This window comes from Ambystoma mexicanum, chromosome 3p, assembly GCF_040938575.1.
Source record: "Ambystoma mexicanum isolate Mex_15411 chromosome 3p, UKY_AmexF1_1, whole genome shotgun sequence".
Classification (NCBI taxonomy): domain Eukaryota; kingdom Metazoa; phylum Chordata; class Amphibia; order Caudata; family Ambystomatidae; genus Ambystoma; species Ambystoma mexicanum.
This window is the reverse complement of record NC_090925.1, coordinates 149,321,521-149,465,699: the sequence shown is the minus strand read 5'-3', so window position 1 is coordinate 149,465,699 and position 144,179 is coordinate 149,321,521. Positions and strand designations below refer to the sequence as shown.

The following is a 144,179-nucleotide window of genomic DNA, read 5'->3' as shown; positions in this document are numbered from 1 at the left end:
CCTGGCCTAGCCCTTGGGGTGGATTCCCTTAGCCAAATCTTTGTTAGCTGTATGACTATGGAATCCTTGAGTGGTGAATGGTGGCTTGCTAGCATTCTATCGCCAAGTTCAGGTCCCACTCTATCCTCCTCTGGTTTTACATTGGATTTCTCTGTCCGCAAGAGGGGATCGGATCGAGCAGGCATTTCAGCTACACAGGATTACCATATCTTGATTCCCTTAAAGGGTAGGGATCGTTTACGGTGGCAATGTGACAAGACCCTACTTCCCAGGTGTGTTACATTGAGTGTAACAAGGGGATCCACCTCATGCTACTCCCATGCATGGTGTCACTTGGCTTGTGGTGGTATCAAGTCCCCTTAGTGACCCACCATCCAACAGCAAGGTCTGGCAGGGGACTTCCTTGCAGAATTTTGAACCGGACAGACTCTGGCTTCCTGAACCATGAAAATGTAATGCAAACCGTAAATGTACTGAATAGACTACAGCCATAGTCTGAGCCTAGTCTAATAGTTCCTATCACTAATTTGTGCTAAGTGTTAGGGAGAATTCTCATAAAGGTGCCAATTCGTCCCACCTTAGAGCCCTCCAGCTCTTTTGCTAAACTTTGGGACTTTGAACTTTTTAATTCTGTTTGTTTTCTGTGTTTGTTTCTTTGGTTATGGAGTTTGTAGACAAAATCCATCATCTTTTCGTGTGTGTCACACAGCACCCTCAGTGCAGTGACACAGGTAAGCCTTTTTAGACTTTCCAAAGGTTTAAATCCCTTCTCTGGGATAAACTACTGTTTCCCAGAGAAAGTAAAGTGAAATTGACTTTACTAGTTTTTTCAAATTCCTAGACCCAGCACACCCTATCTTACAATAGAGTGCAGGAGGTGTTACCTAGAATCCCCTATGTCTAGAAACTCATGTAGCAGTCAAATGCTACCCTTTCCTCTTGAAATATCTGGTGGCAGTAGTTTTACAACGAACTACCATGATTTTTCCCCGACAGCGAACACCAATAGCGTTAAATCGCAGGAGCCATGTTTTTCAAGATGACGTCTGAGCCCACTTTGTTTAAACAAGTCCCGGTCTTCTTTTTTCACCATTTCTTTTTGGAAAGGTCCTTCTAGAGTTGGTCTCTGCACGCCAAACCAGGTTTGGTCCCTTTGTTCCTACGGCCTCGGCGGTCTTCGGGACTAAAGACCGCCTCTGGTGCCTGAGTGTCTGGGGTTGGCAGGAAGTGAGGGTGGTGCCCGAAACTCCCTGTGCTTAGTCTCCTAGGAGACCCAAATGCACTCTGGCGTGATTGGCTGGCTGACTGTCCGGCAAGGACAGCCACCCTGCTGAGTGCGTGACAGCTAGGCTGGAATGAATGTGAGAGAACTGATTAAAAGGCGAGTCTCTTGGCTTGGAAGGCAGAGTTGACCACTGGAACAAAAGAACCGAAGATGAGCTTGAAGAGGACGGCTGCTGAAACTCCTGGACCGTTGGTTTGCCCGGTGAAGCCTTGCTGCAGGTCCAAATCACCAAGTTCATCTCGACAGAGAAGCCCTGCAAGGACGACTTCTCTCTTTAAGTTGGTGGGACCAATCAACTCGACCCGTAAGCCACCTGGATACCATTCTCAGAGCTGGTTGTATTTTCCTCAGAGTGCTGCAGGAAACCGAATAACCAGGGAGAGGGACACCAGTTTGTGTGCCTTACTACAGCTACCGGAATAGAAGATTTGCCAGTTGCCAGCTTTGCGACCAGTCCCAGTGCAGTGCAGGAGTCCCCCGACGTCCTCCCTCTTGTCCCCACGACTGAGGCTCAGGAACAGCGAGATCTGCAGGAACAGAAGTCTTCAGCTGCATCTTTTTCTTCATTGTAAGGTACTGTGAAAACCTGACCGAGAGAACTTACCTCTCACTGCGAAAGCGCTTGAAACTTTGGCAACTTGCAGGCCTAGTCAGCTTGTGACCCAACATATGAACCTTTCTTTTACGAACTACTTTTGAGAACTTTGGCAAAGACTTTTCTGTTTAACTACCAGAACTGCTTTATCTGATACAAGACTTTAGCCCGTTGACTTTGGCCTACCCAATTGCATTGAATTGGCTCCGCTGGTGACCTCAAACTATTTGCACTGTCTAAGAGTAACTGTAATATTCTTTTTATTAACCTATGCCTTTTTGCTCCTACTTCAAAGTACTCTGTATACCATTTTGATCCTCCTTCAAAGTAGTTTAAAGGCCTCAGACCCATACCGTGTAAAGTACTGAAGTATATTTTTGTGTGATATAGATTGCCTCCTTCTAGTGAATGTTTTATAACGGACTGTGGAATAAATTAATACGTGTTTTTCCAAGAAACCTTGAGTATAAGAGTCTATTTGAATACTTACGATTGTAGACCTCTGTGTAACATCACTACAGCTCACATTCCCCTCCTGAGATAAGCCTGGCTGCTCAGCAACGCTACCAAAACTGTGTAGTACAGACTTATACCAAAGATTGGTTTTGCTTACACCTGTAGTCCTAGTTGTGTGTAGTGGTCCCAAAGGGTACTGCATACAAACTCTGCCTAACACTAAGACACAGAAGGGCTTCCCTTGAATACTCTTCTGTGATTGCTAGGTTACATACTAGTCTGCAGCGAAGGGTTGCTGAAACAAAACCTATTAATTACATGGAATTTTGGGATGACAATGTTGTGTTCATTGTTAATGTGACATTTTATTATATCACCACGGTTAATATAATTCTTGCACATACTGCGAGTCCACTTAAATTATGGTGTGATAGCCACATGATAAAACTGACCGGCCTGAAGAACCCAACTGCGATGCAACCTGAGAAGCTGCTCACCCCTAATGTATGCCATGGAGGTGCTGACTTCTGCTTTCCTTCCTCCTCTTGACACCACTGTGCATAGGTACGCTCATGTGAATCTTCTGATCATCAGATGCAGCAGACTGCCAGTGTCCTTGGAGAGCTGTTCCTCCGGATCAGCGACCAGGTTTGAATCTACCACGTTCGGTGCACAACACACCTGCAGTCTTCCGCGGCTGCCCGAGACCAAGTGTTTAGTCCATTGTCATTTTTTATAAAATGTTGCCAGTAGTGTCTGTCCCTATTGCATAAGTCCTTTGTCTCTTTCACAGGTTTCATCTGCATTGCTCCGTAGGGGCAACTCATCCCAGTACTTGAATTACCTAGGTTCCTGTTGATCTTCTTCGTCTTAGTATTTTGAAAGACCTTAAGGTATTCTGCCTTAGAACAGTACATAGGTCTACTGTCTACAAAGAAGTTAGCAGAGGAATGAGAGACGAGAGTATGTGGGGTGTGATGGTCTTGTAAGGGCTGTATCCTAGATGCTCATCCTTATCCGCAGAGGGGGAGTCCCTCCTCATGAGATCCTCCCGCATTATAGCACCCCAGGGGGATTATTGGGTAGTCGTCTCACCTCCCAGGCCTCATGGGAAAGAGCTCCCCCTCTGTAACGCTCACCTGATTCCCGTAGAGGCGCCGGTCTTGACTGGGCGTATACCGTATCTTCAAAGGTGATGTGTAACACACGGCTGGCTCTTTGGGCTGGACCTCTGTGCACTGTATGTCTGACTTGAAGGGTAAGATGTCTGCAGATAGAAAATATGGGATTAATGGACTGGGTTATTGATAGTCTCTCTCTTCTTCCCTTTCTCTTCTCCTGTAGAACCCCAAAGGTTAACGCTCTCACCTTAGGTAAGTGAACGCCGTGCTCTCCATCTGCCTCGGGGCATGGTGCTGTAACCAGTTTCTTCACTGGATAAGGGGAGCAGGCCTCTTGACTTCAGAGGACTGCTGTCCGTCGTTTACTGCACGAACGGTAAGTTTCGAGTAATTCTAATGTCTTTAAAGTCTTTAGTAATGATGTCTCTTGTTTTGCAGGGTTCCGGCGATGGCGGATGACGGGCTGAAGTGAGTTGAAGATGGAGCCGTGTGATGAATAGAAGCGCCTGGAAGCACGTAAGTAAGCGCTTGTTGCCTGCTTCACGATGCGCTCTAACTGTCTTTTTATTTTGCAGGTACAAGTTCGGAGCGGCTGCAGGGTGCCGAAATACCCACTGGGTTAGATGTGGAAAGGAGTAATGGCACGTGAGTATTAAAGTTCCCCAATGTCTTTAAACGCACCTTGTTTTGTCTTTCAGATGCGGGATGCAGCGCCGAAGGCCTCCGGAGCGTGCGAAGAGTTGGTAAGCTTTTGTCTTTCAGATGCCGGAATGCAGTGTGAAGACCTCCGGAGCGCACGAAGAGTAGGTAAGCCTTTGTCTTTCAGATGCCGGAATGCAGCGCGAGGCGTTGGTGACAGCCGATGGACCAGGTAAGTGAAGAGCTGTCACTGAAGACCGTAATGCTAACCTGTTCTTTCTTGTCTTTATAGGTGTTGCTGAAGACTGGATTCAGGATGGTAAGCCTTTTTCCTTAGGCCCAGGATCAGATGCAGAAGACACGATGAGCGTTCTGCTGCTGAGGATGCAGAATAACGCAAAGCAAGATTCATCCATCGGGTGTGGTTTAAATAGCCTCCTGTAGTGCTTAGGTGTCTCCTTCCACGGCCACGCCTAGGTAAGAAAAGAGTTCCTGCTTTCCAGAAGAGTTCCAGTGTTCTGAATCTAGGGAGTGGCTCCTGCCCCACCCAACAGGAAAAGTAGTTCCAAACAGAAGAGGATCAGAGGCTCAACTGGCAGGCAAGTAAGCAGCATGGTCTGCTGCAGGTAAGTCCACCCAAGCATTATGAGCCCGGCGCTTCCAGCGCTGGGACTGGGCATATTTATGAGCCTGGTGCCACTGGCGCCAGGACTGGGTCCAAAAGGTCCCAATTGGGACTGGTTGGCACTCGGAACATGGATTATGGATCTGCTTCCAAGGGAGTTGGGAAAACCCTGACCTTTTGGAAGCAGAGATCACGACACCCTAAGGGAGAAGTGACTACATCTAGTGAACAGTCACACCACTCTTCCAACACACTTTGGTGTCCGACGGTGGTATCGGTGATGAAGGGTTTTTCACCTGTTTCCATTCCAGGCCACCATTGTCCTGCTTCGGTTCTCTATTCGGCTTGTCGTTCCCCAAAAGACATCCTCGATTCCATCTTTTTCTCTCCTCTCCAGCACGCCAAATTATTTATTCATTTAATGTTTGCTTGTTAGGCACTTATACAGAAAGTAAATACTGTTTCAAAGCGCCCACCGGGCAACAGAGGGGACAAGGGGATGTGAAACAATTAAACAATTAATACAATTAAATACATAAAGAAATATTAAATACAGTGGGTGGGGGGGCTAACCTACTATGCCTTCTGAGTGTTCAGAACACGCAAGTGCAGAAGGGAGGGGGAATGGGATAGGTGCTGTGGTGCTCATGGCTGAAACAGGTGAAGCGCAATGTAGGGTAAGTGCGAGCCTCTGCGGAGGAAGGGGAGCCGAGGCAAGTGCTGAGGAAAGACAGATGCTGGGGGCGATTTGGTGTGGGAGGTTATTGACCCAAGGATGCATAAGGGCCCTGCACACCAAACAAGCAACTGTGAGACTAGCAGAGGAGAGTGGGGGGCGGGGAGGAGAGGTAAAGAGGAAAGTCTTGAGGAGCTTCCAGAATTGAAGAAAGTCCTGCTCAAGACGAAGAGGGAGGGGGAGGCTGTTCCCAAGAAGGGAGCCAGCAGAGGAAAACAATCGATCACCTGCCCTCTGTTCAGCAAAAGGCTTTACACATAAAGAGTTGGTGCCAGAGGAGTGCATGGGTCTAGAGGGGGAATAATTAGTAAGAGAGAGTTACAGATAGTGTGGTTCCCAGCCCCAGACAGCCTTGTGAATGATACAGAGGGATTTTAGTTTAATCTGTGAAGCAACCAGGAGCCAGTGAAGACTTTATAGGGCAGGAGAGATGCAGTCCCTCGGCCTGAGGCCAAGTGTAAGTCTTGCTGCCCTATCCTGGATTAGCTGGAGGTCGCAGAGTGGAAGAAGGGAGATTCAGGAGGAGGCTACTGCAATAGTCAAGCCTAGAGAGAACCAGGGCTTGGGTAACATTGAGCTTCTGGGGGAAAGGTGAGAAAAGGTAGAATTCCTTTGAGAAGGAAGAGCTGAAAGTGGGACTTCTTGCCAATGTCCCGAGTGTTAGGGAGGAAGGAAAGAGAGGAGTCAAAGATGACTCCAAGATGACTCAAGGGTTCTGGCTTCAGAAGAGAGAGCAGGGGAGAACCCATGGAGGAAGAAGTTGGGGGCTGGAGCATGGGTCCCTATGGGAAGGATCTCCATTTTGCTGGCATTGAGGCATAGATCATTGGAAGTGCACCAGGTCTGGATGGCAGAAAGGCAATCAGGGATGATGGAAGGTGCAAGAGGGTCAGCAGGAAGTTTGAAGAGTTGTGTGTCGTCAGCATAACACTGGAAGTTGGGGGAGAAGGAGGAGATGAGGAGTGCCAGCTGAGTGAGGTAGATATTGAAGAGCCAAGGCAAGAGGATAGAGCCCTGGGGGACGGCACAGGTGGAGAAAGAAGTAGGAGAGGAGAAGGTGCCGAGAATGACTTGAGAAGAGCGATCAGTAAGGAAGGAGGTCAGCCAGTCCAGTGCCCGCTCCGAGATACCAAGGGTGTCATGGAGCCTTTGTATGAGGATGGAGTGGTTGACTGTGTCAAATGTAGAAGAGAGATCAAGAAGGATGAGGCCGGCTGGGGAGCTGGAATCCAGGGATTCGAGCAATTCTTCACAGGTGTTCAGAAGAGCAGTTTCTGTGCCTCTGGATGCTCGGAATCCAGATTGATGGTCGTGGAGACCACCAACTAGTTCAGTGTGACAGTTGAGTTGGGACTGTGTCAACTTCTCCAGCAGTTTCCCTAGACAGGGGGTGATGGAGATAGGGCAATAGATGGCTGGACAGGTAGGGTCTGCTGACAGTCTTTTCAGGAGGGAGTGCACAAGGGAGTGCTTGAGGGTGGAGGGGGAAGGAACCAGTAGCAAAGGAGTGGTTACAGAGATCAGCAAGTGCAGGGGCAAGAGAGCCAATGTTGTCCTTGATGGTTCTGGAGGAGCAAGGGGAAACCTGTTTGGAAGAGACCTTCATGGAGCGGACAACTCTGGTGACTCAATGGTTGGGCTCCGCTCTGGCCCTGCTTGCGCTTCCCTCCTGGGACTTTGATAGGCTTCCTCCGGTGTGTCAGGTGTACCGTATACTGCTGGTACTTCTCCTTCCCAGTTGTTCATTTGTGTGCGATACTGACACAGCAACTTCCCCGGTCTTCCAGCCTCCTTGATCTGGCTGGTTTGAAACTCGTGGGTTTCACTTCCTTGTTCTCCTGGCCCTCCTCTTTTATGACTCAGCACTGGGGCTTCGCCGGCTTCTCAGGAAAGTCCTTCCATTGTGTTTGGACCAAGTTCATCATGACTCTTCTTGACTTCTTTCTCTCAGTGATTGACAGACATGCATTCTTTATTCCTCTTAGGTTCTTATCCTTCACAGTACCAAGCTGATACTGTTCCTCTGTCATTATATCACAATAACATATGTAAGGGGAATCTAGTGGTCTGTCAATGAATGATGTGGTATTGGGTTTTGGAGGATAATGAGAAGGGAGTTGCTCACTGGAAAGGGAGTCCTTATCCCCAAGAAGGGAGTCTCTCCCTGTGAGATCCCACTTACCGCCACCCCTCGGGGAAATGTTGCCTAGCAGGCTCACCTCACTAGCCTCAAAGGAAGGGGCTCCCCCCTTTGGGGAAGTGACTGAATCCCTCGATTCGTCACTGCTGTAAGTATCAGGAAGGATCAGTGATATTTGTGAAGAGGTATTGTCCGATTGCACATCAGGTATCTGAATGCCAATTATGGTGATAGTGAAATTAAAGGCAAAGTACCTGGGAGACACAGGCCATGATCTTGATCACTGTCACTTGGATGACATTTGGAGCATTACCTCTCCATTCTTTACAGGGTTTCAGCCCAAAGACATTAGTCGGGCCTGGGCAAATTGAGCAAATACTTTGACTTTAAGAATGTTGAATAGTCATTGTCCAGAAGACATTCCTGCACTGTTCACCAAATTCACCCCTACTTCTGTGTCTACTTTAGACAGGAAGAGCCCATGTATCTGAACCCTGGTTCTCTGACAAACTCAGAATCCTAAAACTTAAATGCAGACAAGCCGAAAGAAAATGGCAGGCTAGCTATACGGCTGCCAATAGAACTGCTTTTCGCCATGCCCCAACAATCTATCAAAAAGCAATTTTGACGGCCAAAAAATCTTTTTTCAGTGAAAAGATCGAGCACGCGGTTAACAGGCCTAAAGCACTCTTCGAGTTAGTGCAGTCTCTTTCCACCCCGACTAAGACACATGTCTCTATTGAGCCCTCACAAGCACTTTGCGACTCCCTGCCTTTTTTTCACTCCAAGATTGTTGCGATATGTAAGGACATAAGAGATAACTCTGCCTGGGCTACCGCCAAGCGGACCACCTCCATGCCTCCTATTGCTATAACCCCATGGCTCTCCTTTCCTGTCTTTTCCAAGCAGGACATCTCTAAAGCAATCCTTGGTCTCAAATCTGCGTCGCCGGCAGATGCTATTCAACTGGATGTGCTCAAAGGCATCTCTACACATCTGATTACTCATATCACCTCGGCAGTTCATTTGTCCTTTAAAGAGGGGTTGTTTCCCAGCTCTCTGAAGCATGCTTGTGTGCTTCAGCTCTTGAAGGAGCCTTCTCTGGACCCAGCTGTACTGGCTAACTTCCGTCCCATCTCTCTTCTCCCCTCTCTGATGAAGGTGCTTGAAGCTCTGGTCTCCCCCCTCCTGTCATCCTTTATGGAAACATCTGGGTACTTTGATACCTTTCAGTGTAGTTTCAGACCAGGGAGAGGAACTGAATCAGTTCTGAACTCTGTATTCGATGATCTCGCCCACCTAGTTGATCGAGGCTGGGTGGGAGCTCTTCTCTTGCTCGGCCTTTCAGCCGCGTTCGACACGGTAGATCATTCCATTCTGATATCCCGTTTGTCGAGCGTGGGCCTCGGAGGTCAGGTTCTGAGCTGGTTTGCAGCCTTCCTGGCTGACCGGTCCCATTCAGTCTTCCTGCCCCCTTTTTGCTCTGAATCCATTTCACTTTTTTGTGGAGTCCCACAAGGATCTGCGCTTTTGCGTATTCTCTTTAACATCTACATCCGCCCTCTTCTTCTTATCATGTCTCATGGCTTCCGCTTTTACTCCTATGCGGACGATACACAGATCTTGGTTCGCCTTGATCTCTCTCGCCCTGAGACGGCAACTCAGCTCAGGAGCTGCCTTGAGGATCTGGGGGCCTGGATGGCAAATAACTCTCTTAAACTTAATGGCAGCAAAACCGAGGTCCTTGTGGTAGGAACAACCAGTCCACTTACCTACTGGACCCCTGACTTCTGGCCTACTTCCTTTGGCCCATTCCTCTCTCCGTCCCCAGTAGTGAGAAATCTGGGGGTAAAGTTTTCATCCTCCCTGACCATGACCGAGCAGGTGGGTGCAGTCTGCAAATCCGGTCACTTTAAGTTATGCACCCTACGGAAGGTCCTTCCCTTCATTCCTGGTCACTTTCATGCCCCGGTGGTAGCAGCATTGGTTCTTAGCACCGCTGACTACTGCAATTCACTATACCATGGCCAACCACGCTACCTGATTAACCATATCCAAATGCTTCAGAATGCAGCGGCCAGAACAATTCTCTGCCCCCTGGCACGTACGCATATGTCACCGCTCTTGAAACAACTACACTGGCTTCCAATTGAAAAACGAATATTGTTCAAATCCATGTGCCTGGTGCATCGTGCCTATTACAGGCTAGGAGCTGAATACCTTCAAGAGAAATATTTCCACTATGTTCCTGCTCACCCCCTCCCGTCCCAGGCTGCCTTATTACTATCTGTCCCCCACATCAGACGGACCAGGACCGGCGGCCGTGCCTTCTCTGTGGCTGCCGCCACTGCATGGAACCAGCTGCCCTGGGCACTGCGTGCGACCTCCAACCATCTGGCTTCTGACGGGCCCTGAAGACCCTTCTCTTCTGAGGTTCTCCTTGATCTGTTGTTCTGGGCCATCCGCCACTGCTCAGCACCAAGATGCCCTAGGGCGTACGTGCGCTTTATAAGAACATTTAACACAACATAACAGGAAGATGTTAAATATAGAAAATAAAGTGGCCATTTACCTATCTTACTGCATTAGCATTTGGATTACTCTCTAAAACAATTGATTTTTACACAATTCCTTTGCAGTTAAATAATGGCTGTAATAAAATTAAGTAGACCACAAAATAAATGCAACAGAGAAATTATTCCTTAGAGGTTAATTTAGAAGGCAATGGAATGCATGGATTATTTCTCTTGGGAGGATTAAAATGTCATCTGTGCATTCGAAAAATATAGTAATTTATTTATTTTTATTTGCACATTTAGTTTAAACATAAACTTTTAGCACAAATCTCCAAAGTTCCATGTGAAACAAGGACCAGTGACCTGGGTCCAGGGTGTTTGTTACTGAAGTCTTTTGTCCAAACAATTCTTAAAGAATTTTACCATTGCTATTATCAGGCGAGTTTGTGTCCCGTTCAGTCAGTGACGCCACCAAACCTCAGGAGACAAGGCTCTGTATTTTTCTAGATATTTCCCATGTCCTGAACCCTTATGGTCCTTTTAATCGAGGCAACACATCGTACGATGGAGGGAGATGCAGAGTAACTCTTACACCAAATGATAAGACCGACTCAGGAAGTTGGCAAAGCGCCTCAAAATACTGTTTTAATTTCAATTGTCTAAAACAGGGAGTTACAACAGACATCAACGGATGTCACACTGCATAGTCTCGACGCATTTCATAAAAAAACATACTTATATAGCAAAAGTTATAGCATCATACGTGACATCATACTACGTGGCAAACTAAGAACACCTACTTGGTATTGTGGTTGGCTTAAGGGAAATATCTAAGTATACTTTCTATAAGGGATTGGATTGTGATTGGATCTCTATAGTCAGGTGGACAATGTATGCCCACCCCTAGTCCAAGTCATCTTCAACAGTTATTAAGTAGACAGCATCTCATTGGCTCTCAAACTATAAGGCCCTTTGTATTATTGCCCTCTACAATTGTTTGGCATGCGTGTACCCTTCTGGAACATTCGACTCACTAGCAGCATGTAAACTGGTACACCAGGTGTCAGTGGGTGGACTTAACCATGTCTCCCCACCCAATTAGCCCAACATCTATCATCACTCATGCCTTCTGCCATTCAAATTGTCTTCGAACTTGGGACTGCAAACTATCATTGCTCCTGAGAATAGAAGGGAGTCCAAGCACGTTCTTATCTTCAGGTCTGGTGCTGCACGCCCAGATTCTATTTCCATCTAACCCATGTGACAGGAGACTGTGCTTTGGCTCCTTTTTCATATTTAATTGTATTAAATGAATAAAACCTGGCACTTGTGGCTTTTCTCCACACCTTAACAGTGGCTGGTTCCGTTTCTCACGTTCTCTGTATCCTCAAGGATAGATAACCAGTTCTTGGCTGACCCAGCCTTTGACACCAGGCCAGACAGCCTTCTCGATCCTTCCTCGATCTTCAGCTGCTTTCTTCGCTGCGCCACACTCTTAGCTATTAATCCTTCCTTCTTCATAAATCTGAGCTTACTAAAGTTGCGACATCGAATATCCAGATTCTATATATAGTGGCAGCACTGCCTGCAGTCTATTAACTACATATAGCCAGCCTTCATGATTACTTAGTCTACATGCGCTGCTGCATCTGTACAGTTATAACATGTTTTGTATTTTCTGCTGTGCTCTTCACACGTGCAATCTTCATTTAGCTTGTGAACGTTTTCTCGATTCTTTACTTCGTCGTCAGATTCTAAAAGGACTATACATCCTTTCCTTTGGTAACTCTTCTCAGTGCGTCACCACTACTTCGTGTGACATCACCAATCTTCTCTTTCATTCATCTTCATATTCCTTCGGGAACTTCTTCCAGGAGACCGTCAGCTCTCCGGGGATACATCAGATAGGGTTTTCTCAATGATATGATAGGTTATTTATAAAGTGCTTAATACCCAAAGGTTTCTAAGCGCAGACCCAGAGATCGAACCTGTGTTGCTCCGTGTCGTCTTGTTTCCAAGGCGAGCGCGTTGCCCCTGAGCTATCCTCCCTATACCTTGTCTCAAAGGCTTTTTGTGGTATAGGCATCATTACTGGCGTTGTGCATGTCGCAATTTCTGGTTTCCAACATATGGGCAAAATGGGGGTGGAACTTCCTGCAAAGGCATTCAGCTGCTCCTCTACAGTCCGTTCCTGTATAGTCCGTTATAGTAAATTATTTTGCAACCACATACATTTCCAAGGTAAGTAACACTGCAAGGTAAGTGACACTACTGAAAAACCATATGAAAACAGGGTCAATTATAGTAACTCCATGATCATTAAGAAAGATTTTACGGATCTATGTTATCACTGCGACGGCCGAAAATGCAGACTTTTTATTTTTTTAACCCTTTACACCACATATATATGCGGGGGGAGAGCCCCCCCATATTAATATCATACAATAAACCCCCCCACATATATATATATATATATATATATATATGGTGTAAGGGAGGGGTTAAAAAGAAAAAAAAGTCGGCTTTTCTGGCCGTCGCAGTTCCCAGGTCGACATTTTTGTACGATTCCAAATAACATGCTCAGAGGTGAACCTCATTATTAAATATACTTTTTTTGAAAGTTAAATGAGCTAGGAAGCTGAAACAAGGTTATCGATATTAATATAAATATCACACAAAACCTGTGCACAATTGAGGGCAATGTTTACCACAATCAAACAACAAATCTCATCATTTTTAGCAACTAATAAATAAGGATAGCAATGTACAATCAATGCATCTGAAGAACTCACCTTTGGGAAGTGTCTTTAACAGAACGTGATTAATAGCTTTGTTACAACTTTAGGCACCCGTGATCAATATACGCTTTTTGAATACGAATTTTGATAATTCCGTTGAGAATATGTAATTGATTGTAGGTACGCTGAAGCCACCTCAAGCACTGGGCCCTGATGGGCTCTGCAATGAAATAATCAAATGTTCTTCCTAGAAAGTGGCTGCCTACAAGAGCATGGTATTTCCATAGGTAGTAGAACAGGTTTATTGCCGGCTTCATGGAAAATAAACATCTTGATACCCATATACAAGGAAGGGAATAGATAAGATCCCAAAAAATATCATTTAATTGCTGTGTTAGCTTCTCCAGAGATAATATTTGAAGCAATAAAGGATTAAGTTGAATATAAGGGGATCCCATCTATTACACATGGAGGCTTTGGACCCTTTTTATCTATGCATGTTAATGCAATGGCACTATCAGTCATGGCAAACCATGTAATAAAAATGCAAACAGCGACCATCTTTTGCTACTTTATCGATTTTTCTGAGGACTTTGACCAGGTAAATCAGTCAGAATTATGACTTGAACTGCATCACTGAGGCTTGGATCTATCCTTGTTGCAGTGTAGCCATGCACACACTAGTGCTTTAAATCTGTGTCTGGCCAACGAGCCCGAGCACGTTCCCAGCGCTACAACCAAAGAAATGGCAACAGAGAGGCGTGGCCCCGGCTCCGAGCCAACATGCACAATATGGACCGCATCACGATACCATGAGAGAGGACAGTCAAAGTTGTTCTTATTGTTATTATTGTTGGTTTGTTGTCATCCGTTGTTTTTTTGGCAGACATGATACACGATTGATACCATGAGGCACAACCTGTGCCCAACTGCTATATGTATGATTACAAATGCCAATAAAAACATTTAAAAATAAATTAAATCTGTGTCTGGACACGCACTGACTGCGATTCCTTCTCTCCGCCCACAAGCTCTCACCGGCAGGGTTACTCCCTGTCCCTTCTCCCCACAGCCACCTTCTTGCTGCCCAGATGTTATGCCACCCAGTATCACACCCCTGCATCTCTTTACGAGCATCCACCAATCCTGCTCTTGAGAGACTGGAAAGGGGTCTGGCTTGATATTTCCCATTTGTATGTGCTTCCTTGAGATCTACTTCTGAGTCAACCTGAGGATATAAGCAACTTCCTTATGGCATCCCATCGCCTGGGTCTGTGAAGTTAGGGTGTCACAAGAAAGTGTCAGACAGAACTAAGGCTAGGCGTAAATATCTTTATGTGCCCTCTATCAGTCCCTGTTTACCACTAGGCGCCACAAACATGGCACGAAACAACAAAACAACCATGTACAGTTCACACTCCAGACTTCACACCTTCACTGAAGCAACTATTCACATGCATTATCCTCATCCGTCACTCTGCACCAACACAAATCCATGATATCAAGACCTCAGCACCACACACCTCAGACATGCTCTTTCTCACTGAGACATGCCTGAAACCACACCACACACCTATCATCCCTGACATACTACCTCATCATCTTCGGAGAGCAACCCACAAAACACAGGTGGCAGCATTGCCATCATACACAAAGAATAACTCACACTCAACACCATAAACATCCTTTGAAGCTCCCTCTCTAGGCTTCTCCAAATCACACTCATATTCCACAGACACCCGCCTCATTTACAGCCACCATCAAACATTCCTAACTTCCACACAGAATGGTCCAAATACACAACAAACAACCACAGCTCACCCACATCAAGATCTACATTGGACAACACGTCCATATGAAACAGCATCCTCATAATACTCTCCCTCTACAACCTTATCCACTGCATCATCTTATCATCTTCCCCATATGCATAGCTGGCAACACCTTTGATCTCCTGATGTCCTGCAAAATCCAATCAGGGTATCTTGGTCAGACAACTTTACTATCCTCTTCACGCTCACACTCCCACACAGTATCCCACACACCCACAGCACAACCACCTCACAACCAGGCAAATCGGCTCTCGTACCACTCATACTACACCAACCCCACCTTACACCTCAGCAATTTAACCACACAGGTTTCCCTTAATGAACGGAATCCCCATAACCACAAAGACCGCATTCTAACAATGAAATATGAAGCCAAATGCCTACAAAGAGCCTGGCATAATAACCCATGCTCCCCCACCAGAAAACCCCTCAATTACTGCCATTCTAAATTCAAGATAGTCATATGCAGCACCAAAGCTGCCGACTACCTAAAAGAGCTTAAATCCTCCACCACTCACAAACAGAAACTGTTCAACCTCATCAACCCACTCTCAAGACCACCCCAGCATGCCTCCATCGACCTCAGTACACAACTCCCTCATGGACTATTTGAACTCCACGATACACAACATCTGATGGGTCCCCCTTTACACACCCTCTTCCACCACCCACTGCCAAACCCTCAAACACAAGAGACACATTCCAACACATAGACCAAAACACCATTGTCACACTCACAGCCAAAACTAAAACAGCCCACTTAGCTCAACCAGTCTCTCATGTGGCACCATCCCAACCACACTCAAAACAAGACAAATCTCTCAACACCAGAAGAGCTGTCCCTCAACAACATACTCCCCCAAAATCTATAGTCTCATCACAATATGCCACAGCTCATTAGAATAATGGAACAGTTTCTAACAAGCCACCTCCAATGTCACATCACAACAAATAGCCTTCTCAACCCATTTCGATCAGGATTTAGGCCTTGGCCACAACACCAAGACTGCAGTCCTTGACACCCTTGATGACCTCTACAACATCAATGACAAGGACAGACAGCCCTTCTCGTCCTCCTCAACTTCTCAGCGGCTTTTGCCAACATTGACCACACCATCCTCCTAAACATACTATCCTACAGAATTAAACACTCCGGGAGTGTTATCAACTGTTTTACATCCTTCCTCGTGGGCAGGACACACTTCATCCTTATGCTAACTTATTGATTAATCAAATCCACTCCAGTCAAATACAGTGATCACAAGAATCTTCCCTCCTGTTCAACCTATATGCTGAATCCCTCCGATAAACTCCAAGTAGCCACAGCATCCAGTTTGATCAATATACAGATGATGCACAAATATACTTCAAGTTCTCCTCCCCCTCAGAACTCCACACCCTTTAAAATGGTCCCTCCACCTTTACTACTTGGATGGCCTCCTAGTTCCAAAAATATAACCCATTTAAAACTCAATACCGTATCACCTGCCCCTCTAGACATCAGCCCCTGCCTGTCCTTCATAGACCACATTGATGCTGTCACCAAAGCATGCAACCTACAACTCCACCTCTTAGGCATCGCTCCCCTTGGCAACTTCTGTACCACAGAATAGGAACCTGTCTTCCCCAAGTTAGACTATTGTAATACAATCCCAACTGGACTTCCCAACAACACTCTCAACTGCCCACCCACAAGCCATACACAATGCAGCAGCAATTCTCATTCTACAGTTACCGAAACATACACACATAAGCACTAATGGCTTCCCATACCACAAAGACTTCTTTTCAAGGGACTCTGCATAGTATAAAAGGTCATCCACATAAAAACCTACCCTCTCTCCACAATAGACTCAAGCCCATCGCCCACACAAACACCAGACAAGCCAACCAAAATATCCTACACATTCCACAATGCAGGCTAAACAGCACACAAAAACAGGCCTTTACCTAATGGCACGCAGTGGCTGGAACTATCCACCCACCTGACATCTATGCCATCCCTTCTGCAAAGTCATCAAACCATTCCCCCTACCCTACTATTGCTTATCTATCCTGATCTTATTAACCTTTTCTGAAATATTGTCACTTTGTTTCACCTTTTCTCATTGAACTTGTACAGACACTCTTGGTATGGTCACTCCTGTATAAATGTGTAAATAAATGAGGATTATATTGCACTTCATGACCAAACGCCAGTACAGGTATGCCTAATCACAAATGGGGCTGTCTGAAATAATATTACAATAGCTAGGGGCTGATGCAGGGATGTGTGTTGGCTCCATATGCTTTTTAATACATAACTTGCAGACGTGCCAGGATATTTAAACCAGAATTAAACATTTCCACCTAAATCAGTGGGAAAGTTCTTACAATGGTTATGTATACTATATTGAAATGAAAATGTAATTGTAATGTGTTCCTGCATGTTTGTAGCCATTGAGAAACAAGATGATAGACATTGCAACTTGAATTTTAGTCTGAATGTTTTAATGGACCCCAACACAGTCTATACATTCTGTTCTTCCTAGAAGTTCCCAACCTCGCACCTCGGACCCGAGGGTCTCCAACTGCTTCAACTGCTTGAAACAAGTCTTCATACAATATTATCTCGTCCTCTTTCCTGAAAAGTGGTCAATATATGGTTGTGCCTTCGGGGTCTTTTACATCACCTGTGCCAGTTCTTCATATTGATGTAATTGCTCGATCTGGCAATAGGTAACAGCCCAATGATGTAAATCCATGATTTTCTTTACATTTTTCATGTAAACAAAACATGGGCCATGTTAAGGGAGTGAAAAGGTGAGCATCTCTGGCGCTCCCGTACACTACCTTAACTGCATAACACATAAAAGGGTCATTATTGACCTTTTCTGCATTAAAAAAAACGTAGAGTAGTGGTATAAGCCATAGTGGTACTTATCCATTTCCACCATCATGTTAAAGGTAGAAATTGACCTAAACAAGACCTTACCTAAGAGGTTACCACTGGCGGAGGTGGTATTGCTTTAACAGCGCCAGAGGTATTCTAGAAATACCGCCTGTGATTCTAAACTCTGAATAGGTCAGACTTGCAGAAATGCCAGTGGCGGAGGTGGCCTTTCCGATTGGCCGCATTTGTGTAGAAAAGTCTGAACTCATGATGAACCCATATGGCTTTGGCAGACTTATTTTGCAGTACAAGCTGGTTGCTGTGATGCATTATGTATGCCTATGACTTCAGGTGTATGTTTCTTTTTATGCAGGTTCAATGTTTCAGGCTCTTCTGATGGAGACCGTTGTGTAAAGTTGAAAACCGGTGCATTTGATTCAGACAGATGTCTCAATAAACGACCCTGGATCTGTCAGAAGGATGCCGAGAGCCACATCGACTTAGACGACCAAACCTGAATAACAATGAAGCAGAGAATATATGAAAAGTGTCTTTTGTGAATTTTGAAAATCACTGATATCATTCACAGCATCTTGCCAACATGGAACATGTTACAAGCAATGGTGATAAGTCAGAGGAATATATTATTTGTTGAACCTTCTCCAATACATTTTGATCTGAATTTACTAAAATCTATAGAGAAAAGAGCTGAGACCTCAGATCTCAAATCCCCCTTGCCGAAATTTGACAGTCACTGTTTCCTTGAATGGCTTCTGGCACAACTAACTGGTTGCAATTCAATGTGTGTGTATGTGTTGCCACTTTCAGGGGCACCCAACCTACCCTCAATATATTGCACATTTTTACTGGATGCAGTTAATTTCCTTCCTAACAAGTGAAACATGTCAATGTGCCCAGATGATTTAAATGCAGTGATAGTGCTGTCCGTTGCATTGCTGAGAAAGGCCCTTACCTCTGGAGCCTGGTGGACATTTGACTGCGATCTCTCCTCCCTAATCAATAGTTCAATAAATGTCTTGCACCCTTGTTATTTATGATTCCCTTACATTGTTGCTTGATGTCATTGTCTAGCCCTGTGCCTTCTGTGTTGTATTCACTCATTCCCACTGGCAGTAAAACATGCAATCTGAACTCATGCATTGCCCCTTTGTCCCTCTTTCTAATCCCAATGCTAAAGAATGACGGTGACCCTCATCTGGAGACAAGCACTGCCTAAATGTAACTGCATATTGCTTCTCCCCCCAATAAGGAAGGCAATACTGTGGGGTACATTTACCAGCCACAACAGAAATTCCCTTCATCGCAAAACCGCATTTCAACATTCACCCAAAAATGGCTGTGCTTTTGTCTGCTTAGCACATGTTTGGCGAGATTTGAACACAGCCACCCCAAGAATGGCTGCATTTTGTTCTCCTTTACGTGAATCCAAAGAAAATAACCTAAATTCAGAATGGCTCTACATTGCTTTTTTGTCATTTAAAGACTCAAGGCTGCAAAAGAAAATGACCTGCATTCAAGACGGCATCGCACTTGTGCCTCCTTTCATTTTAAACACCACAAAGTTTTTCTCCATTAAACACAGCCCTGCATGTGTATTTCATTTGATTGCCATAAAATAAGGCAATCCCTCCCACAACGGCATTGTTTTCATTAATAAAGTCCATGAAGAGCAAAGAACTCTGTTTCAGTCCGCACGGCTATGATTTACGATTGAAATGAGCCAGCACACACAAATTACTGCAAAGGAAAGTAATTGCGTGGCTCACTCCCTTGCCTCATGTCAGTTGCAAAAAATTCTTTGCAGCATATCTCTGTGTCCAGAAACTGACCATATTGTTCAAAGGAAACTGTGTGCGGCAAAAAAGCATTTGTGAAATTAACATGAAAGAAAATGAACATGTGTAAATCTGCTTTTGCAAAGCAGGAAAATGCCCTTTTGAAAACTAAATGTGAAATAATACCATGGCTTGCACAGAAACATTTGTATATGTGGGTGGATGGGCTGCAAAGCTATGTATATTATGCTCTTTCACCCAAAAAGACTTCAATCAGCCTGGCTGAGGCCCAGGAAATCCAGTCAAACCAGTTTGGCAGGAATGCTTGCCTCCCAATTTTGCACTTACCAGTGAACTGATGCTGCAAGGACATGGGCTGGGATTAACAGTGTGATAAATACTGGTTCAGCCAGACTGCCAGGCAGAACCTCTCCAAAGGACAAAGGAAGGGGGTGAAGCCCTGTGTTTCGACCCGGAGGCGCGATTTCCTCTACATCCATTCCCAGCACCCACTGGATGGCTTCAAAGGGCGTCATGGAAACCTTGTACCCAGGGGAAGACAATTTGGTTGTGGGGGTGGCAGCACTGCCCACATCTTTGGCAAATCCACCTCTTTGACAATAAGGCACATTTATACTTTAAGAAATGTTTCCCGCAATCTGAATAAGCAGCAATGTGATATGATGACAGTTTTCATGTGATTTTTAAGCAAGTAGAATGAGACCCAGTGCAGGCTGCTAGCACCTGGGGAATGGGAATGGCAGGAAAAATGCATTTACGGGTGAAGTATAAATGGTACAGTCATCAAACTTGATGAAAATATGCAAAGTAGTACTGGGCATATGTGTAGCCATTTGCAGAATTTTAAATATTATGTTTTCTCCTCGAAATGGCAAAATTGTGCCAAAGGGCGATGCAACATCACACCTAATTGGCGTTTAGACTGGCAAATTATTTCTGAAATATGGGATCTGCATTTTATGATGGTGATTAGTATAGATTTGAAGTTTTGCTCCATAACTCATTTATGTAAAAAAAATAGGCTTGTGAGACAATGGAAGTCATAAAATGCACTCACCTAAAATGATGTCACTTTCCCGGAACCAATCAGCCCGGAGGGAGGAGGGGACACCAGTAGCCTGACATTTCCCAGTAGAGGGGTAAGTCCAGAGTACCTCCCCCCAGATTGTAAAAATCTCTGATGTCACTCTGGCTATATAAGGGGGAGACATATTCAAGATGTGAAGATTCAAAGACTCAAAAACCAGATCAAGAGGCAGCTGATTCCATCCAGGCAGGACCATCCAGATCCAGGCAGAACCACCCATCCATATCCAGGCATACCCAATAATCCAGGGAGAAAGGAGGAGCCCAGCTGATTCCATTCCGGAGAGGCCAGCTGACCCAGTGACCAGATCCCTTGACCCTGCTGCCCAGTGACCAGATCCTTGGCCTCACTGTCCAGAGACCTTGCTGGCTGTCCAAATTACCAAACTCAAGCTCATTTGTAAGTATCACATCTCCCAGTACCGAAAAACTACATATCCCACTCTTTTACCTTTGCATCCTATTCAAATCCTATAAAAATACCATTAAAATCCCACTCATATCCCAAATTGCCAGTATCCTCGGTTTACCCTTTCCTTAGAAGAATCTGTGTTAGTCCATATCTGTTAGCATATTTCTTTTCTATTTCTTTCAGTTATCTGTGTAAGTCCTTAGTATCATTTGAAATAAATCAATTCATTCCCCTATAAAGAGATTCACGGTGAGCTGGTTGCAATTCGAACCACCTCATGACAAGTGCCTTTCTTTGACAATTATAATCCTTAAAATATAGTCTCAGTACAACTAGTCATTGTGCTAACAAAACCGTATTTGCCCGTGTATTTTCCTTTTCTTTAAAAAATCCGATTTTCATTTCCCATCGAAAAACGCACACTATCATCCTATAAAAGTCATCCCTTCCTGTATCTCAGTATCCGATCTGTTCTGTGCCTGCATCCCTGATCTTAAAAAACGATTTCCGATTTTGCCAGCTAAGCCCATTTTCTTACCTGCTTGTCATTTTAAACCCTGTGGAAAATAAGAAATTGCAATTCCCAAAATCGTTTTTCTCACCTGTGTTCTCGTTGCTTTGGTGCCCTGCTCAGAAGCCTGCAAGCTTCCTTGTCTCTTAAGTGCAGCCACACAAATTTCTGTATACCATTTTGCTTCTTTTGAGGGCTTTCATTTTCATTTCTGGCCTCCCATTCTGGGGTGGTGGGCTGGATTCACATTTTGATTTTTCCCCTCTTCTTTTTCACTCCTTGCCACTGCTTTCCGTCCACAAAAAATTTAGTCAGCAGGTGTTTGCGGGAAGTGCTGCATGGGGAGTGCATAACCTAGGTGCCATTTGTCATCTAAAGAAAAAAACGATTTGACTTCTGTTTTTCATAAAAGGTTTATGTAGATTTTGTTAGAAAGTTGAATTAAATGTGTCATAAGATTTTTCATTTTTATTGCCATGCCGTGGTGGCTGCTGCCCTAAATTCTGTTTTGCTCTGATTTTTCATTGGATTCTAAAAATAAATAAATATTTCATGGTTACACACCGGCCTGGTTCATGGTCCATTGCGACACAGGGTGTTTATCAAGGTGGGTGTGAGACTGGTTGGGGCCTACTCAAACCAAGAATCCAGGAATCAAATAAAATATGAAAAATCTTTTTATTGGATAATCTTTTTATGGATTTTTATTGTACGCCACCTTCAGTGTCAGTGGTAGAAGTTCCTGTCTGGAGTGTGCTGTGTTATAAAATCTGTTACACAGTAGGGGCTCCTGCCGCGATTGAAGTAAGTGTTTCAACCTGTGACAGCTTAACACAGCAGGATAACTCAGCAAAGGTAGTGATACTTTTGGTGGTTAGAAAATTGTGTTACACTGTAAAAGCGCCATCCCAAAACCTATACCCTAGGTATCAGGCCTGTGTGTAAAAATAAAGTAAACTTAACCCTAAACTAGACTAGAGCAGGGTACAGAGTTGTCCTTGCATAAATCATTAAATAAAGGAAGAACACTTTCATAATGAGCACCGTAGAGATTAATATAGCTAGGCAGCACCTTCTGCACAAACTATTCGTTAGAGGGGAATGTGCAGAGCAGGAGCAGGAAGCCTGGCTATCCAGCATGATGCAACATGTCACCTCTATGAGCATGGATGTCTGGCAGGACAGTGGCCTGTTACATGAATCATTGGCTGAGTTTTACATGACTCAGAATATTAAAGAGGAGCAGCTTAAAATGGTCCAACTCACTGCCTACATATACCTCCACATGGGCGTTATGGAAGAAAAATACCAAGAAAGTGTAACCCTTGTGCAAAACCAGTTTGAGCTCTTAAACCAAAACCAGAGTGAATTGAAACAGGTAGAAGAAAAATTGCAAAAGAGCCAACATTCTGAGGCAGAATTTGAAAACCACATCAAGCAGCTCAAAGAAGAGTTGGCTGTACAACGACAAAACCATTTAGAGCAAGAGGCCAAATCAGCTACATTAAAAGAGGAGTGTCAGGAAAAGGTTGACTCTCTGGAAGAAAAATGAATCAACAAATAAAATATAACAGAGCCTGATCAGAGCAGATAATTACTTTACAAAAACAGATTGAGAAATTGGAAGAGGAGAGTAATAAGTTAATCATTAAGGAACTCCACTCAGGAAACCTTGTACCCAGGGGAAGACAATTTGGTTGTGGGGGTGGCAGCACTGCCCACATCTTTGGCAAATCCACCTCTTTGACAATAAGGCACATTTATACTTTAAGAAATGTTTCCCGCAATCTGAATAAGCAGCAACGTGATATGATGACAGTTTTCATGTGATTTTTAAGCAAGTAGAATGAGACCCAGTGCAGGCTGCTGCTAACTCCACTCCCAAACAGAATTTGACTAAGAGCGCCAGAAATTAGGCGCTATAAAACAACAAATAGATGAACTAACTGAACAGGTTGGCACCCTGTATCAGGAAAAATATGCCCTATACCAGGAATTGTGCAAATTAAAAACAGACCTACAGAAAAGAGAGTCAGACCTTCAGGAACTGACTGACCTAAAAACGGAGTATGCAAAATTATTGGGGCAGATGAGACAAGTAGAAGGTGATTTAGAAGAGACCACCCAGGCCAAAAATGTGCAGATATAGGAGATTAACTTCCTGCAACAAATGGTCTGAGTGTTCCCAAGCAATACAGGAGGCCCAGAAAAGAAATGAGGCCCTCTGTGATGAGAACAGGGGACTCCAGAGCCAGGTAGCAGCACAAGAGACGGTAATAGAGGCCAGTCAAGCCCTGATAGCAGATAAAAAGGCCCAGGCCTTTGCCTGCTATCAAGAGGTAGGGGCTGAGAAGGAGAAACTTGGGAAGTTAGAAAAAGAGTGTGCTAGGTTGAATCAAAGCTTGTGGGACCTAGAAAAAGTAGAGAGTGGCAGGGCAAACCCTGATCACAGTGTGATGCCCTCTGTACCAAGGGACTAAAACCCATTCACCCCCCTTGTATGCACAAGGCACTGTTGACTTCATGTCCATAGGTTCACATGAACCAGACTATATACACACAATAGGGGTTCCCCAGAGTGAACCATTCAGAAGCATTTTTGAATGCAATTTGTTTATATTGGTCGGCCCCTATTTTGGCTCAACCATGACTTCAATTGCTGATTTAATCTTGACAAACGGCACACATAAACATTATATAAAACAATTTTTATTATTCCTTGTATTACATTCTATCGCGGAGGCCATTCATTCATATCGCTCCACATGTAAAAAGGCAGTCTTGCCATATTCAATTCATAAATTCATGATTAATCATGATAACTCACAATTTAACATAAACCGTCTACATGTACACAGATATATGATGTAACGTCTCTAATGTGTCATTTGAAAATAAAGAGACCCAACATCGCTCCCGATTTCAAGTGCAATACATATATTCTTTAAGCACCTATGCAAAATGCATTTGGTCCGAAGCTGTTCATCAATAATTCTGCGTCAAACTCTCCATGTATTCAGTTTTGTTAAACAAGAACATAGATAAACATCCGGGCATAACACAAGGACTTAAGATCCCAAAAGATTCAGTTGGATTGGTTCCATTCATGAAAAATACCTATCCTATTCTGTCCCTGTGTAACCATGTATAACAGGTGACATTTTTGCCCACGTCCTGTGAATGCCCAGTACGATCTGAACCCACATCCCAGGTCTACGTCTTCAGTATAGCCCCCCCAGACAGTTCACGGACCATATTCAAGGTCGGTGTTAGTAGTATTTTGTATACGACCTGTGCTATGTGCGCGTAGGTCATTAATTTTGTAGGGGGCATCAGTCACGATCTGAAAAAGTACATCTATTGAGAAGCATGATGGGGAGTGGACAGATCAAAGAGTTATTAATCCCAAACTAATTCTACTCACCCCGGCTGTGTTCCATGTATCCAAATTGTCATATATATCTCTAGGACATAACGATGTTCCACCAGTTAAACATAGAGCCGCCATAGCTAACAACTGCCAAAGACGAAAGATTACTAAGACATTGGACATCTCACTGCTCTGGGAGTGGGCATACTAATAGATTCTTACGCCGTCCCTCTAGATTGGTAACACATTGATTGTGTTGCAGTATACATCCTTGTAATATGTGCAAATCAATACTGTGGATTCACCTCATTGAGCCCATTATAGATGGTGTCTAGGCGATGTACCCACCTTGCTTCCACGTTGTGGAGTAGACGTGGAGTACACGTACCTCTCGGTACTGCTTAAAGTATCCACCATACCAGATCGTCCATAGTGTGGCCATACTCCATAAAATAGGAGAACAGGGGTGCGTTGATGCTCTTACACCTAAGACGAGACCTGTGCTCGACAATCCTGGTATGTACGCGGCTGGATGTTTGCCCCACATACTTTAGGCCACAAGGACACTCTATACAATAATAGAGTTAGGAGTTTTAAAGTTGGTGTGGGTACGTAGTGACCATGTTCTTCCTCTTACTTGAAAATCCTTAACTTTTTTGCAGAATCTGCACACTGAGCAGGTTCCACAAGGGAAATGGTTTGTGATTGGGCGAAGATCCCAACCTGTAGTCTGATTCCTGCTTGTCTGAGGTCTGGAATGTACAAACAAGTCCTTTAGGTTCTTTTGTCTAGTCATTGCGAACAAAGGCAATGGCTCATCCGTAAGTTCCAGTCTAACAAGCGGCCAAAATTTTGTAAGCAATTTCTTCACTGCATATGTATGCGCCGTATAGGGTAATACGCATACCAGGTTTTCCTCTTGCTGAGATTCCCTTGGGATTAATAGGGTTTCTCTGGGTGTGTATCTGGCTCTCTTGATCGCCCTAGTGACCAGCTTTGTGGGGTACCCTCTTGCTATGAGGAGTTCTTTAAGGAGACCAGCATGATGTAAATAATTGCTGGTCGAGGTACAATTTCACCTTAATCTTAAACACTGACCATATGGAAGGTTGTCCTTGACGCTTCTTGGATGGAAAATCGTGAAGTGGAGCAAGGTGTTCCTATCCATAGATTTTCTAAATAAAGAACATTCAAGTTCTCTGGTTCCTCACACATATACAGAGATTCAAAAAAAATTGATTTCACTCATGCGGGTATTGATGGTAAATTTAATGTGAACCAGAAACCATGAAGAAGCTAGACTTAAATAGGCCTAGCATGGTGGAGCCGGCAGGCCACCGCCCATCAGAGATTGATGGACGGGCATCACTGTTCAGGTTAAAAAATGACATGGATGATAGATCTGATCAGGAAAGCTCCTATGAGAAAAAAAAAATCAGGGAGCTAGACCTGCAGAAAGGAACCACTTTGTTCGCTTTGCAGAGAAAAAGGAGTCTGAGTAGAGGCCCCAAAAAAGTATTTTGAAAACCTCCACCCAATCAGGGAGGTGGAGGGAGTCCTCCACCAACTCTGGAAGCAGGGAGGAGTCAGAAGACTACTCTCTTGTACGAAAGAGGGCATCCAAGGGGAGTGACCCAGAGAGCCCAAAGCACAACAGGGGAGATGAGGCTAGGCCCCATCATTCTGGGAGAAAGTCCCATGCTCAAAGAATTAGGGAGCGCCTAGAGGATAGGAATGGGACCTCAAATAGCAGCAGCTCTGAGTTTGAGGGTGAATAGACTCAGGTGCAGTGGCAAAAGAAGGCTAATAAACAAACGAGGACTCTGGTGAAAGACCCAATTAAGCAGATTAAAGCTACTAAAAGTTTCATGACTTTGTACCACTAGAATGCCAAATATTCTGTCTGGGAGCATCTGGAGCTATATGAATAGATGATGACATCTTTTGACATTAAAAATTATCAGAATTGTATAGAATTTGCCAAATGGACGTTCTCCCCAGAGTACTCCAGCTTCTTTGCTGGGCTGGAAGACCAGAACCATTCAAGGTGGTCCACCTACAAGGCGGCCATCTTGAAACACTTCTCCATGCACAGAAACACCCAGGACCGGTGTAGGCCGCAAGGCGGCCTACAATCTACAGTGTGGTGGAGAGGATCAGGCCCAAGAGAAAATTGTTCAGGAGCTAAAGGGGGCATTTGCGCAAATTACTAGGCGGGTGCACACAAATAGTAGGGAATATATAAATACCTATTTTCATACACTCCCAAAATATATCATGACACAATTGGTAAGGGGTTTTCATGATGACAGGACCCTGGACTGGGTAATAGAGCAAGCTACCTGGATCTACGAGGTCCAAAAGCCCATAGAAAACAAAAATCGACCAAAAACCTCAAACCAGCCAATACCCCCACTGCTGCTAAGGTGTCGGAGGTGAAGGTTGCCCCCATTTTGGACCTAGAAATGGGTGGGGGCCTAAAAATACATCGTCCCAAAACCAACCAAATCAGAGACAGAGAAGACCCTCTGATCAATCACAAACTGGTGTGAGTCAGGTAGGGTATCCCACAAATGTGCCCCCTAACATCAGCCCTAGGAACAAGGGCAACAGACCCATCTTGGGGTACGTGTGGGCTCCCCGGCCCAGGGGGGGGATCCAATCAGGCGAGTACAGCCCCTGGAACATTCCCTCCTAACTTCCCTCAGGAGGGCAGTAAACTCCCAAATTCTGGTTTAAGCTTTTTCCCCAGGAACCCTCAAAACCCCAACATCCAGGACAACCCTCCTTACTCTCCCCACTTTCAGGAGTCCTGACAACCAAATCCGGGAGAGGGGGGCAAGGGTGGAGGGCCCCCCTCTCCGTGAGAAGGGATAGTTACCCTTCCCGAGAGCAACCCAGATTTTACACAAGACTCACTTACCAGCCGGAGCGGGTGTCCCAACTGGAGCGCCAGGTCCAGAACCTAACTCAAGAACTGAGTCACATTTTGAGGGCTCAGCAGAACCCTCAGATGAACATGGCGGCTCAGAATAACTCCAACCAAGGGTCTGGCACCCAGGAACAATGACAGTGAAAGAACCCCAATAACCCACTGGTTCCAGAGGAGGAGGCACGGGAGGAAGGGGGATGTAAAGCCCTAAAGGAAGCTTTCTTCCTCACCCGTGAAAAGCCCCTAGAGGCCCCGGAACCGGTACTTAAATCTCCTGCCGCCGAAAATCTGCAACCTAGGGAACAGAGGGTGGGTAGGAGAAACAAAGAGACCAAAAAGACCCATTTTGTGGAGGAAGTCAGTGTCCTCCAGTTTGATGGGGAAGAATCCTTGGAGGATTCTGGGAAAAAAGTTTTATTCTTCAAAGACGGGGGAATTCCTCCCAAAGAAAAATGGGTCCCAAAAGACCACAACCCAGACTGGGTAGGTGTGGAGACTGATTCAGAATCACCCATCACTGAACCCCAGAAATGTCATCCAGAGAACATAACGATAAATGAGGGATCCTCCCCACAAACCGGTTCTAGTGACTGTCTCCAGGTAAAAGGGGACAGCACAGAGCTAGGGGGAACAGGGGATTCCGAAATCCCACCTATTTCAGAATGCAAAATTTTCTTTACAGATTCCCAAACTCTGACACAGAAAACTGTTCAAAACCCCAGTGTCGGAGTCCAAAATAAAGAAACTGACCGCCCAGCTTGCCCAAAATGCCCATTTCCTTTGCCCCTTGGAGGAGAAAGAAGGTAGGTCCTATGCCCCCGTCCCAGTGCAAGGGCAATGTGCATCTTCAGCCACTCTTCCATCCAAAAGGGCCTTTCAGCAGCTAAATTCAGGAAGGGGGGAGACCCCTCTTCCTGGACAACTCCAGAACTTCGACGGGAATTAAATTCCTGTCGAGGGCACTGAGGATCTGGAGATTAAAATTGGGTGACACAAGGTGAAACACCTGGTAATAGTCGTGACTTCAGAAGGAACCCCCTCTCTATTAGGAAATGACCTCCTGTGGAGGTTGTCTCCCCTGATAGACTGTGTGAACAAGGTTCTCTGGACTCAGGCTAACCGACCAATAAAATTAAAACAAAGCATCAACTATGTCAGTTTAAATGGCACATGCCACATGGTTGAACAAAGATCTGACCAGATTGAGTTCCATACCTGACACTGTAATTGCTGTAGGACAACAAACTGGTGATGGGAACTCCTCTCCATTCCAGAAAATCAACTTCCTTCCAGTTTCAAGTGGCATTCCGCACTGGAAGGAAATACCTTGAAATTGTATACTGATCCCCAATTTGAAAATCCAAGTCCTGTAGTAAAAAGTGATGAAACACCAGCTCAAAGCCTGACTGATATTCAGAAAATGGGTCAACAGCTGTTCCTCCCTATTCAGTTAAATGAGGGGAGGGAGCCTGGTCTCGCCAGAGTATGCCTGAATAATGGAAAGAGCTTCATCAGCGAAGCGTTGTTCTGGAAACTCCCAAAAGATCTGACCATTCCCACATATAAATTGCTTGATAAGTGGGAAATGGGCCTGAAAATTCCCGATTCCAAACATCTCCTGGCTAGCAGGTGAATGCTAAAAATGTCCATAGGTGATAAATGCATAGTGCATAATTGTTGGTTCATGTGAGATGCCCTTGCAGCATTCTATTTAGGCAGTGAAATTCTCAATCGGTTCACAATTAATTTGGACCTCATAAATTACAAGGCCCGGTCCCGACTGGGGGGCCACTCTATGGGCTTTGATGATTCTGAAAAGGCATTTCGGTCAGCTCAATTGCTGCCGTATGCGGTTGAAATAACAAATTGGGGAAGAGGTCACCATCCCAGGACGGACCCGACAATTCCCACTTCCCTAAAACTGAAAAGAGGACAGAAACTCCAAAACCCAGACGCTTATGTGCACCTGACTAACCATCTCCAACAGCAGCGGTTGGGGCTGAACCCAACACCATTACTTAACTTAGAACACAACACCATTCCATTATTGGTGGATAACAGCGACCCTAGGAGTATTACTCTGGGCGCATGCACCATTATTGGAATGGCGGTTGATGACCAGCATTTTTCCATTGATTTAGGAAATTAAATCATAGGACCAATCCCCAATGACTGTTAGGACTGTGACAATGACATACCGCCAGAAAGGATCTTCACCCAACAAGGGGGGAATTTCCTGGTGTACTTTTCCTGCCCTTATGGTTGGAAGGGGTGACTTGTGACATCAGGAAGGATGAGGTGATATTCCAGGTCCACAATGACTGCCTCTCCTACCTGAAACCCTCTGTCCAGGTCAACACCCTCACCAGAGATCTTTCCACACAGCTGGAAGAGGCAGCTGAGATCGCAAAACTCTGAGGTCTTCCCAGGCTTCAGACAGATGGTTGAAGAACGGGTCAATGTAAGTAATTCCACAATTACTTCCTGGATTCTGTCCATGCAAGGCTTTCCTGTGGAGGTCAGATATGGCCAAAACAAGAAGAGTCCCCTCGCGCAAGGTTTGACTGACTTGCATGATTGTGCCCAAGAAAACTGTCTCGAGGACGAAAGTCTCAAAACCCAAGACAACATGGAGGCGTACCTGAATTCCCTGCACAAGGTCTATGAAGAAGACACGTGTAAGGGGATGCCCACAGTCTATGTGGATGGGTGCTCCTACCATGTTGACAACAACAGGTAAAAGGAACTGGTGGCCAGCGTTGGGAATGCCTGGGTGAATGATGCCCCGGAGCCCTCCGCTGGGTACAAGATCGGTCCCCGCAGTAGTCAGGTAGCGGAGTTGATGGCCAGCCTCACTGCCGTGCAACACGGACTCCACGAACTGGTCATAATCACTGATTCAGATTATGTCCGGAACGGGTTAGTGGAGCACCTGATCAGTTGGAGAACCAGAGGCATGTTGTGTGCAAATAATAAACCACTCAAGCATGGGAAACCCATACTAAATATTGAGGATCTGGTCACCTCTAATGGGATGAACATCTATTGGAAAAAGATTAAGGGTCATTCCAGAATAGAGGGACCAGACAAAACTGGAAATGATCTGGCTGATCAGTTGGCCAAAACCAGAGCCATCCAGGGGGATATCCTTGAGATCGAGTCCCTGTTGGGGGAAATCCAGGTCACTGATGCCACCAGGTCCCAAACACTTGCCCACAATGAACTCTCAACTGCCAAGTGGAGTAAGGAGACCCCAGATGCTCATTCGATCACAACACAAAAGGGGATCCCATTATTGGAACATTTTACCAACACATTCAGGACCCTGTGAACTTTCCTCTGGCGGAAACCGATTCCATTGGGAAAGAGGATCTCAGGGTGTTGATGAAGTTTCCCAAAATGTTCAAAAATCCAAGATGGTTTGTTGATAAGGAGATCTATCTCCGGATGTGACCAGTGGGTGGTACCTACCTCATTCCAAAGCCTGATGCTAAATCACGCCCATGAAACGGCCACAGCTGGTCATCAGGGGTTTCACACTACTTTAGAAATCTTGCGGGAGGTTGCATACTGGCCACACATGGGGCAGGACCTCGACCAATATTAGAAGGGGTGTCTTGTGTGTGCAGAATTTCAGCCAAGTTCACTCACACACACACTGAGCTCCCCTCCAGAAGAGGGGGCTGAGACTGCCTTGGTCAGATTTACAAGTAGATTTCATCGGGCCCGTGATTCGCTGCGCTAGGGGGAACAAGTACATGTTTACAGTAACATGCTTGTTTACCAAATGGGTGGAATATCTCCCGGCCCCAAATTACAAGGCAGTAACAGCAGCCGCCCTGATGGTCAACCACATCTTCACGTGTTTTGGCCTTCCCCCAAAGGATTGAGTCAGACCGAGGAAGTCACTTCACCAGCAAAGTGATGACAAAGATGTGGGAGATACTTGGGGTAAAGAGAAAACTCCAAACTGCATACCACCATACTCTAGTGGGGGAGTTGAGAGGTACAATAAAACCATTGTGAGCATTCTTAAGAGGTTTGTGGCAGACTCTGGGCCAAGTCGGGACATCCGATTACCGCTTGTCCTGATGGCCATCAGACCTACACCATCTTCTGCAACCAAAATGTCGCCATTTGAGCTAATGACTGGACGAAATATGGTGCTACCTCAGCATCTGCTCTGTAGAACACATGAGCAGACACTGATTAACGCCTCCACAAAACATGAAAATGTTGAGAATCTAAGAAAACACCTTCAGCATGTTTTTGCGTACGCTCATCGGAATCAGGAGGAATCGGCAGATGGATGAAAACCCACTACAACTTAAAAACAACTAAAAAAAGAATACCAAGTAGGAGATAGGGTCTGTACAATTTTCAGAGGAACCAGACTAAGGAGAGAAAGTTCCTCCCCTCCTGGCACGGTCCCTTTAAAATTGTAGACAAAATTTCACCTGTCGCCTACAGGATTCGCACCCCCAAAGGAGAGCTGTCAGAAGAGAAATGGGTCCACATCAGTCAGTTAAAAAGTTGTCACCCCAGACACACTTTGCAGCCGATTGATGAGCCAAAGGAAAATCAAACAGAGGAACCATCAGAAGAATGAGAAGAAAGGAAGAGAAAAAAGTGGAAATAAGTATTTAGATGTATAGGTATATTTATATAACTGGGAGTATTTTTCTTTAGTGTTATTGTAAAAATTGAAGAAAAAAAAAATGTAAAGTCAAGTTGCTGTCCTGGTCCTGTTGAGTAAGTTTCTGCATGCTATTGTAAAAATGAAACAGGGGTGTATAAAAATCAAGTTGTTGAGTGAGGAAGAGATCACAGAAATATTGTGACTGTAATCGTTGTTCCACTGTTGTAAACTTCCGGGAATATTGTCATTGAAATATCCTAAAACCTGTTTTTATCTATCTCCTATTAGATAATTAACTCCATTACCTCCTAGCCTGGTGAGGACCTCCCTGGGGACCTAGAAGGGAAGGAAAGAAGGTGCCGCTCCATACCCTCCATCCGAAATACGGAAGGAAATCCTGGAGTGTCGCTCCCTGATGAAGGAGGATTCCACCAAATGAACCCCACTCTGCCCTACTCTCCCTCAACAAAAAGTCCCGCAGAGCAGGGGAGGAATATGTGGGGTACATTTACCAGCCACAACAGATATTCCATATATCGCAAAACCGCATTTCAACATTCACCCAAAAACGGCTGTGCTCCTCTGCTTAACACATGTGTGGCGAGATTTGAACACAGTCACCCCAAGAATGGCTGCATTTTGTTTTCCTTCTCGTGAATCCAGAGAAAATAACCTAAATTCAGAATGGCTCTACATTGCTGTTCTATCATTTAAAGACTCAAGGCTGCACAAGAAAATTACCTGCATTCAAGACGGCATCGCACTTGTGCCTCCTTTCATTTTAAACACCACAAAGTTTTTCTCCATTAAACACAGCCCTGCATGTGTATTTCATTTGATTGCCATAAAATAAGGCAATCCCTCACAGGACAGCATTGTTTTCATTAATAAAGTCCATGAAGAGCAAAGAACTCTATTTCAGTCCGCACGGCTACGATTTACTTTTGAAATGAACCATCGCACTCAAATTACTGCAAAGTAAAGTAATAGTGTGGCTCTCTCCCTTACGTCGTGTCAGTTACAAAGAAACTCTTTGCAGCATATCTCTGTGTCTAGAAACTGACCAGATGTTTGAAAGCCTTTCAGAAAGTTAATTCAAAGGAAACTGTGTGCGGCAAAAATCGCATTTGTGAAATTAACATGAAAGAAAATGACACGTGTACATCTGCTTTTGCGAAGTAGGAAAATGCCCTTTTGAAAACTAAATGTGAAATAATACCGTGGCTCGCAAAGAAACACAATTGTATATGAGGGTGGAGGGGCTGCAAAGCTATGTATATTATCCTCTTTCCCCCCAAAAAGACTTCAATCAGCCTGGCTGAGGCCCAGGAAATCCAGTCAAACGAGTTTGGCAGGAATTCTTGTCTCCCAATTTCGCACTTACCAGTGAACTAATGATTCAAGGCATGGGCTGGGATTAACAGTGTGATAATGACTGGTTTAGCCAGACTGCCAGGGAGAACTGCTCCACAAAGGAAGGGGGTGAAGCCCTGTGTTTTGACCCGGAGGCGCGATTTTCTCTACATCTATTCCCAGCACCCACTGGATGGCTTCAAAGAGCATCATGGAAACCCTGTGCCGAGGGGAAGACAATTTGGTTGTGTGGGTGGCAGCACCGCCCACATATTTGGCAAATCCAACTCTTTGACAATAAGGGACATTTATACTTTAAGACATTTTTCCCCGCAATCTGAATAGCAGCAATGTGATATTATGACAGTTTTCATGCGATTTTTTTCAACAAGTAGAATGAGACACAGTGCAGGCTGCTAGCACCTGGGGAACGGGAATGGCAGGATAAATGCATTTATGGGTGAAGTATAAATGGCACATACATCAAACTTGATGAAAATATGCGAAGTAGTACTGGCCATATGTGTAGCCATTTGCGGAAATTTAAATATTATGTTATTAGCTGGTGGAAATGTTTTAATTGATTGTGTTGTGCAGTCTCTTTTATGGTTTTTATACCGAAATAAAGCTGATGATGATGCTGGTTTCTAGGAGACGCTTGTAAACAAGAAGGATCTCAAGACCAAGCGCTCTAATTTCACTACTTTATTTGGAGTGTGTATACTGAAAGGGAACAAAAAGAAAACCATGCGATCTTTCCCAAAGACAAAGCAAAACAGGGTAGCCTTCTCTCAAACATATGTCTGTTTCTCCAGTTGAATGGGAGGGTAAGCTTTCAGGCCCTTGCAGCAACAATCCCTGCTCGTACAGTTCAGTAGGAACTTAGTTCAAACATATCGGGGGAGGGAGTTACCTCACCCCTCTCTAGGATTATGTGCTCAAGGGAGAACCAAACAGTTCTGCTCAACCAAGACTAGGGATATGCTTTTGGAGGTGCGATACCCGAAAACTAAACCAGCCTCCTCAAGCCTGGTAAAATTGTCCAGGTCTTTTTACAGTTTAGGACGAGGTCAGCCAGGAAAGAGACAAAAGGATCAAACCCATATGGCGCTTTTGCTTCAGCTCCTCTAGCTCCCTGACCCCCACCAACGCCTTCTCCCTATTCTCAGACCCGACCAGTTTACAACCTGCCTCTCTAGAACCTATCTCCTCTAACAAGCAGATTATTTTGGTGGCAACAAGGAATGACGGGACTAAGTCGTGCCATGTGATTGTTACAAACTTTTATTAAATGAAAAGAAATGCCCAACTGTCCTTATGCTAAGGGGGTTTCCCTACCTAAAAACTAAAAACTGGGGCTGTCATGTGGTCCGTCGAGTCCAAACAAAAGAACCGTCCTGGTCAATACCTCACCACTTTCCCTGTCACTACAATAAGGAAGAATTAAAGTTCCGGCTCTGCTCGAGCCCAGGAGAATGACTCCCTTCTCCTGGATATAAAAGTTCTCTTTATCTAGAAACAGTTCCTCGTAGGAAAACCTAAATATCAAAACCAGTTCAAACAGTACCCAAAAGGGCTAAGAGAATAACTCCCTTCTCTTAGCTTGCCTCTTGTGTTGATGGCAGAATTGAAGAAACAGAAATTATAACTTCAACAGAAAGTTCTCTCCCTTCTCCTAGCTGGACTCCTGGACTTATTGGTACTTCAGTTGGTCCCCAGCTGGGATGAAGAAGATATTTGTTGAGTCCCTCTTGCACCACCCTCTTGTGAAACTGCCGGGGGACTTGCGGACAAAAGTGATCTCTCAAAAACGTTTCAGTCTCTGCCTTTCCTGGCCCTCTCCCAGACTTAGACTGATCCCAGATACCTTCTCTCTGAGATCATCACCGATTTCACCAGGGATTGCAGGCTCCGTTCTGCTTCTGCTTTCTCGGCTTACTTCACCTGGAAGCCGTTCAGGTTGTGCAAGCTTCTCTGTTTCACTAACCCACTCGGCAGACCAACGGCATGGCACTCCACCTCCATTCTTTATCCACTCACAGCGTTTAGGAAAGACGGTATGGGCAAAGTTGTTGAGCCAAATGGCCCACCCATTACAGGTCTCGCTACCATCTTCCCTTCCCCCCTCCTTCTCGCTTGTACTTCAGCAAGCACACCGCTTTTTCAGCAGTTTTGGCCCCAGTCTCCCAGAGTCTGGATTCTCCTTCTGTGCTTCTATGGCAGCTTGCCTGCTCACCAGGTTCTTTCTCAGGGCTTTTCTCTGCAAAACCCAATCGCACGAGCTCCAGCAGGTGGGTTGGACAACCTCTCCTTTGGTCGTCCTCTGGCCTCCAGCATCCAAACACTCCCTTCAGGAAAGGGATCTCCTCATGACGAAGGACAAGAACAATGTCCATCTTTACTTTAAGGTTTGTATAGAGGGAACGGCCCAGTGTAACGTCAGTCCAATGAATTGCAACTAGTGGAGTGATCTTCCCGATGGCTTCCGCATTCTCCGATTGTTCCTGGTCTTGGTCGAGACAGAGCTATCAGAGGTACTACAAAAACACTTTGTTTCTGACATAAGCCTGTTAGCAGAGGAATTAGGCATAGACATTAGTCTTGGGTCTTGAGAGTCAAAGGGGCCATATCCCAGACTTGCATCCTTCTCCCTAGGAGGGGAGTTTATCCCTATGAGGTCCTCCCGCATATTACCACCCCAGAGGGATTGTTGGTTAGCGGCTGCACCATCCTGGCCTCATAGGAAGGGGATTCCCCTCCAGGGAGAAGTGACACCATCTGAAGGATCATATTTCCTAGTTTTCTGCTTCACAAATGGTTATTTGATAAATAGTCCCTTTCCTTTACTCTTCTCTCTTTCCACCTTGAATTATCAACATAAAACCACTCTGCCTCCTCATTCTCATCCTTGTTTTGAAATGTCTCTTTTTAAACTTCCTTTGTAGCCATTGTTTCTGCAACTACCCCCTCCCTTAATATGTCACAGTCCACTGACTGTCACTTTGGCATGTTCTTATCACCACAGTCTCCTCTCTCCTTTGGCCACCTTTCCAGCTCGGTCTCTCCAGCCAGCACCTCCTCTGCTACTCTGCATACTTCAACAATGATCCTCCAGCCATCTCTCTCTCCAGCCTTCATCAAACACAAGCCCCGGGATCCTGCAACCCACATATTGTATGCAGTATCTTGGCGAGTTCACAGGCTGCAGACCCCTAAGTAGCAGAACGTGGGTTTGTGTGCCCAAGGGGACAGGAGGGAGTGTTGGGGTCTCCAGATTGGAAAGTGGTCTGAAAGGGTTCAGCTTGGCTTGAAGGGGTCTGGTGAAGTAAGAGTGGCAGACCCCATTAAGTGAGGTGGACACAGGGCGAGTGACATAGGATCCCCCCCAACTGTGCCCTTGACTCATCATTCACTGGCTCAGAGTGACACCCACCACCAAAGCTACTCCCCCCAGTGGTCCAAATAGAGGGGCAGGATTCTTTGTCACAGTGGGCAAAGCTTTAACAGTTGGCATAGACCACCTCCTCGGAAAGAAAGAAAAGTTAAGATGGAATGCATAGTTCAAGGAAATAATGTTTCAAGCATAAGAAAACAACAAACTAGTAATTTCTCAAGCATCAACAACATTTCTCATTGTGTGTCTGCAGAGAAGTAGTTAATGGCTGTAGAGTTCAACAGAAAGTTGGCCCTGGCAGAACAGAAGATTGCAGAGCTTATAAAGCTGACTGACACCATAGTACAAGCTGCTGTCACGTCCTGTGGTTTACAAGCTACAAAGTACTTTCCCACTTTTGTATATACTAATTTTACCGAACCCCTGAACTGTAAACATGTTCACTATGACTAAGCAAGCTGTCTGCCACTAGGAGTCTTCTATGCTGACCTAATTTCAGAGGAGGAAGGGGTGTGGGGGACCTCCTCATTTCCCTTCCAGGCCCTCGACCAGGAAGTGTCATTGCCCACAGAGGACTGCCTAGTGCCGAGAAGGCTTTCTGACCTTAAGCAAGATTTCAAAATTCCTATTAGAGACAGTTAAAATTACATGTACAGGTTTGCTTGAAGCTGCACACGACCAGCAGCAAACATTGAAAAGTTGAGAAAAAGACAATTGCCACACAAGGGAACACAGCCCAGCTGGGCTGCACTTTAACACCAAGTACTACGAAGGAATCAAAATTGGCACACACGCACACACACACGAGACAAGCCTTTAAAGGAAGGAGCACAGCGGTGAAACTATGTCTCACAGTAACATTTAATTAGGTGACTTAGCGAATACAACATATTGAGTACGGTCCAAAACTGCGTTTATGCTCTATAAATAAAAACATAATTGCACAGATTCCTCATCCAATTAACTGTATTTTCCTAAAAAAAGTTCTTACAGTGGCAATAACATTTTCAGCCCCCCTCCCCCAACCCTTGGATTCTAATCTGCAAAATACTTATTTAATAAGACCTACTAAAAAGAAAAATCACAAATATTTTGTTGAGGAAAGGGAGTGCAATAGTATGTTAAGTGTCAGCAACATTTACGCCCAATTAAAAAGGAGCCTTTCTCAGAGTTCCTGTAATAAACTCTTTTCACAAATCAAGCTACTTGATCTACAGTCCATTGTAACGTCTAAAATTGCGAATTAATGTAATCAGTTCGCTGACAGTGTACTATCAATGTTGTCTAATCACTGATAGAAAAATGTATTTGCTGGTAACATTTAATCCAACATTTAACCTTCTAATCAGTTTTCACTAAAATGACATTTTTATTGATTTAGTTATTGCATTGACAGTAATCAACCCACTTGTCTCACACATTCAATATCCTACTCATTTCAATGTCCGCAGTATTTGAATTGCTTTCCTAAGAGGTGAAAGATATTAGATTCAGAGGATTGCCAGTAAACTCATACAGCAGATTTAAGATGGGGGAATAAGGGACTGATGGAACTATGCCGTGTAATGCCCAACAGGGACCAGCAACGAATCTCTGTTCAGCATCCGGACGTCTCAGACACAAACTAATGAGACTCAGAAAGGATTCTCCTTTTTATGCATCCATCATTTTCCATTTGATTTCATGGACAGATCACTCAAGGGTTAAAAGATGCGCAAAGTTAGCGTTACCCAATCAGAAAAGGTCAGCTATAGCAGTACCAATTTGGATTGAGAAACAATAATAGCAATGTAAATATGTCCTATGTAAGGCGTTTTCGATTAAAGCGTTATGTAAAAAACATTATTTATCTTACAAAGGTCAAATGCTGAATATATTTCTTGCATTTTTAAAATTGAAAACTGCGCAAATTCAGTTAAAATATAATGCAGATTCCACATACTACATAGTAAGAGGGAGTTAATTCCATTAATGACCCATAGCTTAGTGTTATGCTCTGCTTCCTTCCATTAAACTTCCAGCAGCAAAGCAGATTTAAAACAAAACTACACTGGCCTGAAAGCCCTGATGAGTATTTGCCCATATCAGCACTTCCTCATGAGCCAACCCTCTTCTACACATGTCCATGATCTCACTTGCTTAAAAAGGGCCCCCAACTTTTGCTTTGATTCAATGTACTTCAGTCTAATTGTTAAAAACAGGGAGCAATCAATAGACAAGAAACAAAGATTATGTATTCCTCAAATGGCCTTCATACCAGGAGCTGAAAACAAAGGAAACCCTAAAAAGGTCATCAGTGTGATACTGAGCTAAACTGTGCACACAAGAAATGTTTTCTAACATTAGCAGGGAGGATGGGATAATACTTACATCCATGTATTTATTATATTCAGAACTCACTCTTACTATACAGCATATAGAATCTGTCTTCTATGACAATACACGGACATGGATGTTATGCTTCTTCAAAACTTGCCACCAAGCACACAACTGTGTCAAGCAGCTTTAAGGCCTTAAAAGCAGAATCCCTAGGCTAGGCTCCTGCCATTGTCCTCCGGCAGAATGTGCTCTGAAGAGGTGCATGCCAATACACAACTACTGCCACATCGCACCAGCAATGGGCTACTGTCGGGGACGATTCCCCCTGAACAGGTTTCTAAAGGGCAGCTGGCAGTTTCTGATTCTTCCCAGACTGAGAATCGACTTTAACATGTTTGTATGTGTGCAAAAAAATATGCACCATGCAAAGTAAATCCGGGTAAGACAACAATGTGCTTTTAGCCTTGGTAGATATAGAAATCATGAATTACACCTGCACTGGGCAGAAAATATATGTAAGAAAAACAATCCTGTCATCACAAACCTGGATATTAAATATCAACGCATTGCCAGTTTACCTGCAGGACCTTCAAGGAAAGGGTTAATTATCTCCAAAAGAAGCGGCACACAATTCATATCCCATAGAGATCAACACCAATGGGAGGGAAAAAGAAACTGGCTCTCTTAAGTAAAAAAAATCTCGACTCGCAGAATTCACTAAAATGTGGACACCAAAGGTATGAAAGCCTTCTCATACCTTTTTAGGGAAGTAAAAAAAATGGAAAGTTAGTTGCTGACTCGGGATTGGAATGCCGATCCATTGTGACAAATTCACAGTGCCGACATTGCATCCAGCTAACACTCCGCCTGAGAGCAGGACTGACGGGACCAGCCCTGAACTATTCCTAAACCCAGAGAGAGCAACTAGTAAGTTACTACCAGGTCCCAAATAAACAGGTTACCCAGACTGCATCTCTCCAGATGCATCAGGTTTAAAAACGTAAAGAGCAGATTCCGGAGTGTCCTTCAGGAATTCAGGCAAAGATTCACTATGGGGGAAACACTAACATATCCAGTGAGATATCTCCCTCAGTTAACAGGTCCGGATCCTCGAAGGGAAAAACCTAACTTATTCCAACACACGCACCCCCAGCAGCAGTATTTGTGAAGAAGAACAATCCCCCATGCAGCTGTAGCATTTGAGAGACATTATCTTCCCCTTTTTTGCACAGGTGAGAGCGTTTTAGAAGTTTTCCTGTCCCTTGTGATGGCTTTTTAAGTACCAGAAAACAACAAAATTATGTTCTGAGCAGGAGGGGCAGGGGCAGCCATGAAGCAAGGTAGGAGCATAGCCGCAGACAAACACCAGCTCCTGCATGGGAAACAAACTGATAGAAATCCAAAATGGTGGCAAGCCATTTAGCGACTTCCCTCCTCTCGCTTGGAATAGAAAGCCAATTAACCAATCAATTCGAAAGATTGCCTTAGCCAATGGCAGGATGGTGAGAGCTTTGAAAAGGAGGTCAAGAGCCACAGTTTTTCTGAGCTGAAAGCAGGGGAGAGGAGTTTGTTGCACTCCAGTGAGCCACTTCAAGCCCAGAATAGAGGTGTGCTCCAGCGCAAAGAGGCGGGTGGGGGGTATGGAGCCCTTGAATCACAAAAGATGAGTGGTGTGCTCTTGTGAGGAAGATGCGAGTCACTGGGACCCGAGTAGAGAGGTGCGTTCCAGTGAGGGGCAGGAGAGCCCTACGAGCCTCAATAGGGGTGTGCGCTCCAGTGAGGGGGCAGAGAGCCCTATGAGCCTCAAAGGGGTGTGTGCTCCAGTGAGGGGGCAGAGAGCCCTATGAGCCTCAAAGGGGTGTGTGCTCCAGTGAGGGGCAGGAGAGCCCTATGAGCCTCAAAGGGGTGTGCGCTCCAGTGAGGGGGCGGAGAGCCGCTTGACATCAGAAAAAAAAGAGACCCCTGACCCAAGAGACGGGATGGGTGAAAATTTGTAAGAAAGACTTTGAGCTGCAGAAAATGGGCTGTGTAATAAACGAGAAGTGCACTGTGTAGCCCAGGAATATGCAGGAGTGAGGAGAAAGAAAATCCCCATTCGAGAGAAGGCATGTGGGAGAGCCCCTTAGCTCAGAAGTGGGGAGTAAGTCTGGTGGGAGAAGACGTAGTCAGGTTAGAAAGGTCTGGCACATGCCAGCAAACCCTGAAATCCTCCATGCTCCCACCTCCAAGGATTCAGACAGGTTCAGGAGGTGGCGGGATTGGGCGAGTCCGTATTGGACTAAATGGAAGGGCTGCAAACTGAGGAAGCCAAACTGGAAAATCTATAGATAATTACAGAAAATTCTGAAGCCAAGCTTGCATTGGCCAGAACGGAGTAAAAATCACATCTCTCCCTCTGTACCCACAGTTACAGCCCAACTACGAGGGCAAAAGGGAGAAAAACATGGTCTGTTAAAGGACCTCCAATCCTGCAGAAATTCATCTGCCCCCACTGCTACAGGCAGTAGTCTTGTAATGAGCCTGGCATGCCCCGAGCACAGAAGAGGGTGGCAAAGCATGTAGCAGAAGGGAGGCAGAGCCGAATGCCCCCCCCCCTGCACTCCCACATTGTCCAGAGCACTATGCAACTCAAAGCAATGAAGCGAAAATAACAAAATAGTAACAAGCCATATAAATAAATGTAATCCAGGAAATCCCAAAGGCATGCAAACACATGGCTTCTCGCTGGATGCAACTGAGAGGCTAGGGGCAAGTTCTAAGGAAGAGAGTCATGTACATCGGAGAAGGAGCTTGGTTCAGAAGCAAACGCTTTTAGCTGGAAAGAACTTTAAGGGTTTCAGAGATTTGGGGAAATGTAGTTTTGTTGAAAATAATGTAATCTACTTTGCTGCTGGAATTTAAAGCAAAAGAAGCAGAGCATAATCACCTGTGTATCTTGCCATGGAATGCAGCTAATGTCTTACATGAACCTGTGTAGCTATTCTTTTATAAAACTATTTTTATAAACGGTTATCTGTGTTCTCTTGCCTTAGGTTAAGTATCAACACTGGATCAAAATGATGCTATATCGTTTTAAAGTGCTCTGGGTGCAAAGAAGTGCATAATATTTGATTAAGAATTCTGGAAAACAACAAATTCATAAATAAGGAGCTCACATATTTCAACCTTTTTGAGTCTCATCAGTACAGTGTAACGTTTCTGCCCAGATATTTAAGAATTGACACAATGGGGAGATCGTAACTGTAGATATGTGTGCAAAAGGCTTTGCAATTCGGATTTAGTCAAAATCTCTTTTTCTTCTTTAGTTTTCTTTACTAATGGGAGCAAATCCAGTTCCTCACGTTGTGACGCTCAGCTGATCCGATGCGGTCATGGTTCAGGAAGGCGTAGTCCGAGAAATCTTCAATTTGAAACCTGCATTAGCAAGGAAAGAGAGTCAGGGCATGAAGTCCAATATTGATTGAAGCCAGTCAAGCACTCCCCCAAAGACACAGCGCTCAATTCACATACACACAGCAAGATGGGCATTCGCACAAAGTGCTTGAGCCTTGTGGTAGAACTAGTAGTGCAGTTGCCCTGCCCCCACCCCCTCTCAACTGTCACGCCACTGGGCACGCACATGTATGGGAGCCACGCGTGGTAGGGATGCCTGGTGATGTAAAGGATCACGCCCGATTCAGATGATTTAGTCAACCATTCACACTTCCTTTCCACCGCGTTGCAGGGGCAAAACAAACCTTCTAGCACTGCAATCAATTACACTGCCTCATCAAGGGGTTGCATTGTGCGCACTATTGATGACACTACCCTATGTGCCCACCAGTTAGATGGGCAGTCGCAAATGAAGTGTGCTGAGTTCAGACCAATTCATGGTCCTTTACTGTCAGATTTCTTTAGAAGATAGTAGGTTCTGTTACATGTTGGTTCCTTTAAACGCCTGCATGCAACATATGTGCTATCAGAGGAAAAGTTTGGCATTCTCAAGAGTGGGCCTCACGGATCTGTGGGCAATATCTTCTAGGGCTTGGGTCTGTAAAACCGGTGCAAGCTGAGTGATAGCTGTGCTGCCTGAAAGCTGGGCCTGCACAACATCTGCCAGGTGACGGACAGCTCTGATATATGAGCCTCCTGAAATATCTGGGTAACTCATTCCAAGATGTGTTGTCTCCCAAGGGATAGCTCTGTGGGATTGAGACAGTAGCCTCTAGGTGCCTGAGGTACAGCTCTGCTATCTGAAACCTAAGGCTAAAGGGTCTTTGAGGTAAAGCGCTTCATCCAAAGCATGATTTTATCGATGCAAAGTCCTGACTTGCCACTATTGCAGTGCAAATGGGTAACGCACATACTCAGGGATGCCCTCCATGTAATCAATCCCCTACAGCACATGCAGAATATTGCAGTGAGACACTGAGAACCAAGAGCATGTTACGTCTTCCTTTTGAGTCTGTCGCCCTGCTCCCGGGGAAGAGGCTCATCCAGTGTGACATTCCATGCCTGGTGCATATGGCCATTCATCAAGCAGGTCCAACACTTCCCAAGCTCAATCCTCCTGTGCGCACTGGGAGCACCGGACCAACATGCCACGGACCTTCACCATTACTCCACTTCAGAAGAGCGAGGAATGGAGGCATCGCCAGAATTTACAATACAGCTAAAAACATTTCTGCTTCCCACTTGGTCTGGTACAGCCTGACCACGGCCTGAAAAGCAGCTGTGAGACTGAGAAACGTTCATGCAGTTATGAGCAATACACAATGATAATATAATCATGAAAAGACAATCTAAAAAGTCAATTATCTACAAGATACGGGCTACATACTAACTTGATGTTTAATAGGGAGAGTAAACCTTTTGAAAAGGAATGTTTTACTTAAATTTGTGTTTTTGAGTAATACTCTCCCAGTTTATTGGTCATAAGAAATGTGTTTAGACAGTGCAGAACAGGCATTAGTATATAATTATTTGGGCTGTAGGAAAATAGATTCAAGGAGTTTTGGCAACCCATGTCTTTTGTTTTTACTACTGGACAACAGAGGATACAATGCTTCAAGTTTCATCAGAAAAAGACTTCCATTACTTACCTTTTTCACCAAGTATATAGGGAAATGGCTTGACCAACCTGTGAGGGGTACATTTTTAAAATGTATACAACTGCATTTTTTAAGTGACTTTGCTTTAAATTTCTATTGGGTCTCTGCAAAGACTGGGCATGACATGCATTACCTACCGCAATAGCATTTCTAAGGATTGTATCAGTTTCGATTCACATGCTGTGCATATAGTCGAACATCTAGTGGTAACCGCAGAGTATTGCATCTTGTCTTTTGAGGATCATATGGGGACGTCGGCATAGAGGTGTCTGTAACACTATCCCCAACGTGACATGTAGTATACCCAGAAATCCTCACGTGTGAACGTCCCTCCAATTGTATTTTTTCTGCAGTGAGGGAGCCTTAGGACTATCGTGAGTACTGAAAAGAGAGAAAGTAGTAAGACGTTTATGTTCCTTCCATCCGAGCAGGGAGGAAGGGTGGTTACCCCACAAGTATGGAAAGAAGAGACTTCCAGTGAAGAAGAAATAAAATACATTGGAAGAATCCAACTTGTGACTTTATACAAGAGTAAAGGCGGGGCCTTTAAAGTAAAATCACATCTTCTCACTACCTAGAATGTGCTGCGAGTTCACGGTTATTGCCACCTGCGAGTGCCATAAATGAAGAGCATAGAGATGCAGAGGACATTGCGGGAAGGTTCTAGTCAACTCCTGCTTGTAGTTTAGGAGAGACAACCTGGTTAGTTGGAAACCATCAGGAACAGAATCGGGACCTATGTTTTACTTGCCAGGCCAACTAGTGCCATAGGGACAGCTATGTGACATTTTCTGGTCATAGATGGTGGATACAAAAGGTATAGTTTGCATTTCATGTTGAAGGTAATTTTGCAACATGGTAAATACTAGCTCCTAGTTCCATAGAGGTAGCACCTGCTGACTGGGTGATCTTGACCTCAACCTCTTCTCAGACTGGATAGCGGTTCGGCCCTGAAAACAAGCCAGTCGCCTGAAGACCAACCCAGGGAGAGAAGAGTCTCCCACAGACCAGACCCATTACAAATGTGAGGAGACTTTATACATCCCACCATCCTAACAAAACAAGTGAAGTATATACTCACTCCCAGGTCCCTCTTGCCTATAACAGATACCTCTAAAATGGCTAATCTTCCCTTTGATTAATGTGCACCGCATATGTATGCCTCGGCTAATAAACTGTACCACCTTTATCAGCCCCAGAAAGTGTGGCTTAAAGCTAAAGAATAGGTCTATGTAGATGCAGACAAGACTTATTTGAACTAAACAGGTCAGTTTTCTGTAATTGGTTCTCACACCCTCTGTGCAGTGCTGATTTGACCCTCGCAATCTCCATATAATGTTGGCAGTAGGGATGTCACGGGATTGATTTTTTGACGGTATGATAACCTGTATGCAAAATTACGGTATACCGTGGCTATCGTGGTATAGCACACACGCGTGTTTAACCATTATCTTAAATAATATTTTGCCAAGGAAAGGCACACATTTTCACCAAGACACAAAACACAAACAAGAGACTCCACCAAGAAGTTGCCTTAGTTCTTCTTACATACATTTATTTTACTCTAACTCAGCAGACGGGGATCCTGGTGGTCCAACTTAACTTAGTCATACAATATACAACCTTTATTATTTATTTTTATTGATGTAGCTGAATTATAATCAACTTTTCAATATAAAAATACACATTTTATACATAAACTCAAAAAACAGCAAGCAAATTTGATCCAATGAAATATTAACGATCCATTCGGTATATCAATAGGAACACTAACACAAGATCAAAGGAGAATGAGGTAGAAACTAGATCCAAGAAAGATAGAGAGAAAAGAAAAAAGGAAAAGTAACATGGAAAGATGAAAACATTTGTTCTTAGGCCGTATACATGCCATCTTGATCACCTCGGATTGCATTGTATTCTTCTAAATTTAGTTCCTTTAGGAATGCAATCGCTCTAATTGATATCGATGTTGAAATGCCAGAATAAATTGTTCTCCAGAGTATTTCAGATGTGGCTGCACCGAATGGTTCATTTACTCGCTTAAAGGAATTTATTAGTTGGTTCAAAAGTGTTTCGCACTCAGTAAGTGTTTTACAGATTCCACATTCTCTGGCTGATTGCAGAAGCGACAGTTCATTTGATCTTTGCTGATTAATTTTCGCCATGCCAGTACTTGTTTTATGGGCCATAGATTTAGTCTGAGACGCAACATGTCATTCCGTTACTGCACAGAAGGAGACCAAATTAAATATTGCTCTGGATGAGAGTGATTTTTTATTGTGATTATAGCTGGATCAAAATCACAATAACCAGAGCATTTCAGCCTTGTATTTTCCCAATTCATTGCGAATAACCTTGTTTTTGCTTGTGTTAGATTTTGAAACAATGTTATCAGGCTAACATCTGCCATCGCCAGAGTCCCTATGACTTGATTGCGCCATTTGCAAATAAATTTGTCTCTGGATGTGAAGATATATACCGCCAAGCTTCCCAAAATTGTATCAGAGTTCCAGGCTAGTAGGCATTTTCTGAACATTGCTACTATGAGCCATATATATCTCATGTTGAGAGAGATTGATCCAAGCTCCCGTCGAATAAAGGGTAAAGGAGTTGATGAAGGTAAGTGAAGCACTCTTCTCCAGTATTTCCCTTCCAAATTGTTCCAGACTGTCTCATTTATTATAGTCCTTGTTTCTGCGGAGTACAGCAAAACAGGTGCAACTTTTTGATGATAAAATGATAATGTTGGGGTTAAGGTGAATTTCCCGTATTTTTTTTGCATACTTTTTGTTTGATGAGTGAACGTTGATACCCTATCCTTCAGATGTTGTATAAAGGTGAGGTTCTGATTTGCCGTCAAAATTTGAGTTCCTAGATATATGTAATGTTTAACTACTTGAAGATTCTGACCCATCAGATTCCAAGTATAGGATTTTTTCAGGATCTTCTGTGAAATATTGAACATCATGATTTTCGTTTTTTCAAGATTTATACTTAGATAGTTGATATTAGTATAACTTACTACAGCGTTCAATGCTTTCTGAAGACCTATTGGGGTTTTTCACATAATGACCAAATCATCTGCGTACATTAGGAATGGAATGGCTTTGTTAAGCAGTTCGGTGGATCTGTACAGATATTCTTAAACGTCTCTCCTATGTCATAGATGAAATAGTTGAATAACGCTGACGCAAACATGCATCCCTGACGTAGACCTCTGAATGTCTTAATTGCCTCGGTCAATTTGCCTTCACTTGTTAGCCTAATCTTTATGATGTTGTACGTATGCAGGCCCTTAATAAGGTGTATGATGTATTCCGGACACCCTTGTCGCGAACAGTTTTTTTATTAATAGCTCCAGTGATAAAGCGAGTCAAATGCAGCACGTAGATCTAAAAAAGACATGTATAGTGGCCGTTTGGCTGCTTTGTGATGTTGAATGACTGCTGTTAAAGTCAGCAGGTTAACACATCTTCCCATCCATGCGACAAAACCAGTTTGAAGGGGATCTCTGACACCAGAATTTATTGTCCATTGGGTGAAGTCCCTTAAAATGAATCTTGAAAACAATTTACCTGATACGTCAAGCAGTGAGACGGGTCTGTAATTCTTGGGTAGCTTTCTATCCCCTTTTTTGAATATTGGGATGACTATCGCTGACTTCCATGTCACTGGAATTGTGTTGGTAAGTAGAACCTGCTTGAAGATTAGGGTGAGAATCTTTGCCCATTGTTCAGGATGTTGTTTGAGAACAAAATTGCTCATGCCATCGGGACCAGATGGACGAGAATTGGAGAGTTTATGTATGTGAAATAACACATCCTCTTCTTCGATGTTAAGGCCTTTATAATCTGGACATTCTCTGGACGTTGGACTTAGTTGGCACTCTTCTTTTTGATAAATTTAGTATGAGACCCAATCCATTTCATTAACGCCATTTAGTTGTGCCTCTCCTTGAGTAATATGATTACTGTTGTTAATTAGGGCCCAGAGCTGTCCCATATTTTTATTGAGACTGCTTCTTAGCATGGCTTCTCCATCCTTTTGCAGCAAATACATGCGATGCGCTCTAAGCCAGTTTTTGTATTGACAGTTTAATGATTTTAATCTCTGGACTTTATCAACGCCATTTGCCTATACAACCGTTATAGAAATTTAGAGAGGTAGTAGGTCAAGAAATGTGGAGTCGTGCAAGTGTTGTAGTAGAAGTCCCTTATGTCTCAGTCACACTAATGGTAATTAGAACATCAATATGAAGAAAACAAATCTCAAATGATGTAAAATACTGTCATGCCATACAAAGTAGATTGTACACAATAACACTTGTACCTATAAGGTCATGCCACAGAAATAAATGACTAGACTGACTGTACCAAAATGCTATTCTAGTGACATTAACATAACACATATGCCGAAGAAAAAGCAAGTGCACAGACCCTAACCTCGGGTGTGAAAAAGTACACATAATGTCATTATATGTTGGCTCGCATCCGTGGGGAGGGGGCTGATGTGAGCATTTGATTTTTTTAAGGCAGACTGGCATGGAAGTCTTGAAAATAGCAGCTTTCAAGTTTTACTGTGTTAGTCCAAGTACATGATTCTGCATGTGCACAAACACAGTACAACTTTAATGCTGCCGGTTTCAGGAAAGGCTTCCCTCCTCACCTCTCTGCCAATAGCAAGTGCGCATTGTTAGGCATTATCCAGGGCAGTTCCCTTAGTGAGCACTGCCCCAGATTAGAAATACAGGTGAGAGCAATAAATCTCCTTTGGAATCAGTCCGTACCACAAAGATTTAGTTGGTAGCTGTGGCTGAGCAGTCAGACTTATCTCAAGAGGGAGATGAGCAGTATTCAGGGTTGACACAATAGGCAGTACAGTACTATGGAGCAAGGAAACACTGACCAAAGTTTTCTATTAAAAAGAGAATATGTATTTATTTATACACTTCTAAGTCAACACGTAGATCACAGTTAATAAAGTAAGTTAGGTTTAGTCAAAAGAAAAGCATATACAACTCCCTATTCAATTGTAGACAAGTTTGCGGTAGAGTGAAAACTGAGCAAAACGGCACAGTGAAAACCAACTACAAATGGCACTCTAACAATTTAACGAAAGGGAGGGAAAGCACAAGTTAAACCGAAATATCTTCAGACACCCCCTAGCAACACTTCCCTGAAGTTTTGTGAACAAGTAATGCACAGTAACACTTTAACTAAAAGACAAGTGAATGAAAACTGAGACAAATGGCACTCCACAAGTTAAAACAGTAGGAAGGAAGAGGAGTTTAGAAGCTTTAGGTGCATCAACACATTTCTCATTGAAAAATCTAGTGAGAGCAGATCTAACAAATCAGCCAGAGTCAATAGGCCTGAGCCAGAGTCAGTGGTACAGGACCAAGAGCTTAGGAGCAAAAATGTTCTTGTAGCTGAAGTCAAGTCTTTAGTAGAAAAATATTGAAGAGGTAGATGCGAGGCGAAAGACAATGTTAAGAGAGGGCGGCCGACCCCACAAGTAGTTAAAGGATTTAAAACACCTTTAGGGCTACCACGGAGAAAGGGCAGCCTGGCTGAACAATGTACCTTAAATGTGAAGAAGTGGCTCCTGCGGTGGCGGTTGTTCCTGGTAGTTCCTGCAGGTCGAGGGATCCAACAGAGGAAGAGAGGCTCTCGTCGTGGAGGAAGGTTCGAGTCGCTGCACTACCCAGGGATGAAACCAGCTGCGGTGCTGCCAAACAAAGTTTAAAAGGTACGCTCCTTTTAATCGCGGTCCGGGTCGATAGCTGTCTGGCTATCCGGTCTCAAAGTGCTGGGCACTGTCGATTCGACCAAGGCAGGTCCGAGGATGCGATAGGTGAACTGGTTGACCCCACCAGCTCAAGGGAAGGAGGCTCTTTCGCTGAAGATCTCCTCTCGTCGTGTGGAAGTAAAGTGGTGAGACGATCCGGCAGGGCTTCACCGGTGGTGTAGATGCTGAAGATATCTGTGGCTTCTCTCCCCTTCAGTTCCGTAGTTTCAGTGGCGACGTCTTGCTCTTCCAGTCCTCAGGACCCTGCTTTTATGCAGAAAGAGACCCATTCATACAGCCTAGCTGTCACTCACACAGTGGAGTGGCCATCTTGGCAGGAGACCCTCCAGCCTATCAGGTTAGAGTGCGACCTGAGTTGCTGTAGCAACTCTGTCCAGGGGTTCTACTCCCAAACAACAGACCCACCCCAGACTCAGAGGCGCCGAAAGGAGGGCTTCTTGGCAGAAGCCCGCCAAAATAGCGAACAAAGGATCCCCGACCTGGGTTAGGAAAATGGAGTAAGACTCGAGAAAGAAGTTTTATCAAAGTTCTGGCAAATAAAACCTACCGGAGTAAAGTTAGTAATAAAATACACCGGCAGTATGTTAGAGGCTGTCAGTAAAAGTGGTAGCCTCGAACAATGGGAAAATCCCATAGGAAAATATTTGCGGTCAAATATAAAAAGGTAGTAACCACTGCCACCAGCCATAAACTTTGTAGAGGGTGACTTTAAGGTACCCTCTCGAAAATGAACATAGGAGAAAAACTATTAACCCCTTCCAGTACTTCCATATTAAGATGCGGTGTACTGGTTAAATTCATAAAAATCGACTAGTAAAGTCAATGGGGACTTTACATGCCCTGGGAGACAGTAGTCAGTCCCAGGGTATGGAGTCTATGTTTGGGGGTCGCTACGACACCCCTGTGTCAGTGCACGGAGGGTGCTGTGTAACACATGTGCATAAAGATTGTTTCTATGGGTGAGAGAAAGATCCCATAGGCATTAAACACAAAAATAGCTTAGAACACACATAGAAAAAATGCCTAACTTCTTTACACATTCCAATGAGACTATTCTGGTGAAGCTTGAAGGTTAAAAGTCGTTAATTCTGCTCTATACCTCTGAAAGCACCCACTTATTTATTTCTTACATTGTTATACGCCCAAACCCGGCGGTATCACGGCGTAGGTTACATGCACAGGCTTAACTGGTTACAGGGGAAAGTACAGTGCAGTGAGGGTTGGGGTGGTTGATCAAGCCAATGGCGGCACAGTTCAAGGCATAGCATGGTTATAATACAATACAGGCAGTGCAGTGCGTGGCATAACAGATATAGTACAATATAGACAGAGGAAGATAGCTGGGTGAAGTGGGAGCATGAGGCTCTCAGTGTCAAGGCATGGCATGGTTATAGTGCAATACTGACAGTGCAGTTCGGGGCATAACAATTATAGTACAATGCAGGCAGAGGGAAATATCCTTGAAGGGTGAAGTGAAAGAATGAGGATCTCATTGTCATGGATTGTTAAAACTTGTTGGAGAGCCAGGTTTTGATGAGGCTCTTGCAGCGCTCATGGGATGGCTCGTTTCTGATATGCATGGGGAGACAGTTCCAGATTTTTGGTGCCGCCCCTGCTCTAGTGCTTTTGAACCTCGGGACGAAGAGGTTGAGTTCTGGAACCTGATCTGAGGGATCTCCAGCCGCAGGAAAGGACCGAGACCCCTGAAGTCCTGTGCATGGCCAGTGTAGGCCATCCCCTGTTTAAAGAGGCGACCACCCTCCCCCTGCGTAAAAGGGCCCCAAGGGGCGCTCACCTGCATTAGAGCAACCACACGCCTCTATGACACACCACCTAGCATTATTTTCCAGTGATACCTTTAGCCCTGCCCAAGTATTGGGGTTCCCCGCTTCCTAGGCCACCCCCTCGCTGCATCATGGCTTCAGGTCAGATCGGCGGCCTGGTACGGTATCCCCCACCGCCCTGGTTTCCCTTCCAGTTGGAGAGCTGCCACTCGCCCCTGCCAGCAGCGCCGCCGGGCACGGAATAAAGAGCCCTTTCGTGCCACCAGTGCGGATGACAGAAGAGGCCCAGGCCAGCATCCTGCTCTCGGGGAGGAGGCGCTCTCCTCCAAGGGCCCATGGGGCTTTGTCAACAGTTCGAGTGTCCCCTACTGATAGGGGGCGGGCAAAAGAGTGACTGTCAAAGCAGTGAGCGCCTTCTGGCCCTGGGGCAACAGGAGTAGAGTGGTTTCTACAGCTGTTAACAACCCGCAGGCCACGTCTCCCCCGAAACCTAATTTGAATAGTGCGTCTCTTATCCCCCTTCTGAAGAACAAGTTCTCTGAGCCACAGGACGGACATGCAGCCTTGCTGCCGCAAAACATTCCTCCCAACCCCCATTCCTGTGGCCTGATCCACTCTCCCGCATCCACTTATTGATGTCCTGCTCCTTCTCGTTTCACAGAGTACGGTCTGGATACCCCGGGCGGGGGCGCACAATATGCCAACCTCCAGACCTACCTGGACGCTCCGAGACTACTACAGTGGACACATGGCACAATATGAAAGCTTTACAACACAACATAACAAAAGGCTGCAATATCACACAAACTATCTGATTCTGACAGCAGCAGGTGCATCACCCCCACAGAGTTTTCTTCCCAACATACCATTTCTAGAACTGCCAGTTGCCTAGCCCTGTGTTAGATGCATACAACCTCAACCAGTCCTGTTTTTCTTAAGCATCAGTAATTATGGTAGGAACAATTAAACTACATGTCCCAGCATGCAACGTATTGGGTCTCCAAGGGTCAGTCATGCATTTCATATGGCCACACAACAGCAATACCTATACAGTGCCGGCGGGTGCAGGGGCCTGCTCTAGGGACATGGGCTGGCGTACCCTTTCCGAGACATTCAGAAGACATGGAGAGAGGCTTGCCAGAAACTCTTGGGTACATTCTTTGCAGTTACTCTCGTCCCCCCTTGGTCGGGCCCACTCTTCTATTCGGGGCTAAACACTCAGTTGTGAAATTCTAGGAGCTGAAATTGGCATTTGCCTCCGTCAGGGTAACACGGCCCTGCTTGCAGCCGCCAGTGGACACGAGGAGTCACATTGTTTTATTTGTTTCACAACAATTTCTCAACCGAAACGTGTTATCATAGGAGTGTTAGCCTGGGGAAAAAAAACTTCAGACAGCTCTGCAGGCCAAGCCACCAGACGAGGAGATCTGTGCATGGCATAAATACAGGCCAAGCCAGAAGAGGTGGACCTCTGAGAGGCTAGCGGCAAGTACAGAGCAAGCCATTAGATGACTGTGAGAATGAGCAGTCTCCTATGCTCCCTCCCACTTGCAATAACTCCCCTGGCACGCAGTGCTAACCCCACATTACAATTTCAATTGCCTAAAAATGCATGCATACGAATGCAGGTGCTAACAGTGAAATGTGTTAAGTTCGTAATGAAGCCCCTTTGTCAGTTGGTCCGGCCACGGATCTTTAGGTCAGCCAGGTCGAATCAATAGCCAATAGCCCACCATTTTGGTGGGTGGGGAGCGGGGGACGGGGGTCTGGGCTAGAGTCCGATCAGAACAATGGTGTCGCGCCACTGCAGACATAACATACTGAGTAAACTGCTGAGCCACTAAGGGTACAGCCACAACATGCTTTGTACCACCATTCCCTAGTGCATTCCAAGAAAAGAATGCACTATGCCATATTCACCATTCATAATAACAGAGCAATTGTACAATTAAAAGACAGTTCTAAAGCTGCAGAGTAAATGGCCATGTTCGATTTGCTCGGGTGAAGTGTGCTGTGCTGCTCTAAATATTTGTCTTAGTTTTGCGAGGGGTTTCAAATAGTTTCGAAAGGGGGGGAATAATAAAAACAGTGCAGGATCATTACGAAATGCATTTTCTTGGAGACTTTTTTTTAAAACTGAGTCAGTACCGAGTGAGAACCCTGTGCATTTGCATAATGTGCCGCCACCATGTCCCTTCCTCTCATACTAACTGGCATCAGATAGAAGTGCAGTGACCCACATTTTACCCCCCACCATGCCCCCCAAGACAGAAGAGACTACACACACGCGGGGCTTTGCAGGGGGAATGCAGAAATTGCTTCCCATTATTAATTTTCTGTCTAATGCGGCAGAGTAAAGCGGAAAGCTGCATCCTGACTTTCTCTTGCCTGTGGCTGCCTATGCCTGTCTCGTGCCCCCCTTTCCCTCCCCATACCCCCCTCGTACCAAGCCCTGTTTGAGCCAAGGATAAGAATTACAGTTACAAACAAGGGCTGGTTTGTAACTGGGGTTGGCGAACAGGGCTGAGAAGGGGGAAAAGGAAGGGTAGGTAGGGGTACCTTACCTGCTGCTGCACGTACGTAGGTCTATAGGCCCCGGCAGGTGCTGCCATTGCACCTGCGATCGTCAAGGAGAAGGCCACAACTCTGGCACTCAACAACCCTGCACAGGTCCACGGGCCTCCGCTCCAGAGTCCAGGAGGGCACTGTCTGAAGTAAATCTGCTGCCCGCTCTGTCTTCTAGCTGGCATGGCTTTTCAGAGTTCTTCTTGGTGACTGACATCATGCTTGGTTAATAGAAACTTCAGAAACTTCTTTTTTTAATCTCCTCTCTGCTGCAGATAGCATGGGTCGCCCATGTCTATCTTACCCGTGCATCAGGAATGTTCCAAGCAGCCTGGGCCCGGGCAAACTCCACCTCCAGTCCCAGGCTCAGAACAGAAGCCAGCCAGCCCAGGCCAGCGACTTACACCCCTGCTTGCATTCATTGTAAAGCCTGGGCCCGGGCAAACTCCACCTCCGGTCCCAGGCTTGCTTAACAGAAGCTAGCCCAGCGACTCACACCCCTGCTTGCATTCATTGTAAAGTGCACTACAAAAACATCATTTATATCGGGATTCAGTATACCATTACAAGCAAGGTAACGGTTATTTAAAGATATACATTGTTCACGGTGTTGATACCAGTATACCATTACAACCCTAGTTGGCAGAGGTTTTGTAGTCTGCCCATCACTGAGGTGCCCTGATCACGGAACCCAAAGTCACATCAATTTCATGAGGTAGCAGCTCATCTAGCCGTATTGTATAATATTGGGGTCTTCTCACCCCTGATTTGTTAGTTACTTGTATTGTATTGTATTTTATTTGCAACGCGCAAACCATCAGGCCCAGGGGCATCACATGAACGTTGTCATTCACATGGTGAGAAGTAACACCATAGACTAGGTTCCGATAAGAGATTGCACATGCTACCAATAATTTTGTGTTCAGGTGGGATGAGATCCCAGAGAAACGTGGCACTGGCAGATACAAGCATATTACGAATATTTGAAAAGGGAAATACACTATAGCGGTGATGATTTTGGGGTATGGAAAGTAATCTTATGGGCTGACAAAAAGGGAAACTACTGTAATTGTGTTTTTCCTTACTTGAGTGTGACATACTGATTCTGGTAATTAACTGAAAGGTAAACTTGGGGTCCTCGCATCTTCTAACAAGTGTACCAACTGGTCAGAGTGCACATCAGGTTCACTCCAGTCATAGCCATTCCATCCACATAAAGAAGCTTTACACATGGCTTCAATAACCACATAGCTATTCCATCCACATAAAGAAGCCTTACACTTGGCTTCAATAACCACATAGCCATTCCATCCACATAAAGAAGCCTTACACTTGGCTTCAATAACCACATAGCCATTCCATCCACATAAAGAAGCCTTACACAGGGCTTCAATAACCACATAGCCATTCCATCCACATAAAGAAGCCTTACACGGGGCGTCAATAACCACATAGCCATTCCATCCACATAAAGAAGGATTACACTTGGCTTCAATAACCACATAGCCATTCCATCCACATAAAGAAGCCTTACACAGGGCATCAATAACCACATAGCCATTCCATCCACATAAAGAAGCCTTACACATGGCTTCAATAACCACATAGCCATTCCATCCACATAAAGAAGCCTTACACATGGCTTCAATAACCACATAGCCATTCCATCCACATAAAGAAGCCTTGCACATGGCTTCAATAACCACATAGCCATTCCATCCACATAAAGAAGGATTACACTTGGCTTCAATAACCACATAGCCATTCCATCCACATAAAGAAGCCTTGCACAGGGCTTCAATAACCACATAGCCATTCCATCCACATAAAGAAGCCTTGCACAGGGCTTCAATAACCACATAGCCATTCCATCCACATAAAGAAGCCTTACACATGGCTTCAATAACCACATAGCCATTCCATCCACATAAAGAAGCCTTACACATGGCTTCAATAACCACATAGCCATTCCATCCACATAAAGAAGCCTTACACATGGCTTCAATAACCACATAGCCATTCCATCCACATAAAGAAGGATTACACTTGGCTTCAATAACCACATAGCCATTCTATCCACATAAAGAAGCCTTACACATGGCTTCAATAACCACATAGCCATTCCATCCACATAAAGAAGGATTACACTTGGCTTCAATAACCACATAGCCATTCCATCCACATAAAGAAGCCTTGCACAGGGCTTCAATAACCACATAGCCATTCCATGCATTTTGAGGCAGATCATTATGGTGATATTGCAATGTTTTGCTAATGTGAGGCAGACACAAGGCAATGCTGCACAACATTAAATCTGTGGCAGGTGAAAAAGGTGTGCATATCTTATAAAACTGATGTATAGCACGAATGGAAAATTCCTGTGATAAATCGAATATTCTCAAAGAATAAAGCAGAATGTGTGAATTTTCTACTATATAAAATTAAGAATTGTTCATTTGTAACGTGCATAATACCAGAGAGTGCTTTCTAAGCACGGGAGGGGGATTCAAACCTGTATGGCTATGCATTGTCTTGCTTCGAAGGCAAACGCATTGCCCCCGAGCCATCCTTCCTCACCAAAATATTGTGAAATGCCTCTATTTTTGCACCAGTATCTTAAAGCAGATAGTTATTCTAAAGCAATGCAACCTGAAAAAGCGTTTATAGACAAAGTAGCACTGCAAGACGCACAACACCCAAAGCTACCCAGTGATCTAAATATTACCCTAGCAGTGGGAGGAGCTGTAATTTTGAACTCCAGGTGAGCCTTTTCGTCAGAGCAGATACATCAGCCTTTTGCAACCATAGTTACACTGTTGCAAAGATCACCACTATGTGCTGTGTGTTTGGAGCAAAGGCTTGCACAACAACTAGAATTTGAGTGATATAGGAAATGCACTTTGGAAAGGGTCCACAGCAGGATGGAAAGAGAACAAGGGGCAATATTTAGATGGCTGAGTGGGACTGGGTTCTCTGGGAGAGAGCTCTTCTTGAGATTTGATGGGGTCTTATTTCACTGGAGCACACCACTTTATGTTGGTGTATGGGGTACATTTGGTTATGAGCCACTGCTTGCGACGACCTTTGGGTTTTCGGGCCTCAACATCACTAAGCAATCGAGCAAATGACTGGGCAAATAATACTGTCATTACCCGGTGCATCAAGGTTAAATGCCTATGAACTTACCATATCCTTGATTGCTCAGGGTAACTTGCCAGTTGGCGTGCTTTGCTGCATATGGATTGCTGGACTTCTCCTTGGTGTAGGATATGAAATGTGGTCAATTGGACCTAGTCTCCTAATCTATGATCATTATTGTTCAGATGCACGCATTTCCTGCTAGTGGCAGATCATTAGCCCTTCTGTATATGCTATTAATTCCAATATCCTAGCACACTGACAAAGGAATCAGGTACTGCAGCACAAGACTGATTAGCGATGCCTATTTGAATATAGCTAAGTAAAATTATAAGGACTTACCATTTGTTGAATTCAGAGCCATTGACCCAAACCCATCGATGACCAGAATCTCTCCAAAGGCCAATCCAGTGATCAAATATGCCATTATAACGCATAAGGAAATCCTGTAAACAATATAGAAAAAGGACACTCTGCAACTTAATCACTAATGCTCGAGTGGCAGGATGCTGCATGAGAGAGTGGTACAGGATGAACTCAGAATATAACCGACCCCCGAATATCCTGAAATTCCCCGCTTAGATAGATCAAATACATGTGCAGTTCTCCTGCTACTGAAACGTCATGTAGAGTCCTAAAGGCAGTGCTCTTTCATGGTGGTGCCTGTTAGAAAATTGGAACGTTGTATGTGAACTAGCAGGACATAAAAGGTAAAGATATGTTATTTTCCGCTTATTAATAATCGGAGTAAATTCAATACTTCAAACACTTGTCAATTAAATATGTTGTGGTGTGGACCAGAAGACATCCGGTGGCGGGATCTCAAAGTAGAATTAAAAACGTTCTACACTAACCAGGCAGAAACCCAAATGAAGAGGTTGAGTAATGCTGTTTTATCCAGAAACATGCTCAGAAATGGGAGGGCTTTAATAATCCCTAGCACAACAACGTAGCAGGTATTCCCATGTATCTCTCACTCTCCCACATGGGGATAAATTATGAAACCAAGGTGGCTTTCAAATGAATTAATTGCTAATGGGGTCTTTCTTTGGTGCAAGGGTGCAGCCTTCAATTCATTCAGTCATCGGAAGATCCTGCCCCAGTATGACCCCCTCCCCCAAAAAAGCAGTACACTGGAGCTACTACCCTCTCTTATTACACGTCTTTCAATCAGACCCTCCAAGATGTTGCAGCATTAAATATTTTGCGGCATTAAAAATGCAAGTTTTGCAGTACAAAATTGCATTTATTATGGCATTTTTGCCTGATTAAAAGGGCCTGCAAAAACACCACAATAAATGTAATTATGTGCTGCAAAACATTTGTTATGCCGCAAAATATTTCAGGCCGCAATATCCTGGATGGTCTGTTCAATTAGCCATCTGGAAATCAAGAATTAAGGACCGCTCTCTTTGCACCTTACCATACCCAAGAGTTAGACCTACTTCCCCATGTGGTCTTAAACATCTGCATCTCAGATGATACACTAGGTGCGGTGGTGGAGTATCGTATAATGTTTGCCACCTGGATACACTGGAGCTCTCCGACACAAGAGATCCATGTGTCCTATTACCAAGTTTAAAAAGAAAGCTTGGGTAGATCCGATTACTGGGATCATCGAGTGATTCTTGGACAACAAACCGCGAGAACCAACTCCAATTGGAGTCTCTTTGTCTCCATTAGACATATGTTTCTGATTCCATCACTGAATTGGAATGTGCCAGCTGTCTTCCACTGTCACCCAAGTATACATCGCGGTGGTTGGATCCACAAAGTTATGTCAAATGCTGGTAAAATAACCTAATTCTGCAGTATCCCAGTCCCTTCATAGGAAACACCTAGACATTTTGGAATCTGTGTTTAGTTTCCCACAACAAAAAAAAACAAAAACAAAAAAAGAGTAGAACAGCATTAAAGAAGAATGTTGCTTTTATTGCCTCATATGCAACACACGAACATTTGATTTGAAATATTTTCATTTGAAACAAACATTCAAGGATGTATGCTGTTCCGTAAAGCAGAAATACATTCCTAGGGTTTAAAGAAAATGTTCTCATTGCTGCAGCAATATGCTTAACATGTATATTTCACTGGAGCATAAATAATGCAGCTATGGAGACTGTTCTTTTTGTGGCAGAAATGTTACTGATTATGATATTCTATGTTCACTGCTTAAGCTAATTGAAACCTGCACTGTAACATTTTTATCACTGAGTAATAAAGTGCTACAGTCAAATTAGGTGACGAGCTGATTCCAACAACATAGGGAGAACTATAAGTACCCACTGCCATGTGTTTACAGTCACGGGCGCACCAGACAATCTAAAGCCAACAAGCTTTATTATAACGAAAGAAAAACTACAAAGGGGTTGCATTTAATTTAGGCTAAATGTGAGCAAAATAAACAACTCAACCTTCCTTTCAGGTCCACAGGCCTCAACCTTCCCCCCTCTGCCTTGGGTTCTGCCTTCCTCACAATGAACAAAGTCGGTCTCTGGGGTTTTAAGTGCCATGCACGTCTTGGCTGCAATGTTCTTGTCAGGATGATGCTCGTCTGCTCCCAAGTATTTTTTGGCACCACCATTGCTGGTCATTGTGTCATCAGGATGAGCTAGTCATCCGATTTCTTATGACCTTGCGTAGGATTGTGCTGGGCCAAGGTGTTTTTTTGTGCTTATCCATTTTCGTGTGACCGGTGACAGTCTTGGCTCAACCTCCTCCACCAAGTCAGGGGGTCTGTTCTGAAACCCAGCTTCAGGAGACCCCTGCCATCTTTTCATGCATCTCCTTTCTTCACTATTGGTGGTCTTGCTTCTTCATTTGTCGGTTTCTTTTCCTTTCTTCCTAGACCTTCTGAAATTACCTAATCTGGCACTCCCTTTAGGACTGCTTCACCACTTTCTCATGTTTTTCAGTTTAACAATCCTCTTCCTTGCGACTACTTTAAATAATGTGCTCACCTTCTCCCCACAATTCTAGTCTCCTGCTACCTCCTCATCTCACTATTGTCATCTTCCCCTCCTCTCTCACCCCACTCTTCTGACTCCCAGACAGTTGTGTGCAACTGAGGAATGCGAGCGAGCGCTCTGCTTAAAGCAGGTTGTGATGTTCCCATTGCGGAGTTTGCGGAAGTGTACCCTTGTGAAGATGTACACAAATGCTTTAGTCCAATAAGCCAAACGTTTTTCACATAACGCTCAATCCTCTTTGATCCTATTTATAGTTGAAAATGTGTTGCTGGCACAATAACGTATGGGATCTTTTCAGCCCCGGAAATGAACGGAAAAGCCAGGTGAGGCATTCAATTTGAAATACACTGGTCTTATGGAAAGGCACAATGGCGAATGAAAAGCCTGCCTTAAAACTTCAATTCTGCTAAATGTGCCTAGCAAATCCAAATACATGTATTTCTGCAGTTGACACAAGGAATATGTGGAAATGGAAAAGGCACATTGTTGCTTGAGAGACAAAAAGCAGCATTTTTCATTGAAACAGTCCATCAAAATGCTATGCACCTGGAACATTACGAGTACAAACTGGGCCTCATATGCACAATTTAAAGCCACGTTAGTATATTACCATTCAGATGACTAAGGCAGACTTTTCAACAAAGAAAGAAGAAAGAAACTGACATGTTAAATGGAAAGGTGTGTGCATCTTGTAGCTTGTAATGAATACAAGGAGTGAAAATGTGGTCCTATCATCTTGGAAGATAAATAGTGGCAGTTCTATGCAAGTGTATGAAAACTATTCAAAGGCCTCAATGAGGTTAAATACCATATATAAACTGCAGTTTTGTGCATAGGTGAGAGACTGTTTAGCCAAACTCACATTTCTAATGGGATGTGAAGGCAAAAGCAAAAGCAACCTTTCCCCATTCCTGGCTTTGCTCAGGCTCTGCCTCTGAAAGACAAATGCTTTGAACTTTCCAGGCCTGAGCAGAAGGGCTTGGCTCCTGCCTGACAGGAATTTATGGGTGCTGTATGAACAAAGACTGCCATTAAGTGGAAGGAACTTTGTAAAGTACCCCAAATTCATGAATTTTGTGGACTACCCCTGGAATAAAAGCAATAAAAACAGAATAGAAGCCAGCGAGAGCTTGACCCAAGTCTCGTTCTTAAAGAACAAATAAGACCGAGCAACGAAATACAGGGGTAATGGAAAACTATAAGGGACATTTTCCCAAAGAGAGAAGTGACCCAAGAAATACCTAAAGTAGCACAAGAAGAGGAAAGATAAGATGCAGAAGGAATTGGAGAGAGGATCGATAAGTTATATCAGCAAATAAGGCAGAATAGCGAGTATGGGACTCAGAGGAACAGCAGACAATCCCTGATACAAAAAAAAAAACGGGATGAGGAGGAGAACATGTTCATTGATGAACGCAGAGCATTGTCTGAGTAGATTAGATTTAGACAGGGAAGAGGAGGATGACAGTCACACCAGTTGGGGTGTCGCAATGTCAGACGAAGAAAGGGAGTCAGGTCTTAAGATGTGAGGGTGTATGCGCCCCCTTGGGAAGTTAAAATCTGGATAAGAAGGTAAGATGGTCAGATCTGGAACACCCTAAGGAAAGACGATTGTGTAGTGCGAGAAGAGAATTCCCCACCCTATGTGAGTAAGTTAAGATGGTTACCAGCACGCAGACGAACAGGGGTGATTACGCCTGCATTGAATAACCGAATAATGGGGTCCAGTTATGGGATGGGGCTCACACAGTTCCCCACGTTGGAGAAGGTGGCGGGGGGGCAGGACAAGACCGCAATATATTCCATGGCCTCAGTTGGATCAGGACAACTTAAAATGCAAGTTACCTAGTTTGACTTTGGGGGCTGGAAAATGGTTGTACGAATTCGAAAGCATGACGACAGAGGGAAATACGTTGGCCATAGGAGAAATAAAAGGTCTATTGGCAGCTATTCTTGGAGAGCGGACGACATTTGGACATGAGCGTGATAAGCAAGTGTGACAGCACAAAATACGGCGCATGATGGAGCGCCATTTAATAATTGTAGGGCAGATGTTAGGGCTCTCAGGATACAGTATCCCGATACGTCAGATATGGGTGCAATTATGACATGTAAAACGAAAGAAGATGAAGACCCTACTGCTTATATTCAGGATATTCAAGAGAGATGGCAGCTTGAGGCGCGTGAGCCTTGGGGAAAAACAGTGGCATTATTCGATCATATTTTGCATCAGGTATTGCCAGACAGTACAGAGACAAATGGAAGTAGCAATGGAAGCAAAGCCTTGGGCTGCGATACAGTTATTGTGCATCATTGCTGATTCTTACAAGAGAAAAATAGAAAGGAGAACAGGAAGGTTGAGGAATCCAAGTTAGTACAGAAGAAATTAATTTGCTAAAGAAGGCGTAGTATTGATAAGTGGAGAAGGAGGAGGAATGCAAGGAACTACGTGGGCATCGCAGGTGAACAATGTACACCCAGTGGATAAAAATGGGTATGGGTTTTGGCCACGAGGTAGAGGGAGGATTTAGAGGAAGAGGAGGTGGATTTCCAAATTTCTAGGGTGGAAGTCAGAACACTCAGGGAGGATATAATGGTGGGTTTGCCAGAGGGCCAACCCCATTGTGCTGGAATTGTGGGATAGTAGGGCATATCGCGCATGTATGTAGAAGCCGAGGAAATATGCAACAGAATGGAAAAAATTCAAGTGAGGGTGGGGGCAAAAAGGTCATCCACTGTCATACAGCACACCAACACGAGAGGGATGTGCCAAGGATCACACATTCCCATCGGAAACAGGCCCCACAAGCACAGCAGCACAACATCAGGGGCCAGTGCAATTTCTGATCAAGTCAAGCATCGGAGGGAGTGGTTGGAGGAACACGGAAGAGAACGGCCCAGTAACTGATCCAAGTGAATCATTGCCACCACCAAAGTTGTATGTTGGAGATCAAGTGCTTCTCAAACACTTTACACGTAGATGGCATGAGCCAAGATGCAATGTATCATATCAAATAGAGGAAGTTTGCCCTATTGCAATTACGGTGGCTGGAAGAAGAGTGTGGTTACATTTGGGTGACGTAAAAATCTACAAAGGCGAGACTATCCCTCTAGTACCCGCTGACTGGGAAGCAAGACAAGAAGAATTGCCACGTGTGCAGACTCGATCGATGACCAAGGAGGACGATAAAGCAGTGCGAGATTAAAAAACATTTCTTTTGGACTGTAATTCATTGGACACGCCTACAAATACTAGCAGGAAGTGCATCCCCTATGCCACGAGTACAGTAAGAACATTAATTTCAAAAGAGATGCCGGCACATGATGCAAAGTGCCTCAGCCATCTAGCAGCATGTACTACCGGAGGACAGTTCCAAGGGAGCTGGGTAACCCTGCGATGGCAATCAAGACCGACGTTTCCATACCAGGATGATTATATCAAGACAAAGCAAATCTAAAAAGAGCTTGGTTGGACAGACCATATGCTTGTGTTTCCTTCGATGGGACAAGTAATAATAGAAGAAATGAAGAGGATGAGTTGCTCTGAAAAAACTGGAAAGGCTGGAATGCCTGGATGCTGGGAACGCTCACAGCTGTTAATCTATGGATGAGTGATTACGACCAAAGGATGGGAAGATGGGATGCTGTCCTGTGCAGCTCATCTACTGAGAAAGGAAACCGTGCAAGAGGTGCAGAAAGTGAATGATGAGTGCCTAAAGTCACGGGCCAAGAACTGACGAATCAGGACCAATGGCTGTTGTGCATTGACTGATGCAACAATGTGCATTCGAAGCAAAGGTAAAGTCTGAGTTGGAGAACATAGAGGGTGCAAGAACATAATTGATATCCCAGGAAAGAGGAGAGGGACTGTTGTCCTAATTGATCGATATTCGGCCTGTGGATCCAGAGCATATATGAAGTTGCCCAGAAACTGGGGAGAAGTGTGTTCCATTGTACTCATCCATGTTCCAGCCTTGCTGATCCCCCAGAGCAACCTGAATGTTGAGGGATTTCCAAAAGTAGATGAGCACTTGAGAAAAAGGTCACTTGCACTCGAGCGTATGAAGAGAGAGAATTATTCCTCAGCTAAGTCAATAGAAGCTTACAATGAGATGTGGATGAGCACAAATTGTTCAGCAAGACTATGATAATGATATCTATATTTATGCCTGGACTCCAAACAGCAGTGAATGCTAAATGTTTGTAGATCACCAGATGGGAGTTGTTACAGACAATCAATGCCACTATAAAAGGATTTGGAAGAGTTGAGGGCCATAAGGTTAATGGCCCTCCAGAACAGGCATGTCCTCAACATGATTACAGCAATGGAAGGAGGTGTTTGCGCCAAGGTCGGGCCTTCTTGCTGTACTTTCATACCATCTTGTGACGGTGAGAACTGGACTCCGACAGATGCTATAACTATGTTGACAGAACTGCACACGAAATTGGAGGAGGAGACAGAGGCTATTGGAGATCACGATTGGCTGTCATTCCTGTTTGCATGGATTCCCGACTGGATGGCAAATGTGTTCAAGTTGCTTGGAGAACTATTGGTGATGATTGTTCGGGAGAATTCTCAGAAATGTGCTAATTCCCTTAACCTTAGAGACCCCCAGCAGCTTTGCTGAATTTTGAGGACTTGATTTTTTTTACCTGGAAAGAGTGAGCCTTTTTTCCCCACCATTTCATGTATTTTGATATATGTTTTACATTTGTGTTCTCCGATTATGGAGTTTTAGATAACTCCATAGGCATCATCTTTTCATGTGTGTTACAGAGCACCCTCAGTGCAGTGACACAGGGATGTCTTTTAGACTTCCCAGAGGTTTAAATACCTTCTCTGGGATAAACTACTGTTTCCCACAGAATGTAAAGTGAAATCGACTTACTAGTCTTTTCCAAATTATAGACCCAGCCCACACCATCTTACAATGGAGTGCTGGAGGGGTTACATAGTATCCCCTGTGTCTAAACACTCATGTAGCAGTCAAATGCTACCCTTTCCTATTGAAAAGGCTGGTGGCAGTGGTTTTACAACAAACTACCATGATTTTTCCCGACCGCGAACACCGGTAGCTCAAAATCAGGGGAGCCATGTTTTTCAAGATGGCGCCCTAAGCCCCTTTGTTTAAACGGGTCCTGGTCTTTTTTCGCCATTTCTTTTTGGAATGGTCCTTCTAGTGTTGGTCTCTGCGCGCCAAACCAGGTTTGGTCCCTTTGTTCGTGTGCCTTTGGCGGGCTTCAGGATTGAAGCCCGCCCTTGGCGTCTGAGTGTCTGGGGTGGGCAGGAAGTGAGGGAGGTGCCCGAAACATCCTGTGCTTAGTCTCCTAGGAGACCCAAATGCACTCTGGGGTGATTGGCTGGCTGTCTGGCAAGGACAGCCACCCTGCTGGGTGAGTGACAGCTAGGCTGGAACGAAAGGGAGAAAACTGTTTAAAAGGCAAGTCTCGTGGACTGGAAGGCAGAGTTGACCACTGGAACGAAAGAACCGAAGACGAGCTGGAAGAGGACAGCTGCTGCAACCACTGGACCATTGGTTTGCCCGGTGAAGCCCTGCTGCAGGTCCGAATTGCCAAACTCCATTCCACAGAGGAGCTCCTTCAAGGACGGCTTCTTCCTTTGAGTTGGTGGGACCAATCAACTCATAAGACACCTGGATACCATTCTCAAGTCGGGTTAGGTTTAACCAGGGAGAGGGACACCAGTTCGTGAATCTACAGCTACCGACTCCATTTTGTTTGCTTTCTTCAACGATCCTGTGCAGTGCAGGAGTCCCCCGACGTCCTCCCTCTTGTCCCCACGACTGAGGCTCAGGAACAGCGAGATCTGCATGAACCACGACTTCAGCAACATTTGTTTTCTTCACAAAAGGGTACTGTGCCAACCCGATTGAGAGAACGCCACTCCACTTGCAGGCCTAATCAGCTTGGGACCCCACGAATGATTCTTTTTCGCCTAAACTACTTCCGAGAACTTTTGCAAAGACTTTACCGTTTGATACCAGAACTGGCCTTTCATATCCAGAACACTAGCCCATTGATTTTGGCCTGGCCTATTGACTTGAATTGAACTATTCTGGTGAACTGAAACTATTTGCACTGCCTAGAAAGTATATATAATCTATTCTACTTACTTTTGTCCTTTTTGCTCACTGCTAAGTAACTGAACTGCCATTTGGCTCCTTTTGTATTGAAGTGTATTGGTCTATAATATTAAGTTTTCTTCTAGTGAAATGTTTTATGAATGATTGTGTAAATAAATTAATAAGTGTTTAACCAAGAAACCTGGAGTACAAGTGTCTCCTTGAACCACTGTGATTGAAAGTCCTCTGTGTAACTACTTGTACTGCTCACATTCACTCTTGAGATGAGCCTGGCTGCTCAGCTCACTACCAACAAACTGTGTGGTACAGACTTATACCGAAGGTTGGTCTTGCTTACACCTGTAGTCCCAATTGTGTGTGGTGGTCCCAGACGGTACTGCATGCAATTCTGCCTAACACTGATAGTGTTCGGATTCTGTGTTATAAGGTTAATAATTAGAAAATGGTAGAAAACAGCAAAGAAAGCAGTTGGAATGAAGATCATGATTGATGTGAAGGATGAAACGGAAGATAACGCGCAGACTGAAAGGACCATTAGAAACCACATAAAAGCAAGTATTGTGGCACCTGAAGGAACGCAATTCCAGTACCCAAGAGATCATAAGAATTATGTGGGAAGTTTAGTCTTCTGTACCCCAAGTGGAGAATGTAATTAGATGACCTGGAGTGGACGAACACAAAAAAATGTGGACACCCTGAGGGGGGTGACGAAGATATGGATACCAAAGAAACCATTCTTCAAGAGAAGATTCAAAGAAGTAGGAAAACTTGAGGAGGTGGGGAATGCAGAGGAGCAGACGTACACATCCGCAGGAGATCTCCTCCCCCTCTGCTACTTGCCCTGTATTGGAGACATGAGACTGTGCCCAGTCTAACACCAGCTATTGTACCAATACTGCAGCAAGTATTTGGAAGACGTTATCCATTAAGACAACCATATCGAATGTACCCTCGAGTCGATGGCAGCCTGCAGGAGGAGCTCCTAGAAGGAATATGAGAAAGAGCTAAGAAAATGGACTAATGACGTCATAAGAAAGTGTGCACAAAGTCCTGAAATACTGAATGAAGACAATGTACGATTCCTAGACGACAAATGACGGAGTAAAGAAACAAGGGAACCTTAAAAGTGGCAAACAAGATTACACGTTAGAAAGTGCTTCAGAAATCAGAAGTATAATGAATGTACATACGCTGAAACGCAAAACAGATCAAGTCATAGTATAGGCTAGCTACAAGTAGTGAATCGAATGCAGGCGGAGCCACCATTGTACAGAAACTGGACATTGGTATCATGAAATTCGTAAGCCAAAGAATCATGAGGAGAAAATGAAAGGCTGTGTCGCAGTAGAATGCAGGTTGTTGGAGCTGCATTGGGAGGCTGTCTGGTCTGAAGTCAAGAACTACGCTGAAGAGGAACATATGTGCGGCGGATGAATCCTCTTACGTTAAGGCGCAAGAAAGAACACAGAAGATGCCAAGTCTTAATTCATTAACACATTTAAATGCTTGCCGAATTTACAGAATCGTGGAGGCTGAAAATAGGTCTTGAACTTGGAGTTCCAGACATGACAGCGAGTGCCCTCACTGCCGGTGCATTCCTAGGACAAGTATAATCTGCAAGGCAAAGTACTAGTACTATGAATTTCATGGCAGAAGGCATGGGTGATGAGAGATGTGGGCTAATTGGATGGTAGGGCACCTTCATGTCCCATCTACTTGCACCTGGGTCTTGGCTTATGTGCTAATTGAACTGAATATTCCAGACATGGCACAAGCTTGTCAAATCAATTGTATTAGTCCATATAACGAAGGACCTTATAGCTTGCGAAACCAATGAAACACTATCTGATTTTCTTAAATGACATGTATGAATAGGTAGTCGTATGTTGTCCACCTGATATCGGACAGCCAAACCTAGCTCCTATATGATTGTATATCTAGATGCGTCCCTTAACCAATCCCAACCGTTGATAGGTTTTTCACTATTGCCACATAGCAGGACATCATTCTGACGCACAAAGAAAGTATATAACTGTATTTCATGTGGAAATCGCCGAGAATGAGCGTACGTCCGTTGATGTTTGGTGTAACTCCATGTTTTAGATAATTGCTTATAAAACTGTAACCTGCCATCTTCTTGAGTTTGTCCGGTTCTTTGGACTCAGAATTATTCTGGTGTAATCCCATCCAGTAACAGATGCACGTTTCCAAGGGCCATTAGCTCAGTTGCCTCACTGACAAGGATTTGAAAGGAACCAATGATGAAGACCCTCCACTAGACCTGTAGATAGGCGCCAAGAGATTCATAACTTCACAATCATGCCTCCCCTCTGGTCAGCCTGTAGATAGGACTCTAAGAAGGAGGCCCTGTTTCACAAGGACCAGCAACCATCATGTAACTCACCTCGGCCTGATTGTGGTAGATGTGGCAGGGATAGTGGCCACACACAGGACAATATTTCCGGTCATTGGGCCAAATTCATAGAAAAGTGTGCATAGACCTTGCAAAGTTTGCGCGGCAAGAGCGACTTTGTGAGTCCCCTCACGCATGAGACTCTTGTGGGTGCTCTGCATATTTATGGATTCTGCCCGGAAAGTATCCCTATGCGCAAGAAGCAGCTGGAACGCCCACGACACACCCCTAGCCACACATACCAACCTTTGCAGGCTCCTCAGCCACGAACACATGCACCCCAGAAATCCTGCTTAGGGTTCCCTGCAAGCAAGCCAGCACCCCAGCGAGACTACGTGGGGTCAGCCGTAACTGTAAACAGCACTCCGACAACATGCATACCATTTTCCATAGTTCAAGTAATTCCACAGTAAATCTGCGTGCAAATCCCCATAAACCATGGCTGCACCCAGCTATTCTGCATATGCGCATCCCTAAGTGCAATTTAAACCCCAGCTGCGTGCACGCACCCCTAAATTCCCGATCGGACCTTACCTTTGCTAAACGCATCCTATGCGTTTCGGGCCTTGCGCCTGCTTTTACGCCGCGGTGTGCTAGGCAGCTTTGCGTGGTGTTTTCCCCCAGGTGATGTTGTACGGTCGGATCCATGAATACGCGTGGTTTCTTGCAGTGATGGACGTTGTGATTTCCTTGCGGAGCTCGTCCCTCGACACACCCACGCAATGCCTTGTTCTTCCTCATTCTGCATGGAGGACAGGGAATATGCATGTTCTGCCCCCTATTTATGTCTAGTGCAGGCCCGGCCCACACTCTGCGAGGAGTCTCGCGCTAGGCGCTCGGCTGCTCGCAGAGACGTGCTGGACTGGCACGGAGTCCCCGCAATCTCCGGAAAAAGCATGAAAAGTTAATTCCATGAATCGACAAAGGCGGTTTGCGCACAGAATGGCACGCAAGTCCCTATTTCATGTGCAAATTATTCCATAAATCAGGCCCTGCCAGAGCCCTTCTAATGATTGCAGCATCGCCAGAGGCCCAAGTTTGGTCCAAAAGTTAAGAGTGCAAATGGAAATGCCTGGAAGACCTGCTTCCAACTACCCCCAATCTATCTCTGATCCCATGTAACTCATGTTTCACATACTGTTTTATATTATATTATCATGTTTTACTGTGAAATAAAAGAAACTTATTTTAGGTATGTGTCAATCATGGATCCTGGCACTCAGGCACTGAGGAGTGCTGGGCACACAGGAGAGGCGAGGGCAGACTGCGCCTAGAATGTGCATATACATATGTTTATATTCTCTGCAGTCCAAGTGTAGTAGGAGGTGGTGGTGGTGGGGAGGGGTTCGGGGGGGTCGGAGGAGGCCTGAGAGAGCTTATTGATGTAAACTTGAGTCGGACTGTGGAAGGAGCCATCAGTATCGGGACGGACACCTGGGCTCTTTAACTTTGTGTTGAAATGGACCTCGAGACTCTAGGGAGCCACGAGCCTGTACCTCATCGTTGTTTTATCATACAGCAAAATAAATTCTTTAATTCAGTAAATTAAATGCATGCTTTGTAACGTGCAGGTTACAGGCAGACTTTGCTGGGCCCTCAGGCCATCCACTCCCTCTGGCTTTGCAGATCTAGCAGCTTGCTAGTGCTTATCACCTGCGTGCTTTTCTACACTTGGGTTTAATTTCCCCAACTGACAGCCTTTCTTTGTTCTGTCGTGCTGGGCGGAGACTAATAAAACTGTCCCTTGATAATCTGCAGCTATTCCAGGTACCTGGAGGAAGCTGCAAGGAGGCGTTGTTGATTTGCACTTATCTCCACTATAATGTAAGCACCCCACAGCTGGCTCAGACAAATGTTTCCCCTCGTCAATGAGGGGCCCCCAAACATTATGTAATGGGCCCCTGGCAACTTCAGCTGGCCTTGGTCTGAACAGTATATTTAAGAGACATATGAACGCCCTTCTATGTGAACAAATACAGGTCAAATGGAAAAGTGGTGGGTGTGGAATGAATAGGTGATGGGTGTTGCGTTTGTCTGGCACTGATAAACTGTAAGGGTTGATAATTCAGGGTGCATATAAGATGCTAGCAGGAGACAGGGTGAGAGAGGTTCTCTCTTCTTACCATTTCCCGCTGGTTGTCAATCACGGCCAGCGAGGAGTTCCATGAAGCGCACGCATGTTTAGCATCGTCCCAGTTTGCCTCGACTTGAGAAAAGAAGTAGCACTTATTTCTGAACCAGATCCAGCCATCGCCACAAGGTGGCAGCACTTCACTGGTCTTCACATTCTCCGCTCTGCTGGCAACACCTGTAGCATGGGCCTGTGGATTCTCCGCGCTGCTGGCCACGCCTGTAGCCTGGACCTGTGGATTCTCCGCGCTGCTGGCCACGTCTGTAGAATGGCCCTGTGGATCCGGGCACTGGCTCCTCTTTAGAACTGTAAAGCAGGAAGTAATGTTATAGTCAGGAGGGCAAATCTACAGTGCAATTACCTTATAATAACAACATTTCCCCCTTGCTCCCACCTTGACCACTGCTAAATAGCGTGTGCGACTAGTTTGAGAAGTAGATACATGGGCAGTTGGGTACACAGCGAGAACCCCTGGCACTGCTGACTGCCGGCTGAGATGACCAGACACATAGAAGGGCACTCACGGGAAAAGGTGGCTATGATTCTGGATGGGCACTTATTCTGCGATGTAGAACCATTGTTACAGAAGAGAGAGGAAATGGGGTTACTGACCTAAGAATATCTGGTTGGAATAGGTATGGGCAATGCAATGGCATGAAACTGCCAAATAAAAAAAAATAAATTAAAAAAAAAAAATTGCTTTTTCCAAACTCCTCCACCGTACTACCCAATGAACCCAATGAGAAGTTACCCAACAATATTTCCTCCAATCATCAGCTTTGCAAGAAGCATGTCAGGTACGGAGCTTTCCATTTCCCAGCTGTGCAGTGATTTCATATTAGGCTATCCCCCCACCCCCACACGCAGTCAATTGGGCTATTTTTGACAACAGATCTGTTTTCCTCCTGAGGCTTCTTTTCTACGACCACCCACGCCCACTCTCTCCACCCCAACCAGTGGTCAAGTCCTAAAAAAAAATCATTTAAAAAAAAAAAAGTGGGGGCGGGAAAGAACTCATTAATATACCATTTGAATATGTTGTCACCAGAAATTAGTATATCAAGGTGCTCTCGGAAAAAAGAGGGGGACTCTGTCCACCTGCATGTACCCTTGACTTGAGCACACCCTCCCCACCCAACCCCATTACGTGTGCTGGTTGGGATTTGTTTGGGCTATTTTGGACTACCTTATCTTTTGCCCCCAACAACCATCGAACACCCACCACACCACCACCACTCTTTAACCCCACACACTCACCCTACACCCTCCCTCTCTACCCCCCTCCCACCCAATCACCACCCTATCTATCCTTACCCACCCAATCCCCACTCTACCCCCCACTCTCTCTAGCCCCACCCCAACCCCCACTCTCTATACGGCCACTTAACCCCCCACTCTCACGAACCCCACCCCACCTCCTCACTCTCTCTACCCCAATGCTTGTTTTTATTGTGAGCATTCTGAACCTTTACCCTAATGCTGCAATAGAATGACGATTTGCAACAGAAAAAAGTGTAAACACCAAGATAAATCATGAGATTCATTTTTAAGGTTTCTTAATGAATACAGAGGTATATTTTTGTAACACAGCAGTTATTACTATCACAAAATCGCAGAGACAGCCCTGCCAAAATTCTAACATATACATACACGTTGCATATGTTATGTCACATACATGTCACAGGTAATTCTGATTAAGCACAGTAGTCACCCGAGGGTGTCATGGCGCTATTGAAATGGATGATATTGTGAAGGTCTGTTTTTGATACCGACGCTTAGGAAAGAATAAAAACATAGCTTTTCAAATGTTTCTGAAAGGTTAATAAGTTGGACTCAGTGTAGTGATGGTGGAAGGACATTCCTTTGCTTTATTGCCTGAAAGTCCGTCTTTTCTTTCTTTTCGATTGCCTGTCCTGGTAAGACCGTAATGGACGACTTGACGTGCAAAGTTTGAGTCTGTTAAAAAAAAAAGGGACGAATTTGTCAATTTTAAGCTTCTAAACGCCAAGATCATGCTCTTGAATTTTGGATGTGTGGGACTACCACTCGTACTATCGTACTAATTGCTGTGACAAAAAAAAGGAGCTGGGAGATGGAATGAAAATGTATGGGTACGTAGGGTCAAATAAAGAAACAGATTAATCACTGCACATTTCCGTAAGAATGGAAAGGTTCCTGTGGGAGAATTTCAACTGGGGTAATAAGTCTTCTTCAGAAAGAGAGGATGCTATGCATGCTATTTTTGGGGGAAGCAAGGCCAGCCGGGATCCTGAGCAGCTGATAGGAGCTGTAGGAGACAGTCATGATGCGACGCAGTGAAAGAATCAAAAGCCCTCTGGACTGTTGGTAAATCCTGGCACAGCCTTGTCTTCACTGTACTCGGTCTGGGTGTTATGTTGCCTCAGAGCTCCCTAATATTAGCAACTTGTTATAGCAAATGAAGAGCTACTTATCAGTCAGTGACTGAGATAGAACTATGTTGGTTGTGGATGGGTGGGAGTAGAAAGTGTGCTTTGGGTGGGTGAGGGTAGAGAGCAGTTTTAGGCTGGGTAGGGGGTAGAGAGGGTGGGGATTGGGTGGGGTTTGAGAGGGTGGGGTAGAGTGGGGAAGGGTTGGTGTGGTAGAAAATGTGGGGGTAGGGTGGGTGGGGTAGAGAGAGTGGGCTAGGGTGGGTGGGCTGTGGTATAGAGCGGTTGTAGGCTGAGTGGGGGTAGAGCGCATGGGGCAAGGTAGTTAGGGGTAGAGTGAGGAACGGTAGGAATAAAGTGTGGGGGTGGGTGAGGGTAGGGTGGGTGAGGTTAGAGAGGGTGAGTGAGGGTAGAGAGGGTGAAGGTATTGGGTGAGGGTAGAGAGAGTGGGGTAGGTGGGTGCGATAGAGTAGCGAGAGTTGGGTAGGGTGGGATAGAGAGAGTGGGATAGGGTGGGTGGTTCAGAGAGAGGGGTAGGGTGGGAGGGGTAGAGAGGGATGGGGTAGGGTGGCTTGGGTAGAGTGGGGTAGGGTAAAGAGTGGGTTAGGGTGGGTGTAGAGAGCATGGGGTAGGGTGGGCGGGTTAGGGTAGAGAGCGTGAGGTTAGGTGGGTAGGGGTAGAGTGCGTGGGGGTAGGGTGGGTGGGGTAGAGAGGGATGGGGTAGGGTGAGAGCAGGTGGGTGAGTTGGTGTGGTTAGAGAGAGTGGGATGGGGTGGGTGGGTGATGTTAGTTGGTTCGGGGCGAGAGACATGAAGAACAAAGCAGCCTCGGGAGGGTTTTTCAAAGGTACTCCACAATAGCCCAAACAAAACCCAACTAGCACATATAATGGGTGAACGTGGGGGTAGAGAGAGTGGGGGGGTGAGTTGGGTGGGAGGAGATAAAGTGGGCATATGGTTGGGTGTAGAAAGGCTGCCTCATGAGAACAAATGACAGATCTGCCCTCTCTCCTGTACTAATGGTTTCAGCAATTTTGTGGCGCAAACGCCACATAAATGTGCCAAAACCAAAAAGAAAGACAGGTTCCTAAGCATTGTCTCTGATGGGCCTGGTTCTGGCTTGGCCAACTCAGACTACCTAGGCAGTGCAATGGGCACCAGTTTGGTGTTGAGCTGCTCTTCAGGACCATGAAAGTCTGGATTTGTGCCAGAAGTTCAAGCCAGGTTGATGGATATGCCTTTTGATGGTCATAATCTCTTTGGCTCAAAAGCTTACGATAGCATTGAGAAGTTGCAATCTTCCAGGGTGGCAGCCAAGTCCCTGACCGCAGCAATTCACCAGCACACAGCGCAACCGTCATCATCCTGAAAAACAGAGCCTTTTTGTTACGCTGGATCAGTCAGTTAAAGCGGGGAGGACAGTCTACCACAAGTTACAGGAGATTTCGTCCCAACAGACCCAGCAGCGGAACCAAACCCTTCCTAATCTAACCCTACACAACTCACCAGTGGGAGGGCATCTGACCCAATACTATGACGAATGGGAAAACAATACTTCAGATGCTTGGGCCAGGCATGTAGGTTCATAAATGGTACTGTCTTTCATTACGTCCGGATACCAAAACCTCCAGACCTGCTACTGCAGCAGGCTATTGCCTTCCTGCTAGAGGAAGGGGCGATAGAACCAATACCTCCGGCAGATAGAAATCAGGGTTGGTACCCTCACTGCTTCTTGATACCAAAGCCCCTGACTGCCCGCAGAACGTGCTACCTGGACCTTCTGGGCTTAAACCTCTGTCCTCCACAGCATCTCCCAAAGAGAGCAGACTTGACCTTGCAAGAAGGTCTATCGTCCATCCAAATGTCAGTACCCTCAACATCGACGCATGTTTACTGAGAGAATGAGGTACAGAGATTGGAATCTTCTGGAAGACATCATGGAGGAGTTGGTTGTGGCAAGAAGGACAGCAACACACGCGCTTTAGCACTGCCGGTGGAAGACATTTTGCAGTTGGTGTAGAGACAAGTACTGGGATCCTTTATCATGTGACATCACTGCAGTACTCTTTCCTGTTGCTACCTTGTGAGGCAAGGACTCTAGTTGGCCAAGACCAAAGGGTACTTGTAAGCAATTTCAATTTTTAAGAGAACACCAGACCAAGACTCCTATTTTACTGTGCCTCTGGTCATGCAATTCCTGACAGAACTAATGAAACCTTTTTCCCCCTCAACACCTTTCATGTTGCCGGCATGGGACTTGAAATTGGTGTTAGCATTCTTGATGGGTACACCATTTGAGCCAAAGCACGTTTGCCCAATCAGGCTTCTTTCCAGGAAGACCGCCTTTTTCTCAGCATGCAGAGCCATTGAGCTACAAGGTTTGTCATACAAGCCAGATTCCATTCTTTTCACCAAAGACAAGGCAACCCTAAGTGTTTGCCTGTCCTTCCTCCCCAAAGGTAGTGTTGGAATTCCCTTTAAGGCAAAAGATGAATCTACCACCTTTTTCCGCTCCTCCTCATTCTTCTAAAGATGGAGAGACTTCATAGACTGGCCACTAGGGCTGTCAGCTTTTATATAGCAAGAACAAGAGCGAAGGATTTGCTGTTTGTAGGGGACACTGGCCTTAAAATGGGAAAGGCAATTTAAACACCATTTCCAAATGAAATGGGCTATCAATTTCACAGTACTATAATACAGCGGTCATCTCAGCCATGGGGCACACTCACTAGAGGAGAGGCTACATCCTTAGCTCTACAGAGAGTGGTCTCTATCGTGGACATTTGCCACGCAGCAACATGGTCTTCTCTCCACAGCTCTAAATACCTGGGAAGGTCAAGATGCCATATTTAGGAGAGCGGTCTTGCCAAGTGCTTTGTGAGTAGATTGCTAATGTGAGCTGCTCTCTTTCCCTCCTCCAAGGCGCAATCGCTGCAATGGGAGTCTCATCTAAGATGAGGAATACGTGGGAGGACACTATTCATTAGAACAGATTGGTCATGTTCTTTCGGATGGATGATCCATATCACCCTCCCAGCCTACCCCTGAATCAGTGAGCCAATTTGCTGGTTGCAAGCCTCTCCTTCTCTGCCGTTAGGCTCATGACAGACAATCTGCAGGTTACTTTTTAAGGGGTATAATAAAAACACAATTACCCAACATGGCTGAGCATGGGGGAAAAATAATTAAACTGAGGTCACGGGGCATGCGGCTAGTTATGTGCATCGAAGTTCGCCAGCATTGGGTCTTTCGTAGATTCACATGCTGTGAATATTCCCCCATCATCAGTCTATGAATCCGCAGTAACAGAACAGTTTAATTCTAAACTGAAAACGTCAGTCACTTTGGTGCTCTATTGTAGTCAGTTTGGGTCATACTGAGCCCCCCCTCCAATAGGAAGGGCTCCCTTAGCTCCACCCAGGGAGTCATATTCACCACTAGTTTCATGTTGGGAGCTCTAATAAAAATCTCTTAGATGTTCAAAGTTTTTTCCTAAAAGTCAGCAAAAATGTTCCATTTCCACAACGATTAAATGATCCGGTGCTGTACGGGGTTTCTTCTCCAGTTTATCACCATTGCTCCTGTGAGCGGACTCTTGTCAGCGACTCTTCCCCGGTGTGGCGGACTGCATCATTGCTGAATCCAAAAGGGAAGTGTGCGGCTGAAGAAAGTTTTTGTGGATGATCTTCATGACAACTGCCTTCATTGCTTGCACCCAATGCATGTCAGACAGGAGTGGGACATATGCCAAACAATTCTCGAACAAGACCCTCCGAGACTGCCACCGAAGGTTGGTAGCATGGCTGCATGATGCCGGGGGGCCTCTGACTCAGTCTGTAGTCATGTCTCACTCGAGCAAGGTCAAATGTCACAGATTACCACTATCTGTAGAGGTCTAGGTGGCATGAGGAAGGCTCCCGAAGCAACAGCAAGAAGACCTAAACACCTTCTGGATCTGCTTTGCAGTAAAATGCATCTTCTTTGTTGAAGACCTGCCAGAAATGGTCTTCAAAGACTAAAGACCTGTTGACGTCATCATCAATGCACACCAAGTCATTGACTACCCCATCAACTACTACAACTCTGTCGTCAGCCTCAAGATCCTAGTTGATGACTGTGAAAATTGATCCTGTCCATGATCATAGACATCCCAAGGCTATGCCGTCAACGACCTTGTCAGTAAAATCTGGCACTACCACACCATTGTCCCAACCATCCACTTTAGCTGCACTGCCACAACCAACTCGCCCTCTTCCACTAGCTCTTGGATTCACTCCAGAGAAGGTACGTCTGCGGCTCCTGCACAAAATATCACTCAGCCCATTGTCGAGCAGGAAGATCCAAGGGCGATCTTTTCAGGCAAGGATGAGGAGACAGCTGTGGGAGGGATCCTTTCCAGCCCCAAGCAAATGCCTCCACCTAAAGGGGGCTCCTCTACTCAATGCAGCTCCAGTTCAGTCTCCTCTGCCTAGGGCCAGATCGCCAGAGGTAAATCCACCTCCAACCCTGGCACCGGCTAGGGACATCTCAATGGGTTTTCTGGACACACTGAAATCATTAGTGTCAGAACTGCAGCACAGGTTGATTGACCCTGCTACACCTCAACCTGGTGGGAGAGGCCTACCTGCCCCTCACCCTACCAGGGAACAACACCCCCTGTGAGGAATTCGACCATCCGCATGGGAAAAGTGTGCTCGCTGGGGCTTTTTTTGTGTGTTTTAAAAAGAGTGAAAGATGGGGCCATTCCCACGCACATTTTCCACGCACAGCAGAAAAATAGTAATGTAATCTGAGAGGGCACAGCTTACCAGCGCTGCCCACCCCCGTCATGTGTAGCTGACACCTCACAGCATTGGGTACATCAAAAGCCTTTGGCCATGTGCAGCCTGATAAGAATCTCAAGGCCGCATGGATTTTCATCTCCATTGGGAAACCTTGCTGGTTGCAGTAAATACTGAAGAATGTTAATTAGCAGGCCTCAGGGAAGGCATGGGTGCAGGAAGTGACAATGGAGACCAGATACCAACACCTTTTTGTAATGCAATGTGTCAACTTGGTACAAAGGGCAGCCAATGTCCTGATGGAACTACTCCTTACAGAGCAGGGACGTATGTGAATTGTAGGCGATGAAAGTCTGCCAGCAACCCCCTACTTCAAAGGAGGCCCATGTTGTGATCAAGCGCCACATAGGGCTCAGTTAATTAGGAAGATACTTTGATGTACAGCAGACTGGAAGATCGGTGGGACTTAGAATTATATGTTGTCATCTGGTAAAGAATGTGATGAATGTCAAAGGTTTTGGGGGCTCCAGTAGGTGCTAGCCCCGCTATGTCTGTGGATCAAACAGAGGCTGTTACGCGCCCTGCCTCCCACTACCTACAACTGCAACACAAACAAGCATTGGCAAAGCCAATAATTTTGGCATTTACTTCTGTTTCCATTTATAGGCACCAGGGTGCTAGGAGGAGAGTGCAAAGTTTCAAAAGAGGATGCGAGAAGGGGCGCGGGTGTTAAAGAGAATGAGAAGGGGAATAGAGCAAGGGAGGAAGCCAATGAGAGAGGGTTCCATCTATGATGAGCAATGGGAAATATAAGCGAGAAAGGGTAAGAGTGAGAGGGTAAGAAATAAAGCAAGCATGTGAGAGCAAGGGTCAGAGGGGGTATTTGCAAGTAGGGCTGGTTAGAGAGAGGTTAGAGAGTGAGAAGGTGTGGGGGTAGAGAGAGTGGGGATGGGGTAGAGAGAGGGGGTGGATTGGGTAGAAAGAGTCAGGTTTGTGTGGGTGGTAAAGAGTGTGGGGTTTGGGTGAGGCAGTGTGTGGGTAGATGGGTGGGGTAGAGAGAGTGGGGGTTGAGCGGGGGTAGAGAGTATGGTGGTTGGAAGCAGGAAACCTGATTAACAGCCTGCAAGATTTGACGGAAGTAGCCCAAAATAGCCCAAACACAACCCAACCAGCAGACTAATTGGGTGTGGGCTGGGTGGGGTGGGGTTAGCAAGGCAGCCTAGAGGGACTAAACAAAACCCAGATTGTTCATTGAAAGTAGCACTCCACAAACAAAACATCCTGCACACACCTGCCATTTACCAAATAGGGTTTAAATAGCCCAACCGTGCTGGTAAATAGCCCAAAATAGTTCAATAGCTCAATCTTAAAAATCACTGCGCAGCTGGGAAATGGAAATCCTGACACCCGACTTGCTTCTTACAAAGCTGCTGATTGGAGCAAATATTGATAGGGAACTCGTTATTGGGTAGTTCTGCAGAAGAGTTTGAAAAAATAAACGAGTGATTTGCGATTTCCATGCTGTGGCATTGCCGGTTGTTATTCCAACCAGATTTTCTCTGTTCAGATTCTCTCTCTCTCCGTTTAGATTCTCACTCTCACACCCTCTCTCACATTCTCTCTCCCCCCCACCATGGTTTGCCATTTTGTTGCACAACCGCCACAAACATTCGGCAAAACAAAAAATAAATGCTGGTAGATGCTGGTATCCCTTCCATTCGGTTGAGGACAGAAGCCAAGTCGGAATAGTGGGAAGACTGCAGGGGAGGAGGGCCACTGCTGCCAGGTGCCAGTGTTGAGATCTTTAGACCACCAGTCCCAGGCCTTCAGCTCTGACTGCCATCAGCCACTCCACCAACGGGCTCCCTTCTCCTATTGTTTTAGTGCAAATCTAAAAGTAGTGGACCGATGTTCCCTCTGCCCTACCCACTTTTCTGCCCCCTCCGCTAGACCCCCAATTTAAACCCCATACATGGATGCTTCCTTTTCTCCACCCCACAACGCTGTGTTTTACAGCAGTTCCAGCAAAACTGCAGGAAACACAGTGAAAGAAAATGCATTTACTGCCATTAGTGGGACATTGTCCCCCACTCCCAAAGCATGCAGCTTTATATAGGCAGCCTACCGTCCCAAACACACATCATTAGCACCTCTTAAGGGACTTTCCTATGATGATACGCACACACACCCCTCCCAGTGCCTACAAACACTGCTGTGCCTAACGCAATTCCAATGCAGATTGCTGCCAAGCTTGGCTTTTCCAAGAAGTCTATTCAAATAAACAAAGCCAATGCAGCCTCTGTAAAATAGTGCAGGCATATCAACACTGGGTGGTTAGTGCCAGGATCACGTTTGAATCCCCAGCAGGGAAGCAGTTAAAAAAAAAAAAAAAAGTGGCCTTCCCTGCCATCCTGGAACGGGCAGATATCCCGCCCACTTCACCCTCCAGGTGCGTGCGTGTCTTGGCGCAACCGCGATTGCTCAGCGAGAGCCGCAGTGACCGCAGATCATGCTGGACTTCGGTATTTCATCACATGCTGGTTTAAGAACTGTGTTAAATAAAGAAGTGTCAGTGACACACACTCACCTGCAATGTAAGCTCCCAGGGCAAGTATAACGAGCACCAGGACTGCTAAATAAACAGCCAGAAATCTGTGTCCGGTCGCTCTTCTCAATAAGGACTTCAGTTCATCATCTGCAAAAGAAAAACACACTGTTCCTGCAAGGTACATCACGTAGCAATGGCAGAAGTAATATTTAAAGGCCTGTTCATTATATAACGTGTTAATTTTATTGTTTATAGCGCAAACTTGGCCTATAGGCAGCAGAGCGCTTTACAGAGTTCAAGAGAAGCCAGAGGCTAGCGTCGAGCCAGCGTTTTTAACAGTAACGCAGTACTGTGGGGGATTGTCAGGGTTTCAGTTGTAAGAGGATTCAATTCAACACTACAGCTAAGTCAATGCCTAGTCTGGGATACTGAATGGAAACCCTTATTGATATATCTTTATGTCCAGTTTATGAGTTCTGGATGACTACCCCTATATAACACCCCTCTCTTGGAATCCCCCTGACCCCACTGAGCCAGGAAGTAGTTCTGTTTTGCAAGTTAAAAGGTTTATTTGAGAATTTAAACAATATATATATATATATATATATATATATATATATATATATATATATATATATATATATATATATATATATCACACTTTATAATAAATTAATATCTGATAGTACACTTAGACATATGATGTTGATCAACAATGGGTAATCTGGCACTAGCACACTTCTTTATAATCAATGAGGAGTTAGTATAGGATGGATAAAGTAGCAAAAATACTTTTATGATTGCAAGGGAAAAGCAATGAGGAATAAAATGCAGTTCAGAAATGCTTGATATGATTTTAGCAAAAGATAATATAATCACTTTTTCTCTGGCAATTCACCCCCCCCCCCCTCCCCTATGCAATGTAAGAAATGGAAGGAGATGGAAGTAACACACACAGTTCTTAGGAATGCAATCAAATATAATTCAATTCACCCCAGCAAGCTTAGACCACAGATAGAAGTTTGAAACACAGGCCCAAAATGCTTTTAAAAGGTGATGGCAATGAAGTGCGAAATATGCTGAAAATGGTTTAATTCCCTTTAGGAGGTTCAGGGGGAGTGGTAGCTACTTGGGATGAGTTCAGGCTCACTTTAGCAATGATTCAGGGATGGTTCTTAAGATGCAAACGAATTTTAGCAGTTCAGGCAAAAACAGCTATCTTTTTACAAGTAAAGAAATCGGGCCAAATCGCAAATCGCGGCAAAATTCGTGAGTGCGTGAATCGCGATTGCGGAAAAAACTATAAGGAGTAGGAAGTCAGTTCTAGGCTTGTTGGAAAGCTTAGATTCTTTCAGAGGAAAGTTAAACCAAGTTCGTAGCCCAAACGGTTCCAGAGATACGGACGATTAAATAAAAGGTAGTTTTTCGGATGTTCAGTAAACTCAAAATGACAGGTGACAGCTTTGCAGCTGCAGAATTGACAAATGACAGTGGTGCAGCTTTACAAAATAACAAGTGACAACTTCTAGGAGGCAGTTCTGGTTAGATTAAAATAGTTTGGATTAGATTATCTTAACTAAGAGATTGGTTCTGCACAGTTCTGCTAGGTACTCACAATATATTTTTGAAAAAGGTCTCGCCACGGATCTGGTCAGGTTTTGGACTGGACTCCGGTTCTGGTCTCGGCACTTCACAGTGACCTGGGTCAGCTCTCTGGTTCTGCTCACAGCGGTCTGGGTCACTCTGGATCTCTGGTCTGGTCTGTCCGGGTACAGCGGTCTCTGCACGGCTCCTGGATCTCTGCACTGGTCCTGGCAAAAGTTCTTGGCAAGGGATTCAAGCAGCTCACCCGGCTGTGAGTAGCTTGCAATGATTTGAGGCCTGCGGCAGAGAACTCAGCTTGTGGTTTTAGGCCTCTGATTTAGGTTCTAAAGTACAAGTTCTAGGTTCTGGAATATGTAGCTGGAGTCAGTCTGGAACTGGTATCTTCTGGATGTTGTGTGGTCCGACAAAGCTTCCCGGAAGAAAATGGAAAATGAAGTCCTCTCTAGATTTCAGTGGTCCCTTTTTATGTGGTTTGAAAGTGGGTGGAGAGGCTAGCTTTCTAGGCCCAACCCCTTCAGAGTTCTGATAGGTTGGAGAATTCTTTGCGTTCTCACTGGAGAGCAGGATTGTGTGTCAGAATTATGTCATTTAATGGCTTGCAGAAAGGACACTCCCCTGTCAAATTACACACAAATCTATATTTGACCTAAAGACATATTTCATAGATACACAGTGGTTTGAAATTACATGCACCCATCACGTATCACATGAGGTATACTCTGTTCAAACTCTGATGTTTCTAAGAGCTTGCATCCAGAAATGGCAATATTTTGCGCTTTTTAGTAGGTTATGCAACATTGGTTTTTCATTAAAATTGATACACATATACCCCCCCTACTACACATATCTCAGTAACTTTCCATTTGTCTAGCTTAAATACAGTGTCTGTGGTGTCAATAAATGGCAGGGTGTTGCCCCAGAACATCACACAAATTGGAGTTTGTGCTTGAATGGTAGGCAAAGTTTCCATTTTAAGGTTCCCCACATTTCACATTTCTGTCATCCGGTTACCAAGAGTTATCAGTGTTTCTGTAAAATATATATTTTGCTTTCAATTCAGTTCTCAGAGTGTTGGAGTCCGCCTCCAAGACTTGGGTGGGTCAGTAATCACATGTCTCTTCTGCTGGGAGCTCTTTGTGTACAGTCAACAGTCAACATCAGCATATTCTATTCAAGTGCAAGAGCCTATTGCGTGGTCTCTGGGAGGCTGAGGTCAGCAGACCAGGGAGCCACTTTGCATTTGGTTAGTATGACCATGTGGTTTCCTAGACTTCCTGAGGTGAGAAGGGTTCCCAGCCTTTTGGCCTGTTAATTAAATCAGATTGTCTTCTGGGAACAGCAGGTGGTTAAGATTTTAATTAACTCCCATCCTTTGATGTAAAGGCCTCTCCTGCAACTCCTGACATGCAGTTTCCCCGTCAGAGTTTAGACCGCTGGCGCCGCCTTGAGGTATTTATAGGTACTGCGTCCATTTTTTGGATCAGTCTTGAATGAATGCATTCCAAACAAGAGATTTTACATGGAAGTATATTATCCAGGTTCAGCACATGGCACTGGTGTGGTTCTGCAGTAAAATAATTTTGTGCCCATTGAAGGAATGAATTCCCAATAGTTGTGGGTTGCTTTTGGCAATCAGCATTGCCCCTTTTGCAATGGTTTCAGGCTACTGTGTGGGTAGCCCAATGGTGGTTTTAGGCAGTGCCCTCCTGTGCTCAGAACATAGGCAAAAATGGGTGGCAGCCTATTCTTCATGCATTTCCCTGTGCATTTTCTGGGAAGCTCTGGCCATCATGATGTTTTCCATGCCAGTACTGCACAGTTTTCCTATTCTGGCGTGCATGTGGGCTTTTTGGCCATCTTGGATTTTCTAAGCCCACAGCACCAAATGTTGCAGCATGATAGCTCAAACGTGGGTCAGGACACCCAACACAGTCCTGGGGAAGGATGTGTTGAAAGAGCCAAGTCTTCATGATTTTTCCAGAACTGCATGATGGAAGGGGCAGTAGGAGCCTCCAGGGGGATTGAGTTCCAGAGGGATGGGCATAGCAGGAGAAACACTGCTTTCTGGTCCTTTCCTTATGGGTAAGCATGGACTCCAACCTTTTGATGATCGAGCTACGGGAGGTGCAGGAACCTCCTGAGATATAGAGTTTGGCTGCCAGGTAAGATGGGGTTCCATTGGTGACTGCTTTGTATGTGATTCACACGGTTTTAAACAGAATCCTTGCAGGGAGGGGGAGCCAGCGGGGATCACATAGGATGGGGGTGATGTGGTTGAATATACGGGCACCCACGCTGTGGTGGGCAGCTTTGAGGGGAGAGAGGTACATGGCTGGGAGCCCGGCGAGGAGGGCGTTACCCCCATTAATGTGTGAGATGACCAGTGCTTGGACTACCGTACGGAAGTTAGCGGGGGGATGAAGGGTTTGATTTTCCCAAGTATGGAGATTTGGAGCCAGGCGGCTTGGGCTTTCTTGGCCACATGTTTTTGGAGGGAGAGACCACTATTTGGCTGAATCCGTCGAGGTTCATCTTGTCGAGCCAGTTTTGGACAATCTGTTGTTCTTTGGAGGGGGGCGCAATAAGGACAAACTCCGTTTTAGTGGGGTTGAGTTTTAGGTAGGCGGGCGACATACAGGTCTGGATGGTGTCTAAGCAGCAGCTTAAGGAACAGCTGTGTGTCATCAGCGTACTGGCGGATGGAGATGCTGGGGTCATTTAAGAGGTTTCCCAGGGCCTCCATATGGGTGAGAGAACAGAGTCCTGCAGCACGCCGTAGGATACCGCTAGGCGTTTGGACCTGACCTGCCCCAATTGGATGGCTTGGAATCTGTTGCTGAAGTATGAGGCGAACCAGTCAAGGACTTTTCCTGTGAGGCCCATTGTGGTGGCGAGGATCGAGATGAGCGTGGGGTGGTCGACAGTGTTGAACACTGCTTGAAGGTCGTGGAGGCAGACATCACCTCTGTCCATAGGATCTAGTGAAGTTATCTATCACCTGAATTGTGGCAGTTTCCATGCTCCATTTGGGGTGGAACCTTGATTGGTAGTCGCCAAGGAGGCCAAGTTGGTCGATTTTGGCCACTGTGGCAGCTGGTGAATTTTTTTAACTGGAAGCGTGTCAGTATTTTTCCCTTATATGGCCAAGTGATCGAGCGTAGCGAGTGAGTCCACATCACGCAAGGTGGGTTTGGGGGGTAGGGGAGTGACCCTTCCCCCAAGAAATATTTTAAATAATGGGTGAAAATGGTGTATTCTAGAGCAATTAGAAAAATTGGGTAAAAAGCCAATCCGTTTGCAATTGTGTTTTGTAGGTTAACTCATGAAAAAAATCCAATGGATGCAAGTTACCAACAGGGCACATGAGCATTTCGCCAACACATATTCATGATGCCTTTTCCCACGTTATGTGGTGCAAGTATAATACATTTTCACACTGGCTGTGCCCATACATTTCCATGCTGATTGCAACATTATACCCCATTATTAAACATACAAGAACATACTGAAGTTTGCTGCTTTGTGCATAATACTATAAGAAAACATGTCCATGTTTGTTCTGCCAGTATATATCAGTATCCCCACATAAGAACATACTCCAGTTGGCTTTACCATTATAAATTATTATTATTATTATTAAATGCATGCCAAAGTATGAAAATATGTCCAAACTAGTAGTACTAAAATGCCAGTCGAGCTTCATAATAACACTATCATGCTTGCTTTACCTACGATGCCCAATACAAAATGCCATACCACAATCCTAAATAACTGAACTGGCTGCATTGAAATGCCAGCCTAGCTACATAACACTTATGCTTGTTTTACCAAAAGGTGCCAAATACAAAATGTCATGCCACGATAAGAATACCACTGATCCTGCTTGCTTTATCAAAGATGCCCAATACAAAATGTCATACCACAATAAGAAACGGCTAGACTGGCTGCATCAAATGCAAGTCTTGCTACATAACACTTATCATGCTAGCTTTATCAACCATGTGCAGTAAAACATACCATGCCTGATCCACGGTGTGCCAGCGTCTTGCAGTCAGATATAATCACAATAATGATGAAGGCGATTATGTGCTATTGTGAGGCGCTGGGTGGCACTGGGGTAAGGCATGTTTTATTTTTACAGGCCATCATAGATGCCCAGTAAATAAATAAATGACACGCCCGTCTCCATTGGGCCCCGAGCTCCTCACACATGCACACAATCAATGTGGTTATGTGTGTATGCCAGGCACTTGGGGACAAGGTGGCGGGGATGATATCATAGATGTCCAGTAATAAAATGCCATGCCTAACTCCCGGGTCTCACAGCGCCAAACACACAATCAAAGTGATAATGTGTGTATGCAATACGCGGGAGGACCAGGGGGGTAGGTATGGTATTTTTTTACTAAACATCTATCATAGATGTCCAGTAACAAAATACCATCCCTGTCCCCTGGGCCCCATAGTACCCCAGACAGAGGGCTGATTTTGGCCGGTGGGGAGAGCGTTTGTGCAACAAAAGGTATTTTTTAAATGCCTTGGTTGTACAAACCTCCTACCCCCACTCACCAAAATCATCTCAGAACAGCAAAAACACATGCACACAACATACACATAGCAAGCACTCACTGTCTCATTCACAGTCACGAGCACCCTTCATGCACTCAATCATAACACAAGCATACACGCATCCATACACACATTTACACAATATACATACACACAGCAAGCACTCTTTCATTCACACGAGCACCCATCATGCGCTCACAAGACATCCATACACATATTTAATAAACATAAACACACACACACATTTACACAACATACACACCAAGCACTGTTTCATTCACATGAACATCCATCATGCACTCACTCAAAACACAAGCCTACATGCATCCATACACATTTAAATACTAAATAAACAAACACACATGTACACAACATACACACAGAACGCACTCTCATTCACACCAGCATCCATCATCATATATTTTCCTAATACCACAAACATGCATGTATCCATACACATAATTTAAATTAGAACATAAACAAACGTATCTTCTGCCACGGGTCGGAGGTTCCAGTGCTCCAGCCCCCTGAAAGCATTAGCAGGAATCAGGATGTTTCCTGGGTCCTGCACGTGCGTGCAAGGGGCCCGAGCGTGGGTCCGTAGACGCCCCACCCAAGCCAGCTGTGTGTGTATGTATGTGCGAAGAGGCGCAGAAGCGCCTCCTTGCAAATACATATGTGCAGTTCCACAGCCAGCATTTCGTATGAACCATGCAGGACTGAGGAAGCAAACGCCCCCAGCCTTGCATGGCTCATTGAGCTTGTGGGGCTGGGCCAATATAACTGTGAAAGGGAAACAAAGTTTCCCTTTCACAGTTCAGAGCACTCCCTCCGCTGAAAAAAACAGCTGAGGGAGTGCTCGTATTTTACTGGGCTGGCTGCTCCATAATGGGTGAGAGGGGGCCAAGACCTGGTGGGTCTGTTTGGCCAGTAATTTATTGTCTACAGCCTTTTTGATGTGTTTCCCTATGAAAGGGATGCTCGTGATGGGTTGTAGTTTGCTAGATCATCAGGATCGAGTGAGGGTTTTCTCAAGAGGTGGCAAATCAGTCCTGTTATTAGAGAGTCCTGGAAGGAGCCTTCAGTGAGAGAGGCATTGACGATATTAAGGAGTGGGTTGAGGGTGCAGCCTTTGAGCTGTTTGATGATGGAGGCTGGGAGGACATCGTCTGAGTAGGCTATGGGTTTGAGGGATGCAAGCGCGTCAGAGAGGTCCTTAATGGTGAGAGGGGTGAAGTGCAGAGTTCCTGGTGCAGGGTGGGGGCTAGCTCCTTGCAGTGGCATCACTAGGGACGGGCAGTAGTGCGGACCACACCAGGCGACAGCCCTCCAGGGGGTGACACCAGGGGCACCGAGAATGCCTCCCCAGCCCTCTAGTAACGGCCCTATATAGGCTGCACCTTTGAGCAATACAAATGCATATTTTCTTGCTCTTAAATCCAGTGCACGCTGTGTAGAGGCCTAGTGTGTTTGGGCTTTAAAACAAACTTCATTTCTTGTCTGTTCTTGAACGGAAAGGCGCCGATTATTAGATACTAGTCATCTTAATTACACTATCATATTACTGGGCATGTTCCTAAACGTTGGAGAAAATAATCACTTGGAGAGCTCGAGAGCACAAACCACAAGCTGTCTGCATTCTATCTAGGGCTGGCTGTCTGAGGCATACACATGCTGTTATAACCTCATCAGAGTGGTACTCAATTCATCTTCCTCAGAAGGATGAAAGGTTGAGTTGACCCTGCCACGATTCGAACCCGACAGTACGCTGCGCACAGATATCAGGAGCGAGCACTCAACTCACTGTTCCATCTGACCAGCATGAATTGCATGCTGCAAAGGTTGGCATACATATTCACGCGGACATATTTTAAAGAGAACCTCTTAATTTGTTTTGCTCTTTGTGTGACTTTGCTGCTCGACACCATACCACTCACAATCAGGAGCACGTGGAGTGCTTCTGTTTTCTGTGTGAATGTACACCGTACACTGGTTTCTGGGCTGGAATGTGGACTTCCTGTATGCAAAGGACTGTATTAAAGGACTGTATTGTCATGTGCATGTGTAAATTAGGCGCCTGCGTGTAAAGCAATGTCAATATAGGCATCTCAGCGCTAAAACCAAACAGGTAATGACAGAAGTGCAGGCCAGGGCCAATATTTATTAATGCTGCCCTATGCGAAATTCCCAAATACGGCATGCACCTCCGAGCACTAGAGAACATTCAATGTATTTTCTTCCTTCTTACCTCCCCATCTTCCTCACTCCCTCCATTCCTCTCACCACTTCTTTGCCCGTCCCTTCCTCAGTCTTGTTTTTTTCCTTCCTTCCTTCAGGGCCCTTTGGAACAGGTGCCATTGGCCATGTATATTGCACTGCCATACCCAGTTTCCTATAGCTGTTAGATTTCTAGTTTTAGCTAGAAAATACAGCTAAAACTAGAAACCCTAGTGACTCCACTGGCTATAAGTAAGTGCTTAAATGTCACCTATATGCCAAAACTTTGCATTGGAGAGAGGGAAACGACATGAGAAGGTAGATAGCCATTAGCTCTCCATGTCTGTTCTAATCCGTTTGGCCCTTCCCACCCACTACTTGCCCCTCCACACCCAAAACGCATCCTTCTGAGATCTCTATGAGCTAGCTTTATCGCAGAGTACCTTCAAATTGTGGCCTGCCAATGTTATTTCCAAGCAGTCTTCTGAGAGTTAATGGCTTAAGCGCAGTTGCAAATTCGCTACTGGCGCAATAGAAATGTCTTAACAAAGTGTGCCTTCAGCCACTTGATTTATATCGGTGTCTTGCAGGTCCAGTTAAAAACAAGCACGGACAAGGACAACAGTTTTTGCTTGTGCATAGGAATTAGGTATGTTTTTTGCGAGGCACGGTTATCCTATGCCCATGTATAGGTTCACCTGTTTTCTTCAGATCAGGTACTGTCTATCCAATGCCAACACAATAGCCAGAACTGTTGGCTTTTTTAATGCTGGTTTTAATTATTTTTTTAAGGCTCAATGCGTTTCCCATGGCACGGTTTGCAGGGTGGGTCTTATAAATAGCTGGATGCCAATTTGAAACATCTTTGAATAAAAACCAGTGTGGCATTTGCTCAAAATGTGTTGAGTGGAATATGGAAGGAATGGCATGGCTGACCAATCATAAGTAGAAATAGTCAGATGATGAATCTGGGTGGTCAAATTGCTGTACTTCTTAAACATAATTAATTCAAGTACCTCTTGGTTTTGCGCCATGCTTCACCGACAACCATGATGGGATAGAGTTTATGAATGGGGTGGTTTTTGTTTTTAATGGCAGGGCACCTTGCAGTGACTGTCACAAGCAATGGGTGCGATTAGAATTCGATGTGATGAGGGTTTCTTCCATTGTGTTAGAGTAGGACATGAAACTAATGTTGTCTACCATCCAGAGAATAATGGGACTCTGGAAAGTTCCAACATTATAAGGTATACACATGGCCATGGAGGCGAGAATGATTACAATGGCATGATAAAGGAACCCTCATCGGAATCGGCTCATAGTCATTCATTTACTGGTGACACCTAAAAGGAATGCAAACGCAATGCCAAAATATGTTCAGTGTGGGTAAAAAGGGCATAATTGTCAACATAGATTTATCTATAGTGATGGATGGAATAAGAACAGAAGAAAGGTACTGCAAAGTGATTTAAAAGGACAGTGGCGTCAATAGGCGAAGGCATTAGTGACACCCGATGCGGTAACTCCGCCCCTCAGGGGGGTGGGCGACACCATGAGTTACCACACCGGGTGTCACCAACCCTAGTGATGCCACTGGCTCCTTGGAGGCCTTTGCAGAGTCAAAGTCCCCGATTTTGGCAATTTTATCTAGGAAGAAGCTGTTAATGCAATTGCATTTCTCCTGAAAGCTGGGACCTCAGGGACGGGGGTAGGCCTGACACAGCGTCTAACAATGTGGAATAGGGTTCTGCTCCTGTTACGGTGGCGTAATAAGCTGATTTGGCGTCAGTAATCAGCTTTTTGCGCAAGGTTCGCAGTGTAAGAGGATTCAATTCAACACTACAGCTAAGTCAACGCCTAGTCTAGAATACTGAATGAAAACCCTTATTGATATATCTTTATGTCCAGTTCATGCGTTCTGGATGACTACCCCTATATAACACCCCTCTCTTGGAATCCTCCTGACCCCACTGAGCCAAGAAGTAGTTCTGTTTTGCAAGTTAAAAGGTTTATTTGATAATTTAAACAATAGATATATATATCACACTTTATAATAAATTAATAATTGAATAGCACACTTAATCTGATATGATAAAGATTAACAACGGAGAATCTGGCACTAACACGCTTCTCTATAATCAATAAGGAGTTGACATGAAATGGATAAGGTAGCACACAGGTGAATAGGAACAAAAGAAGAAGGTGGTACAGAATGCTTTATGTAAGCTCAGGTGGATGCAATATTCAATGAATGCAGTACAAAAAATACTCAATATGATTTCAACCAAACAATGTAATCACTTTTCTCTGGCTATTCACTCCCCCCCTCTTTATGCAATGCAAGGAAATGGGAGGAAAGCACACAGTTCTCAGAAATGCAATCAATGTAATTCAGTTCAATCCCCACCAAGCACGCTTAAAGAAAACAGATAGGAGTTTTGAAAACACAGGCCCAAATGCTTTTATATGTGCTAGCAATGGATGAGAAATATGCTGGAAATGCTTTTAATTCCCTGTAGAGGTTCAGGGTGAGTGGTATCTAGTTAATATTAGTCCAGGCTCACTCTTGCAATGATTCAGGAATGATTAGCAGGTGAAACGAATTTCTGGCAAATGAAAAGCAAAACTGCTGTCTTTTTACACGTGGAGAAATTTGCAAATCGCGGCAAAATTCGCGAATGCGCCGGGCGCTATTACAGAGGAACTACAAGGACTATAACTATTTTAAACGCACACTTTTTCAGCTTTAAAAATGATGGCAGAATAACACAATTGCTAAGCTGCAGTTCTACTTAGATTAAAAATGGATTGAATTATATTATTTTAACTAAGAGATGGGTTCTACACAGTTCTGCTAGGTACTCACACTATATTCTTGAATTAAATGGGCCTCGTCACGGATCTGGTCAGGTGTTAGACTGGACTCTGGTCTCTCTCTGGGTACAGCACTGCTTCTGGATTCTGGAGGTTGATGGAGGTAGAGTATGGATTTTTCCGGCAGAGCTTCCAGCTGCAGATGGAAATGAAGGTCCCTATCTGTCCTGACTGTCTGCTTTTATGGGTTTTGAGAGTGGGTGTGTATGCAGCATCACTAGACCCTACCCCTCTCCACTTGCCATTGGTCCAGCTTTCATTTCTCCCCTGATTGGGGTAGCTAAGTTGTGTCAGAGTGATGTCATTTTATGGCTTGCAGAGAGGACACTCCCCTGTCAAATTGCACACATTCTATATTTGATAACAAAAGACATATTTGCACAGGTACACATTTGTTTAAAATGACATACACACATGAGGCATTACTGATGTTAGCCCCTGTTCTGACTCTGGCGTTTCTAGGAGCTTGCATCCAGAAATGGCAATATTTTGCGCGTTTTAATGTGCTAAACAACATTGGATCTTCATTAAATTTTATACAACTGTTCCTCACATATCTACCCACATACCAATGCATTTTCGTTTGTCTAGCTGAAACAGGGAGTCTGTAATATTAATAAACAGCAGGGTTTTTCCCCAGAACATCACACAAATTCGAGTTTGGGCTTGAATTAAAGGTACATTTTTTAAATTAAGGCTCTCAAAGTTATACATTTCTGTCATTTGACTACAAAGAGTTATCAGTGTTTTTGTAAAATATATATTTTGCTTTCAAGTCAGTTCAGAGTGTTGAGGTCCGCCTCCAAGACTTGGGTGGGTCAGTCACAGGTGTCCTCTGGGCAGGCAGGCCTTTGTTGACAGCAAACATTCAGAATTAACATATTCCTTTCAGAGGAAAGGGTCCTTTGTGTGGTGTCCGGCAAGCACAGATCAGGAGGCCAGGGAGCCACTTTGCATTTAATTAACAGAACCCTGTTATTTCCTGGCTTCTTGTGTTGAGTTCTGAAGTGTCAAGAGTTCTCAGGACAGGCAACCCCTTTGAACTTTTAATGACATGAGACCCCTTTCTTTGCACTTAGACAGTTTTGCAAGACAGCTCTCCTGTCAGAGTTTAGACCGCTAGCGCCACCATCAGGATTTTGTGGTTACTGCATCCATCCTTGGGATTTTTTTTTTTAGATTGACTCATTTCAGCAAGTGATATTACATGGAGTATATTGTCCATGTTCAGGACATGGCATTGGTGTGTTTCTGCAGTAAAGTAATTCTGTGCCCATGATTTTGCCATATTTGACATTCAAGAAAAATGAATTCCCAACAGTTATGGGTTTGCTTTTGGCAATCAGCATTGCCTCTCTGAGCTCACAATATAGGCGAAATGGGATTTTCCTGTGCATTTTCTGGGGAGCTCTGGCCATTATGATGTTTTCAATGTCAGTACTGCACAGTTTTGAGGTAGGGCTCGCATGCATGGGTAAATACATCCCACAAGCCCCCCTCTTGCGATGGCCATTCGGTTTCACTGATGGGACCCGCAAGATCTGGGATGTAGTTCTCATCTTCTTCCGGTAGATGGCACAGTTCAGCATCTTTTCCTCCATCCGGTCGGATCGATCGGTTCTCCTCGCCGGTCCTGATGGGAGTATTGGGCGGTCCACTGGGCCCATTGGATCTTCGTTCCCGGTCTCCGGATCGTCCTCCATGGCCCGTCTCCAGGTGTTCTTTCTCCTAGGACGACAAAGGAAGAGCGGCAATACCTACTCAGACGTTTTTCCACCACTGTTGAGATAGTGGGGCAGCATATGCATTTTATCATAACGAAACATTACATTCTTATTTTGAAAAGAAAAAAAAAACAGTATAACTAAGAGACAGTTTCATGCAAATCACAGTATTTTAGAGACTAGATGTGGTATGTTTTATGGTTGGAACTGAATTAGTCTGAGACAGTACCCGCTAGGATTCCAGAGGATTCCTCCAGTTGTTGCAGAGTGTGCCTGGGATGGCAACATTTCAACTGGTTTATGTGGACCCACTTGTCTTCCCCTGCTGCCAAAGGACCTTTGGGGATGTGGATTTTGTAGGCCACAGGGGAGATCTTATCGACGATCTCAAAGGGTCCCTTCCATGTAGGCAAAAATTTGCGCTGCTTGGCCTGGTTCCTTTGGAAGCTGTATAGATAGACCCGGTCTCCCACCTGATATTCCTTCCTGGAAGTTTTCAGGTCATAATGGGTCTTCATGCTATCAGCTGATCTTTCTAGATTCCGCTGAGCATAAGCAAAAGCATGTTGGAGGTGTTTCCTTAAATTCTCTACATACTCATGAGTAGTGGAGGCATTTATCAGTGTCTGCTCTTGGGTCCTGTAGAGCAAATGCTGAGGAAGCACCATCTTGCGCCCAGTCATCAACTCAAATGGTGACATTTTGGTTGCAGATGAAGGGGTAGATCTGATAGCCATTAGGACCAGAGGTAATCGGATATCCCAACTTGGCCCAGAATCTGCCACAAACTTCTTTAATATGCTCACAATTGTCCGGTTATATCTCTCTACTGCCCCAGAAGAAGCTGGTCTATAAGCAATATGCAGCTTTCTCTTGACCCCCAGTATCTCCCACATCTTTGTCATTACTTCACTGGTGAAGTGGCTACCTCTGTCTGACTCAATCCTTTGAGGTAGACCAAAACGGGAAAAGATGTGGTTAATCATCAAGGCAGCTGCCGTTTCTGCCTTGCAGTTTGGGGCTGGGAGACATTCCACCCACTTGGTAAACAAGCATGTCACAGTCAACATGTACTTATTCCCCCTAGCCGAGCGAATCACAGGGCCTACAAAGTCGATTTGTAAATCTGACCATGGCAGTGTCATTGCCCTCTTTTGTAAAGGCGCCCGGTGTGTGAGGGATGTCGGCTGAAATTGTGCACACACAAGACAACCCTTCAAATATTGGTTGAGGTCCTGGCCCATGTGTGGCCAGTATGCAACCTCTCTTAAGATTTCCAGTGTTGTGTGAAACCCCCTATGACCGGCGGTGGCCGCATCATGGGCGTGACTTAACATCAGGCTTCGGAATGAGGTAGGAACCACCCACTGATCGTGGCCAGCTTTGGATTTCCTTACCAACAAACCGTCTTGGATCCGGAACATTTTTGGACATTTCATCAACACTCTTAGGTCCTCTTTCCCAATGTAATCGGCATCCGTCAGGGGAAAGTTCTCAGGGTCCTCAAGGTGCTGGTAAAATTTACCAATTATTGGATCCTCCTTCTGAGCGGTAATCAAATCAGCATCAGGGGTCTCCTTACTCCATTGTGCAATTGAGAGGTCGTTGTGAGCATTTGTCTGGGACCTAGTGATAGCAGTGACCTGGATTTCCCCCAACAGGGACTCAATCTCAATTAGATCCCCTTGGATGGCCCCGGTTTTGGCCAGCTGATCAGCTAAGTCATTCCCATTTTGTCTGGTCCCTCTACTTTGGAATGACCCTTGATCTTCTTCCAGTAGATGGTCATCCCATTCGATGTGACCAGATCATCAATGTTTTGGATCAACTTCCCATGTTTCAAGGGTTTGTTGTTAGCACATAACATGCCTCTGGTTTTCCAATTAACCAGGTGCTCCACGAACCCGTTCCGTACATAATCCGAATCTGTGATTATGACCAGTTCGTGGAGTTGGTGCTGGACAGCAGTGAGGATGGCCTGATGCACAGCCATCAATTCTGCCACCTGACTACTTCGAGGACCAATTTTGTATCCAGCGGAGGGTTCTGGGGACTCATTCACCCATGCATTCCCTACGCCGGCCACCAGTTCTTTCTCCCCGTTGTTGTCAACATGGTAAGAGCATCCATCCACATACACAGTGGGCATTCCCTCACACTTGTCTTCTTCAAAGACTTTGTGGGGGGAATTAAGGTATGCCTCCATGTTGTCCTTTATTTTTAGACTTTCGTCCTCGAGACAGTTTTCTCTGGCACAATCATGCAAGTCAGCCAGACCTTGCGCGAGGGGACTCTTCTTGTTTTGGCCATATCTGACCTCCACAGGAAAGCCTTGCATTGACAGAATCCAGGAAGTAATTCGGGAATTACTCACATTTCCGGCCCGGATTCTGTCACTTTGGAGATATTGCAGAGGCTGGTGTGGAGTCTCCACTATGATGTGTTCCCCCTGGATAAACGGGCGGTAATTCTTCAATGCCCACACCGTTGCCAGGAGTGCCTTCTCACAATCGTTGAATTTTTCCTCCACAGAGGATAAAGTTTTGCTCGCATAGGAGATTACTTTATTGACCTTGTCATGCTTTTGATATAATACTGCCGTCAAGCACGTATTAGAGAACCCCGTCTCCAGGAAGAACTCCTTGTTTCTGACAGGGTAAGCTAGGCAAGGCGCTTGTGAGAGGCTTCTTTTGAGTTGTTTTACCGCCTCGGCTTGTTCTGGACCCCATTCCCACTTGACCCCCCCTTCAGGAGATGAATCAGGGGTCTGGTGATCTCTGCGTAGCCCTCAATGAACTTTCTGCTGTAATTAGTCAGTCCAAGGAGGCTCCTTAGTTCTCGCAGAGTTGTGAGGTCTTTCAGTTTCTGAAGTGCTTCCACTTTCTTTTCCTGGGGACAGAGACCCTGAGGAGTAATCTCATGCCCCAAGAAATTAACACGGGTTCTACACCACTGTGCTTTCTGAAAGGAAACTTTTGCTCCGGCGGCCCTCAACTGTGTCAGAACATAACAGATCTCCGCTATGTGTTCCTCCACAGATGAACTTTTGATGAGGACATCATCTACATAAGCCAGGTTACCCCTTGCACCCAAGTCGGGCATGGCCTTGTGTAGAAAAATGTTGAATTCATTGCCGGAGTTGAGGTATCCGAAGGGAGTCCGGGTTCAGGTGTACTGCTGGCCCCCAAAGGTAAAAGCCAGCTTGTATTGGTCCTCCCTACTGACAGGCACAGTCCAGTATCCATTGGTCAGGTCTATTGCAGTGAATACCTGTGACCCCTGGATCTGGGCCAGCCCTTGGTCAATGTAGGGCAGAGGCCATCGGGAAGTATGGACCCGTTTGTTGAGCTCCCTGAGGTCGGCGCAGAGTCTCCACTGGCCGTTTGGCTTCAATATTCCCAGCACTGGATTATTGAAGGTGCTGTGGACTGGACGGATTATTCCCCGGGACTCAAGGTTCTTAATTATTTCAGTAAGGGACTCCATTGATGCGAGAGGCAAGCGATATTGCTTCACAAACACAGGAGTCATGCCAGGGTCCGTGGGGATTGTGGTTGTGTGGATGTCAGTGCGACCACAGTCATATGAGTCTACCGCAAAGAGATCTTGGAAATCCAAGAAAACTTGTTTCAACTTTTGCTTTTGTTCCAGAGTCACACAGGCATCAGCTAGGTTGACTCCCTCTTCCACCATCTGCCTGAAGCCTGGAAAGACTTCTGGTTTGGCTATCTCCGCGGCCTCCTCCAGCTGGGTGGAGAAGTCCCTGGTCAGAGTGCTGATTTGGACCGGAGGCTTCAGGTGGGAAAGACAGCCCTCATGGACCTGGAAAATCACCTCATCCCTCCTGAAGTCACAAGTCACATCTTCCTTACCATAAGGGCAAGAAGTGTACACCAGGAAGTTCCCCCCCATGCCGGGTAAAAATCCTGTCTGGTGTTGTATTGTCATCACTGTCACTGTCAAAACAGTCCTTGGGGATTGGTCCTAACAGTTCGTTTACAAGATCAATGGAGAAATGTCGGTCATCAACCGCCATTCCAATAATGGTGCCTGCGGCTAGAGTAATACTCTTTAAGTCGCTGTTATCCACCTCTATTGGAATGGTGTCATGTTCTATGTTGACTAATCGAGTGGGGTTTACCCCCAACCCTTGCTGTTGGAGAGAAGCATTTAGATGTATGTAAGCATCAGGGTTTTTCAACTCTTGTCCCCTTTTAACTTTCACTTCCAGGGAGAATTGTCGGGTCCTTTCTGGGATGGTGACTTCCTCTTTAACCTGAATTTCAACTGCATAAGGGAGCAATTGAGCTGACCTAAATGCTTTTTCTGGATCATCAAAGCCCATGGGATTATCCGCTAATCGGGACCAAGCTTTGAAGTTTATTAGGTCCAAACTAATGGCAAAGCGATTGAGAATGTCACTGCCTAAGTAAAAGGCGGCAGTGACGTCTCGCACGACCCAACAATTGTGGACTATGCTCTTGTTGCCAAAGGAGATTTTGAGCATACACCTGCTTGGCAGGAGATGTTTGGAATTAGGTGCTTCCAGGTCCATTTCCCATTTGTCTATCAGTTTGAAGGTGGGAATGGCTGGATCTTTTGGGAGTTGGCGGAACATGGCTTCGCTGATGAAGCTCTTACCGTTGTTCACACACACTCGAGCGAGAACAGAGTCCTTCCCATCATTTAACTGAACAGGGATGAACAACTGCTCTCCAATTTGCTGAATATCAGCCAGGCTCTGAGCTGATTTCACATCTTTCTGGACTATAGGAGTGGGAGTCTCTGATTGTGGATTGGTATAGAATTTCAGAGTGTTTCCTTCCAGCGTGGAATACCACTTTAAACTGGAAGGAAGGTTGATTTTCAGAAATAGAGAGGACCCCCCATCACCAGTCTGTTGTCCTAGTGCTATTACTGTTACGTCTGGAATTTGGTTATTCTGGAAGTGGAATTCTACTTGGTCAGATTTTTGTTCAACCATGTGGCAGGTGCCGTTTAAACTAACATGGTTAACACTCTGTTTTAATTTTATTGGTCGGCTAGTCTGGGTCCAGAGGACCTTGTTTACGCAATCTATTAGGGGTGACAACCTTCTCAGGAGGTCATTCTCTAGTAAAAAAGGGGTGCCCTCTGGGGTCACAACTATGACCGGGTGTTTCAGCTTGTGTCGCCCAATTTTAATGTCCAAATCTGCCGTCCCCTCGACAGGAATTTCCTTCCCGTCAAAGTTCTGGAGTTGTCCAGGAAGAGAGGTGAGAGGAATTTGGTAATTCTCTCCCCTTCCTGCATTCAGTTCATCAAAGGCCCTTCTGGACAGAAGGGTAGCTTGAGATCCAGTGTCCACCAGTGCCAACATTGTACCCTGCCCCTGTACTTGTACCGGGGCATAATATCTTCCCTCCTTCTCCTCAAGGGGGCACAGATAATGTACATTTTTGGACAACTGGTGGGCTAATTTTCTGGTTTTGGACATCGCTAGCGAAGAGATTTGGGCAGAATTCTGTGGAGAGCCTTGGGAATCTGAAAGAAAAATTTGGCAACTGGAGATCAGAGCCATTGTGGGTTCCCCTGGCTCCGGTTCTGGGCCGCCCCCCCCTTTTTGGAGGCAGTCACCAGGATGGGTTTGAACCAGGGGATTTTCTTGCTGTTGGTTCTGGGATGAGATGGTGGGCGGCGGTAGCTCAGTCTCCACATCTCCCCAGTCTGGATTTGCATCCCTAGGGACCCATTTTTCTTTGGGAGGAGTTCCCCCCCTCTCTGAAGGAGAAGATCCTTTTCCCAGGATCCTCTGAGGATCCCTCTCCCTCAAATTGGAAGATCTGTACCTCCTCCTCAAACTGAGTCTGTTTGGGTCTTTTGTTTCTCCTACCCCCCCTCTGCTCCTTAGGAGGCAGACTTTCAGGGGCAAGAGATTTTGTTTCCGGTTCCTGGGTTTCCAGGGGCTGTTTACAAGTGAGGAAGGAAGCTTCCTCCAAGGCTTTACACCCCCCTTCCCCTTGTGCCTCCTCCCTGGGAACCGGTGAGTTATCGGGGTGCTGCCCCCGTCATTGTTCTGGAGCACCAGGTCCAGAGTTGGGTGCGTTCTGCGCCGGCACGCCCATCTGAGGGTTCTGCTGAGCCCTCAGTATGTGACCCAGATCCCGCGCCATGTTTTGAACCTGGCGCTCTAACTGGGAAACCCGCTCAGGCTGATACGGGGCACTGTTTTCTCCCCTGGGCTGATCCCGGGAAGGGTAGCTATCCCTTCTTTGGTAGCACCCCTGGTTGGGAAGATTTGGGTACCCCTCCACCCTTGGCCTCCCCTCTCCCAGATTCAGTGGTCTGGGCTCAGGGAATTGGGGAAAGAAGGATGGATGGTTTTGGGGCTGAAAGTCGGGTGGATATCTGGGGAAAAAGTTCTGCCCAGGGTTTGGTAAATTTCTGCCCTCCTGTGGGAAGTTTGGAGGGAAGTTCCCTGGGTTAGGTGCTTGGCTGGATCCCCCCCTTGGGCTGGAGGAGTCCACACATAACCCAGGATGGGTCGATTTCCCTTGTAACGGGGACTTACATAGTCAGGAGAGCGAGGGACCCCATTTGTGGGGCTGCCTCCTTGGCTCCCTGTCTGTGACTGGCCCGAGGACCTTCTGGGCCTAGCATTATTAGGTGCAGGTAGGTTTTTAGGCCCCCCCATCTCCAAATCCAAAACGGGGGTGACCTTTACCTCTGCCACCTTTGCAGCAGCAGGGGTGCTGTTGGCTTTGGGGTTTTTCTGGGCATTACTTTTGCTATCTACCGGTTTCTGCACCTCATAGATCCGGGTAGCCTGTTCAATGACCCAGTCTAAAGATCTTTTCTCGTGAAAATCCCTCACGAGCTGGGTCATTATGTATTTGGGCAAGGCATGAAAAAACGTATTAATGAACTCTCTACTATCTGTGCGCACCCTTCTTGTGGTCTGTGCAAAAGCACGCTTTAACTCCTGCACAAATTCTTGTGGGGCCTGATCCTCCCCACATTGCAAATTGTAGGCTGCCTTGCGAGCCTCTTGAGGATTTCTGTGAACAGAAAAATGTTTCAAGATGGCCGCCTTATAGGTGGACCATCTTAAATGATTTTGGTCCTCCAGCCCTGCAAAGAAACTGGAGTATTCCGGGGAGAAGGTCCACTTTACATATTGAATACAGCTTTGGCTGTCCTTCAAATGGAAAGTCTCCATCATTTGCTCAAACAACTCTAAGTGCTCCCAAACAGAATACTTAGCGTTCTTATGGTAAGGCGTGATGACGCTCCTGATCGCCTTAATCTGCTTTAAGGGGTCCTTAAGCAAGGCCCTTTTTGCCTTATTGGCCTTTTTGGTTCGGGTAACCCTTGTCCATTCGTCCTCGGATTCAGAGGCACTGCTCCCAGAGGTTCCTCTCTGCTCTTCCAGGTTTTCCCGTTTCTGCGAGCCTGGGAATGGCTGGCAGAATGTGGGGACCTGGTCTCCTGTGTCCTGTGCAGTTCAGAGGAGTCTTCAGATTCCTCCTTGCTGCCAGGATTTGATGGGTACCCCCTCCACTGACCTAACTGGGCGGTGGTTTTCAGGATGCCCTTAATGGGCCTATTCTCCCGGGGTTCCCCACTGAATTGCACCATGCTTGGGTGCCCATGCCCAGATGCCCGCCCATCCATTCCTGGGAGGTACTGGCCTATGAGCCCCATGCTTCTGGCTGGATAGTAATCTGCCATCCCTGTGGCCCTGTGCTCATGTGCGCCAGGGGACATGGGGGTGGCAGAGTCCAGGGATGAGAGGTATGAGGGCCTCTGGTACTAGGGCTCCTGAGGTTATGCTCCGGAGTTTCCATTTCCCAGCGAACCTGGTCTCTATCCGCCTCTGCTCCCTGTTGCAATGCAAGAGCCTGCATTTGTGCCTTCAGTTCCTCAGTTAAGGCCTTACTAGACTCTATCAGTCTCTCCTGCATCGCTACCTGTTGTTGGAGCCTATCATTGTGTTGACAGAGGGCCTCATTTTCCCTCTGTGCTTCCTGGTTGGTCCTGGAGAACTGGGCCAGTCTTTGCTGCAGGAGGTTTACCTCCTGAGCTGTGTCCCTATTGGCCTGCTCCTTTCTTGCCAGAGCCTCTTCCACCCTCCTGGTGTGCTCTAACAAGTTCTGGTTTTCTTTTTGGAGGTCACCCAGCCCCTGGAGGGCCAGGTGATTTTCTTCCATTTTCCTTTTTAAATGGCAGACTTCCTGGCCTATGGCGTCTCTTTCCTGACTAAGAGCCTGCATTTGTGCCGCCAGGTCGTCCCTCTGCCTTTGGAAGGCACCAGCTTTCTGGCGCTCCTGGTCAAACTCTGTCTGGGTATCCAGGTCTTTCAAAATCAGTTTATTGCTCTCTGCCTTCTCTCTATCTAGGTGGCTTTGCAGGGTGACTACCTGCTCAGCACGTGCCCTATTGAAGTCTAGCTGTTGCTCCAGCTTTTTCTGGCTTTGCAGTAGGGAGTCCAAACCTTCTTGGTGTTCCTTCTGCAAGGCCAGAAATCTGGTATCCTGTTCTGACTTTTCCTTTTGCAGCACATCCATATCCTCCTTTATTTTAGTGATGTACTGTCTGGTCTCATTTTCTGACTCCTGGCTTCTGTGCAGCCTTTGCTCAGAAGAGTCCAGATCAGATTGGGCCTTCTCTAACGCCATCTGTTGCCTTTTCGCCAGATCATGGTCTTCAGCACATTTATTCTGTATGGCTCCCATATATAAATATAAATATGCCGCTATCCTAACAATCTTGTCGTGTTCATCTTTGGCCTTAGGAGCCATATATAGTTCACTCAGGGCCACATGTAATGGACGCTGATCTCTATATATATCTGACCCTGTTTCAGTGACCTGTTGCGGGATGGCCTGCAACCAGACTGTTTGGTCCTGGTGAGTCCACTCACCTCTCACAAATAACTTATGTAAGAAGTGCTCTCTGGCTATTTTCATGTCTACTAAGGTCGTCATTCTAGAGATTGGTCTCTGTCCTGACTTACAGAAGTTAGTATTTTATTTTTGCAGAACAGAACTTTTCTTGGAGTGTCCCTTTAAGGAGTGCTTTACAGCGTAACACAGCGTGGTGATCCGACCGGATATGTGTATCTGGTCAGCTGGCACGCTGTATTAATCTGCACAAATGGTAAATCTAACCCAAACGTCCGGCCCGAGCCCCCAATTTGTAAGAGGATTCAATTCAACACTAGAGCTAAGTCAACGCCTAGTCTAGAATACTGAATGAAAACCCTTATTGATATATCTTTATGTCCAGTTCATGCGTTCTGGATGACTACCCCTATATAACACCCCTCTCTTGGAATCCTCCTGACCCCACTGAGCCAAGAAGTAGTTCTGTTTTGCAAGTTAAAAGGTTTGATAATTTAAACAATAGATATATATATCACACTTTATAATAAATTAATAATTGAATAGCACACTTAATCTGATATGATAAAGATTAACAACGGAGAATCTGGCACTAACACGCTTCTCTATAATCAATAAGGAGTTGACATGAAATGGATAAGGTAGCACACAGGTGAATAGGAACAAAAGAAGAAGGTGGTACAGAATGCTTTATGTAAGCTCAGGTGGATGCAATATTCAATGAATGCAGTACAAAAAAATACTCAATATGATTTCAACCAAACAATGTAATCACTTTTCTCTGGCTATTCACTCCCCCCCTCTTTATGCAATGCAAGGAAATGGGAGGAAACCACACAGTTCTCAGAAATGCAATCAATGTAATTCAGTTCAATCCCCACCAAGCACGCTTAAAGAAAACAGATAGGAGTTTTGAAAACACAGGCCCAAATGCTTTTATATGTGCTAGCAATGGATGAGAAATATGCTGGAAATGCTTTTAATTCCCTGTAGAGGTTCAGGGTGAGTGGTATCTAGTTAATATTAGTCCAGGCTCACTCTTGCAATGATTCAGGAATGATTAGCAGGTGAAACGAATTTCTGGCAAATGAAAAGCAAAACTGCTGTCTTTTTACACGTGGAGAAATTTGCAAATAACGGCAAAATTCGCGAATGCGCCGGGCACTATTACAGAGGAACTACAAGGACTATCACTATCGTTCTGGGGTCCTAGGAAAGCCTACGATCTCAGCTTCCAGAGGAAAGTTACTGCAAGTCTCCAAGACAAACGGTCGCGGAGATATGAGCGATTTAGTAGAGGTCGTTTTTGGTTTTGCAAATTTTAAACGCACACTTTTTCAGCTTTAAAAATGATGGCAGAATAACACAATTGCTAAGCTGCAGTTCTACTTAGATTAAAAATGGATTGAATTATATTATTTTAACTAAGAGATGGGTTCTACACAGTTCTGCTAGGTACTCACACTATATTCTTGAATTAAATGGGCCTCGTCACGGATCTGGTCAGGTGTTAGACTGGACTCTGGTCTCTCTCTGGGTACAGCACTGCTTCTGGATTCTGGAGGTTGATGGAGGTAGAGTATGGATTTTTCCGGCAGAGCTTCCAGCTGCAGATGGAAATGAAGGTCCCTATATGTCCTGACTGTCTGCTTTTATGGGTTTTGAGAGTGGGTGTGTATGCAGCATCACTAGACCCTACCCCTCTCCACTTGCCATTGGTCCAGCTTTCATTTCTCCCCTGATTGGGGGAGCTAAGTTGTGTCAGAGTGATGTCATTTTATGGCTTGCAGAGAGGACACTCCCCTGTCAAATTGCACACATTCTATATTTGATAACAAAAGACATATTTGCACAGGTACACATTTGTTTAAAATGACATACACACATGAGGCATTACTGATGTTAGCCCCTGTTCTGACTCTGGCGTTTCTAGGAGCTTGCATCCAGAAATGGCAATATTTTGCGCGTTTTAATGTGCTAAACAACATTGGATCTTCATTAAATTTTATACAACTGTTCCTCACATATCTACCCACATACCAATGCATTTTCGTTTGTCTAGCTGAAACAGGGAGTCTGTAATATTAATAAACAGCAGGGTTTTGCCCCAGAACATCACACAAATTCGAGTTTGGGCTTGAATTAAAGGTACATTTTTTAAATTAAGGCTCTCAAAGTTATACATTTCTGTCATTTGACTACAAAGAGTTATCAGTGTTTTTGTAAAATATATATTTTGCTTTCAAGTCAGTTCAGAGTGTTGAGGTCCGCCTCCAAGACTTGGGTGGGTCAGTCACAGGTGTCCTCTGGGCAGGCAGGCCTTTGTTGACAGCAAACATTCAGAATTAACATATTCCTTTCAGAGGAAAGGGTCCTTTGTGTGGTGTCCGGCAAGCTCAGATCAGGAGGCCAGGGAGCCACTTTGCATTTAATTAACAGAACCCTGTTATTTCCTGGCTTCTTGTGTTGAGTTCTGAAGTGTCAAGAGTTCTCAGGACAGGCAACCCCTTTGAACTTTTAATGACATGAGACCCCTTTCTTTGCACTTAGACAGTTTTGCAAGACAGCTCTCCTGTCAGAGTTTAGACCGCTAGCGCCACCATCAGGATTTTGTGGTTACTGCATCCATCCTTGGGATTTTTTTTTTAGATTGACTCATTTCAGCAAGTGATATTACATGGAGTATATTGTCCATGTTCAGGACATGGCATTGGTGTGTTTCTGCAGTAAAGTAATTCTGTGCCCATGATTTTGCCATATTTGACATTCAAGAAAAATGAATTCCCAACAGTTATGGGTTTGCTTTTGGCAATCAGCATTGCCTCTCTGAGCTCACAATATAGGCGAAATGGGATTTTCCTGTGCATTTTCTGGGGAGCTCTGGCCATTATGATGTTTTCAATGTCAGTACTGCACAGTTTTGAGGTAGGGCTCGCATGCATGGGTAAATACATCCCACAGCAGGGTTTTGATTGGGGAGAGATCCTCCGGATGGCAGTGTTTACACCACCATTTTTCCACCAGCCTGATTGCCCTTTTGTTGGCGCAGAGGTCAGGAGTCTACCAGGGGGCGGATGGTCTGTGTGGTTTTTAGTGGGGTGTGGGTGTTAACCAGGTCAGTGGCGGCAAGAGAGAAGGCTTCAAGGAAGTCCGAAGCATGTCCGGTGGAGGGGACCATGGCCAGAGCTGGCTCAAGGAGGTCCATAAGGAAGTGTTTGAAGGAGAGGCAGGTTGTCAGGGGCAGGATGGGCCTTAGACCATGTACTATTGGAGCTGTAGGGCCAGGGACCATGAACAAACCTAGACCCAGAAAGTTATTGTACTTAAAAAGGCTGCTATGCCCTTTCTGTAGACATATTGCAGTTCAAAACTACAAATCCCAGCATTTGGCACGCCAGGACTACATTTCCCAGCATGCTCTGCGGACTCGCGAGCCAATGGGAAGCCGCGCTGGGTGTGGCGCGCGAATGCACATGCGCAAGCCCCAAGGCACGGGGCTTGTGCTCGAGACATCGAGGAGAGTGGACGTGTGCCCAGCAGGTCCACGGAATTCACACGCGAGGGGCCCAGAGCCTCCGGAGGAACCATCCGGCCCCTCGCTTCAAAGAGATAAGTACCGCTCAGCCCATGGAGTGTCTGGGATTTATGGGGGAAGCGCAGGGGGCATTTCCCAACCCCTCCAGAGCCCCTGCGCCGTCACATAGAAGCTAAGTGGGCGGGCTTCAGGGAAAGAGTTCTGCTTCAGTGAATGTGTGAAGATCAAAGACATTTATTGTGGATGTTTTCACGTGTTTTCGTCTCGTGGAACATACGCCGGAAAGGCGCACGAGACGGGAGCACATTACAGTGCAAAGGCACTCGGTCTGAAGGAAGACCGAACATTGGCCAAACATAGATCTTGGGGGTTGAAAGGCCACGTGCGGCAGCGCACCCAAAAGGAACCTGAAATCCATGAATGCACAGAATGCTGAATGCATGTAGAGTGTGTTTGGGAGAGTGAGAGACCGACAGAACTAGAAAGCACACGCTAATGCTTGTCCTTTGTTTTCCTTTTAGTTTGCATCTGATCATCTGACCGCAAGGACGTGGCACAGGACTTGACAGCCTTTGCAGGACAGGACTTAAAGACAGAAGCAAAAGCTAAGTGTGCTAGTGCATGAGACTTTGTTCATGAAGATGAAACTGGGCTCAAATTGTTTTACCAATCCATGTTTGTTTCAACTTCGTGTTCAGAGGAGCACGTACATGTTTTGTTAGAAGGGCAATGCAATGTGAAGGGAAACACCTTTACATGTAAAGGTGTTGTTACATCAGCCAGTTCAAGAAAAGTGTGCAGTCATCGCTTATCCTAAAATCCCCAGTCCCATCCATAACCTCTTCCTACCCCTCAATCCGGTTAACCTAAAATCCCTCTACCTATCCACTCATCGAGACCCTAACCCTCCTTCCCCGCTCTGGTTACAGAGGTCTGTGTAAGCCTTGACTTGCAGACACTGAGACCATTGAGGGGGTGGTTGGTACTGCTTCGCTCCTGCGCCTTGGACCTGGGCATCCTGACACAGGTGATCTCAGGGTATTTAGCCTGTCCCTTATGGGGCGGTTGGTCTTTCCTTGCCGGTCAGTATGCTGAATACTTTATCCAGGTGGTAGGAGAACATCGAAGATGTGCTTTGAGGAGGGGGGTGAACTACGTTTCCATGATGAAGATCGCGTCAAGGGTACTCTCGGTGATTGGAACAGAGATGACGGAAGTGTGGGCTACGGCTGACCAGGCCTTTACCAGCATAATGGGCCGGGAGCGCATGATGTGAGGGTGTTTTTGTGGGGGGCATGGTACAGTGATAAGGTTGGATATGGTAGCCATTTGTGGCAGCCTAAGGCGCATTGGAGCACAGGCCTTGGAAATTGTGGGGATTGGCTGCAGACGGACGAGAAACATGGTGATGTCTATTGGAGGATTTGAGGGGCAGCATGGTTGACCCTGGGCCCTGCCAGGCCGTAACAGGTAGCAGACTTCTCCTTGTACGTCCTGGTGCTGAGGACGCCTAGTTGAAACGGAGGCTTCAGTAGGTAAAAGAGTGGGGGGGGAAAAAAAAAAAAAAAAAAAAAAGCAGCAAAACCAGAAGCTTACCAGTGATTGACAGGTGAGCGGAGACCTAATCCCCTTGCCACAACTGTGTTATATATGGCTTCATAGCAGCTCCCAGTGTTTTCCTTTGGGAGGCGCTGTGACTCTTCTAGAGAGGAGCTCCTCCATAGCTCTCAGTAGCACAAGCCTGGGCGTTCATGTGACTTTCATTACACGTTGCTTTGTTTCTCTTTCCTGCTTTCTTTCGTATTTTCTTTCTCTCATTTCATTTTCCCCCTTCGTTATTTTATCCCGTGCGAGTCGATAGCTTGCGATTAATGAACTGGATTGTTACATGAGAACTCCCTTCCCCTTGCCTCTCGTAGCAGGTTCGAGTTACCCTATCACCCTGAATGAACATCTGTTCATTGCTTAGAAACAGGCGTGAAGCACCATAGAGCTGCACAGTATTATAATGTGTCCTTTCTTCTATCCTTCAGTCATTCTTTCTTTCTTTCCTTCCAACCTTTCCTTTGCTCTTTTCTTCTTTGGATTCCAGTTCTCCTTTTCCCTTCCTTGTTCGTTCTTCTTTCTTTAGCATTTGCTCTATTTCATTCCATCTACTTCATCACTTTTTCTTAATGTCTTTCCTTCCTCCATCAACCCATATAATTTGTTCTTTTTCTCACACTTTTTTCCATCCATGAATTTGTTCTCCTTATTCTCACATTATTTCGCTTTTCCCGCTTTCTTTTCTTCTTTCAACTAAACGGCACTCAATCCTCTTAAGCTCCAATTTCTTACAGTTGCCATCATTGCATCTATCAGGTGGATAAACTGCGGCGGAATCTTTGTAAATCTTATTTCCAAAAAGGAAGATCAACCTTTCCTTCTGTTCCTATCAAAGGAATCCTGTATCCGCCATTCCCACACCTGGCGGGGAATGTAGTCACACTCTTCCAACCATCTCTTCGGTGAAGATCGAAGGGCCCGATTTACAATCTGAAGTAAGCATCAGATAGCGCAATGGTTCCTGCTGTAACAAAACCCTTCCCTATTGGTACCTGTGCCTGCTTCCATTCAGCCTCGGTGGAAGGACAAGTCTCTGCTGTTTTTGTGGTGGGTCGGGTCCTCCACTAAACCACCAGCCACTGTCTATGGAAACCAGGTGCAGAAAGACCACTGTGCAAGTTTGGAAAACTAAAAATTCACCTTTGTGTGCTGCTGCGACTACATATATAAGAAGCTTATAAAGAAATGTAAGACCAGAGCATTTCATCACCACTGAAGGCTCTAAAACGGCCAACCAAAAAAAAAAAATCTCCCTCGTCATCACCAGATGATGTGATAGTAAACATTTAAATAGCAGGCTAGAGATTAAATGTTCTTTGTTGCACAAATGAGAGAAAGGAAGAGTGAGAAACAAATACCTGGGGAGGGCGTAATAACTGATAGCAAAGGATCATTGCACAGCGTTAACTGCTGCCCTGTTTAATAGGCTCACGCCATAGGTAAAAACCTCCAGCTGTTAGGTTATTGCAGGCTGGAGGAATGTACAGACTTTGCTGCCAGTCGTAGAAGGGGCGGATAACATTGTTGCTCTGATCCTATCTACTGACAGGAAGCAAGGGCGGCCTTCCTTTGCTGAAAATAAAGGCTTGCAAATAGTTCAGCTCCACAAATGCATCATTCACCAGAAAAACGTATAGATAACAAGTGGAAGAAGGTTTAACATGGTGCACTCCCCTTTCTCTTCATCTCCCATTAATGGTGGCACCCACTGGGAAGTACCCTTTCCCATCCTCTACGGCCATCATTAATGTCTACCTAAATGGCACCGTCACAGTCCAGGGCATCAGCCCAACCTCCTCCTTCTTGATAGGCGTCTTCCGTCTCTCATCAACGTCCTCCCTTTTCCTGCCAATCCTACTTCTGCTACTCCTCTGCCACCACCGACTGGTGTACCACATTCACGTACCCCACCTCGGAAGACCTTCAACAGTGGCAACCAGCTCCACTTAACTATCCTCAATTAAACACTCCTCGGACATCTGCCACCTGCTGCCACTTTACTTGAAGACCTCGATGTCCTCGCTCTCATGGAGATATGTGGATCACGGCCAGCTCTGTCACAAGTTTTGACACTCTCCTCCCGGGGGCTACAAGATCATCTCCAAGCCCAGGCCCAACTGCTCCGGGGGCAGAGTGGCCCTGATCTTCACTGAATTGTTCCATGCTACTATCATACCCACTCAGTTCTACTCCTCTGAATGAGTTGTCTGCAGGCTTGGTGTCTCTCCTATCCTTACGCTGACTCTAGACCCATCTACAGGCCCCCTGGATGCTCTCATCTCAGCAGGCATCCCCATCTCCAACCCTCTCACTACACCTCTCTCCTGGTCAGACCATGCTCTCCTGTCCTCACACCAGGACCTCCTAGGTCCCGCGGCTAAGCCCCCGCCTAGACTGCTAGTCTCCTCTGTTATTCGACCAATGAAGCGAGTGTCAGTTGCTGCTTTTGCTGCCACCTTCAAATTCCCCCTACCACTCCTGTCACTCACACAGCCCTTACTAACCTTCACATCTCCATCTCTAACACTACGGACATCTTTGCCTCTGTCATGACGATGCACATGAAGCCTGCCTCCAAGCGCACACCGGATTTGACTCTGCCCTAGGCTCTCAGGAACGCAAGTGCAGAGCTGCTGAGCGTAAGTGGCAGGCTTCAGGCACTTCCTCTGACAGACTGGCCTGCTCCAAAGGCAATACATAATATCCATACGCTCGAAGAAGAAGGCATATATCGAAGCACGCATCCCTGGGGCCACTAACAACACAGCTCAACTGTTCAAAATCTGCAAGGAACTTGCCAATCTTACTGCAGTCTCCATTTCTCCTCCGCCTTCCCTTACCCACTGCATTGCCCTGGCCTTTCACTTCATTACTAAAACTCAGGACATCCTGTTCTCACTCTCCTCTTCACCACTCCCTTCACCCTCACACATTCTCAGACCTCCCTTGGCCCCCCTCTCACCTTCCCTCCTACTCTCCACTTTCTCTCCCATATCACCGGATGAGGTCTCTAGACAAGACCTCTAGTCTCATCCAAACAGGTGCTCCCCCGCTCCTCCAGAACTATCAAGGACAACATTGCCCACCTTGCTCCAGCCTTGGCCAAACTCTTGGAGAAGCTGGCAATCTCCCAGCTTTTCCACCCCAATGAATCTGTTGGTTGTCTCCACAATCACCAGTCTGGCTTCAGAGGAGCCAGAGGTACGGAAACTGCACTCCTAAAAACCCGTGAAGACTTGCTCTCTTATCCAGATTCCAACTCTCCTTCCATTCTCATCTTTCATGACCTTTCCTCAGCCTTTGATAAGGTCAATCATGCTACCCTTATAAATCGGCCCGTGATACCCTCGGCATCACGGACCTGGCGCTGGACTGGTTGACCTCCTTCCTCTCTGACCAACCTTCCCAGGTTCAACTGGGTCCTATTCTCTCCTCTATTACACTCTCCACCTGTGGTGTCCCCCAGAGCTCTATCCTCTCGCCGTGGCTCTTATCTACCTTGCCCCTCTAGCCCATTTGATCTCTGCCTGCTCTCTTAACTTCCAGTGTTATGCGGACCATGCAGCTCTCCTTCAAGCTTCCCTCCACTGCTTCTTCTCTCATTCTGGACTGTCTGTCTGCTATTCAGGCATGTTACACACTGCTAACGATATCTGCCTTAATGCCAGTAAGACTGAGATCCTTCTCATTGGGAATCCAGCTCCCTCCTTCCCTCCTACTCTCTGGCTGCTCTCCATAGGCCCCATCCCCTCACCCTCCTGTGAGGCAAAAAAAACTTGATATCTTCGACTCCCCTCTTTCCTTCTCTCCTGACATCATGGACCTTGCCAAGAAGGTGCACTTTCAGCTAGGCCTCCTCAGAGGCATTCTCCCTTTCCTCACCTTCCCCAGGAAACTCAATGTCTCCAGGGCTCTAGTCCTCTCCGGGCTGGACTACTGCAACAGCCTCTTCCTCAATCTGCCTAATTCCTCCCTTCGCCCCTTTCAACTAATCCAGAACAGGACTGCAAGATGTATTGCCGGGTGCATTCAAAGACCTCAAACAGAAGTCCCTTTCACATGAACAGCAGGATTGTATACACTGAAACAAAAACGGCTTGTAAAATTGAAGAGCCATGTGGAAAAAAGAGGCCTACCTATCATTACCAAAGCAGCATTTTAATTCACAGAAGGAGGAATCAAAGATCCTTTTCACAAGGAAAACAGGATTGTTTAACAGTGACACAAAAATGGCTTGGTGTTGGCAAATAAAAGCAATTTAAATGTGAAAAAGTATCACTGCTCACAGAAAAATGTCAGGGAAAAAAAGCATGTGCGGGTTGACAAACCCTTTTGCTAGCTGTGGGCAAAATTCACAAGGAAATCTACCACTGCCAGTCTGGATGTTACATCTCCCATCTAATTACCAACTGCAATAAAGTGCCCGGCTAAAGGTGTCGAAATTCAGTGTTCTCCAGACCTGCTGGCTCTGAAGGCATTGACTGTAGGAGAAGTTCCCCTTGGCTCAGCATGACTAATATGTGTGAATATGGGGTGCTCCTGGTTCTCCCCCGGTTGTTCACCTTCTTGTCAGTCTTCGTCTTGTTTGTTGCATGTGGCGTGCTACAAATATTAAAATAAATTAAATAAAATGGGGGCAGCAACTTCAAAGAGCAAGCTTCTGACACAAAGTGACTGACAAAAACAAACTCTGGGTACAGGCTGACCCAGTGAAAGTAAAGGGCCGGAAGGAAAGAGGATGGCCATTTGGAACACATGAACATTCACAATTAATTTAAAAAGGACTATTGTCATTCAGGCCTCTTTCTCAGCAATCATAAGGTGTATTTTCTTCATTTACGTACCATTTTTTATGTAATTTCCAGGTGAATTTGGAGATATAAAATTCATCCACCTGCGACTCAGGGAACTGTAATGGCTAAGATGTGTTTCTGGCTGATCTGAACATGTTCCAAATATGAGAGTTGGTGAGCGGGTGGACAATAAAATTAGGGATATGGGTTGCATTTTCATAACTATTATGCTTTTTATGGAAACGGCAGAAATGTGCCACATGGCCGTGCTACATGGTACGGACCTGGGGGTCGGTTTATCCAATTCCCCACGATTAGCTGAATCAGAAAAAATGTATACTATGGCAGTTGCTAGTAAAAGCATGAAGTTGTGATACATAACTAGTTTTTGCTAGAAATATGAAAGGAGAGCAAATGGCGATTACAAATGGGAATTGCCATATGTTGCTCCAGACCCCTAAACCAATCCCGACTTGGAGGCTGGGTTTGGGAGCAGAGAGAAAGGTAACTGTCCAATCCTACTTGTGGGAACTATTGCAGGGTGCTTCCCCCATGATTGTAAAATTGGTGGTGTCATCACTGCTATATAAGAGGGGCTGCATTAAGAGGAAGGGACATAGGGGCACACAGACAGAGGTCTGCTGAAACTTACCATCTGACAGCTGTAAGGAACCTCCAGTGGAGATTGCTGAGAGTGCATATGGGTGGAGGTGTCTATTTCTAGTAAGGCTTCAAAGCTGACTGGGTCCTATGGTGGAGAGCGGGAGGCCATCTTTGAGAGTGGAGTGACCAAACCCGTAGCCTATCTTTCCAGAGTGTCCCGAGATGCAGCTGGCGTTCCTGAACTTTAAAAAGAGGCTTTCTATACAAGTAGAACTGATCCCTGGGAGACCAAAAAGGTGGGGGAGTCTACTTGCCTTGAATCCTTTCCCTTTAGAGTGGGCAGGGGGGCAAAACTGTGTAGATCTGTAGCCTATTCGACTAAAAATATTAATGTAATTCCCCTTTTACAGAACACTACGGGGTGAATTTTGTGAACATTCATAATTAACAAAGCTGACTTCCCAGTGTGTGCTGAAAACTATAGCCTATAAATTAAATGGATAATCCTTTTTGTCCAAAGACCCGTCTTCTTTAAGGAAGAGGGGTGTCTTTGTTCTTAAATCAGTCCAACCTCGTTATCCAGCTTCCTCAACACAGGCCTTTTACAGGAGGGGGTCTGAAATACTAAATTCCCCAAAAATTCCCCAAATCATTTCTATTTTTCTGTCCGCTTCCCAAACACAGACCAAAGTAGGGGGGGTCTGAAAAACAAACCGCTAAATCACTCTGTGTTTATTTTAAACTAAAGGTGTGGGCAAAATAATTGCCATATGTATTTTTACCAATCTTGAAATCCTACCGCTAGCCTTTTAAGGCGGCAGGAAATCAAAAATCACACAACACTACATGATAATTGCTTTCGTTAGTGATCAGTGTAATTATTTCTAGAAGTGAAAATTTGCAGAAAGTGCAGAATTGTGATTGTGTTTTGTTCTACTCACTATTGTGATTTATTTATGCATCTCTCCAGCCCTAAAATCTCTCCACTGGCTTCCAGTTGCTGCGAAGATCAGGTTCAAGACCCTCGGCATCATCCACAAGGCTTTCTGGGTCCTGGGACACCCCTACATCCAACTTACTCTCCCTAAATACCTTCCTGCTAGATGATTCCTTCGGTCTTCTAGCTTCAACTCTCTGCAGATCAGACGCTTTTCCAAGCACAGAGTGGGAGGGGTGGGGGGGGGTTAGATCTCTCTCCTCCGCAGGTGCCTCCTTCTGGAATGGCCTGCCTGCCCCTCTCAGACATGAGCCAGATCTCCTTAAGTTCCGGAAGCTTCTCAAGAACCCTCACCCATCCCCATTTCTCTTCCTCCTTCCTAGCTAAATGTCCCCCTCTGCCTCTTGCTGCCTGGTTCCTTCTGATACTTACAGGGCACCAGGCCCCCCTCAGCCAGTCTACCCCTGCACTTGATCTCCCTCCTTGGCTCCCTAACCTGTACTTGCCCTTCCGGGCTCCCTCCCCCTGAACTAGCCTGGCTGGGCCTGCACCCCACTTACAGCCATGCCCAGCACTTATCATGTGGACCTTCTTTCCCCTGCACTCTCTGCATTCCCCTGGCACTTGTCCACCTTTCCTCTCCATAGCACTCACCTAACCCTGGGCCCTTTTCTGCCCTGTCTAGCACTTCCACATTCCCCTCTCCCCCGCACTTCTTGTTACTGCACTTGCACAATCCGAATGACACTCGGCCTTGTAGGACCATTTTTGTTTTCTTCCACTTGCACTACTCCTCTTCTGTCTTTTTGCGCCTTGAACCCCCTTTTTGCTGTATAGCCGCATTATAAATACCCAATAAATTAATAAATGCTGGCATACGAGTGGTTTATCAGTAACAAAAAAAAAAGGAAAAAGATAGACTGATTAAATAATGCAGGGAAGAAACAAAGACGGGATGAAGCAAATAATTAAAAGAGAAAAAGTGAGAAGAAAGAACTAATGACAAAGAGAAAACAGTAAAGAAAGACAAAACAAGAATGTGTGCAAGGAAGAAAGTAACAAAAAGTGGAGAAAGAAAGAAAACTGAAATAAACTGATAGATAATTAATAAAAGGAAACGTTTTTTAAAAAAAGGATCTATGGAAGAAAGGGAACCGTTTTTGAAATTGACGATTAAAAGAAAGAAAAAAAAAGGTAAAATAAAGAAAAGGAAGGAAGGAAATATGAAACGATTAAATGAAGGAAAAATAAGGAAAGGAAATGGAAGAATAGATTAAATGGGAGAAAATAAAAGGAGGGAATTAAATAGTTAAAGCAAGACAAATAAAAAGATAGAAATACACTGAAGAAAACAAACTAGGATATAAAGAAGGAACGACCAGTCAAGCTCACTGCTTGGGAATGTGTCCATTTCAGATTGCTATCACTGCATTTCATAGCTGAGAAACATTTCCTATCCTCAAATCCGTTATTGATACATTGAACGACAGCCATTGCCTGCCTCTCACTACTGCAGAGCGTGTCCTGCAGTGAGCAGTTGAACAGGACACATGGCAACATGGGAGGTAGCAGGAACTATTTTACCCCCCCACCCCCCAAGTCTGTTAGCGTTTTCCAACGAACTACAACTTGAATGCTTCAAAATACAAGATTACTTCACATTTCCCCTTGTACTCACTCTATTAATTGGGATTATTAAGAGTGTCCAAGAGGGAAACAGGACTCTGAGGTTTGAGATTACCACTCGATGAGTGAGACCGTGCTCCAAGGCATGAGACCTGCAATCAATAAATTACATTTCAAAGGTGTGAGTCTCACTCTGAATGACAGATCCTAAGAATGTGAGTCACAGCCCATCACTGAGACAAAGAGGCAAGGTTTGCATGTCACATCACAAGAACGAAACTGGGGGCTAAGGTATGGCGATCCTGCCCCTCACCACCCATGTGACCGCGCCCCTTGGTTTCAGCACTGAACAAATGAGACTGGTATCCATGTAGTGTAATATGCACCCTATGGCAGAGCCTGCTGGGAGATGGGAGATAAACAATGATTGGTGTTATGATCCATCGTAAGGAATCCTCGCTTTATAGGGAGCCATTGCTCACTTATTGCGAGACTCGCACACAATAAATGAGACCGTTCTTCAAGGTGTGCAGGTCACCTAGAATTATACACACAGTCCTTCCACTGGCACTAGCATCGAAGGGCTGAGATTATTCTTTAAGTTGTGAGGCAAGTGAACACAGGAGAGCATGAGACATGTTTCTCATTTTCCTGTGGCTCACTGGTACTGAAACTGCCCTCACTATAGCGAAGGTTGTATAGGCTGAGTAGTGTGGGCTCCCTTTGCTCTTCTACCCCGATCCCTAACCCAGTAATAACATCACAGACTAAGTTATTTTGTGGAAAAAATTATGGCCGTAGGCAATTTATTTTCATACAGAAAATACATCACAATAATACCAATATACAGATGTGTGCTTTTGGGCGCCTTGTGTCCAGTTCCGAAGTTGCCCAAGGCTCCTTCCGAGTCCTTGTTACTCTTTGGCCTCCGCTCCTGGGCACATGCCGCCTACGACTTTCCTGGACCGTGTACCGAAAGAAAGTACTCGGCGTTCCGGCTCCTGCCCGTTTCTCCTTCTTCCGTTATCTTTGTAGGGTGGGTGGGTGGCAAAACGTTTCTTTTTCTTTATCCCAGGTCCCAGGAGCCTACCCGTGAGAGGTGAGCTCCTTACCTGGTTTGCTTACTCTCCTTCTTTCGGGGTCCTTTATACCCCAACCGCCTTTGGTTCTTCCTTTGTGGGCCGGGCTTTTCCCGGCCCCCCTGCAGCTGCACCTTGCACCTCTCCTAGGTGCCACTTCCTGCCCTTCCTGGGCTTTTTGTGTTTTGGGCGCCAACTGGCCGCCCCTCCCTATGGGTGGCGCCGTTTCCACCCTGCGCCTAAACCCCCCGGTCCCTTATCTGCCCGCATTTCATGTGGCCCTGGGGCAAAGGCTGAGTAGTGTGGGCTCCCTTTGCTCTTCTAGCCCAATCCCTAACCCAGTAATAACATCACAGACTAAGTTATTTTGTGGAAAAAATTATGGCCGTAGGCAATTTATTTTCATACCGAAAATACATCACAATAATACCAATATACAGTTGTTTGCTTTTGGGCACCTTGTGTCCAGTTCCGGAGTTGCCCAAGGCTCCTTCCGAGTCCTTGTTACTCTTGGGCCTCCGCTCCTGGGCACATAACGCCACACCTGAGCGGGCGCTCTTCTCGCTCACTCAGGTCCCCCCCCCAAAAGCCCCCTACCTACAACCTTGTTCCCGGAGTGCCCTAAAAATGTCATCAGAAAAAAAAACCAACCCTTTGTCGGACAGGTGCACCCCATCCAGGTGAAACATTTCCGGGTTGTTCTGGTAAAGTCCATGCTTTATGAAATGGAGACCTGTGCTCTTGCAATACTTTTCTAGCGCTTTAACTTTTTCCTGGCTATCTCGATTGCATGCCTCCTGTGTGCCCCATACCAGACCCTTCTTGGTATTATCTAGGACATGAAGATTTCGGTTTTCCACCAACTGTGGGCTATGGTCTGCAGAGAGCCGCAGATGTCTCTCTGTAACTTTCCCCTGTTTGTGCTCACCAAGTCGTTCTCCCCCGAGGTGTATCACCAGATATTCGGGGGGGTCCCTGAAACCTATCAGGTCCGACAGCCTGTCATGGATTTCTTCCCAGTGCATCCCCGGGAGGCCCCACCAGGATGTGATTGTGTTCTTGAAATGTAGTCCTTGCCTTATTTCCTCCAGCCACCTGCCTGCCCGGGTCACGAAAGAGTGCCCCACTATCCATGCTGATTTGTATGGACCAGTTTCTGTGGGAAATGGGAAAAATGAGCGTTTATATCAATTCTTCCCTTATGTTTTTTTTAAAACATTTAGACTTCCACCCCCCAATCTTCTTTACTCCGTTTGTTCCCAAGCCCCCCACCCATGCGGAGGTAGCCGCACCTATCCTGAATGAGTGGGTACCGAATTCGGCCGGGTCCCATCCTGCTTTGGCCACTGCCTGTTTCAATACCGCCTGAAACTGGGTCCTGCTGAGTGCTCTGCCGTCCTTGTGTATTAATAACTGTCCGTCAACCTCCGGTCGGAGGTCTAAGAACTCCTGGGTGATGCATCTGGGACAGTGGTCCTTCTCTTTGATGCAGTTGAGATCTATTGCTCTCCCTTTCCCTGCTTGGTCTGTTTTTTTTCTTAGCATTATAGACATGCCCTTGCTTCCCATACTGATATCCCTCTTTGCCAGGCCATTTCCTGCCCCCGTATTGCTGGCCACCAATTCCCCCACCCTGAAAGCCCGATAGTATGCCAGTGCGAATGCTGCCCTGAATAGTGCCGTTTCGTATATGCTTCTGCAAATGTTCCGTAATACTTTTAACAATATTATTAGCTTCCCAAAGTTCAGCGGCCTTCTGCTGTCTGGTTTCTTCCCCTCCAATTTTGCCCAACCTCTCATGGCATATTTTATTCTAGTGCTGTTGGTTGGGTCTGTGGCGCCAGCCACTTTCGTGGTATAGGCCACCGCTGCTAGATGTGCTGCCGCCCAGCTTTTCCTTCTCCCTTTGGCAAATGCCCTTTCCAGAAATTCACACATCTTTTTGGTAGAAATTTCCCCCACATTTTTGACTCCTGTTTCTACCAATACATCCTTAACATATCTTTCATACTGCTTACCCGTTTTGTATGTTAAGGCGTTCCTGGTCAGCTTATCAATGACCCGTTCTTTTTTCTGTGGCTCTCCCCTTTCTTCAGAGTCGACCTTGTAGTCAACTGTGTTTTCCTTTCCAGCGTTTCCAGTGGGACCCATGCCTTCTGTGGCGTGGGCGTTCCTTCCCTGTCGGCGTCCGGTCTCAGCTCCCTGAACTTTTTCCACTGAAAATGAGATATTGTGACAGCCACCACATTCTCTTCTCCCGCAATGTGCCTTGCCCTTATGCATGTATTAATTTTTAAGCTTTCCAGCGCAATTGCTCTCATTAATTCCAATACCAGTGGGCATGACGCACTTCCTTTGTTCAGCACGTGCACTACTGCCATGTTATCTGACCATACTGCTAACTCCTTGTTCTTTAGCTCTTCCCCCATGCACACATTGCTACCCATATCGGGAAGAGCTCGAGCAGCGTTATGTTTTTCGTCCATCCCGCCACCTGCCATGCTTTTGGCCATTCTTCTGCACACCACTGGTTTCCCAATATTGCACCAAAACCAAAGCCCCCAGCTGCATCCGTTAACAACAGCCTTTTCCCTTCCTCGTTTATGGGTGAGCGCCATATTACTGACCCATTGAAGTATTTTAGGAATTTTGCCCACACCTCTAGGTCTCTCTTGATTCCCTGACCTATTCTGACTCTGGTGTCCCAACGTGGCCCCTCTTGTTCTCAGCTCAATGCTTCTTTGGAACACTCTCCCCTGTGGGATGACCCTCCCCGCAAAGTTTAATTTTCCCGCTAGTGATTGTAGCTCCCTCACCGTTACCTTGCTTCTTTCCTGCAGCTCTTTTATTGTCTCCAGCAGATCGGCCACTTTGTCCTCTGGGATCCGGCAAACCCCCAGATTTGAGTCAATTTCTATACCCAGGAATTGGATAACCTGTGTTGGGCCCATTGTCTTCTCCTTTGCTAACGGGAATCCCCACTCGCTTGTTATTTCTTCAAATTTTTCCAGTGTTGCCTTGCATAGTTTTTCTCCTTTGGGCCCCACGAATAAAAAAATCGTCCAAGTAATGTACTATCAAGGCCTCTCTTATTTCCACTGTAACTGCCCACTGCAAAAAGGAACTTAGCCTCTCAAAATATGCGCATGAAATGGCGCATCCCATGGGAAGGCATTTGTCGATGAAGTATTCCCCCTCGCATTGCATACACAACCACCTCTGAGATTTGCTGTTGACCGGCAATAGCAGGAATGCTGATTTAATGTCCGCCTTTGCCATCCATGCCCCTACTCCCGCCTTTCTGACTAGTTCTACTGCATCTTCGAAATCTGAGTACGATACTGTTGCTTCTCCTTGAGCGATGCGGTCATTCACCGATGCCCCTGGAGGGTATGATAGGTGGTGGATTAGCCTGTATTCCCCTTCCTCCTTTTTTGGCACTAAACCCAGTGGGGAGCATATAAACTCGTCAAATGGCAATGCTAACAAATGCCCTTCAATCCTGCCCAGTTCAACTTCTTTCCGTATTTTCTCTGACACTATATCCTTGTTCTCGGTAGCCGATTTTAGGTTTTTGGGAATGTCCTGTGCTCCTTGGCCGGTGAATAGGATATTAAAACCTTCTCTGATCACTTCTGCTGCTTCTTGGTCAGGGTATTTCTTTAGCCACCCCTCCATCCTCAATTCTTACTGGGGTGGCTCTCTTCCTGCCCCAGCTCTTAATTCCGTTTCTCATTGCCCCTGCTGTTTGATGCTGCCGCCCTTGTGCACTTGGCGGTGCTGTGGTCGCCCTTGCATATCTCACACTTGTGGCTGAACTTACATTTCCATCCCCAACTGCATGGTGACCCCTTCTCGAAATTTCTACATTGCCCTGGCTCTGCCCGTGCTGCGCCCATGCCCCCACCCTGCGTTGTTGGGGGCAAGCTGCTCTGCCATCGTCTCTGTGACCCATAATTTCTGCTCCGAAAACTTTGCTCCCTATTTCGGTCATAGCTATTAGCGTATCTTCTGTTGCTGTATCTATAGTCAGCCCTGTAATCGTTCTGCCAATACTGCCTCCTCTGCTGCCCTCCCGTGTTTTGCTCTTTGGTCTCCCACTTCTCTTTTAGTACATTAAATATGTAGAGATTAAAATTTTCTTCGTCCCAGCCCGTATCTGGAAAGCAATCCATCTCCTTCCTGAACTCATGATCGTATTCCAGCCATGCATCCCCCCCGAATGCTGCATGCACTTTTAATACCCTTTGCTGATATGCCACTAGTGATGCCCCATCCTCTGGGAATTTCTGTAATATAATCGTGGACATTATACTAAATGCTGCCATCCAGTTTTCAAAATTTCTCACCACGGGACCCCTTTTTAGTAGGCTTTTCTCATCCTCCTTAATGTCCTCTATTGCTACATTCATCCCTCTTTTTTGACAGTCTAGCAATGTGAAAATATCGATCAATTCCTTCCTCCATATTTTTTCCTTTATTTTATCATTAATATACCACGCCATTGCCTTCATTGACCTGCCATCCGCATCCTTGCCAATGGAGGGTCTCCCGTATTTTGTCATGGCTGGCCCCCCCAACCTCTGTTGCCGCCACTTGCGGTGCCCCCTCGGAAGGATTCCCTGTCCCTAATGACGCTGGTAGTGCCCCTGTCGGGGCCGCTGGCTGTGGTAACCCCTGTGGTGCTGGGCCCGGGGTCCCTACCGGCCCTGCCCCCTTTGGCCCTTTTTTCTTCTCCCTGCTCACAACCCCTTTCTTTTTGACCCATGCCCTCAAATGGTCCCTCTCTTCCCCATCACTGCTCTCTCCTTCTGTCGTCGTGCTCCCCTCCGGTTCCTCCCGAGTCACCTTTCTTTGCTTTCTCCGCCTGCCACTGAGTCTGGGCGACTTACCCGAACCGCTGACACAATTTTTTAACATGCGTACAATCTTATTCCCCATATCATTATTCACAGTACCTTTGTTTTTTTCTTTTCTTCTTCCTGGTCGATGTCCCCGGCTGCTCCTCTGATCTCCTTGGCTCCTCTCTCCCCCTCTTCTGTCCTTGTGGCACCTCGCCTTCTCCTTCACTGCTGCTTGGTTCGATGAACAGCAAAGGTGACATTGCCTTTGCCCTCTCATCCTTCTGCATTATCTCCAATACCCACTGTGCTCCATACTCCTTCTCAGCTTTTCTTGCCCATTCGCTGAATTCCTGGGCTCTCCTCGCTCTTCCTTCTGCCATTCTCCTTGGTTTAACTGCTTCAGCCCACCGAGCTGCCCCACGTTTCTTTCTATGCTCGATAGTGGTCCTTAGTCTTTGCTCCTTTGTCAACAGGCAATGCTTCTCAGTACGAGCCTATGATCTGACCTGTGTTACTTTGCTTATCTTTGTCCCCGTAACAGATTTGCCACAGGTAGTGTTTTATTTATATATATTTTTTTTAAATTAAAAACATTTTCTTTGTGCAGGAGGGGTGCCGACCATGTTCCGGGTATTGGGTTAGAACTCGGGTCCCCAGGTTACTAGCCCCAGCACTCTTCTTTTGCGCCACTTGGCGGCTCCTTTCCAGCTCCTGGTGCCTGGCCCTTTAACCCACCGTGCCGCACCTTCGCTTGTGATGTTTGTCTCTTTCAGAGCCGGGCGATCCTCGCCGATTGTTTTGCTCCGCCCACCGCCAACCGCTTCTTCGCGGGCTTTCTCCAGCAAAGCTGCTTTTCCTCGCTTCCCGCTCTTGTGATGTCGTCCGCCGGAGCCTTCGCTGGCAATCTCCTTCCTCCCCGGTTTCCCGCGACGGTGCTGCTGTCTACCGGTCACGCCCGGTCCTTCTTCCGTTCTTTCTCCCTGTTTGCGGTGCTGGTAGCTTCCTCCTGCGCGTCCGATGTCACCGCCTCCTCCCTGCTGGGCCACTCGAGATTCTGGACGATGCAGGACAAGGTAAGGATGATCACGCTGGTTCTTGCGTAACCCTGTGCCTGTAAAGGAGAATAGTTTACATGAGCCCGCAAGAGCAGATGCAAAACGTTTCCTTTTCCTTATCCCAGGAGACTACCCGTGAGAGGTGAGCTCCTTATCTGGTTTGCATACTCTCCCTTCTTTCGGGGTCCTTTATACCCCAACCGCCTTTTGTTCTTCCTTTGTGGGCCAGGCTTTTCCCGGCCCCCCTGCAGCTGCACCTTGCACCTCTCCTAGGTGCCACTTCCTGCCCTTCCCGGGCTTTTTGTGTTTCAGGCGCCAACTGGCCGCCCTTCCCCATGGCTGGCGCCGTTTCCCCCCACCCTGCGCCTAAACCCCCCAGTCTCTTATCTGCCCGCATTTCATGCGGCCCTGGCCGTGGGGCGTTTCTGCTGTGCGTTTGCTGCCCAGGAAGATGTCTACGTGGTCTTGAAAGCTAGCAAACAAAAACCAGGAGTTATCTTCTCTACAATACTTAGTGCTGTTTTTTTATACTTAAAAAAATAAATAAAAAAACAACCTGCACTCTTCTGTTGCAAAGTAATTGGTGGACAAATCTCTTGTGGCACAATAACTAGTGGGCAGGCACGCTGTGCATAGTAACCAGTGGGGAGGCGTTCTGTGCATAGTAACAGAAGATCATGCATTTTGTGGCCGCATAACTAGTGGTCAGGGATGCTGTGCATAGTAACCAGCGGGGAAGCGTTGCATTCATAATAATTGAAGATCATGCATTTTGTGGCCCTGTAACTAGTGGCTGGGCATTCTGTGCATATTAACCAGTGGGGAGGCGTTCTGTGCATAGTAACTGAAGATGATGCATTGTGCCGTAGTGTAACTAGTGGGCAGACACGCTGTGCATAGTAAAGATCATGCATTTTGTGGTAGTGTAACTAGTGGGCAGACACGCTGTGCATAGTAAAGATCATGCATTTTGTGGTAGTGTAACTAGTGGGCAGACACGCTGTGCATAGTAACCAGTGGGGAGGCGTTCTGTGCATAGTAACTGAAGATGATGCATTGTGCCGTAGTGTAACTAGTGGGCAGACACGCTGTGCATAGTAAAGATCATGCATTTTGTGGTAGTGTAACTAGTGGGCAGACACGCTGTGCATAGTAAAGATCATGCATTTTGTGGTAGTGTAACTAGTGGGCAGACACGCTGTGCATAGTAACCAGTGGGGAGGCGTTCTGTGCATAGTAACAGAAGATCATGCATTTTGTGGTAGTGCAACTAGTGGGCAGACACGCTGTGGATATTAACCAGTCGGGAGGCGTTCTGTGCATAGTAACTGAAGATGATGCATTTTGTGGTAGTGTAACGTGGGCAGACACGCTGTGGATAGTAACCAGTGGGGAGGCATTCTGTGCATAGTAACAGAAGATCATGCATTTTGTGGCCGCATAACTAGTGGTCAGGGATGCTGTGCATAGTAACCAGTGGGGAAGCGTTGCATTCATAATAATTGAAGGTCATGCATTTTGTGGCCGCATAACTAGTGGGCAGGCATTCTGTGGATATTAACCAGTGGGGAGGCGTTCTGTGCATAGTAACTGAAGATGATGCATTTTGTGGTAGTGTAACGTGGGTAGACACGCTGTGTATAGTAACCAGTGGGCAGGCATGCTGTGCAAATGAACTGGTGATCAAACATTCAATGGCTGGTGACTGGTAGCTGAGGCTTCTGTTGGACGGGCCTCTATTCATGGGCAGAGCTACTAATGGGCAGGATTTAGTAGAAGAGTAGTGGATGGTGAGCACTCTTTGGCCCATTGAAGGATGGGCAGGTATTCGGTGCACAGGAACTGGCATTAGGTGCCGTGAGGAAGAGTAGCTGATTGGTCATAGATTTTGTTGCACTAATGGACAGTTATCTTGTGGCACCAATATTTATTTTGCTATTCTAATGAAGAAAGGAATGTCTCCAGGCTGTTCATGAACACAGTTCCTTTAATGCGAATAGCAGTCCATACACATTGTGAGTGCCAGATTCTCTGACACAACAATTCTGATATGTTCTGGCACATTAACGAAGATGGGCATATGGCCCTTGGCACATGAATCCTGAGCGTCATGCATAGCTCGTTATTTTCTCCTTTCCCAGGATGGAATACGCGTAATGATGAGTGAGGTTTCTTTCAGGACCTCACTTTTCTAATCAGCATGAGTTCTCTTGGGACCTCTCCAGACGCCAGAGCGCAGTCCTGGTCTACAAGTTCTGAAAAACCACGGGGAACAGGCTCGCTCGTGGGCAGAAAACTACCACCATATGATGCGGGTGTACCCCCAAAACACAGAAAATGTGGGTACGCATCCTAAAACAGGGGCTGCTTCTGGCTCTGAAAACAGAGCCTTGCGCTTGGGGTTGGCACCACTTTGGGAGGAGCCCTGAGCCCGGTCACTGCTTTTAAGGTGGGTTCTGGGTTCACTGAGGCACCAGAATGTGCTGTTCCAGACAAGTTCCTCTCCCCGCGAAGTGAAAACTCAAGAAACACAACAGCCCAGAGATGGCTGGTAGCGACCAAGCTTAACTCTTAACAGTACCAACACTGCAGCTGACTGTACTGCCGCAACCCACAATTCAATGCAAGGCTTGTGCGACATAAGTGCCAACATGGCACCTAATACCATTAAAAGAGGTTAATTCACTCCTGATGTTTAGTTCTGGGATATTAGGTGCTGCTATTGCATTGGAGTAAAGCTCGGAGGGAGTTGACATGTGAGGAGGGGCACACAGTATGTGGGTGTTGGCCATGTATCCATCCACTCACCCTCCACGGCCATTCCCACCAAATACCTGTCCCTCCCCGGCCAAAAACGCATCCTCCTGGGAGCTCTTTGAGCTGGCCTTATCAATCAGTAATATCAAACGTTGACCTGCCAGTGTTATTTCTAAGCTGTCTCCTGTGAGTTAATGGATTAATTGCAGCTGTAAACGCACGCGACTGTGTAATAAAACGTTTAAGCCAGGTGCGCTTTCAGCCACTTGATTTATAACTTTTCCTTCCGCTGACGACCCGTTAAAAACGAGCATTGGCAAAGTCAACCGTTTTGGCTTGTGTACGTTGTTAGCTAGGCAATGCTATAATACGCCATCTTGTGTCCAGGTAGCACCGTTATGGCAGTGCCTGTTAAATGCCTAACTGAATGTAACTTCCTTATACCCTCATTCTATGTTAATTTAACATTTGCAGAAAGTAAGGGCCTTTTATGGATGTGTAGAGATGCACGAAGTATGGGAAGTTTTAGTCAGTTAAGCGAGTTTGTGCAAGGAAATGATCAATTCATGCAGACAATTGGGCTGGAATTTTTGGGAAACATGGACATATGAATAGCTGGAAAAGTTCAAGCTCTGCCACGTGACTGGTAAAGAAGTGGCACTATGTTAACTACTAAAGCGCTGGTTGCAGAATACGTAAAGATGCCCCTTTATGTGCTGCAAGCAAGCCCTTATCATAATGTTTCCCAGCAGCGTTCATGATTAAGGCTGAATCAGTTGGGAACCTTGCAAGTAGTGGGCCCGCAACTACAAGTCCCTGCAGACCAGAGAACAGGCAGAATCCGTCCTCTCTGGAGAAAGGAACACCTGTGCGGGACTACAGACGCGGCTTTTTGCTCATTGTTTCCAAACTGTGAACTTCTATGCGGTGAGATCTGGAGTCCAGCTTGCAGCCAGTCTACAAGTTAGAGGTACCAGACCGTTTGCAGAGTTTTTGTTATTTGTACATAAGTGAAATAACTTAATGTTCCATATAGACCAGAGGCCCCAACACCCAAGACCTGACTAACTTCTGGGTTGGTCTCTGGGGTTGCCAGAAGAGGTAACCCATCTATAGCCCAAATTGAGTTAGGAACTAGCCCAAAGTAGCCCAGTCACATAGTTCTGCATAAGCTAAATTGTCTGTTCAAAATACGATTCGCAGGCATGTAACCCCACTTGTTTAGGATTGTATATTGAAAACTGAACTGCAAATCAGGAACAAGCAGAGACAATTGAAACAAAGATTTCACAGCAAGAGAGCACATATTGCATGCAGTGTGTTCTGCCAAGCCGCACAGACAGGGAGGTGAGGGTATCATATAATATAAGAGCACGCATGCCAGTATGACCCCATTCCATTTGGGAGATACTAGAGCGGTCATAGAGTAAAGTTTGCATTCTGGGGCATGTAGTCCTAGGTTTATAATAAGAAACTCAGCACTGACTACAAGTCCCAGAATGCAAACTTAAATCTATCACCACTCTAGTATCTCCGAAGTGGAATGGGGAATGTTGGTAGGCATGTAACAGATCTCCTTATGGGATTTCTTCACCTCCATTACTGTCTGGATGACTCTGCGAAAAGCACTGAATGCAACCATTGATGTTCTCTCGCTGTGAAATCTTTATTTCACAGCGAGAGCACATCACACATTGCAGGCAGTGTGTTCTGACGAACTGCCCGATATGGAGGTGGGGAAATCACGACTGCCCCTGGGTGGTAGCGGTGCACGGTATAAGTCAACATAGCATAAGATAACATGATAAAAGAGCTTCCCCTAGCTCGCAGCCGGGATGTATAATATTCCATACCATATCAGACCAGGGCCTATAAGAGAGTTTCTATATTCGCTCTCCTTTGGGACACAGCTCTGGACAGCCCTACCACCTTCAGTTCTGCCACAGTAGACCACCCCCATCCTCCCCCCCACCTGCACATACATCTCTGGTGCACAGAATGGCTGGTGACACTATGAATCTGCCTTTCAAATCAAGTGATAAGGGACCTGGGTAGGGCCAATGCAAGAATAATGCAATTTTAGATGACGGCCTTGGGAGCCACTGGCAGAGGGGACACACTTTGGCCCCTAAATTATTAAATCTACCCCACTGTTAGGGCCGCTGTTTTCATGAAGTGTGAATGTAATCCATGACATTACATTATTTGCCCAGGATCACACGCTTTGGCTAAAGATTTTAACTCGCTGTATAATGTAAGCACTTGGCCACACACATTTCAGGCCTTACTTGGCACAAATATATAAGTTTTGGATTTCAAAGCCGAAGATAATTCTTAATGGGTTTGCTTGCAAAATACACAAAATGCAGCAACCTGACAACATGTTAAGCTGCAAGAATACCAATCAGGGACGCTGAGTACACGGGTGCTCCAGGGCCTGAGCCCCTCGCCCACCAGGAAAGGCCAATATCGGGAAAATTCCTAAACGTTGCAATGGGACTTTTTTTTTTCGGCAGCAGCCCCCACCCCCCAAATGCCCCAGCCGGGAAAACCAAAAAACTCAACGCCATTGATACCAATGTATTTTACTCTTCACGTCCAGGGGTGGACTAGCCTACGGGGAACTCTGGAGATTTCCCGGTAGGCATCTGCACCCTGGGCATCTATTGTGGTATTTCAAATCCTGGCCCTTCACTGCCTAACTAGAAGACCACCCACAGGGACGGGCACACAGCTAAAACAATGATGAAGGAAGATACCGATCCTGGTTCCCACCAGGCAATAGACTAAACAAAGTCTAAGGAAGACACTCCACGACATACCAGACCACATAATGAGATAGCCCTGAGATGAGGAAACTAAAGACTGAATACATAGGCAGACCAAGACGAAGCACTTGGACGATTCATCAATAGCACCCTGTCCCTGTACCACACCCAAGCTCCAATAGACCTATTTAACATAGATAGCAAGGGACTAGGGCCCACCCAACCCCCGGCTCCCCAGCGCAATAGCACCCTGGCCCTGTACCACACCCAAGCTCCAATAGACCTATTTCACATAGATAGCAAGGGAATAGGGGCCAGCCAACCCCCAGCTCGGATACCTAAGGAGGAGAATACACTCCAATCACATTATACAAAGTTCATTAGAATACACAGCAGGGAGAGAGCCGCGCTACACCCACAACAGTCAGATGGTCAAGAAAGGATAGTAGCAACTAATCCCACCCATAGTAATACTAATTAATCGAACAAGATGTGCCATAACCAGGATTCTCACCCCACTAACCCCACCATCACATCTCTGCATGCCTAACGCACCCGAAAATTCACACAACCAACTCTCGCCCAGCAAACCGCTCGTGCTTTACCACACCGCACCAAACAGCACGCGCTTTACCACAACGCACCAACAACAAACCAACAACACATAAACAGCACACTAGCTCTCGCCCCGGCCCAATAGTTACACCAAAGCTCAGCACACGGTGTATACCAAACTGAAGCCGCCAAGAGCACACCACCTCTCTACCTCATCTCCCGACTAACCCAAACCCTGCCCGCCTTCATGTTTTACAGATCGGCCAGAACGCTTGGGGACCAACTCTGTTGGTGACGGTGCGCAATACAAACACCTTTTAACATTTAAAATTTCGAAACGTTCCCATAGGAAAGGGTTGGGCTTGCTGAAAATGTGCAATTTGGGGCCACTTTGAAAATTATTTCCAGGGCCACTTTTGGTTCCCAGTCTACCCCTGTGTTCACGTCCTGAAAAAACATGTGACCATTGACATAAAGCAAACATTCCCCATGTCAATCTAGTAGACATCATGAGATTAAATAAATATTTAAAAGGGGACTTTATTATATCATACCTCTCTCAACTCACCCGCTTTTGGCGGGTGTCACCCGCCACTTAGGCACCTCTCTCACCTGCCAAGATCTTTACACGCCCATAGGAATCAATGGGCTTTCACCCCTCAAATATAAAATCGAGTGTTTTCACCCGCCCAGGGGCCATGAAAGGTTGAGAGCTATTCACTAACTGGTTGGGAAATGGGCAAATCTTTTCTGTCTATTTACACAGAGTGGTACATTGAGGAGGGAGTTTTGTGCACCCCATTCGCCGTCCGTAACATTCTCTTGTGGGTTTTGTGCAAATAACGGCAGTTTATCTTGCAACGTCCGCTCCCCTCACTACGTACCTCCGGGCGACGCCTGTGGAGCCGCGGCTTCCTGTGCAGGGTTCTGTGCCTCCATCGGCGCCGGGGGCTGCTGGCTCTCAGAGTTCTCCGTCTGAGACGAGTTCTCATGATCCCTCAGCGGGTGGCTCTCGAGATTCGTGTGTTCCTCATTCCTCATTCCCTGCACTACCACCGTAAGGGATGTGCACTCCGTCCCGGGAACGGAGTTGCTGCCCTTCCCCATGCCGGCGTTCGCGGACTCGACTCGACAGGTGGTGTTCCTCGGCGCTTCCTCCTTTGGGGGCAGGCGAGGGAACTTCAGAAACGAGAATGAATGAAGACGTGTGAACTGAACAGCAGCTAGGCTCCGTCTGATTCTGTGGGGCGTGGGGCGGGCCGGTGGCGCAAGCCCAGCACCTGGGACCAGCATATGACGCTCTGGTGCCGACAAGGAAAGAACGCCCCTTTAACGTTATATCACAGTAACTAATAAAAAAAACTCGGAAGCTGCTGGCTTTTGATTTGGCCACGATCGACATGCAGTGCAAACAAGGCAACACAGAAAAACCGTATCACTTTGGTTATTGTGTAGTGCAGTGTTCTTCAAACTGGGGGGCTGGCACCCATGGGAGCGGGGTGTCGAATGATGTCCAGGGGTTCAGTCTCTTTGAAAATGGATTAAGATGACTGTTTTTACTATTTAAAAAAGGCTTACATTGACTGCTTCTAATCGAAAAAATAAGCAGTAGGCAATCTGCTTATATTTTAAAGAACCTGCCCCCCCCCCACATCCTGCAGCCGCTAGGGCGGAGGGGGGCGGACAATATATTTTTACTCAAGGGTGTAGTGTGGGGGGCTCGGTATGAACACGTTTGAAAACCACTGGTATAGTGAAACATTTTCTGAGTTCATGCAGACACACTAAGGCACATGGTGTCGGGTTGCCAACATCGTTGTGTGGGTGAGCCTCTGTTGAGGCCCCACGGACATGACGCCCGGACGTGACGTCAGGGGAAGGGGAGGGACGGGGAACGGGGTTCGGCAGTTCCGCCGATGTAACTAGTAAAGTAAGAGGCACCACGAATCGGCTCCTGTGTTTCATTGCTGCGCGAGCGCGCAAGCCCTGGAGACCGCGCCTCAGGCGAGGGCGCAACACTGGCGACGAGCGGGTACAGGCCCCACCGAAGCCGCGTCGAGGTCTGCAATCGGCAGTTCTGCGCGTCGGCGCACCTCGGCAGCGGCGAGCTGCACTCAGCGTTGCCCCGCCTCCCGGGTGACCGAAGGCCCAGAAGCAGCACACAGGCCCCCGCGAGCAGCACACAGATAAGGCCGGCTCGCGGCAATCTACAATCACGCCACCCTGTCTCCCGCGTGACCAAGCCTGGGACAAGCACACGGGCACCGCGAATCCGCCTCCTTAATGACGGAGGGGACGCACGTGCATGCAGCACGCCCAACCCGTCTCCCGCGTGACTGAGTCTGTAGAAGCACACGGGCACCGCGCGTCCGCCTCCTTGACGACGGAGGGGACGCACGTGCATGCTGCACACCCAGCGGGCGTCGCCGGAAGGCCATCCCCACGCCACATGCTGAAGGACACAGCGCTCCATTTTCCCTGCACCACGTGACACCAGCCAGGAGCGTGGGGAAGACAAGCACCACATTTATTCGCCCACACACGGGCACATCTTCGGTTTGCAGCCATGTCAGACACGGCAAGCACCACGGCATCCTCCTCTGGAGGGGCGGGAACTGCGGCAACTGCACCTGGAAATGCAGACACGGCGCAAGATATCGGCCAACAGGTACAAAATGAGGGAGGGGCATCCCAAGTCATGCATATGCCCAACTCCTTTGAAATACGAGACACTTCAAATCTGGGACCCAGATGGAACATATGGCTCTGAGACTTTAAATTCTACACCGGCGCCATCAGGCTAACAGATGACACAAGGCTAAAAAACACACTGTTCATGGCAGTGGGACCTGCGGTAAGACCTGCTGGCTCTGAAGGCATTGACTGTAGGAGAAGTTCCCCTTGGCTCAGCATGACTAATGTGTGTGAATCTGGGGTGCTCCTGGTTCTCCCACCGGTTGTTCACCTTCTTGTCAGTCTTTGTCTTGTTTGTTGCATGTGCACCCTGAGGCCTATGAGCATGTGGCGTGCTACAAATATTAAAATAAATTAAATAAAATGGGGCAGCAACTTCAAAGAGCACGCTTCTGACACAAAGTGACTAACAAAAACAAACTCTGGGTACAGGCTGACCCAGTGAAAGCAAATGGCCTGAAGGAAAGAGGATGGTCATTTGGAACACATGAACATTCACAATTAATTTAAAAAGGGCTATTGTCATTTAGGTCTTTTTCTCAGCAATCATAAGGCGTATTTTCTTCATTTACGTACCATTTTTTATGTAATTTCCAGGTGAATTTGGAGATATAAAATTCATCCACCTGCGACTCAGGGAACTGTAATGGCTATCTAAGATGTGTTTTTGGCTGATCTGAACATGTTCCAAATATGAGAGTTGGTGAGAGGATAGAGAATAAAATTAGGGATATGGGTAATAACTTACATTTTCATAACTATTATGCTTTTTATGGAAACGGCAGAAATGTGCCACATGGCCGTGCTACATGGTACGGACCTGGTGGTCAGTTTATCCAATTCCCCACAATTAGCTGAATCAGAAGAAATGTATACTATGGCAGTTGCTAGTAAAAGCATGAAGTTGTGATACATAACTAGTTTTTGCTAGAAATATGAAAGGAGAACAAATGGCGATTACAAATAGGAATTGCCATAAACTGCTCCAGACCCCTAAACCAATCCCGACTTGGTGGTTGGGTTTGGGAGCAGAGAGAAGGGTAACTGTCCAATCCTACTTGCGGGAATTATTGCAGGGTGCTTCCCCCATGATTGTAAAATTGGTGCTTTCATCACTGCTATATAAGAGGGACTGCACTAAGAGGAAGGGACATAGGGACACACAGACAGAGGTCTGCTGAAACTTACCATCCGACAGCTGTAAAGAGACTCCAGTGGAGATTGCTGAGAGTGCATATGGGTGGAGCTGTCTATTTCTAGTAAGGCCTCCAAGCTGACTGGGTCCTATGGTGGAGAGCGGGAGGCTATCTTTGAGAGTGGAGTGACCAGACCCGTACCCTATCTTTCCAGAGTGTCCCGAGATGCAGCTGGCATTCCTGAACTTTAAAAAGAGGCTTTCTATACAAGTAGAACGGATCCCTGGGAGACCAAAAAGGTGGGGGGAGTCTACTTGCCTTGAATCCTTTCCCTTTAGAGTGGGCAGGGGGGCAAAACTGTGTAGATCTGTAGGCTATTCAACTAAAAATATGAATTTAATTCCCCATTTGACAGAACACTACGGGGTGAATTTTGTGAACATTCATAATTAACAAAGCTGACTTCCCAGTGTGTGCTGAATACTATAGCCTATAAATTAAATTGGTAATCCTTTTTGTCCAAAGACCCGTCTTTTTGAAAGAAGAGGGGTGTCTTTGTTCTTAAATCAGTCCAACCTCGTTATCCAGCTTCCTCAACACAGGCCTTTTAGAGGAGGGGGTCTGAAATATTAAATTCCCCAAAAATTCCCCAAATCATTCCAATTTTTCTGTCCGGCTTCCCAAACACACACCAAAGTAGGGGGTAGGGGGGGTCTGAAAAACAAACCGATAAATCACTCAGTGTTTATTTTAAACTAAAGGTGTGGGCGAAATCATAATTGCCATATGTATTTTTACCAATCTTGAAATCCTACCGCTAGCCTTTTAATGCGGCAGGAAATCAAAAATCGCACTACACTACATGATAATTGCTTTCGTTAGTGATCAGTGTAATTATTTCTAGAAGTGAAAATTTGCAGAAAGTGCAGAATTGTGATTGTGTTTTGTTCTACTCACTATTGTGATTTATTTACGCATCTCTCCAGCCCTAAAATCTCTCCACTGGCTTCCGGTTGCTCGAGGATCAAGTTCAAGACCCTCGGCATCATCCACAAGGCTTTCTGGGTCCTGGGACACCCCTACATCCAACTTTCTCTCCCTAAATACCTTCCTGCTAGATTCCTTCAGTCTTCTAGCTGAACTCTCTGTAGATCAGACGCTTTTCCAAGCAGAGAGTGGGGGGTAGATCTCTCTCCTCCGCATGTGCCTCCTTCTGGAATGGCCTGCCTGCCCCTCTCAGACATGAGCTGGATCTCCTTAAGTTCCGGAAGCTTCTCAAGACCCCCCCACCCCCCATTTCTCTTCCTCCTTCCCAGCTAATGTCCCCCTCTGCCTCTTGCTGCCTGGTTCCTTCTGATACTTACAGTCTACCCCTGCACTTGGTCTCCCCCCTTGGCTCTCTAACCTGTACTTGCCCTTCCGGGCTCCCTCCCCCTGAACTAGCCTGGCTGGGCCTGCACCCCACTTACAGCCCTGTCCAGCACTTATCATGTGGACCTTCTTTCCCCTGCACTCTTTGCATTCCCCTGGCACTTGTCCACCTTTCCTCTCCATAGCACTCACCTAAGCCTTGGGCCCTTTTCTGCCCTGTCTAGCACTTCCACATTCGCCTCTCCCCGCACGTCTTGTTAATGCACTTGCACGATCCGAATGACACAAGACCTAGTAGGACCGTTTTTGTTTTCTTCCCCTTGCACTACTCCTCTTCTGTCTTGCGCATTGAAACTCCTTTTGCTGTATAGCTGCATTATAAATACCCATTAAATGAATAAATGGTGGCATATGAGTGGTTTATCAGTAACAAAAAAAAGGAAAAAGGGATGAAAGATAGACTGATTAAATGCAGGGAAGAAACAAAGATGGGATGAAGCAAATAATTAAAGAGAAAAAGAGAGAGGGAGAAAGAACTAATGACAGAAAGAAACAAAACAAGAATGTGTGAGAGGAAGAAAGTAACAAAGTGGAGAAAGAAAGAAAACTGAAATAAACCGATAGATAACAATTAATAAAAGGAAACATTTTTTAAATTAATCTATGGAAGAAATGGAACCGTTTTTTAAATTGACGTATAAAAGAAAAAAAGGTAAAATAAAGAAAAGGAAAGAAAGAAATATGGAACGATCAAATGAACGAAAAATAAGGAAAGGAAATGGAAGAATAGATTAAATGGGAGAAAAGAAAAGGATGGAATTAAATAGTTTAAAGCAAGACAAACAAAAAGATAGAAATGCATTGAAGAAAACAAACTAGAATATAAAGAAGGAACGACCAGTCAAGCTCACTGCTTGGGAATGTGTCCATTTCAGATTGCTATCACTGCATTTCATAGCTGAGAAACATTTCCTATCCTCAAATCCGTTATTGATACATTGTAACGACAGCCATTGCCTGCCTCTCACTACTGCAGAGCGTGTCCTGCAGTGAGCAGTTGAACAGGACACATGGCAACACGGGAGGTAGCAGGAACTATGCCAGCCAACAGTGGGCCTCATTTTCGGGGCTATTTTACTTTTCTTCCTCCCCCCCCCCCCCAAGTCTGTTAGCGTTTTCCAACGAACTACAACTTGAATGCTTCAAAATACAAGATTACTTCACATTTCCCCTTGTACTCACTCTATTAATTTAATTGGTATTATTAAGAGTGTCCAAGAGGGAAACAGGACTCTGAGGTTTGAGATTACCACTCGATGAGTGAGACCGTGCTCCAAGGCAGGAGACCCGCAATCAATGAATTACACTTCAAAGGTGTGAGTCTCACTCTGAATGACAGATCCTAAGAGTGCGAGTCACAGCCCATCACTGAGACAATGAGGCAAGGTTTGCATGTCACATCACAAGAACGAAACTGGGGGCTAAGGTATGGCAATCCTGCCCCTCACCACCCATGAGAAGGCGCCCCTTGGTTTCAGCACTGAACAAATGAGACTGGTCTCCATGTAGTTTAATATGCACCCTATGGCAGAGCCTGCTGGGAGATGAACAATGATTGGTGTTATGATCCATCGTAAGGAATCCTCGCTTTATAGGGAGCCATTACTCACTTATCGCGAGACCAGGACCTCACACGTGAGACTCGCACACAATGAATGAGAACGTTCTTCAAGGTGTGCAGGTCACACAGAATTACACACACAGTCCTTCCACTGGCACTACTCACATCGAAGGGCTGAGATTGTTCTTTGAGTTGTGAGGCAAGTGAACACAGGAAAGCATGAGACATGTTTCTCATTTTCCTGTGGCTCACTGGTACTGAAACTGCCCTCACTATAGCGAAGGTTGTATTTCTGCTGTGCGACTGCTGCCCAGGAAGATGTCCACGTGGTCTTGAAAGCTAGCAAACAAAAACCAGGAGTTATCTTCTCTACAATACTTAGTGCTGTTTTTTATACTTAAAAAAAATAAAATAATAATCTGCACTCTTCTGGCGCAAAGTACTTGGTGGACAAATCTCTCGGGGCACAATAACTAGCGGGCAGGCATGCTCTGCATAGTAACCGGGGGGAGGTGTTCTGTGCATAGTAACTGAAGATCGTGCATTTTGTGGTAGTGTAACTAGTGGGCAGACACGCTGTGCATAGTAACCAGTGGGGAGGCGTTCTGTGCATAGTAACTGAAGATCGTGCATTTTGTGGTAGTGTAACTAGTGGACAGACACGCTGTGCATAGTAACCAGGGGGAGGCGTTCTGTGCATAGCAAATGAAGATCGTGCATTTTGTGGTAGTGTAACTAGTGGGCAGGCACGCTGTGCATAGTAACCAGTGGGGAGGCGTTCTGTGCATAGTAACAGAAGATCATGCATTTTGTAGTAGTGTATCTAGTGGGCAGACACGCTGTGCATAGTAACCGGGGGGAGGCGTTCTGTGCATAGTAACTGAAGATCGTGCATTTTGTGGTAGTGTAACTAGTGGCCAGGCACGCTGTGCATAGTAACCAGTGGGGAGGCGTTCTGTGCATAGTAACAGAAGATCATGCATTTTGCGGCCACATAACTAGTGGGCAGGGATACTGCGCATAGTAACAGTGGGGAAACGTTGCATTCATAATAATTGAAGATCATGCATTTTGTGGCCCTGTAACTAGTGGCTGGGCATTCTGTGCATAGTAACCAGTGGGGAGGCGTTCTGTGCATAGTAACTGAAGTTGATGCATTTTGTTGTAGTGTAACTAGTGGGCAGACACGCTGTGCATAGTAACAGAAGATCATGCATTTTGTGGTAGTGTAACTAGTGGGCAGACACGCTGTGCATAGTAACAGAAGATCATGCATTTTGTGGTAGTGTAACTAGTGGGCAGGCATTCTGTGCATAGTAACCAGTGGGGAGGCGTTCTGTGCATAGTAACAAAAGATCATGCATTTTGTGGTAGTGTAACTAGTGGGCAGACACACTGTGCATAGTAACCAGGGGGAGGCGTTCTGTGCATAGTAACAGAAGGTCATGCATGTTGTGGTAGTGTAACTAGTGGGCAGACACGCTGTGCATAGTAACCAGTGGGGAGGCATTCTGTGCATAGTAACAGAAGATCATGCATGTTGTGGTAATGTAACTAGTGGGCAGACACGCTGTGCATAGTAGTAACCAGTGGGGAGGCGTTCTGTGCATAGTAACTGAAGATCATGCATTTTGTGGTAGTGTATCCAGTGGGCAGACACGCTGTGCATAGTAACCAGTGGGGAGGCGTTCTGTGCATAGTAACTGAAGATCATGAATTTTGCGGCCACGTAACTAGTGGGAAGGGATACTGTGCATAGTAACAGTGGGGAAGCGTTGCATTCATAATAATTGAAGATCATGCATTTTGTGGCCCTGTAACTAGTGGCTGGGCATTCTGTGCATAGTAACCAGCGGGGAGGCATTCTGTGCATAGTAACTGAAGATGATGCATTTTGTTGTAGTGTAACTAGTGGGCAGACACGCTGTGCATAGTAACCATTGGCGAGGCGTTCTGTGCATTGTAACAGAAGATCATGCATTTTGTGGTAGTGTAACTAGTGGGCAGACACGCTGTGCATAGTAACAGAAGATCATGCACATTTTGTGGTAGTGTAACTAGTGGGCAGACACGCTGTGCATAGTAACCAGTGGGGAAGCGTTCTGTGCATAGTAACAGAAGATCATGCATTTTGTGGTAGTGTAACTAGTGGGCAGGCACGCTGTGCATGGTAACCAGTGGGGAGGCGTTCTGTGCATAGTAACAGAAGATCATGCATTTCGTGGTAGTGTAACTAGTGGGCAGGCATGCTGTGCAAATGAACTGGTGATGAAACATTCTGTGGCCGGTAAGTGATGGCCGAGGCTTCTGTTGGACGGGCCTCTTCATGGACAGAGCTAATGGGTAGGCATTTGTTTGGTAAAAGAGCAGTGGTATTTGGGCCAATTAAGAATGGGCATGGCTTCGGTGCACAGGAACTGGCATCAGGTGCTGTAAGGCAGGGTTGCTGATTGGTGATGGATTTTGTGACTGATGGACAGTTGTCTTGTGGCACCAACATTTATTCTGCTATTCTAATGAAGAAAGGAATGTCTCCAGGCTGTTCATGAACACAGTTCCTTTAATGCGAATAGCAGTGCATACACATTGTGAGTGCCAGATTCTCTGACACAACAATTCTGATATGTTCTGGCACATTAACGAAGATGGGCATATGACCCTTGGCACATGAATCTTGAGCGTCATGCATAGCACGTTATTTTCTCCTTTCCCAGGATGGAATACGCGCAATGATGGGTGAGGTTTCTTTCAGGACCTCACTTTTCTAATCAGCATGAGTTCTCTTGGGACCTCTCCAGACGCCAGAGCGCAGTCCTGGTCTACAAGTTCTGAAAAACCACGGGGAACAGGATCACTCATGGGAAGAAAACTACCACCATATGATGCGGGTGTACCCCCAAAACACAGAAAATGTGGGTACGCATCCTAAAACAGGGGCTGCTTCTGGCTCTGAAAACAGAGCCTTGGGCTTGGGGTTGGCACCACTTTGGAAGGAGCCCTGAGCCCGGTCACTGCTTTTAAGGTGGGTTCTGGGTTCACTGAGGCACCAGAATGTGCTGTTCCAGACAAGTTCCTCTCCCCGCGAAGTGAAAACTCAAGAAACACAACAGCCCAGAAATGGCTGGTAGCGGACCAAGCTTAACTCTTAACAGTACCAACACTGCAGCGGACTGTACTGCCGCAACCCACAATTCAATGCAAGGCTTGTGCGACATAAGTGCCAACATGGCACCTAATACCATTAAAAGAGGTTAATTCACTCCTGATGTTTAGTTCTGGGATATTAGGTGCTGCTATTGCATTGGAGTAAAGCTCGGAGGGAGTTGACATGTGAGGAGGGGCACACAGCATGTGGGTGTTGGCCATGTATCCATCCACTCACCCTCCACGGCCATTCCCACCAAATACCTGTCCCTCCCCGGCCAAAAACGCATCCTCTTGGGAGCTCTTTGAGATGGTCTTATCAATCAGTAATATCAAACTTTGACCTGCAGGTGTTATTTCTAAGCTGTCTCCTGAGAGTTAATGGCTTAATTGCAGCTGTAAATGCACGCGACTGTGTAATAAAACGTTTGAGCCAAGTGCGCCTTCAGCCACTTGATTTATAACTTTTCCTTCCGCTGACGACCCGTTAAAAACGAGCATTGGCAAAGTCAACCGTTTTGGCTTGTGTACAGTTGTTAGCTAGGCAATGCTATCATACGCCATCTTGTGTCCAGGTAGCACCGTTATGGCAGTGCCTGTTAAATGCCTAACTGAATGTAACTTCCTTATACCCTCATTCTATGTTAATTTAACATTCGCAGAAAGTAAGGGCCTTTTATGGATGTGTAGAGATGCACGGAGTATGGGAAGTTTTAGTCAGTTAAGCGAGTTTGTGAAAGTAAATGATCAATTCATGCAGACAATTGGGTTCGAATTTTTGGGAAACATGGACATATGAATAGCTGGAAAAGTGCAAATCAAAGCTCTGCCACGTGACTGGTAAAGAAGTGGCACTATGTTAACTATTAAAGCGCTGGTTGCAGAATACGTAATGAAGTGTACGAAAGGCACCGGAGTGTACGAAGGCACCGGAAGTGTACGAAAGTGTACTGTTGGACTGATTGCTGTGTCAGTGTGCTTTGGACTTTTTGGACTTTCTAGCAGTGGACTCGTGGACTTGCTGGCAATCACTAATCTGCAAGAGGAAGGGTTGTGTCCCTCTAAACACGCTGCCAGTGCCGTTAGTTCCTGAGGGAAAAAAAAGAAAAAGAAAAAAAAAAAAAAAACACTGCCCCACATCGTCATCAGTCCCTCCTCCCTCCTGGATTTTGATTGGCTTTGACCACTACAAACACTCCGGTCACGCGCACCGCGCGTGCACCGGAAGTGTACGAAAGTGTACTGTTGGACTGGCTGCTGTGTCGGTGTGCTTTGGACTTTTTGGACTTTCTAGCGGTGGACTCGTGGACTTGCTGGCAATCACTAATCTGCAAGAGGAAGGGTTGTGTCCCTCTAAACACGCTGCCAGCGCCGTTAGTTCCTGAGGGAAAAAAAAAAAAAAAAGTAATTATCTTTTGTTAAAATAAGTACTTGCTAAAAGTACTTACTAGTGGTACTAGTGGTACTTGAAGGCAGCACTTTTTGAGAGTTGTTCTCCTTGTGAGAACTTGTGTTCACTAAAATACTTTGTTCGCTTTTGTCCCCTCCCTAGACACTGCCCCACATCGTCATCAGTCCCTCCTCCCTCCTGGATTTTGATTGGCTTTGACCACTACAAACACTCCGGTCACGCGCACCGCGCGCACCGGAAGTGTACGAAAGTGTACTGTTGGACTGTTTGATGGTGTGGCGAGTGTCGGGTGGGTCTATATATAGGTACGTTGTTTTTTTTTGCCTTTTTTTTCCATATTATTGCAACTCGCACGTTGTGACTTTGGGATAATACTAATCCTGTTGTTTGATCATGGTTGGGAGTTTGCGTAATGGAAAGAGTGTCATTAGAGATAAAACAGATACTGCACTCGATGGTAAGGTACCTATTCAATTACATGACTCCATACTAAACGAATCTGTGCCAACATTGTTTAAGGCACATGGAAGGAAAAGGGTGATGGATGTTAATACGGTACCCTATAGCCTCCAGTCTCTGTCTGTCGAACCTAATGATGACGTAGAGACAAGACTGGATGCAACCTCACTAACCGCTTTGGGAACTGCACAAACAGGGACTACTCTCAAGATGCCCATATATGCGACTCCTTTTAAGGGGAAAAATCCCCCACCTTCATCTTTTAAGATCGCTAAAAATGAGCTGTCAGATGTTTCTATTATGGCGCCAGCTTTAATAAATGAATGGGAAAAACGCTGTCGCATCTCCCTAGGGCCCTCTTCACCTGCATTATTGCATCCTGGGGACATTGAAAGCATCTACTTGCATAATGAGGAAAATATATCACATGTTGCGTTCTCCTCTGAGCATGATTCTCCGCTGATACCACCACTTATAGGCCCCTCCACTAGTTCACCAACAAATCAAACTATGGGGGAAATTTCTCGAATTGGGGTTTCGGGGGCTCATCCGCCCAGAACCCCACATGTGAATAGTGGAGGGGGCGTTGATGAAATTGGTCAACAAACCGAAGACACAATGAATAATCAGTCTGACACAGCTCCAAACAGTACTCTCAATCCATCAACTACGGGTAATGAAAATGCAGCATTTCCGGTGATCACCTCTATTTTGAACCTATTAGATAAGGGCCATGACCTTACACATGCTCATTTAAATACGATCAAGAGTAATTTGGCAGATTTGTCGGGAAAAATATGTAAAATTGAGGGTTTTATGTTGGCCTATGTTACGTGTCAAAACGAAAAAATTATGCTGATTGACTCTCAGCTTACAAATATGGCCCAATCCATACAAACACGAAAACAGGACACCTCCTCCCAGACTGAGGAAGCATCATACGCAAAGGTTTTGACTCTAGGGGCAAATGTTCAAAATCTAGCACCTACAACATCTACTAATGTGCTTTTAAAACTAATCCAGGCAAACTCTGTAAAAATAGACAAAGTGTTATATCGCTTAACAGTACAACAATGTCTTGCACGACAGGCCTGTGAAATGGACATTGGTGAGATTGCCCCACCGATTACAGCGGAGGCAAATCACGATGTGGACATTAATAGTCCTACGCCTCTTGTTGACCTGATAATGGGTGATGACTCAGATCATGGAGAGCTAGGGGGTGATAAATTGAGCACTGACAGAATTGATCCTCGAGAAAATGATTCAATCAACCCGGAAAGTAAAACTAAACTCAGTGAAGAAAATCCAACAACGTTTATATCTCGAAAGATGAAACGTGCACAATTAAAAGCCCTAAAAAAAGTAAACCAAAAAAACAAAAAAATTCTTGCCCAGACTATTCAAGAATCCTCAAAAGTGCAAAAAAAAAATAATAAAAAAAAAGAAAGCAATCAAGGACAACAGAATATTCCCAATGATGGCCAAGTTGACATTCATGTGATGAATGAAAACGAGTCAGTCAACGAGTTAGTGATTGATCTATTACAACTGAACGATGAATCAAAAGCATTGCTAACTCTGGCGCTTCCAAATGAACAGAAATTAAAAGGTATGGGAAGGAAGAGTATTGAAAAAGATACGTATGGCCACACGGTGATGGTTTCTGACGAATCTAATGCTCAGAAGCAAGGGCGTCTCTCAGCTTTCTACCCTGTTATTAAAATAAAGACGAGCAGAACAGATTCTAATCATGATGTAGTAACCAACACACAACATAAAGAAATCTCACACTCGACTGTGAGTGAACTTGTTGCTAAGGAGTTGCAGAAAACAAGAGAGGATACTCGGATAATTACACAAAACAATGATGCGGATAATGAAACTAAGCTAAGTGATGAAAGAACTGAATTGGTCAATGCGATAACGAAAAATATTCTGGAAAGCATTGAAAACGCTCCCTCTCACCAAGAACAAATTACCCATAAATTGAGTAACACTTTAACGAACAATTTACAAGAAGAAACTGAGTTGGAAAACCAAGCACACCATGCACACATAAAGTTAGAGGTAGCTAGGCAACAGTGCTCCTTTTCAAGGGACACACGCTACATATTGGGTTGGCAGAGCGATCCCCAGATGAATGGTCAGCAAAGATTAAACAGATCATTCATGTTTCATAACATATTCAAAGGGAGTCCGCAATTAAGAACCCTAAACTCTAACGACATTGAATGGATTAGGCTTGCAAATCATAACAATTTGCGTATGATATGTGCTCCTCAGTCACAAATTATTACGAAGCTATTATGGGAACACAGGCAGGACTTTGAGTTGCGTGGTTTGGAACTATCTCTATTCCGATCTATTGAAGAAGCTGAGGTTTTTTTGGATGCGCCATCTGCATTGGATGTTAGCAAATCTGGTGATAAAAGTCATGCTGGTAGTCAAGAACAGGCAGCAGACCTTATCACACAGATCACTACACTTGTAGGTGTAGCATCCAATATAACCTGGCTGGGGCCCCTAATGACATCTATCATCGACATGGCGACAAATAAAAAACAATCCTAATGAGGCTGAACTAAGATTCACCTCTTGGAATTGCTGTGGGATGAAAAACCTTGGCGATTGGCTTAAAGTGTCTGCGGGTATACAATCGCCTTTAGTCATATTCCTACAGGAAACAATGTGTTTAGATTCATTTTTTATTGATGGATTCAATACGATCAGTGTACCTGCTCGCAAAGGACAAGCTGGTCGTCCTTCGGGAGGTGTAGCAATCATGATTGGTAATTCTATTGATCATAATGCGAAAACCCTATATGCAACAGATAACCTACTAGTAATTGAATTTTTTGTGTGCGAACACCCCAAGCATATGTATCTTTTGGTCTGTGTTTACTACAATCCTGCTGATTGTCTCTTAGAAACACTTTTGGAACTAATAGATGGGATCTTTTTGGTTGCTATGGAACGAAACCCTAATTATTCGATACTGATTGGTGGGGATCTTAATTCTATTTGCATTGAGACAGGGTTACTTGACAGACAAATTTGCAGTTCTAAGCATAAAACCAACGTAATTAATAGGGGTGATAAATTGTTGCAGTATTTTAAAGCGTGGAACATTGTCCCGGTGGATTTCGAAACCGGGGTATTAAATGGTACCTGGAGGAGGGGTGGAGC

At 45.7% G+C, this 144,179-nt stretch overlaps 1 protein-coding gene across 1 annotated transcript; it reads right to left on the bottom strand.

Annotated features, from left to right (window-relative positions):
- Positions 1-37,912: 37,912 nt before the first annotated feature.
- LOC138580177 (uncharacterized) lies at positions 37,913-130,391 on the bottom strand. The gene is made up of 5 exons (XM_069650503.1): positions 130,039-130,391; positions 81,166-81,273; positions 71,383-71,696; positions 58,116-58,219; positions 37,913-42,802 (listed from the first exon to the last, which is right to left on the bottom strand). Exons 1-5 carry the CDS (start codon positions 130,259-130,261, stop codon positions 42,703-42,705), a joined length of 849 nt encoding a protein of 282 aa, XP_069506604.1. The 5' UTR covers positions 130,262-130,391; the 3' UTR covers positions 37,913-42,702.
- Between the last annotated feature and the right edge of the window lie 13,788 nt (positions 130,392-144,179).

Coding starts and splice junctions, on each gene's coding strand:
- LOC138580177 (XM_069650503.1), bottom strand. CDS start 130,261: ATGGGGAAGGGCAGCAACTCCGTTCCCGGGACGGAGTGCACATCCCTT. Junction 81,274..130,038: donor TCCACAGGCGTCGCCCGGAG/GTACGTAGTGAG, acceptor TTTCTTTTGCAG/ATGATGAACTGAAGTCCTTA. Junction 71,697..81,165: donor CCTGGGAGCTTACATTGCAG/GTGAGTGTGTGT, acceptor CCTGCTTTACAG/TTCTAAAGAGGAGCCAGTGC.